Source organism: Lynx canadensis, chromosome B1, assembly GCF_007474595.2.
Source record: "Lynx canadensis isolate LIC74 chromosome B1, mLynCan4.pri.v2, whole genome shotgun sequence".
NCBI lineage: Eukaryota > Metazoa > Chordata > Mammalia > Carnivora > Felidae > Lynx > Lynx canadensis.
The window spans coordinates 138,388,694-138,492,616 of NC_044306.2; the positions used below are offsets into that span (position 1 = coordinate 138,388,694).

Sequence of the window (103,923 nt, forward strand, 5' to 3'; positions counted from 1 at the left end):
TAAAAGTACTGTCATAATTATCAATTAAACTGGAAGGAGACCAAATTCAACCCTTACCTTGCAACATAAATAAAAAATTTCAAATGTGTCAGAGATTTAAAAGTAAAAAAGTAAAACAATACAAACATTAACAGAAAGTTGGGAAAATGTGTAAACTTGGATTGGAAGAGAACTTCCCAAGTGAAACTGGAAACTTATAAACTATAAAAACCTATAAGAAAAAGAGGGGTGCCTGGGTAGTTCAGTTGGTTAAACGTCCAGACTTTGGCTCAGGTCATGATCTCACAGTTAGTGAGTTTGAGCCCTGCGTCAGGCTCTGTGGTAACAGCTCAGAGCCTGGAGCCTCCTTCAGATTTTTTTTTTTTTTTTTTTAATTTACATCCAAATTAGTTAGCGTATAGTGCAACAATGATTTCAGGAGTAGACTCCTTAAAGCCCCTTACCTATTTAGCCCATTCCCCCCTCCCACACCCCCTCCAGTAACCCTCTGTTTGTTCTCCATATTTATGAGTCTCTTTTGCTTTGTCCCCCTCCCTGTTTTTATATTATTTTTGTTTCCCTTCTCTTATGTTCATCTGTTTTGTCTCTTAAAGTCCACATATGAGTGAAGTCATATGATATTTGTCTTTCTCTGACTGACTAATTTCACTTAGCATAATACCCTCCAGTTCCACCCATGTAGTTGCAAATGGCAAGATTTCATTCTTTTTGATTGCTGTGTAATACTCCATTGTATATATATACCACATCTTCTTTATCCATTCATCCGTCGATGAACATTTGGGCTCTTTCCATACTTTGGCTATTGTTGATAGTGCTTATATAAACATTGGGGTGCATATGTCCCTTCAAAACAGCACACCTGTATCCCTTGGATAAATACCTAGTAGGACAAGTGCTGGGTCGTAGGGTAGTTCTATTTTTAGTTTTTTGAGGAACCTTACTATTCCATACATAGTATGGAAAATAGCCATACTATTTTCCAGAGTGGCTGCACCAGCTTGTATTCCTACCAACAATGCAAAAGAGACCCTCTTTCTCCGCATCCTTGCCAACATCTGTTGTTGCCTGAGTTGTTAATGTTAAGGTGGTATCTCATGGTGGTTTTGATTTGTATTTCCCTGATGATGAGTGATGTTGAACATTTTTTCATGTGTCAGTTGGCCATCTGGATGTTTTCTTTGGAGAAGTGTCTATTCATGTCTTTGGCCCGTTTCTCCACTGGATTATTTGCTTTTTGGGTGTTGAGTTTGATAAGTTCTTTATAGATTTTGGATACTGACCCTTGATTGGATGTGTCGTTTGCAAATATCTTCTCCCATTCTGTCGGTTGCCTTTTAGTTTTGCTGATTGTTTCCTTTGCTGTGCAGAAGCTTTTTATTTTGATGAGGTCCCAGTAGTTCATTTTTGCTTTTGTTTCCCTTGCCTCCAGAGACGTGTTGAGTAAGAAGTTGCTGTGGCCAAGATCAAAGAGGTTTTTTTCCTTTCTTCTTGAGAATTTTGATGGCTTCCTGCCTTACATTTAGGTCTTTCATCCATTTTGAGTTTATTTTTGTGTATGGTGCAAGAAAGTGGTCCAGGATCATTCTTCTGCATGTCGCTGTCCAGTTTTACCAGAACCATTTGCTGAAGAGACTGTCTTTACTCCATCAGATATTCTTTCCTGCTCTGTCAAAGATTAGTTGGCCATACGTTTGTGGGTCCATTTCTGGGTTCTGTTCCATTGATCTGAGTGTCTGTTCTTGTGCCAGTACCATACTGTCTTGAAGATTACAGCTTTGTAATACATCTTAAAGTCCAGGATTGTGATGCCTCCTGCTTTGCTTTTATTTTTCAAGACTGCTTTGGCTATTCAGGGTCTTATCTGGTTCCATACAAATTTTAGGATTATTTGTTCTAACTCTGTGAAGAATGCTGGTGTTACTTTGATAGGGATTGCATTGAATATGTAGATTGCTTTGGGTAGTATCAATATTTTAACAATATTTGTTCTTTCTACCCAGGAGCATGGAATCTTTTTCCATTTTTTTGTGTGTGTCTTCTTCAATTTCTTTCATAAGCTTTCTATAGTTTTCAGTGTATAGATTTTTCACCTCTTTGGTTAGATTTATTCCTAGGTATTTTATGGTTTTGGGTAGCCTGCTTCAGATTCTGTGTCTTCCTTCTCTGTCTACCCCTCCCCTGCTCATGCTCTGTCTTTCTCTCTCAAAAATAAATAAATATAAAAATATTTTAAAGAAAAAGAAAGAAGGAAGGAAGGAATTTTTTTTAAGGTCAACTATTTCTCTTTGACCTTAGGAAGAAAGAAGAGGAATATTTGAACTTAAAAAAATTAAAAATATTTTAATGTTAAAAACATCAAAACCAAAGTCAAAAGAAAAGTGATAAACAGGAGGAAAATGTTAGATATGTAAGAGAAAAGGCATTATTATCCCTAATGTATGAAGACTTCTTAAAAATTACATAACAGAAAAATATCAATGAGGAAAATGAAAAGAAAGCATAAAATCGGCAACTTTAAAATATTTTGAAACAGTGATATTCAGTATTTGGTGGAATGTAGAGAAGCTGATATTTTCATACACTGATGGCGGGGTCCATATCATTACAACATTTTTGGAAATATATCTGGAAATATCTATAAATTAATATATATATATATTTAAGTTTATTTGTTTTGAGAGAGAGAGAGAGAGTGGTGGAGGGGCAGAGAGAGAGAGGGAGAGAGAGAATGCCAAGCAGACTCCTCACTGTCAGCACGAAGCTCAGTGAGGGCCTCAAACTCATGAAGTGTGAAATCGTGACCTGAGCCAAAGTTGTACACTTAACCAACAGAGCCACCCAGGCGCCCTATTTAGGGTAAGTGTACATACATTTTGAATCAGAAATTTCACATTTAGGATTTTCTTTCGGGAATGAAAGCATAAGTACATAAGCATATATATCCAACACATTATTTTCTAAGTTTATTTATTTAAGTAATCTCTACGCCAACATGTGGCTTGAATTTACAACCCCAAGATCAAGAGTCACATGCTCTTCTGACTGAGCCAGCCAGGTTCCCCAAAACATTGTTAATGGAGGCAAAAAAAAAAAAAAAATTGAAACAAACTAAATATTTATAAATAAGGCTTTGGTTAAGTAAATTGTGATACACCCAAATCATGAAATACTTACTAATATTTTATAAACTGTTAGAAAAAATAACTTAGCTCCACTCAGTTTTTGAGGCCAATATTGGTCCTTGATACCAAAACCAGACAAAGACATCACAAGAAAAGATAACTGCTGACCAGGATCTCTTCTTATGAATATATGCAAAAATCTTCAACAATATTCTAGCAAAATGAATCCAGCAATATATTCAAAGAACTATCTACCATGACCAAGTGAGATTTGTGCCAGCAAGCAAGGTACCCCCAAACTCAATTAATATAATATGTCATATTAATAGAATAAAGGACAAAAATTATATGATTATCTCAATAGACAGAGAAGAAAGATTGAACAAAATCCAACATCGCTTCATGAGAAAAGCACTTAACAAACTAGGAATAGAAGGCAACATTTTCAACCTGATAGCGGCCAGCTACAAAACTCACAGCAACGTCATGTTCAATGGTGGAGTACTAAATGCTTTCCCCTTAAGATTAGGAGCAAGATAAGGATGTCTGCCCTTGCCACTTCTATTCAACTTTGTACTAACGGTCCGATCAGAGCAATTAGACTGGTGCATGGCTATAATTTTAAAAACAATTTTTAAAATAAACACAATGACAAGCATTGGTGGGAATGTAAAGAAATGGGGACCCTCACACACCACTGGTGGTCATGTGAAATGGTATAGCCACTTTGAAAAGTGGTCTGGCAGTTCCTCAAAAGGTTAAATATAGTTACCATGACCCAAAATTTCACTCTTAGGTGTGCACCCAAGAGAAATTTAAAAATATATCTACATTTTAAAAACTTATACATGAAGGGCACTTGGCTGGTTCAGTCCACAGAGCACTCAACTCTTGATCTTGGGGCTGTGGGTTTGATCCCCATGTTGGGTGTAGAGATTACTTAAAAACAAAATCTCTAAAAAAACTTATACATGAATGTTCATAGCAGAATTATTCATAATAGCCAAAAGGTAGAAATAATCCAAATGTCTATCAACAGATGAATGGTTAAATAAAATAAAATGTAGTACATCCATTCATTGGAATATTATTTGACTAAAAAAAATGAATTAAGTACTGATAGATGCTACGTGGGTGAACCCTGAAAACGTGCTAAGTGAAGGAATCTAGACACCAGAGACCACATATTATATGATTCCATTTGTATAAAATATCCAGAATGGACAAATCCATGGAGACAGAAAGTAGGTTAGTAATGGTAAGGGGCTGGAAGAGGTGTTGGGGAAAAGTAGGGAATGACTGATAATGGGTATGAGGTTTCTTTTTGAAGTGATGAAAATGTTGTATAATTAATTATGGTAATAGGTGCATAACTCTGTGTATATACTAAAAATCATTGAATTGTTCACTTCAAATGGATGAATTATATGGTATGTGAATGACATCTGAATAAAGCTGTGATTTCTTTTTTAAGTGAGTTAGCTTTATATCTATTGACTTGGAGAGATGACCTTGATACACTTTTAAATAAGAAGAGAGTTCTAAAGTAATATATATACTATGACTCCATTTTTAGGTTAAAAATGTGAAAATACGTTTGCATGAGCATGAAAAAATTTCCAAAAGCTATATACTGAGCTGTTAACATTGGGAGTAGGAAGAAAGAGGTTGGAGACAATGGGAGGTGATTAACTTTTTCTTTATACAAATGTGGATTCTTTTCACTTTTTAATTGGGTATATAGGATCATGTATCAAAAAGAAGTGAAATAAAAGAATAAAATTAAACTATTTTAAAAGATCTTGGGAGGCAGGGAGAAAGGGAATTGGAGTAGGAGAGAGAGTGGAAGCAGAAGGAGGAAATAAGATAATTGGGCTTGCTGGAGGTGATGAGGTCTTGCCCAAAAGCAGTAGAAATGAAAAGGAAACAGATTCCTAAGATGTTGTAAAATCTTGTAGATTTCTCGTAGAGCAAGAAATAGAACTTAGTTACTAGGTGAAGATGAGATCACTCGAAGAGAAAACGAGTTGATGCTAATTGAAGATTCCAGGCTGGTCTACAAATAAGGAGATGTTCCTAGACTGGCTTTGAGTTGGAAGTATTGACTGGCTCATCAGACAGAGACCCATGATAGATGAGTGCTTTGGAGGAGTCATCTGGAAAGAGGTAAAATTACACAGTGCAAGAAGAGAGAAGACCAAGGGCAGGATATTGAACACCACATTTCCATATGGGCATTTCTGTGGAAGAATGAATATGTGAGGAAGTAGTCAGAGAGGAAGAAAGAAATCCAGGGGATTGTGAGGACATGCCAGGAAGGGAAGGACCAGCTAGTTTCAAAAAGGACAGGGAGATGAAGCAGGGGTTTGTACAGCAGTCAGTGGCTCTTGGTGCCTGGAAGGTCATTCTTTGTGCATCTACAAGGGAGCATTTCCAACAGAGGGTGTGGATTCCAGATTTCTGGGGGCTAAGAGTTCATCAAAGACCAGACTAACGTGGAAATAGCAAGTGAACACAATGTTTTTGAGAAATTTCTCATAAAAGGGAAAGAAAGTAATGAAACAGGAATTTGACTGAGAAAGCAGGATCTATGGAAGGTGTTGTTGCTGTTGTTGTTGTTGTTGTCTTGAGATAGATAGAGAGAGGGGGAGGGAGGAGGAGCGAGAGCAAGAGCGAGAGCGAGAGAGAGAGAGAGAGAGAGAGAGAGAGAGATCCCAAGCAGGCTCCATGCTGTCAGCACAGAGCCCAACGCAGGGCTTGATCCCATGACCCTGGGATCACGATCAGAGCTGAAATCAAGAGTCCAACACTCAACTGACTGAGCCACCCAGGCGCCCCTATGGAAGGCGTTTTTAGGTTGGAGGAAATATGTCCATGTTTAATAGGCACTTGAGAAGGGAGGATTAGATACCTTTAAGAGAGAGCCTTGGGAAAGGACAGAAATAAGAATAACAACTGGTAGAGTTAAGCTTGGAAACAGAATGCAAACTTTCATATCCTAAGAGTGGGGAGAGAGCAAGAAAGAATTATAGAAGATAATTTTTTTTTGGTGAAGGGAAATTGAGCCTGTATCCAGGGGTGATATTTAAAATAGTTCACAAGCACTGAAGCAGCATCCAGCAGGCCACCTACTCTGTGCCATGTTAACTCTAGTTACTGGTCATGACAAGGTCTGAGGGTAGAGGGTGGGGCAGCTAAGGGGCAGGCAGCAGAGTGGAGCAAGACAACTCTAGAGCTGAAGCCACATTTCTTGGGTAGAACTTAGAAGACTGATTAAGAATCATCTAAACTCCTCAAAACAGTCATTTGCAACAAAAGAATATCATGCTATAAAATGATTAATCTGTAGCCCTCTGATTTAGAAAGTATTTTTTTATCACATAAATAATGAATGGCTTCTATACACTTAATGCATGTTGGCAAAAGGTCTAAAAGAGAAGGGATTGAGCGAAATCAAAACCGTTCACACTGTCTGGCTTATTCTCTTGCTACAAAGCACAGTGTCTTAGTTCACGGAGGGAAAACGGGGTCGCAGTGAATTTCAGAACACAGAATCTGGTGTTTATTGGAGGCCTTCCCTCTGAGCACCAGTCACAGACCTCTTGGCAACTCTGCTCTCCCACTGGAGGACGGGAATGAGATGATGCTGCCTAGCACTCAAGAGAATACAGAGAAGTGTTTGGGGATTCCCACGGTTGCCAAGTACATCATATGGAAACCGTCACCAAGGTGATCATATCAAGCAGCCACATGTCAGCCCCCACAGGAAGGCACCCCTGTATGTGTTAGTCTATGTGTTGGAAATCTTTCTCCTTTATCACTCCAGGGCACTACAGATACGCTGGTTTGAGGCCGCTGGCCTGGTGGAGCAAACTCTGAAAAATTAATATGTCCTTGATCTAGGACGTGCTGCACATGGCTGTAGCCTTTCAAAACATCGACTTTTCTGACTGAGAGATGCCTTTTATCTAATTCTAGCCATTTAGATAGAGGTGAGGGATGTGTGGCAGACAACTATTTAATAGAAAGTCAAAGCAACATTTAGATCCGTTTGGATGGGGGGTTATTAAAAATGTTTAAAATTTATTTATTTATTTTGAGAGAGACAGAGACAGTGTGAGTGGGGGAGGGGGGGCAGAGAGAGAAGGAGACAGAGAATCCTAAGCAGACTCTGCACTGTCAGCACAGAGCCAGATGTGGGGCTCGAACTCACGAAACCATGAGATCATGACCCAAGCCGAAACCAAGAGTCTTAACTGACTGAGCCACCCAGGCGGCCCCCATTTGGATGTTTTAATTTAGTATCTTCACTTCTAACTTTCTTGTTGGAAAGCTTAAGTTATAATGTATATACATGTGAAGGAATTTCTTGACACATGTCACTTGTTTGTAGTTTAGGTAAGATGCCAACATAAGACATCCTCAGAAGTTTTTTTTTTTTAATTTTTTTAATGTTTATTTATTAGTTTTTTTTTTTGAGAGAGACAGAGACAGAATGCGAGTGGGTTAGGGGCAGAGAGAGAGGCAGACACAGAAGCAGAAGCAGGCTCCAGGCTCTGAGCTGTCAGCACAGAGCCCGATGAGGGGCTCCAACTCACAAACCATGAGATCATGACCTGAGCCGAAGTCGACGCTCAACCGACTGAGCCACCCAGGCGCCCCGGAAGCTTTAAGGTATAAAGTGTGAGGTGGAATGCAATATATCTGAATGTACCACTGATATGTTGACCCAGCAGGACTCACGGTATAATCAGAAAACAGCCTTAGTCTCCTCCATCATGCTGTTCAAACCTGCTCTGTGGGGCTGCATGTTTCTCCTGCCCTTGGATGAATTAATGTGTAAGCCTTATGACTTTTGGGGTCACGCTCAAATAATAAAAAGCGTTTCTGATTTATTTTAGTCAAAAATACAGTCTTAGATCAGTAATTAACATGTCTGGTACAGTGTCATAATAAAAAAACTCCACACTTCAGTGGCAAAGCGGAGTAATAGTAGGTTTCTTCTGTGTTTCTCCCATCCTGGGTCTTCTCCCCTCCTTTTCTCTCATGAAGCTGCCTAATCCTCCAGGGTTAAAGCAGGGAAGAGAGAGAGCTAAGGAGGCAGAAAGGCCTTGGGGGGGCTTTAACTGGCATAGCTTCTCCAGCAATGGCAGATGTTTCCAACTGATACTTTCTTTCGTGGGCAGTTTTATAGGTTTGTCAGAACCACTCTCACCATTACCATCCTGCAGAGGCATCTCTCAACACCCATTTCCTTGACACAAGCAAGTTCATTTTGCCTGTGACTGGTTGCCTCAGATTCTTCCTCTGGGCCCTGGCCATCTGGAGACAAACCTCTGGGTTCTTTCAGATCTCTGCCTTTCTAGGCAATCCTCATGGGTAGGATCAAAGTCCTGCCCACACTGTCTGCCTCACTCTCTTAGACTTGTCTTCCTTGGGAGTAATGACTTCCCCTACCGTGGCCTCTACCCCGTGTTCAGATCCCTCTTGCCAACTCTGGCCCTTTAAGATTTCTCAAGCATTAGGCAGACACCAGCCCATGGCAGTTCCCCAAACTGCAGGGAACGAGTCCTAAGCTCTCCAAGAGGTCTGCCTGAAGTACCTCTCACCAGACTTAAGGTGAGAGAAGAGCTCCCTCCAACATGCCCCTGGGGGTACATAGGAGGGATCTCTTAGAATACCTTCAATTCCTCTACGGAAACCCTTCTCTGATCCAAGCACTCTCACCAGCATCCACCTCAACCTTTTCACATTTTCCAGGTAAGTGAGACATTAAGGAAATACCCCTTTGCAAGTCCTACATAGCGGTCCTGCACCTGCTTGGAATGTGAGAGGGGTTGACAGATATTATCTCGGTCCTCTGTCAAAATGGAAATGAAATAATAGCTCCAATTTAACATCCTGTTACCAAATGTATTCTCATTCTCTTTCTAATTACCCCCATAAAGTTTCTTTACTAGGTAGACGTTGGAAAAGATCAAATGCCATTTCAACAAACTTTGCATGATTCTATTGTTTCTCAGAGATTACTTGAATTATCGCTGGTTGGAGAAGGGTTGGCAATAACTTTGTTATACAGAGGTTTTTATTATAACACGATATATTGCAATTCAACCAGCAGCAAGGATCCCACCACCCTGGCAGCGTTATTTATAAATTGTGCTTCCAGTCCCTTTTTCCAACTGAATGAGGGAAGTGATTTGAATCATAAACAACAACAAATTGGCTTCCTAAGAGAGAGGAAATGAGCAAAATATAGAATTTCTTCATAATCCTAAATGTTTTGTTGTGGTTTCAGCCAGCTAACAAGTTCTCTTCTATCAGAAAAACCATCACCCCTACTCAGATAGATGGACACCTGTGCTGTTCACCTGTTTGGTCAGCAGATTTGCTGGAGCAGCATGGTGTCAAAATCATGGTGCTGTGGAGCGATTATGTCTCTGTGTATTGATCTCCATCCTACCCCCATGGAGTTTATAGTTGGCATCTATCACCAGACCTTAAGCCCTGTTTGTTCTGTACTTAAGCCCTTTCCTCAAAGCCTGAAGCATTTTGGAACACTGTCAACAAATCATTTAAGAATACAGGATGAATCTTTCTATACATTTTTTAAAAAGACAACCAGTTCTAGGAAAGTATTTCGATCTTACACCCATACATGATTTAAAACATCGAAGGTCATATTGAGTACACAGAGAACAAATTTTAATGGGTAGGATTCCAAAAGCAATAAAAGGAAGATAAAAGCATAGGTAAACTTATGTTTTGTTTGTCATCCGTTCCCTCGAAGCTTCACTAAAACTCTCATGACGTTAACAGATCTGCTTATAGCACCCAGCTCTCCTTCACGGCCAGTATTTTAACATAATATTTCAGCTGTCAATATCACTGTCAGGAATACAATTTATTTCATGCTTTGGGTTTATCTGGATGGACATTGTGGAGATGAAGGTGGCAGTGATTTAGTGCTGTTGACAAATGGCACTGAGCCTGCTATCCTCACAAATTCCAGTTAGTTTCTTAAGCAAAAGTGGGCCTGGCTCGAAGTGAAAATGAAAATGTTCAAATAAATTAAACATAGTGCAAGATTTCTCAATCTTTCCATGGAGGAAAGGAAAAGTGAGGATATTTTATAAATTGGGGACCCTTTTTCCAGGAAAGGCAGTGACTTTAGTCATGGGCAGGTCAGAATCACCCATGGCTCTTTGTAAAAATACCCATGCCTCTCCCCTCCCAGCCCTCCCCGCCTCCCCAGGTTCTGACGTGTGTATCTGAGGTGGAATCAAGCACTTGTCTTTTTTAAAGCCCTCACTGGTGATTCTGATGTGCAGACACTGTTGAGAGGGACCACCAATTGTCTGGATGGATCCAGAAGTTTTTAAAAAATGGACTGGAAGAAGGTCTGGCTAGAGGGTTCTTCCAGGTACTGTAGAGAGAAATGTGTGGCATAGAGGGGATGGAGTGGGGAGGTTCTCACATCAGAGCTGGGGTTCATTCATGGATGGGACTCAGGCAATTCTTTTTTTAAATAATTATTTATTTGGGAGGGGGAGAGTGCAAGTGAGGGAGGGGTAGAGAGAGGGGGGCAGAGGATCCAAAGCGGGCTCTGGGCTAAGAGGCTGACAGCAGTGAGCCCGATGTGGGGCTGGAACTCACCAACCAGGAGATCATGACTTGAGCTGAAGCCTGCCACTCAACCAACCGAGCCACCCAGGTGCCCCAGGACTCAGGCAACTCTTAACTATGAGGACTCACAGATCACTTTGAGAGTCTGATGAAAGATATAGTTACTCTCCTCAGAAAAATACACATAGGCTAACCCCAGGAAAAATGTAGCACATACTCTCAAGGGCTTCTAGATGAGACTTCAGTTTTTGTTTTTGCTGTTTTAACAAGATGGAGAGATAACACTCTCATTAGTTAAGGTAAGGTCCCTGGCCTCAAGAAGCTCACAGTCCAACAGCCAAGAGAAAACAGTAACAATAAATCAATGTACACATAGGTAAGCAAGGATTCCAAGAGTTGCAAGGAATGTTGGAGAATTTGAACCGTGTGCTTTGAGAGGCAACAACAGATAAAAGACGGGCGTGGTAAGGGGGGGGGGTCCCCCCAAAAGAATGGCAGTCATCCTAAGGCAGGTTGATAAAGGAGGTCCTATTGTGGGAGCTCCGCAAAGCTGCGTTTGGAATAGAAATTAACGGTGAGCGTGCGATAAAAATGGCATTGATCCACGCTTCTTCTGGAGGTCACTGACAGGGTACCACTGGTAGGTTGAAGTCTGAGGTGGGGAAACTATTAAAATGCCGATGAATACAGTTTTATAACAGACGCAGACGAGACACCGGGAAGAAGAGAGCAAGCTGGCGCTGGGAGGGAGGCCTTGGAGTCCACTGTTCCTTGCAAGGGTCAGAAGTTGGCCCGGTGTTTGTTCTTTACGCTGAAAGAAAACCGCGGGAGAGCGCAGAGTGGCGGAGAACTACATTCAGCCAGTGGATATGAAAATGAATTTTAGCTGCTTTGTGCAAAAACCCTAGGTGTGTAGACAGAAGGGAGCCAGCCAGAAGGTTACAAGAGGTCAAGAATAAATAACCACCAGGCGGAGGATCCCAGATTCTGCCCTTCCTTTTGTTGGGTGAGGAGCGCCAGGCAAACGCGTCCACAAAGGCTTTGGAAAGAAGCGGTCCGGCCGTCCACACGCAGCTCCAGTCCCGGGTAACTATTAGGGGAGCCGAAGGGCGGCGGCAGCCAGAGGCGCGGGGACGGGGGTGTGGGGGACTCCGCTCTCAGTGGGAAGCCTCGCGGCGGGGACCCCAGAATAAGTCGGGGGCGGGCCGCGGCGCAGCGGGCGGGCGGGGGCGGGCGGCCGAGCAGATCCCACCCCTTCCTGAAGGAAGCGCCCTCCTCGCCGCCGCTGCCGCCGCCGCCGCTGCCTCCGCCGCAGGTCACGGCCCCGCGAGGCGACCGCGGCCCCGCCGCACCGGAGCAGGTAGGCGCGGCGCCCGCGGCGCCCCCTCCTCCGCCCGGGCCGCCGGGCAGCCAGTGGGGGCGTCGGGCCCGGCTCCGCGCTCAGCCCGGAGGCGGAGCCCGGGAGCGGCGGGCGCTGCAGCGGGGCTCGGGCGGCGGTGTCCTCCCGGCCGCGGGGGCCCTGCTCGGCTCGGGCCCCCTCCGGGAGCGCCCCGGGCGCGGAGCCGCCCGCCCGAGCCCCCGCGGGCGAGACGCGAGTGTCCGGCGGCGCCGCGTGGTCCCCGCCGGCTCTCCCCCGCGCGCGAGCGCGGAGCCGACGCGCCTCGGTCCCTGCCGCCGCCGCCGCCGCCGCAGTGCTGTCCGCCGAGCCCCTGCGCCGCCCGCCGGCTGCGGTTCCGTCCCGTCCTTTGACAGGTGTCCCCACCCGCCGCCCCCTTCGGAACCCCAGGCCTTTTGTTGTCGGGAGGACTCTGGTCAGAAGCGACCCCAAATTTGGCCCCCAGGTCTCTCTGCCATTCGCTGTTCACTTTACCGTTAGCCAAGTCAGGCTGGCTCGGGGAGCGAGGTAGCCGGGAAGAAGGCACTAACTTGTTTTGCCCTGTGCACCGCCCTCCACTCTAAATGCACAGTCTGGCTTTCCTCTCCGGGGTGCACACTTGGAAAGAAATGGGGTTTTCGGTTTCTTCGCGGAGGCAGCGGTGGGGCGGGGGGTGGTCACCGAGGCCGTTTGGTCATCCATTGCAATAAAAAAAGTGATTAGCTTTGGATTATGTAGAAAGACCTTATTTAGTGGTTTCCTCCTCCATAAATGAATCAAATCGAGAAGAAGAGTGTTTTTCCCATTTTAAATTACATATTCCCTTTTTCTCTACCCATCCCAGTTCTCTGTCCACTCTTCCCTCCAGAACACTTTATTATATCACAAACGCTCCACTGATTTTTTTGTCAGGTTTATTCCGGCCAGACCGTCTTTCATGGCTGAGCCAGGATTTTGACTGCAAATGGGAGAACATAGCCCAGTTGGGATGGAAGCCTCTCCTCGAGTAATCCCATTCCCTCTTACTACATGCGAGGTCTTGTCTGAGAACCAAATATAATGATATGTTAAAAAAAAAAAAAAGTATTGGATCCATTACAACATAACAAAGCCAAATGGTAATATTAGTTTCTGCTTCTTCATTTCTCTGCTCGAATCAAAGGCAAGTTTTTTATAGTGCAGGGCTGTAACTCCATTCTGGGCTGCAGTTCATCATAAAGATAGGCGAATGTGAATATATAAACTCCATGGTAGCAGTTAATAAGTTGACCTACTTAAAGTTTTCAAGGAAAAATTGTTAGGCTCATATATGTGATATTTGCAGATCAAAGAATTTTTGTCTTAGCACTCATGCATTAAATCCGAAACTTTTTTTTTCTATGTGTCCTAGAGACACCATGTTTCTAAGATTAGCTATAGCTGTCATCTCTTAACTAGAAATGTGAGTTTAATCTTCAAGGCATAAGCACAGGAATTTTAATGGTGTATCCTTTATTTATACGTTATTTAATAAATGTTTTGCAAGCTCTCCAACTTGGAAGCTCAAAAACTGGACATGGTAAATAAAAGGATAAAGAAAATTTGCTACCATTAATAACTGGTTGGTAGATGTTATGACATTGAACAAACATATTAAAGGATTTGGAAAGTGCATGTTTATTAAATCTGCCTTTAGCCATAGGCAATTTGTTTGGATTATTTAAACTGATGTTGGTGTCTTTATAGCAATTGTTTAACTCACGTATTTCTCATCAAATGCCTTTCACAGATTGCTTTGTGGAGGAGATAGTTTGCTCTGTGGAATAATTTTTTGTATGAACATAATAATGCCTAATGTTTAGTCTTTGTCATAGAACGACCACAATCATGCTTACAGTGACCTTGCAGGTTGTTGTTGTTTTTTATACTCATTTTACCTGCTTTGTGATCACCAACAGGGACAGCACTTTGCTTTACACTCTTGTCTGCACCCCTGCTTTGTTTCCCCTGTGACCCAAGCACACCTCTGCAGTACAATGGCCAGATTAATAGGGCAGCCCGCAGTCATGAAAGAGGAAAAGCTAGCTGGCCCCTGCAATTTTAGCCATTTGCTTTCACTATAATCTGGCCACTAGGGATCATTTCAGTAACCAATTAAGCAAGACAGACACTGACAAGATAATGTATTACCTCTCAGTCTTCCCCTTCACCAGAAGGATCTATAGCACTCAGAATCCACACTCCAGTGGTAATTAGGTTCTGTGAGGCTCAAATAAGATATGTACTAAAGTTCTCAAAATGAGATACAAAGACCATTACCAAATCTGGGTCTAAATTCATGAGAAGTCTAGGAACAGACTCAGGTATGTAATACATATTTTCCTTATCCTAAGGGTAACAACAGAAGCGCATCCCTACTTATTGTAACTGCAGACTTTTCTTCCTGGATTGGACGGTGCTGTGTGTCTTTATGGTTTTTCATAAACTGCTCTAAGTACTTTCAAACTCGCTTATGAGTTAGTAACACTTTAACAAGTCGTTGCTGTCACCAAACAGCATTTCCTGTCACGTTTGGATTTTAAAAGATAACTTGCAGCAATGGAAAGTCTTAATGCAAAGAGATTTTAGGCCCGTTGGAATGGTATTTTGAGATAATAACAGAATCTTTGGGCAGTAGCCTTCAAATTTAATCCCACAGTGGTTTAAGTCAAGCCACCTCTGCTGAGTAGGGCTTAGAACTCTTTTCCCAAATAAGAAATGAATAGTTTTCTTTAAGCATCTGTAAATGGTCTTTCTCTATATCAGTACTGTCCCATAAAACTTTCTGTAGTGATGGAAATGTTCCATAATTTGTCCAAAGTGCTAGCCACGAGCTACATGTGGCTATTGAGCACTTGAAATGTGTCTAGTGCTATTGAGGAACTCAATTTTAATTTTTATTTAACTTTATTTGAATAGCCACACGGGGCTAGTGGCTATCATACTGGATAGTCCAGCTCTGAATTGTCTTTACCTGTTTCCTGTAGAGATAACATTTGATGGTGATTATTCTTTAGAAGAAAGTGGAAATAAGCAGTGATAGAACCAGGAAATAAAATTTCACTCTGTCATCCTGTTATTACAAAAAACACTAGCATCTACTCTAAAGGATGTGTTTGCTGAAGTTCCATTCCACTCTAAAAAAAAAAAGTTTCCCTTTTTAATTTATAGATATTTGGTAGCCACAAAAAAAGCCTCACCCAGAGTTGTTTAGATGCTTGGCCCCATGTGTCTGTGTTCTTGAACTTGCTTAAATTTGCTCTCTTGCACATTACAGAATCACTTATTCTTAAAGTCAGTTTCTAGGGGTGCCTGGGTGGCTCAGTCTGTTGACTTTTGATTTCTGCTCAGGTCATGATCCAGGGTCATGAAGTCCAGCCCCACATCGGGCTCTGCACTGAGTGTGGAGCCATCTCTCTCTCTCTCCCCCCCCCCCCCCCCCCCCCCCCCCTTCCTCCCACTTCCCTCTCCCTCTGCCTCCTCTGCTGTGCATGCACTCTGGCTCTGGCTCTCTGGCTCTCTCTAAAATTAAAAAAAAAAAAAGTCAGTTTCTGCACTTTTAAATTTTTCCAGGGGAGGGACATTTGGAGAGAGGTAGGAGGTAGACAGTGACACACAACCATTCCCCCTTAAAATTCCCATAAATCTGATAAATGAGTACCCCTGCCTCAAGGAATGCCTAGAGCATCACTTAAGGATGCTTGAATACACTTAGGAAATGTTCCATATAATCCTTTGTTTTTTTGAGATTTACAATTCACAATAACATGGTGAAGCCTCTAAGATGAGATACATATACTCATTTAACTTTTTTATTAGTGTTTCCAAAAATTTTTCATATAACACTTACAGTATTTTTCAAATCATGTGTCCTAAGTCATGAAATCGATTTAAAAGGTTAGAATCAGCATTTTTATTTTTTTATTAAAAAAAAATTTTTTTAATGTTTATTTATTTTTGAGACAGAGAGAGACAGAGCATGAACGGGAGAGGGTCAGAGAGAGAGGGAGACACAGAATCCGAAGCAGGCTCCAGGCTCTGAGCTGTCAGCACAGAGCCCGACGCGGGGCTTGAACTCATGGACCGCGAGATCATAACCTGAGCCGAAGTCAGGCGCTCAACCAACTGAGCCACCCAGGCACCCCTAGAATCAGCATTTTTAAAAAATGAAATGGAATATGTAGTAGTAGAATAGGAATTCTCACTATGCGTCCCTCTGAGTAGGAGCTGCTAGTGATTAACGAAATTTTTGGTTCTCCCACATGTGGCAAATACAAGGCCACAAGGAGCATAGTGGTTAAAAGCACTACATTAACAGGACCCTTGGGTTCAAATCCTGACTCTGCACTGCCCAATCCATATATAGTAAGGACTATATAAGCAGGCCCAGTGTTTGTAGTATTAATATATAAGTGTGTGTATCCTAGATCATGATGTAAAATACTGCCTCTGAAACTAGGCTTGGGACCCACTTTTGGAAAACACTGATCTGAGACAAATGTGATCATCAATTTTAACAAGCAACATCACTGAGTACTTACAGGGCCCCATGCTGAATGCTTTACATGTATTATTTTGTTTCTCACAACAGTCCTTTGATATATATAAGCACTGCCACAATCCCACAGTACCTATATTCCAGGATGTCATAGAAGCAGAATCTGGACCCCGGGCAGTCTGGTAACAGAACCCATTTAGTTCAACCCCCTCACCTCCCATATTGCAGTGTAACAGTGATACATAGACGGACATCTGCAGACCTGTGAGGCTCAAGCATTATACAGCATTGCACAAGTACAGAAATGAGCAGACCACAGGTGTTTTCTGTGGAAGACAAGTCCTAAATGGTGAGAGGTGGTCATTGCATTATGTGTAAACTAGGGGAGACCTCTCTGCTGCCAGTCCATGGCCTCTGAAAGCTAATGCCCTTGGTCAGGCAGCCTGGTGACCAAAGAAACACGAATGACCCTGAGACTGCCTACAAATTGTGCAGGCTTCCTTCCCTCCTAACCACTTGCTAACTTCTGCATACTGGTTGTAGCAAATAGTCACAAATGGTCTAAATAGATATGTCCATCCCATAAATCCCCCAGTTTTTGCTGCATTCTAAACTTTTCAGAATCACTTCTTGCCTGTAGGTGCTTCATGGTGTGTATACATATTTTATATATAATTGGCATATAACATTATATTGGTTGTGATGTGCAACATATTGATGAGATATTGGCATATATTGCACAATGACTAAGGAAGTCTAGTTAAAGTCCATCGCCACATATAGTTACAAATTTTCCTATGGTGAGAACTTTTAAGATCCACCCTCTTGGCAACCTTCAAATACATACAAACAGTTTTATTAGCTATAGTCACCATGCTATATGTTATATCCTGAGGATTTATATTTACTTATAACTAGAAGTTTGTACCTTTTGATTTAAATTTTAATATAATAAATGGAAAACAATATTGTTTTAAGAATTTTAGGGGCGCCTGGGTGGCGCAGTCGGTTAAGCGTCCGACTTCAGCCAGGTCACGATCTCGCGGTCCGTGAGTTCGAGCCCCGCATCAGGCTCTGGGCTGATGGCTCAGAGCCTGGAGCCTGTTTCCGATTCTGTGTCTCCCTCTCTCTCTGCCCCTCCCCCGTTCATGCTCTGTCTCTCTCTGTCCCTAAAATAAAAAAAAAAAAAAAAAAAAAAAAAAAAAAGAAGAAAAAAAAAAAAGAATTTTATATAAAAGGAGATGTCTTAAAATTGGGTCTGGAAATCTTTTTTTTCTCCCCTAGTGTAATCTAGAAAGTAAAACTAATTTCATTTTGGAAGTAGATTTCAGTTTTCCCTAAAGGTCAGACCAAATATAAGCGATCACATGCCCGTAGACTTTGTCAGGTAGAATAGGAGAGGCAACGGCTTGTCATTGTGGTTACTTTTCTTCTTTAAAAAGTACCGAATGTCCTTGAGACATTCAAATTTGTTCAAGGCTGCAGAGCCGTCCATCTCTGAAGACAGTGATACAGACTCTACCTGTGGAATACAAAGGAGTTCAGTCTTTGAAAAACCACTGAAGGTCATGTAACACTTTTAGGCAAGTGTAGACAAAGCTTAAGAAGTAATTGTGGGGGCGCCTGGGTGGCTCAGTTGGTTAAGCATCCAGCCTTGGCTTAGGTCATGATCTCACGGTTGGTGGGTTCGAGTCCCACGTTGGGCTCTGTGCTGACAGCTCAGAGCCTGGAGCCTGCTTCAGATTCTGTGTCTCCCTCTCTCTCTCCCCTTTCCCTGCTTGTGCTATCTCTCTCTCTTTCCCTCAAAAATAAATAAACATTAAAAAAATTTTTTTTCGGGGCGCCTGGGTGGCGCAGTCGGTTAAACTTCCGACTTCAGCCAGGTCACGATCTCGCGGTCCGGGTCACGATCTCGGGGTCCGTGAGTTCGAGCCCCGTGTCAGGCTCTGGGCTGATGGCTCGGAGCCTGGAGCCTGTTTCCGATTCTGTGTCTCCCTCTCTCTCTGCCCCTCCCCCGTTCATGCTCTGTCTCTCTCAGTCCCAAAAATAAATAAAAACGTTGAAAAAAAAATTAAAAAAAAAATTTTTTTTTTCAATAAAAAAAAAGAAGTACTTGTGATTAACTGTGGCAGTAGAGGAAATTAGTCTGTAGTTTAAATGGTGTTATTTAATTCTGCAATAATTATAATGAATTATAATGGTTTTCAACTGAATGTAAACATAAATGTCTCCAGAAACAACATAGCCTTACATCAAACATTTCATTTATTAACAAAGTAGACTTCTTCCTGGGTTTTTTTTTTTACACTTATAATGGCTTAGCTGCCAAAGAAATATTTTAAGTGGTAATAATTGGAAGTTTTAAAGAATAAATTAAAACTATACATAGCCGAGGTCACCTGGCTGGTTCAGTCGTTAGAGCATGCAATGCTTGATCTCGGGGTTGTGACTTCAAGCCCTATGTTGGGGGTACAGAGTACTTTAACAAAAAGACAAAAACAAAACTGTACATATGCAAAATGGACATTATATTATTTAAACGGGGCTGGTTACTAAGACAGTCTTTCAAATTAGTTTTCATTCTATTGATTCATGAGTGGAAGGTGTTAATTAAGAAATATTGATGTCATTGTACAGCATTTCAAATAGAAATATTATTTTTTACTGAAGTGTTTTTTAAATTAGAATTCTGTAATGAAATTGTCCTGGAATTTCTAGGGGAAATATATCTCCTGGAATTTCTAAATTCTACTTTTCACTAAAACTTAAATTATATTTACATAGAAACACTAGTAACTAAGATATACCTACATGCAGTAGCAGGAACATTCACTTACGGATGACAGTTTTTCTTTCTTGTGGTATTATGTTCCCACATATCTTAGACTTATGTCATTTTGAAAATTTCACCAGTCCTGTCAATGACAGCAGTGTTCACAAGAACAATATTTATCGCCCTGTAATTTTAGCAGCTAATAGAATTGTTCCTGAATGAGCAGATTATTTTTTCTATGACATTTTGATTGGTGTTTTTCCATTTTCATTTGAGCTTATATGTGGCATAAGAATTGACTTCTATGAAAAGGGGAGGGTTGCCATTTGTATACCAAAATTTTGATTGTCTCTGTATGCGTGTGAAAATAAAGACAACAGTTTTCCATTAACTGATTTGGGGGAAGGGATACTGTTGAGATCAAATGGTGGCCACATGATCATCTTTTAAGATCAGACCACTGAACCAAGTGAGCGTACAGTTACAGGGCCATAAATTTGGCAATTCAGAAATGGTGATCTTTATTAGCTGTTGGTCACCATTTGTGAAATCCTTAGCGTGGCCCCTGGCCCAGAGTAACTTTTTTATTTTCACTGTTACGGCCTATGCATATTTTACACTAGTTCTTGGCATACTGTCTCTGTTAAGGCTGACTTAACAGGACTCTGATGTTGAACCTAGGCTGACTTCAGTTTCACGTATCTCCTGGTTTCCTTGCTTGTGGCATGTGTACCTTGACTTTCCAGTTTAACCATTGTTTCTTTTGTGTAGGAATTATGTCACATAATCTTTTTGTATCCCACCAAGTTGTCTGAGGATGGAGGTTGGCAAACTATTTTGTAAATAAAGTTTTATTGGAACACAGCCGTGCCTGCTGGTTGCGTATTACCTGTGACTCTTTCTGTACTACCGCTACAGAGTCAAGCAGTTGAAACAGCCCATCTGGCCCATAAAGCTGAAATTCTGTACTATCTGGCCCTTTATAGGAAAAACTTATCAACCCCTGTTCATATGATACTCTTCTTATGGGATCCGTGAAGAAAATGTGGAAAAAAATGGCCTATCATATATAGTTAATTATACACAGTTAATTGCTTCCTGTAGGAGCAGATTTCACATGTGAATGACTAAATGAGTGACAAATACTTCTCTCTTCCTATTGCACTGTCCATTGCCTATGCAAGAAGGTGTCATCACCATAGGCTTAGGTATCATATAGACTTGGGTCACTAGCTGTGTAACTTTGAATAAATTGCCTAATCCTTTTTAAGCTATTATAGGTACTATGGCACCACTGTTGGAAGAGAGTCCTCTGAGCATCCTGTGCATTTTAACAGGTCTTTACAAAGAGAGGCATGCACTGTGCTTTTGTCCTGGGTTGTCTTTTCAAGGATGTTTGTGTAATGAACAGTCTTGGATATAGAGGTAGTGTTGCCCTCAGAAGCAAGGGGCAGGCATGCTTACATCTAGTATAATAGATTTGCATTTCCTCAGATCAGAGTTCCTCTCCAGGAATGCTGCTCACTGTGTGTGCAGGTATCACATGACCCTCTTTGTGGCACCTTGCAGGAATTGAGCTGGAGAATGGTACAAGAAAATGCAGGTACTCCAGCTACTGCTATTGCTGAGAGTAATAAAGTCCTTTGTCCCTGACCTGGGAGTCTTGGGTCTTATGCCAGCATCCATGAAATGTGGCAGATAACTTGTGCAAATGGCATAAAATCCCAGACCTTTCCAATTCTCAGACACCTATTCTGTGGGGTTATTATGAGACTTGAATAAGGTAGTGAATATTAGACATTTAACACAGTGCCTGGCAGATAGTAAGTGCCCAATAAACGTTAGCTATTATTATCTAGCTGGTTAGTAACTCTGAGGTATGAAGTTGAGTCCCAGTTTTGTGTGGACAACTTATATCTTAAGATAGTGGTTTTTCAAAATGTAGGTCAACAGAGCTGTGAAAACAGTGAAGTAGATTAATTTTTGTAATGAAACAGAAAATACAATACAATGGAATATATTAAAATATGCAAGTGCAAAATATGTAGTAAGGATAAATATTGATTTGTAAAACCTTTAGTTTCAGTTATATACGTGTGTGTGTGTGTGTGTGTGTGTGTGTGTGTGTGTGTGTGTGTGTATTTTGGGCTGTGATATAAAATATTTTTGTTTACTGTCAGTCGTGGTCAAAGAAGTTGGAAAGCCACTGCTGCCCTAATACATATATGGAACTATACAGAAAAACTTCTGTTCATGAGAGCATAGAATTCCTGTCTTAGTTCTCATTCTGGAAAAGGGGCATAAAAGGCTACTCTCCCTCATCTAGGTGTGACTGCTGAGAAGGAATGACCTGAAATTCAGTTTGTTTACCGTCTACAAACCATGTGGTTCATTTTGCCCATGATAGCAGAAAATGAATATAGCCACAGGTTATTTTCAGAAGGAAGGGTTTTTTTGTGGTTATGTTAGCATTATCCAATAGAACTTTCTATGTTAATGAAATTGTTCTGTTTCTGCACTGTGCAGTACAGTAGCCACTATCTGTTGAGCACTGAAATGTGCAACTGAGGAACTGAATTTTTAACTAAAAATTAAAAAAAATTTTTTAAGTGTAAAAAAATTTTATTTTTGAGAGAGTGAGAACAAGACCATGAATGGGGGAGGGGCAGAGAGAGAAGGAGGCAGAGAGAATCCCAAGCAGGCCCCATGCTGTCAGCACAGAGCCTGATGCAGGGCTCGAACTCATGAACTGTGAAATCATGACCTGAGCTGAAATCAAGAGTCAGATACTTAACCAACTGAGCCACCCAGGCACCCCAACTAAAAATTTTAATTAGGATTAATCTAACTTTAAATAGCCATGTGAGGCTGTTGGACAACACAGTTTTATTTAGACAACACAAAGTTGTGGTTTCCTCCAGTACAATTAACCATGTGGTTTGGCTTCTGATACCGTCCTAGGGTACAGCACCCTTCCACTGGGTTGTTCAAACAACCATTGACCCTTGCCCATGGCTGGCTTGGGCAATCATTTGGGTGAAGAAGTGCTTGAGGAGATGCTACCTTGGACAGCGCCACACACCAGGAGAAAATGTCAAGGAGCTGTAGGTAGAGATTCTCAACCTGGCTGTGCAGTAGAATCATCTGAAGAGCTGTAAAAATTCAGGCTGCATTTCAGACCAAATCAGACATTTTTAAAAAAGTTCCCTGGGTGCTCTTTCATTCCGTCTGCTGGGCAGCCTGTGCACTTCAGTGCTCCATCACGCTATCACAGGCTTGCCTGTGGTCATATGGGCAGGGAAATGGGCACATGAAAGACAGCGGACCCCTCCCTTATCTTAAACAGAAAGGCTCCAACTTATCTTTGCTGTTGATTGCTGAGCTGTTTCCCACCCGGTTGCCCTTGCAACAGAGGTCCCCTTACTCAGTGGGGCCAAAGTGCAGATTTGTGCATGACAGAAGTGAGCTTCAAAGAAAGAAAAATATAGGCTCTTATTGACCAATTCACATGTCCAATGCTTTCCATTTATATATCCAGCAAACATTTATAGAGGCCCTACTGTATGTTTGAGGTAAAGTGTGCTTCTCAGTCTCATGGGGGAGACCAACATGTAAACAGTTATCCTACAGCAGGGTAAGCATAATATGGAGAGAAGAATCACTATGTGCCTTGAGAGCACCCAGGAGCACCCAGGGTGACAGAGATAGTGACACCCAAACTGAGTCTTACGGATAAAAAGGAGTAGTCACATGAAGAAGGGGGAAAATGAACAAAAGAGCAGATACAGCCTGGGAGGAGGCCCTGGCTTAAATTTTCTGTTCCTCTAAAGGATGCCTGTTGGTTAAGTGTCCAACTGCAGCTCAGGTCATGATCTCACAGTCAGTGGGTTCAAGCCCCGTGTCAGGCTCTGTACTGACAGCTCAGAGCCTGGAGCCTGCTTCGGATTCTGTGTCCCCCTCTCTCTCTGCCCCTCTGCCACTCATGCTCTGTCTATCAAAAATAAATAAATGTTTTTTTAAGTAAAAAAAATTTTTCTGTCTCTCTAAGATTGAACTCCATAAGATACCTTCCTCATAGAGAAGACCCTCCCTGCAGTTTTGGAAACCTCACGGGATATCCTTATCCTAACTGGGCTTTATCATTTATTCATTCACTCACTCATTTATTCATTCATTCAACAAGTATGGCGTATTGAGGTGTTACTGTGTGCAGACATCATCTAGGTGCTGGTGATAGAACAGTGAACAAAACAGCATCTCTGCCCTCAGGGAGCTTTATTGTCTATTGGAGAAGACCAACCAGAAATAGATAAATAAGGAAATAGTATAGTGTGTGACAAATGTGTTATGGAGAAAAAGAGTTTGGAAATACCCAAGAAAGTGCTCTGAGAACTAGAAGTCTTGTAGCATGCTCTCTCTCTACAAACTTACTAGCATTTCTTACCTCTTTTTTGAAACTAGACCTGGATCCTGCAATCATTTTCTTTCATTCAAGCCTGGCCATCCACCTGTGTCCATAACCCCATGACCTCCTACCTCTTCCACCACCTAACTGTGTCAACAAGACCTTTCACACCCACCTCCCCTACATATCACATCTTGTGTTTTCACTCCCTTTTAATGTTTTCTGGTCCTCTGTTCATTCCTCCCATTCTTTTCCTCTGCCCCAAGAGAATCCATGTCTAATAATGACCTTGACCTTTTGACTGACTGCTCTCTCACTCTTCCATATGGGCCACTGCATGAAAAGGTGTGTCATGCAAACATGGTAGAGTACCTTCCACCCCTTCTCAGCACTCCTATCCATCCAGTTCCTAGTCACTTCATTCATTCCTTGAGGAACTGAGGACCAGGTTCCACGTCTCCTCTGCCTCCCTGGCTCCCCAACTCTTGTCATAACCCTTGACAATGATACCATGATGGAACATCTGACCATAAATCTGGCTTCAAAATCCCCAGGACCATTTTAATAAGTTCACCTCCAGCTAAACCATAGCTGCTCACTCCCAACCCTCCACACAAATTCTTGTTCAAAATACTTTTCACATCAGAAATCTTTTTTTTTAATGTTTATTTAATTACAGAAAGAGCACGAGTGGAGGAGGGGCAGAGAGAGAGGAAGGAGAAAATCTCAAGCAGGCTCCATGCTATCAGTGCAGAGCCTGATGTGGGGCTTGAACCCATGAACGCTGAGATCATGACCTGAGCCGAAATCAAGAGTTGGAGGCTTAACTGACTGAGCCACCCAGGCGCCCCCTCAGAAATCTCAACCTCAGTGTCCCATTCTCTCTGAACATCACTATACATCCTTCTAGCTGTTCCATACCCTACTCCCTCCACCTCTTTAACATCACTGAGGCATCCAGTCTCTTGACTTCCTTCAGCTGCCCTAAGTCTTCCTTATAAATGCAAATAGAGTCATATCTGTCTTCATGTCCTTTCCTCAGAGGATGTGGTATCCTGTTTTCTGCATGCTTAAGGCCACCACATTACCTGAATCCTGAGTACCATCTCCTCATGCTTCCTTCAAGACCTTTGCTCTGTATTCCTCTTTTCTGTGGTCTTTTATCTCTTCCCTTTACCATCTCTTCCTGTTAGCGAAGCATTCGCAGGTTACTTCCATAAAAATAATTCTCTTATGTTTAGTACATTGAGATCTCTACAAGAACATCTCTACAAGAACACTATACAGTCTTGTGAAATATTGTTGGAGGTATATAAATGTATTTCTCACACGGAAAAATGATCACAAAAATAAGTTTAAAACGTATTAAGACAGGGGCGCCTGGGTGGCTCAGTCGGTTGAGCGTCTGACTTCTGCTTGGGTCATGATCTCACCATTCGTGAGTTTGAGCCCTGCGTCGGGCTCTGTGCGGACAGCTCAGAGCCTGGAGCCTGCTTCGGATTCTGTGTCGCCCTCTCTGTGCCCCTCCCCAGCTTGCGCTCTGTCTCTCTCTCTCTCTCTCTTGAAAATAAATAAAACATTTAAAAAAAAGTATTAAGACAGATTTATTGATTTTGTTTTATTTTTTTTTTATTTTTGTAGTAAAATACTCAATATAAAATTACAGGGGCACCTGGGTGGCTCAGTTGGTTGAGCACCCAACTATTGATTTCGGCTTAGGTCATTATCTCACGGTTTGAGACTGAGTCCTGTGTCGCATTCTGTGCTGACAGCCCGGAACCTGCTTGGGATTCTCTCTCTCCCTCTCCCCTACTCTCTCTCTTTCTCTCTCAAAATATAATATAATATAATATAATATAATATAATATAATATAATATAATATATAATATAACATATAAATAAAATTACTATTTTAACCAATTTTAAGTATACAGTCAGTGGTGTTAACTGTATTCACATTGTTTCACACTCAATCTCTCCAAAGTTCTTTTTTTTTTTTTTTTTTTTTTAGACCAGGAAGGTGGTATATATTTAAATCATGAACAGCATGCATTAGCTATGGATTCTAAAAACAACCTAATGAAGTGGGAACTCTTAATCCCATTTAACAGATGACTACACAGAGTTTTAGCAAATGTAAGAAATTTTCCAAAATTTGCAGAGCTAGTAAACGATAGTGCCAAGATTCAACCCTATTTTCTTTTTTGTTTGTTTTGTTTTTTGTTTTTTTTAAATTTTTTTTTCAATGTTTATTTATTTTTGGGACAGAGAGAGACAGAGCATGAACGGGGGAGGGGCAGAGTGAGAGAGAGGGAGACACAGAATCGGAAACAGGCTCCAGGCTCCGAGCCATCAGCCCGGAGCCTGACGCGGGGCTCGAACTCACGGACCGCGAGATCGTGACCTGGCTGAAGTCGGACGCTTAACCGACTGCGCCACCCAGGCGCCCCTGTTTTTTTTAATATATGAAATTTATTGTCAGATTGGTTTCCATACAACACCCAGTGCTCATCCCAAAAGATGCCCTCTTCAATACCCATCATCTCCCCTCCCCTCCCTCCCACTCCCCATCAACCCTCAGTTCTCAGTTTTTAAGAGTCTCTTATGCTTTGGCTCTCTTCCACTCTAACCTCTTTTTTTTTTTTTTCTTCCCCTCCCCCATGGGTTTCTGTTAAGTTTCTCAGGATCCACCTAAGAGTGAAAACATATGGTATCTGTCTTTCTCTGTATGGCTTATTTCACTTATTAGCATCACACTCTCCAGTTCCATCCACGTTGCTACAAAGGGCCATATTTCATTCTTTCTCATTGCCACATAGTACTCCATTGTGTATATAAACCACAATTTCTTTATCCATTCATCAGTTGATGGACATTTAGGCTCTTTCCACAATTTGGCTATTGTTGAGAGTACTGCTATAAACACTGGGGTACAAGTGCCCCTATGCATCAGTACTCCTGTATCTCTTGGGTAAATTCCTAGCAGTGCTACTGCTGGGTCATAGGGTAGGTCTATTTTTAATTTTCTGAGGAACCTCGACACTGTTTTCCAGAGTGGCTGCACCAATTTGCATTCCCACCAACAGTGCAAGAGGGTTCCCGTTTCTCCACATCCTCTCCAGCATCTATAGTCTCCTGATTTGTTCATTTTGGCCACTCTGACTGGCGTGAGGTGATATCTGAGTGTGGTTTTGATTTGTATTTCCCTGATGAGGAGCGACGTTGAGCATCTTTTCATGTGCCTGTTAGCCATCTGGATGTCTTCTTTAGAGAAGCGTCTATTCATGTTTTCTGCCCATTTCTTCACTGGATTATTTGTTTTTCAGGTGTGGAGTTTGGTGAGCTCTTTATAGATTTTGGATACTAGCCCTCCAAAGTTCTTTTTATCTTGCAAAATTGAAATTCTGTACCCATCAAACAACTTCCTCCTTCCTCTTCCTTCCTCACTCCCTGGCATCCACCATTATGCTTTCTCTGCGAATTTGTCTAGTCTAGGTACCTCATATAAGTAGAATCATGCAGTATTTATCTTTTTATGAGTGACTTATTTCATGTAGCATGATGTCCTGAAGGTTTCTCCATGTTGGGTGTATTAGAATTCCCTTTTTAAGGTTCAATAGTATTACATTGTATGTATATGCCACACTTTTAAATGATTCCATTTTTGAAATTAGTAGTAGTATAAACACACATATATAAAACATTATATATCATATATATATATATATATATAGCACCTGGGTGGCTCAGTCAGTTGAGTGTCTGACTTCGGCTCAGGTCATGATCTCGCGGTCTGTGGGTTTGGGCCCGCGTCGGGCTCTGTGCTGACAACTCAGAGCCTAAAGCCTGCTCCAGATTCTGTGTCTCCCTGTCTCTCTGCTTCTCCCCTGCTCACGCTCTGTCTCTCTCTCAAAATAATAAACATTAAATATCAATATAATAAATCAATATTATATCAATAAATATTTATAATATCAATAAATACCAATATAATAAACATTATATATCAAAATTTTTTGGTGCAGAAAGATGACTTTATTAAAGAATGGGGACAGGACCCAAGGGCAGAAAGAGCTGCACTGGGGTTGGGAAGAGTGACTGTATCAAAATGTTAATAGTGGTTAACTCTAAATCCTGGAAGTTTGAAAACTTTTCATCTTTTTCTTGATCTGTACCTTCTAAAGTATTTATAGTGAGCCAAGGAGACAGACCTTCATCAGCTACAGTGGAGTCACCCCTATGATGGGTACCTGCCCTGCTCCCCTGCCCCAGCTCATCTTCCACCACTCCGATCTGAGCACCACAAACCCCTGCTTCCTGCATACACAGTGGTCGGATGCCTGGGAGCCCCTGCCCATGCCACTCACTGCAGCTGCATAGGAGACTTCCACATCTCTGAAGACTCAGCCCAGGATCATTTCCTCCTTGCTTGCCTACCCCCTGCCCTCAGTGCTGGGTCACTTTCCCCCTTTGGAGCTCCCTAATTCCCCATACCAATCTCTGGTGCTGTGGTTCTTTCCTGATTAACTATGAGCTGCTTAGGGGCCGGGACTCTGCATTTATCTGTGTATGCTCAGCAGTGAGCCTGGCAAACAAGCTGAGCAGCTTAGGGGGCTACTGGTCATTCAGAGGGGCTGGATCACGGGATGCTCAGAAATGAGGTTGGAAAAGTAGATGAAAGACTGGCCCTTTCTCCAGTACACACTGCTGCCCCTTGGATAAACAGTGTAAAGATTTAAAAATACTTTACATTTTCCTAAAAATAAATTTGATTTTAATATCATTGTAAAAGACTACATTTTTATCTTAATGATACAGGTGAACTCTGGCCCCTGTCCTTGGTCACATCGATCATGCCCGATCTCCTATAGTGTTGGGCTTATAAACGTGTGTTTGGTAAATACCTGTTAACCTCCTTGATAACCCTCCTAGCTCCCTATGATCAAACCTCTGTTCCTTAAATTCAGCTACTTTGACGGGCTGGAACAGGAGTTATTTGGGGGCATGGGAGGCCTTTATCCTCATCCCCCACGTTATATAATAGTGACTCGCTGCCTACACTACATGTGTGACTGATCCCGATCAGGACCCTTAGGAGACATGAAGAAGTAAAGAGATGTACACCTGGCATGGCTTTGAGCACCCTGGTGAGTAGAGACAGCGAATGAATGCTTGCTACCCTTGATCTTGCCAGCTACACTGGACTGGCAGCTAACATCGTATTGTAAGCAGCAGCTGTTCACACTAAGAAACCTTAATGGGCCACACAAATTTGGTAAAACACATTTCACAGGCTGGTAAAGTTAAGTAGTTTTGGATAGCTCTCTTACATGTAAAAGGGGGATTGTAGGCCTCTGTTAGGGGGCATGAAAGGGGCAGAAGGAAAGTGAACAATAGTTATAATTACTGGGGAACTTAATCAGTTGGGGCCACCTTCAGCTTCTCAACCCACAAGGATTTATATTGGGTTTTCTTAAGGAAAATGGCCCAATGTGAGTGATTCACCCAAAGCATCTGAAATAATTTTAGCAAAAATTATTAATGATAGGACATTTAGTGTTTGAAACGATACATGTTTCAGCTGTTGAACCAATATGTGGTTCACTGGCCTGTGCTGTTTGCATCAGAATCACAACCTTTCGTGTTCCCATCTCATCCAAATCAGGCTCTTTTATAGAAGCTTGGCCAGACTAGATAGCCCTGGTTATGATATTGTTGTATTGTTTTCTTTTCTTTTTGCCCAGTAGGCAACTAAAGGAAGTAACATGACTCAGACGAAGCGTTAGACTTGGAGATGTTAATGGCAGCCTTTAAGTCAAAGCCTAACTGCCCTCTATACCAGCTGCGTGCTTGAATAGGTTATTTAATGTATGGAAACTTAGAGTTTCTGTTGTTCATCAGTAAAATGTGGATTTATTTGTCTGCCTTGCCGAATAGACTGTAAGCTTCTTCACAGTAGGGGTTGTGGCTCATACATCTTTAGCAAATCAGTACAGGTACTTACCTGCTAAGGTAAGAATTCTGCAAATATTTGTCGAGCAAATCAGATTCATCTTACTTACTTCATAGGTTGTTTTGAAGAGCAGGTGGGATGAACAGCAATTTAGTGTAGTGTTGACAGCACAGGCTCTGGAGCTAGTCCCCTGCGTCCCCATCCTGGCTTCAGCATTCCCAGCAACATGACGTTGGGCAGGTTACTGTCTGCTGTACATCTTTGATGGTACCTGCCTCCTAGAGTTGTGCCTGGTAAGCACTGAGCAAATGCTCCATACATACCAGCTATTGATATGACATGTGAAAGGCTTTTCAAATTGCTGTTCATATGAAGGTGATATTTATTCAATGAGGTCTTGCCACGTATTGGACGCTCTGAAATACTTTCAGTAGTGTGTCTTTCCCTATCTTATCTAGTGGTGATTCCATTACGTTCACATTTTCTTTTTTTTTTAACATTTATTTATTTTTGAGAGAGAGAGAGAGAAAGCATGCAAGAAGGGTAGGGGCAGAGAGAGAGGGAGACACAGAATCCGAAGCAGGCTCCGGGCTCTGAGCTGTCAGCACAGAGCCCAACATGGAGCTTGAACTCACGAACCATGAGATCATGACCTGAGCCGAAATAGGACGCTTAACCGACTGAGCCACCCAGACACCCCTATTTCACATTTTCTATATCCCAAGTAGGGTGTCTTTCATGTGGACCCTTCTTTTTTTAAATTCATTTATTTATTTGGAGAGAAAGAGTGTGCACGAGTGGGGGAAAGGGGCAGAGGGAGAGAGAATCTTAGGCTGGCTCCATGCTCAGTGCAAAGCCCGACATGGGGGCTCAAATGTAGGAACCATGAGATCATGACCTGAGTCAAAACCATGAGTCGGAAGCTTAACCGACTGAGCCACCCAGGCAACCCTCACGTGGACCCTTTTAATGACACCCATAATCACCCTGATATACAATATAAGGTTCAAAGAAAGGCTGCCTTGACCTAGAACTGCTGTTTGCTCTCTTTTTCCATTGTCTGTTATACAGAAATAACTGTGGCCAAATCCCAGGCACTACACATTTTTAAAATTATGTTAAATAACAATGATTTCATATGTGAAAACACTGCAGTACTTTCCACACTGGTTTCCCTGCTTCCTTGAGTCTCTTGTGCACAGTGCTGTCTGCTCATCTTCCCAGCATTTCATTTTCATAATGGTCTCACCCACCCAGGAACCTTCCTGAGAAAGTATCTTATTTATATGACCAAACCCAAGTACTCGCGTTGACATTCAAGGCCATGCATAATCGGAACTCATGCTATCTATCCATTGTTTTATCTGTTGTTTTTCTTCCCATTCCTCTCTACTATAGATTTTTTCTGCCCACTTTCCTGAACACAGTCTTGACTTCTTACTTTCATTTTCCTGGTTCTCACTGCAAAATGCCCTACCTGACCCGTTCTGTTAAGGCCTACCTGCTTTTTCAATCCTACCTCTTGCTTTTTATTTATTTTTGTTTTTTTATTTTGAGAAAAGAGTGAGCATAAGCAGGGGAGGGGTAGAGAGAGGGAGAGAGAGAATCCCAAGCAGGCTCCATGCTGTCAGTGCAGAACCCAACACGGAGCCTGGATCTCAAGAACGATGAAATCATGACCTGAGCCGAAGTCAAGAGTCAGACACGTAACTGACTGAGCCACCCAGGTGCCCCAATCCTACCTCTTCTTGAACATTGATCGGCTTCTTCCTATATTTTTGCATTTGCTTATATTTAATTTAGAGCTTTATTAGGTGCTGTTTAAAAATTCTCATTGATGACTCAGATTATTAACTTAATAATATTATAAGGTTACCAGTTAAGCATTGAGGAAAATTGTACTTGTTTTATATGCATAAGTAAAAAAAAAATAATAAATTAACATTTTCCTTTTGGCAGCTATAACTCCACCCCATTGCACATAAATAAAGCCCTGGAGCCCAGACCATATGCAGTAAAACAAAATAATATTGTAGAGCAAGCAGGGCTACTATTGCTATTATGGGACTCATAAGTCACTACTTCCTGACTTTTATAATACATGAGACTATGGCTGCTTCAGTATATCAACATTTCTTCTCTATTAAGCCATGGATAGAGTATAGAATTAAGAGCCAGAACCCTGAAATCATTTAAGTACATAGTGGGAATCCAGTAAATGTTGTGAACATGTTAGTCTGTGGTTTATTTTGGGGTCCTCACTGATGGAGTCTGATTTATATGTGTCCATTCACTTCTCTGTACTAATATAGTACATCTTCCACAATACCGATATTTTATTAAACTTAAGATACAATGAAATAAAATTGTATTGCTAGAGGAGCGCCTGGGTGACTCAGCCGGTTAAGCATCTCACTCTTGATTTCGGCTCAAGTCATGATCTCACGGTTTGTGACTTTGAGCCGCTAAGTAGGGCTCTGCCGTGACAGTGCAGAGGCTGCCTGGGATTCTCTCTCTGCCCCCCACTGCACGTGCACATGCTCTCTCTCTCTCCCCCTCTCAAAATAAATAAACATCAAAAAAATTGTATTGCTAGAGTACATACATATTCCGTGAATCATGAAAAATCAACATCTTCTTCCTCTCCTTTCTACCCCCTCCCCCCCACCACACACACACACACACACACACACACACACACACACACCGCGGTCTATTCTTTTTCTTCCTCTCTTTCTCATCAATGGGCATCTGAAATGCAGAGTTGTGGGCTAGGAGCTGTGTGGATGTGTGGAGGAGTAAAATAGTGCCTTCTCTCTCTAAGAAATCACAGCCTAGCACAGGAGACACACATGTGAACAACTGTGTTCTAACCGGAATATGAGGTTGAATTAAATAAAAGTAAATAGTTACATACACAAACCAGGGAAAATAGAGAGAAAGGGAAGCCTGGAAAGTATATAATTTACAACAAATCATACTTACTAAGTTTCTGGTATGTGCCAACCTCTGTGCTAGTTAATAATTTGTGGCTGTATCCTCACAGCCAATATTGGAGGTAAGTATATTAATCTACTTTTCAAAAATAAGCTGGAACGGACTGCAAAAGAGGCACAGCTGGGATTGAATTCTAGTAAATTGAAAGCTTTCAAGGGGTACTTTTAAGTAGCCACAAAGCCTTGCAGGGGCTTACATTGCCCTAGGGGAAATTAGGATTAAAAAGGAATAAAATGCAAAGAAATAACAGGCAGAAAAAAACAACTTTTTAAAGAAAATATCCTTCAGTTTTGAGGCCTCCAAAGTAATGAATGCTAATCTCTTCTTTATTAATTTAATAGCTGAAAGAGCAGGCAGAGACACTGAATGACTTGTTTTGTAAATCTCCAAATAAAACGAGTTTCTTCAGGATTATTAAGTAGATTTTAAAGAGGGGCATAGACACAAATTTCTATACATAGTTGTGTTTCAACAGCTATTCCAGATGAACTTTAGAAACACTGTCAAATTCCAAATTAATCCCCTTGAGTTTTCTTTTTTAATTGAATTCTGGATATCTCTAAATTAATGTGGCAAGAATGACTTTCTTCACAGTTTTCTAATTAACCCTCCAGGAACATTTATTTAAGTTTTTGTGTGTCTCAGAGTTTTGTGGGGTTTTCCATGTACATCTCTTATTATAGATAGTCTTAGATATTTTATGGTTTTTTAATGCTATTATAAATCTTTTGTTTCCATTTTCCTGTATAATTAAAAGCCGTTTGAATTTTCATCTTTTATCCAACCCTTTCTATGAACACTCATTAATTCCAATAATATTTTAATTAATTCTCTGATCCTGTACTAATTTTATTACAGAAAATAACTCTATTTCTATATTTCTTATAACTAGACCCCTTATTTCTTTCTTCTCTTACTGAATTGGTAAGAACTGCCAAAACATTGTTAATAATCATGGTGACAGTATTCATTCATGCTAGTTTTGCTTAATGGGAAGGCTTTCTTTTAACACCCAAGAACGATATTGGCTGATGCTTTGTAAGAGATACTCATTATAGAATCCGTCTATTCCTAATTTTCCTAGATATTTTGTAAGGGATGGGTACCAGATTTTATCAGGCGTCTTTTCAGGATCCTCTTAGGATTTTTCTTAGTTGATTTATTAACATTTGTATTACATCAATAATAACAATATATCCTGGGATAGACTCTCCTAAGTTATGGTTTATTTTTCTTTTAGTACATTGTGGGTTTTATGTGGTATTTTCCATTTGGGACTTTTTGCTCACATTATCCATCAGGATTATTCATACACCTAAGTATGCATATTATAACACATGTGTATTTGGGGGTCACATTGTATATATGTTTTTGTATTCTGACTTGTCTGTTTATGTACTGTAACCATTTTCCTGTCACGTTAGAAATTTTTCAAAATGGGTGCCTGGGTGGCTCCATCAGTTGAGGGTCTGACTCTTGATTTTGGCTCAACTCATGGGGTCATGGGACCAAGTCTCGTGTCAGGCTCTAGGCTGAGCATGGAGCCTCCTTGGAATTCTCCCTTTCCCTCTGCCCCTCTCCTCTGCTCATGTGTGCTTGCTTGCTCTCTCTCTCTCTCTCAAAAATAAAATAAAATAAAATGCTGTAGTCTTAAAAAAAATCAATTCTTCAAAACATTTTAATGCCTGGACAATATATTATAGATATAGCTTATTTAACCCTTTCTTTGTTTTTTATTGCTTTAAGTTTTTCCTAATTTTTGCTATTGTAAATACTGCAGAGATGAAGATCTTTATATATAAGCCTTCATTCATATTAATGATTGTTTCCATCGTATATTTGTTTCCAAGTGCCACCACAATCTTAGTGGCTTAGGAGAGCAGAAATGTACTCTCACATAGTCCCGGAGGCCAAAAATCCAAAACCAAGGTGTCGGCAAGGTCATGCTCCCTTTGAAGGCCCAAGTGAGAGAATCTCTCCTTGCCTCTTGCAGCTTCTGGTGGCTCCTGGCATTCCTTGGTCTGTGGTAGCATCACTCCATTCTCTGCCTTTGTCTTCATGTGGACTTCTTTCCTGTGTGTGTCTCCCTGTGTCCCCTCCTTTTCTTATAAGGACACCAGTCATTGGACTTAGGACCCACCCTAAATCCATGATGATTTCTTCTCAAGGTACTTAATTACATCTACAAAGTCCCTATTTCCAGATAAGGCGACGGGTTAGGACTTGGACATGTCTTTTTTGAGGAAGACACATTTCAACTCTGTATACATTCTGTGAGTAGAAATACAAAGTGAAAGGATAGGAACCTTCTGAAGCCTCTTAATACTTACGACCAAATTGTTTTCCAGAATGTGTAAGAGGGCTTTGTTCATTTATCATCAGTGGTATAGGGAGTGCCCATTTATCTACATCTACGTCTGCATTAAGTATTAACATTTTTTAAAATAAAATTGCCTCTTGGATAGAGTAAAAATGGAAACTCACTGTTTTTAAGTTTTATTACATTAATTGTTGGGGAAGTTGACAAAATTTTTATGTACTTAATATGGATATTTGTAATTATTCTCCTATAAAATCTTTCTTCAAGCCTTTTGCCCATTTTCCTTCTGACACATTAGTTGCTTTCTTATTGATACTATCATCATATATGAAGAGTATTAGCCCTTTGTCATATTGCTTGTGAATATTTTCCCAGTGTGTCACTTACCTTTTAATTTTACAAAAGTTTAGCCTTATGTAGGGTCATGGATATCAGTATTTCTCTTGTGATTTCTTCTTTTGTTTGTAAGCTTCAGAAAATGCTGGGGCACCTGGGTAGCTCAGTCAGTTGAGCGACTGACTTCAGCTCATGTCATGATCTCACCACTTGGGTTTGTGCCCTGCGTCAGGCTCTGTGCTGACAGCTCAGAGCCTGGAGCCTGGAGCCTGCTTCAGATTCTGTGTCTCCTTCTCTCTGTGCCCCCCCCCCCCCCCCCACGATCGTCTCTCTCAAAAATGAATAAACATTAAAAAAAAACTAAAAAAAAAGAGAAAAGAAAATGCTTCCCTATCCAGACATTGGCTAAATATTAACCTAAATTTCCTAACTATGCTGTAGTTTCAAGTTTTATATTTTACTCTTTATTTCACCTGGAATTGATTTATTTCACCTGGATCTAGATATGTGGGTGTTGCCCCCATTTTATTTATTTTTATCTTTAATTTTTTTTAATGTTTGTTTTTGAGAGAGATTGAGAGCATGAGCGGGGGAGGTCCAGAGAGAGAGGGAGACAGAGGATCTGAAGCAAGCTCTGAACTCATGAAGTGTTAGAGCATGACCTGAGCCAAAGTTGGATGCTTAACTGATTGAGCCACCCAGGTGCCCCTCGTTGCCCCATTTTAAAATTGATTTTTCCCAGCACATTTATTAAATAATTCCCGTATTCCTCACTAATTCCTTTAAAGCAGTGCTTCTCAAGCAGAAGTGATCTTTGCCTCTCAGGGACATTTGACAATGTGAAGAGACCTTTCTGGTTGTCATAACAGGGATAGGAATGCTCTGAGCATCTAATAGCTAGAGGCAGGGATGATGCTGAACATCTTACAGATGCATCCATCTGCCCCCCACGGCAAAGAATTATCCAGCTCAAAATGTCAATATGCTTATTTTTATTTATTTTTGAGAGAAAGAGAGAGAGAGGGAGGGGCGGAGACAGTGGAGACACAGCATGTGAAGTAGGCTCTGAACTGTCAGCCCAGAGCCTGCAAGCAGGGTTCGAACTCACAAACTGCAAGATCGTGACCTGAGCCCAAATCCTACGCTTAACCGACTGAGCCACCCAGGTGCCCCAAGAAACCCCTATTTTAAACCTTATCTTAGACAAGCAGGCTGTCACCATATTAGATAGTAGATGTTGGGGTGCCTGGGTAGCTCAGTCGATTGAGCATCTGACTTTTGATTTCAGCTCAGGTCATCTCACTGTTCATGGGGCTCTGGGATGACAGTGTGGAGCCTGCTTAGGATTCTCTTTCTCCCTCTCTCGCTCTGCCCATCCCCTGCTGGAGCTGTCTCTCTCTCTCTCTCTCTCTCTCTCTCTCTCTCTCAAATAAACAAAAATAATAAACAACTCAGTCCCCGATCAGTGCTTACATTTCCTCCCGCCTTTCTTTCTTTTTTCCAAATTGGATCCCCTTTTTGATGTTTCATTACATCTTTTTACATACACAACACATATCCTGCCTGGAAATTTCATGGCCTGTCTCTGCATTCTGGTTTTAATGTGTACCATATTGTGAATGTTTTCATCTTCCTATTTTCCTGGTGCCCAGCATTCCCACAGACAGGCAGTAGGAACCCTGCTGAGGCGACCGGCGTAGTGGCTTAGTGCTGTGGGCTGGGTCCCTGCCACACGTTCTTTTCTCAGGACCTCCCCTGACTGTGACCTAGCGCAACCAGACGCTCAGCGAAGTTCCCTCCCGCCTTTTGCTTGTGCCCTTCCGTCTACCCCCTAATAGCGGCACCAGCCCGCAGGTCCTCGCTCCCTCTGCACCCTGGGGTGGTGGAGCCGCTCCCTGGGCTCCCTTCCCACGCGGACACCCGCAGGTCCTGCCGCCTCCCTCTTCTAGGATTTGCGCATGTTATCAATCTCTTTCACTTTCATACGCCTCTTCGTGGTGTTATTCCACGTCCGAACCAGGCTGATCGTCCCCCGTCCCGGGGGGGGGGGGGGGGGAGGGGGATTTCAGTAACAATAATAATTCCTTACAACACAGTTGGCGAGGAGGATGGGCCGTTCTGAGTAAGGACGGAAAACCCCACGGAGATGCCCTTGGATGCTCGCGGCTGAAGACGTGGCTGTGGCGTCTGGGCCCCACCTTTTGGGAAGACTGTGGGTGTTTTTGAGCTCCCGTGCGCTGCCTGGTGTCGCCCGGGGCAGTGCTGCCCGCTGCCCCCGTCCTCCTAAGGTGCGGATTCTGCCCCAGCCCCAGAGGAACGTCCCAGGATCCCGCTTTCCAGCCTGAGCCCGGGCAAGGCAAGGGAAGGGAGGCGGGGGGGGGGGGGGGGGGGGGTGGAGTCATCTTGCGGCTCCGGGACTCAAAGCCGCAGAGCAGATCACTTGCAGTTCCCGAGCTTGGACTTGTTAGCGAAAAGCCCCTGCACGTGTCTTGGTTAGGCCCCTGCGGAGTGGCGGGAGTGCGGAGTGTTGGTGTGTCTAGAGTGCGAGCTGGTGACCACGTCCACGCCGTCTAGTGTGTCTTTGAGTGACACTCCTGAAGGGAGAGTGCTGCTCCCTTTCCATTGGGTGTCAGACGACCCCTCCCTGGGAGAGTCCATGCCTCTGGGGTTGGCAACCCCTTCTCGGCTGCGTCCCACGCAGCTGTCCTTTCCGGCCTCAGCCACAGGGTATCAGGGATCCCATCCACGCAAACTGGTGGTTCAATGTAAAAAAAGAAAGGAGGTGGAGGAGGGGAAGGAGCGCTTTGATCCTGTGCCCCAAAAACACAGGAGGAGGAGGTGTCTCAGCCCACGTGAAATTACAAATCTCAGTGCCTGGGCACTTTCAAGTGCTGCTACCTGTTGACCTGCTGAAAGTGTCCTTAGAATGATCACAACACAAAGCATTTAAAAGACCAAATTGAGGCCATGACTACTCTACTTGTGGATCCTAGCCCCTCCGAAGTTGACTGGGACCCTCTGCGGGAGATCGTGACAGCAGGGTTCACTGGGGACCACCTGGAACTTGTCAGGTAAACGACCAAAAATAGCGTAAAAAGTTTGAGCTACCTAGAGATAGGGAGATTTTGTTTAACAAAACAGAAGGGGGTGGCATGCAAAGGCTGATTATCCTGTGGTTGGAGTGCGCGGTCCTAGAGAGAGGGTACTGCCTGGAGACACCACTTCCCTCTCTCTGTCTTTCCTCTTATTCTTATCAACCAGAGATAGAAACTAAAGACCTAGGCTTTCAGGTGGCTAAAAGCCTAAAATGGGGGAGGGGGAGAAGGGGAAGAAACTGCACCCTTAAGGTAGCTACAAGCCCAAGGGAGAAAAAGAAAAGAAAAACAGGAACTTTAAACCTTTTGTACTGAGCAAATGCCAGGTCTAGCAAACAGTGCTAGTCCTGGATTACTTATTTAAAAAACAAACAAACAAGAAAAAAAAAAAACCCTAAATACAGGGAAAAAAATAAATTTAAAGTATTATAATAAATAATGTGTATGTGTGTATAACTAACTTAAAACAAGTTTCTATAATTTGATGCAATTGGAAATCCAAAATTTGTATATAGTTTCTATATACAGAAAATTCTCTGTAACAGAAAGATAAAAAGGGTGCTGATTGGCTTTCATGTATCTATAACCTACGTTTTTCATTAACTTTAACATTTACTGAAATGCACCAGTTGACAAACTTCTTGGGCTTAATACTGGGGCTCAAGTTAGAGTTATACCTGGGCATCCTGCTGAATTTAAATATATTCCCTGATAATTTTTAAAAGGTAATAAATAAAATAGGTAACTAAAGATAAAATAGAGGAAAAAATAAGGATGCAACACTTTAACTGTAGCCTTGACTAAATTTCCCATACTCATAGTACTCAATGCCCTAAAATATTCCATGTTAGACACAGATGCTCTAATATAATGAATAATAAAATTAACATAAATTTTTGTCCCTTTACAAATTGGCTTGATATGGGAATGCAAGCTGATGCAGCCACTCTGGAAAACAGTATGGAGCTTCCTCAAAAAACTAAAAATAGAACTACCCTACAACCCAGCAATTGCACTACTAGGCATTTATCCACAGGATACATGTGTGCTGTTTCAAAGGGATACATGCACCCCCATGTTTATAGCAGCACTATCAACAATAACCAAAGTATGGAAAGAGCCCAATGTCCATCAATGGATGAATGGATAAAGAAGATGCGGTATATATATACAATGGAGTATTACTCGGCAATCAAAAAGAATGAAATCTTGCCATTCGCAACTATGTGGTTGGAACTGGAGGGTATTATGTTAAGTGAATTAGTCAGAGAAAAACAAAAATCATACGACTTCAGTCATATGAGGACTTTAAGAGACAAAACAGATGAACATAAGGGAAGGAAAACAAAAATAATATAAAAACAGGGAGGGGTACAAAACAGAAGAGACTCATAAATATGGAGAACAAACTGAGGGTTACTGGAGGGGTTGTGGAAGGGGGGATGGGCTAAATGGGTAAGGGGCACTAAGGAATCTACTCTTGAAATCATTGCACTATATGCTAACTAATTTGGATGTAAATTTTAAAAAATAAAATTTAAAAAAATTGGCTTGATAAATGGAACTCCATGGATCACCGTTAGGAGAGTTAATATAGCCCAAAATAAATTAAAATAGGACCTTCAAAGATGAAAACTTATTATATAAATCTTAATAAATAAAGGAGTGATTATCCCCACTGCTTCTCCATTTGACAATCTAATTTTGCCTGTTCTTAAATCTGAAAAATAACTAATGGTGCCTTCTGATGGATTACTGTAACCTTAGTGCTGTGGTCCCATCCACCAAAGCCAATATTACCCAATATTATTGAAATTACTGATTCTAGAGACACCTGGGTGGCTCAGTGGGTTGAGCATCCAACTCTTGATTTCAGCTCAGGTCATGATCCCAGGGTCATGGGATTGAGCTCTGTGTGGAGCCTGCTTGAGATTCTCTCTCTCTCTCTCTCTCTCTCTCTCTCTCTAAAATAAAAGAAAAACATTACTGATTCTATTTAATCAACAATTAGTAAATATTTTGCTCTTACAGATGGGCTAACGTGTTCTATTCAGTGCCTATTCAACAGTCTCCCAGTGGCAGATTGTGTCCACCTCAGAAGGGACATAATATACCTTTTCTGGGTTGCCTGTGGGGTAATTTAACAGCTTTGCTATCACGCAGTCTTTGCAGACCTTAACTACATCCACCTTTCTCCAGGACATTAAATCAATAACATCCTTTTTCTTTTTTTTCTTTTATTTATTTATTTTTTAAAACGTTTATTTATTTTTGAGACAGAGAGAGACAGAGCATGAGTGGGGGAGGGGCAGAGAGAGGGGGAGACACAGAATCCGAAGCAGGCTCCAGGCTCTGAGCTGTCAGCACAGAGCTCTACTCGGGGCTCGAAGTCACAGACCGTGAGATCATGACCTGAGCCAAAGTCAGTCGTTTAACCAGCTGAGCCACCCAGGTGCTCCAGATAACATCCTTTTTCAAGAAGATTCATTCATTTGATACAAATATTAACGGCACTTAGGTCTAATATCATTTAGTACTTTTGGGGTTCTGGTAACAACGTATTCCCTTAATTAAAATCAACAGGGGGATGCCTGCCTGGCTCAGTTGGAAAAGCATGTGACTCTTGTTCTGGGGGACATGAGTGTGAGCCCCATGTTGGGTGTAGAGATTATTTAAATAAATAAACTTTAAAAGCTTAAAAAAAAAATCAGCAGGCACTTCTGTTAGTGCCTTCAAAAACTCCTTCACTGTAGAGGCTCCAGGAGGCTCTTTTCATACCTCCTGGAGTCTCCGGACCATTTATGATGGCCGCTGCTTGACCCAGGGTTTCTGATGAAAGAAACTGCTCCTCTCAGTCTCGTGTTGTACACAAATGACTGGCTACCTACTGGGCTGTCCTGGAAATAGAGACTGCCACAGACCCTGAGCCTGTGCCCCACCATACTCAGCGGCATCTTATGCTTTGGATTAAAACAACACTCCACAAGCTTGCCATGTCTACTGAGGCCTCCTTAAGACAAGATGGAGCCAAACCTGGACCCTCTAGCATATTCCACCTGCAGGAGGGGGTGGCCCCTGACCTCAGTTTCTTGCCAGATGCCAGGGTGCTAGAGGAGGGCACCATTCCCTAAACCCCTTGGCTACCTGGAGAGCCTCTTGGGATTAACTGAGTGAACAGCAGTGAGAGTTCATGTCCTATGCAAATGGAACTGCCAGCCATCACACATGCTGGATGTCAGTGGAATGTTGATGCTTTCTATCCCTTAGTCAGAATGTCCCTGATGAAGAATGGGACCCAAGGAACAACATACTAAGCCAAACTTCAGGCAGTCATCTTAGCGCTGAATGCCCTGACCAATTATGGCCCCATGTCCACATTTATTATGAGCTGTTGGACCTTTGCCTAAAAATTATCTCCTTCAAGGAAAATATTTTAGAAATCTCTTGCCTCACAGATAGCCAAAATATAAACCTAAAAACTCGTGTCTCTGCATATATTAAGGCCACAGTACACAGCTTTGCCAGGACACTCCTTGTTCCCTTCAGAGTTACAGACGTTACTGGTAGTAACTAAGACACATATTTTCACTTTTCAAAATACATAATGCTGAACTCTTGAAAGAGGGCAGTCAATAGAATTTTCATGATAGGTGCCAGATAATTGGTTTAATTGAGAGGCATATGGTCTTCTCAACTCCTTCTCAGATACAAGTACAACAAACTCTAAAGTTCTCTATCTTGCCCCAGACCTTAATTTAATTTTATGAATGTTCAATCTCACCCCCATCTTATAGGGTTGGAGGCCAGATCAAAGGCACATACTCTCCCGGGACTCATTAGCCATAGATTGTCCCACTGGCCAGACAGCTGGCTCCTCTGATAGGGGACCCATTTCAATCTGAACTTCGACCAAAAACTAAAACAAAATCCCTGCCAGGTGCAGCTGTACCCCCATTCTGTTGACTGTTGGTCTGATTACTGCTGGTCTGGGTGCTTTCAGTGGTTTACAGAATGGAGACTCACAGTGATTCCAGTGGATACTCCCTTGGAAAAGAGAGCCCAATCCCACATGCCAGACATCATTGCCCTGGCCCAGAATCTCACAGCTAGAGACGACATGGCCCCAAGTGACATTGCTCCAATCCAAGACCTCACCATTGGAAGTGATTTCACTTCTTACACTAAAATCTCCACCCCAGGGACACCTACGGCCCACCTCTCCTATGGCACAACGTGGACACAGGATATTTTTTGCTTTTCTTCCTGAGTTTGCTGTCTCCGTTGGCCCATGATTCTAGTTTAGTCCTTGCTCTCTCCTAAAATGTACACCCTGCATTTCCATGCCTAAAGGAAAATTTGGCAGAGATTACTAAAATTGATGGAGATCCTGCTTCCCTCAGAGGCACCTGCCAGATATCAGTCACTCCCCCCTTGACTCCCTGGGGAGAGGACCACCCACTCCCTGATGCCTTTTCCTTTTCTATCCACCCCTGCCCTAGCTTTCCACCACAATCTCTTGCCTTGTGTCTCCAGCCGTGACCACCATAAGCACTCTTTCCCCTGGGTTAAGCACAACACCTCTTGTTCACAGGTACATTATGCTCTAAATAATGACACCTTTCGGTACTATTGAGGTCCAGACTCATAGGCATAGCACCTTATGTATTTTTCCTTGTTGACTCCCCTGCTTGTTTTCCCTAATTAAACTGTACCCCAGGGTGCAGTGGTTTCACTGGGTATTCCCATAGTTCTTTAACTACCAGGTACTTCCCCATTTCCATCAACCCAAGAATGCCAGGCAAAACAGATGATGTTTATTCCCATCGTATTAGGACTTGTCATAACCACAGGAGCAGCCAACATTAGCACCAGTATAGCAGCCTTTCTCAAACAAAATCAGATTATAACTGCCAACCAACACCTTTCACCAGTCTTTTCAAATCCTTTAAAGGCTACACAACACTTTGTCCCTTATGCAACAATTCCATGAGTCTTTAACCCAAATGGTAACAGACTGGCCCTAGACTATTTACTAGCTAGGGAAGGAAGAGTTTGTCCATTCGGGGTACCTCTTGCTATAGGACATTATTAACTCTGGGCAGTACAGGCCAAATTATGAGAAATGGGCCAAGAGGTTAAGATCCCTCATAATGTAACCAACATCTTCCAAGAGATTCTCTTAAAATCAGAGATGACTGTTCTCTTGGCTATTGCCCATAGAGTGGGGTGGCACATATTCTCATCATATGCCTCATAGGACTTTTCCTAGCAGTCACCTTTATCAAAGTGTGTCTTCCAGTGGCTAAGTCAAGCTGTCCCACTCACTTAACATCTCCACAACCCAGATGCAAGTGTTATCCATCCCAGCTACTATTGTTAATGATGTTAAGGCATCATAAGATCAATTGCATTATAACTTTTAAAAACTTCATATTTTCCTGATGCCTCAACATCCCTACCAACAGGCTATGAGTACCGTGCCCAGGCAGCCAGGTACACATGTGTGATAAAGCTAGTCCCTTCTCACCCTCCCGACTGTGACCTAGTGACATTCAAATGCACCAGTGAAATTCCCTCATTCCTTTTGCTTTTGATCACCCCTCTGACCCCCAATTAAGGCACTTGCCTATGGGTTCTCCCTCTCCCCGCTTCTTCTCCCTGCTCCCCACCTGCTTGGTTGAGCCAACTCCCTGGGCATCCTCCCATGTGGCCTCCTGTTGGAGTGCCATACCTCGGTTTTCTGGGACCTGTGAGTATAATCAGTTTCTTTCATTTCCATTCTTCTCTTCATGGTATTATTCTGGGTCCGCACTTGACTGATTAAACAAAACAAAACAAAAACCATTTAAGTGATATAGTTACTCCTTACACACATGTACCTGTGGTCTCCCCAGCCAAGTTGTTTTTATTTCACGTAGCATCAGATTATTCCAAACATATCCTCCATATTGCGTTTAAAAAGACGCAGCCATTTTCTGGAGATGCAGTAATTGACACATGGAAACAATTTGACTTCTGTAACTTAATGCAGAAATCTGTCTTGGGACTCCTCTGTTAAGTTTGTTTGTTTTTTACAAAAGACCACATTATTTTTATTACTGAGGTTTATGATGTACCTTATATATGTACTTTAAGTTTATGATCTACTTGACATATGTTAGGGCAGCCCCCTTATTGGCTTTCATTCTAGATGAAGTTTGAATCTTATTGAAATTTTATGACACCTACATAAAGCTGTGGTTGCTAAGCTTTAATGTGTACTAGAATCACTTGGGGAGCTTGGTAAGAAGACAGTTTTCTTGAAAACCTACCTTCCTCCTCTTGTGATTCTCTTAAGTCTGGGTTCAGCCCAAGAATCTGCATTTTAATAAGCATCAAGGGATTTTAAAACAGTCATCCCTACAACCCCATTTAGAGACAAACTGCTGCGAGTAATTTGCACAGAATTGACAACTTTTTACCGTCTCTTCATGTATTTGGGTCTTCCTTTTACCTTTTAGCAAAGTTTTTCCTTCAAATGTTAACATCTTGCACACTGTGAATGTGGGGTTTTTTTCTATTATATCTTGTAATTGTTATTGCTAGTACACAGGAAAGCTATTGATTTTTAGATGTTTGTTTTTTATCCAGCCATTTTGTTCACTTCTCTTGTTAAATCTAATAGTTTTTCAGTTATACCTTATGCGTGGGTGAGGTGAGGGTGAGAATGGTAAACCAGCCCAGCATCAGGGAACACTTGATTTTGCCTCCTCCTTTATAACATTATACCTATTACATCTAGTTTATGTCCATAATTTATGGACAATTATGCATTGTCCAGAGCTTCCAGAACATTGCTAAATAAACACTCAGAGTCCACCCTTAGTTTGTTCCTGATTTTTAAGGCAATGCCTTATTACGGTTCCATGGTTAAGAATGGCTCTGGCTATTGATTTTAGAAAGATCTTTTAAAATTTATGTTAAGGAAATAGCTTACTATTCCTGATCTTAATGCTGCTGCTGCTTCTCCTCTGTCTTCTTTTCCTTCTCCTTCTTTTCCTTCTCCTTTTCCCCTCTTGGGTTCTTTTCCTGGGCCCTATAAATTGGGATGACAAAAGGTTGATGAACAAAAGAAAACAAACCAGTTTATTGGCATGTGAATCCCACTTACCCTTGGGAGGTCGCAGAGATGAGTAACTTGAAAGGGTGGTGAGAGCTTGACGTCTAATATAACATTGTATGTCATGTATACCTCAGTAAGAAAAACAAATTCGGGGTCTATATATCTAACCTCCTAGAAGAGGGGAAGAAGGGGCATTTCCAGAAAAGCAAACAACTTTTTGGGAAGACCAGGGGACCCTGGGGAGAATAGACAGGAGTCCTGCTAATGTGTGACAGTGTCTGGGTGTAGAGTCACTCCTGGTAGGGGATTTATATGACAATTGAGTTCTTTGGGGAGGCTCTTCTTGTAGGCAGATAGGATTTCAGGAAGTCCAATGCCTTCACCTTGAAACAATTCTTATGTAAAACAGTCATGGTTTGAGGTGGCATATCCTGATCCCCTTCAAGTCTTGCTACTTAGTGCCTTTCAGTGTCTAAGGAATAATACTGTTTTTCTTTTTTTTTTTGTTAAGGATATTAATAAAATTCTTAACCCATCTTCACCCTTCTGAAATTACTCATACTTAGTTGTGGCTCATTCTTTTCATTTATTCTGAATTTTATTCCCTACAGCTGCAGTCTCTAACTGTGAGATATTTTCATTCTAAAAAGTAGTTTGCCTGCCAAACTACAGTTGTCAAAACCTAGGTTTTAAAGATTAGAGTAAGGCACTGGCTTCAGTTTTGAATATGAACTAAATTCAGTAAAGGGAAAGTTCTAGGTGGCAAGCTCTTCCCAAACAAACCAAATTTGGTGATATTAAAACCTGTGCTGATAGAATGGCTAAAATTAACAACTCAGGCAACAACAGATGTTGGCGAGGATGCGGAGAAAGAGGATCTCTTTTGCACTGCTGGTGGGAATGCAAACTGGTGCAGCCACTCTGGAAAACAGTCTGGAGGTTCCTCAAAAAATTAAAAATAGAACTACCCTATGACCCAGCAATTGCACTACTAGGCATTTATCCAAGAGATGCAGGTATGCTGTTTCAAAGGGACACATGCACCCCAGTGTTTATAGCAGTGCTGTCGACAAGAGCCAAAGTATGGAAAGAGCCCAAATGGCCATTGATGGATGAATGGATAAAGAAGATGTGGTATATATACAATGGAGTATTACTCGGCAATCAAAAAGAATGAAATCTTGCCATTTGCAACTGCATGGATGGAAGTGGAGGGTATCATGTTAAGTGAAATTAGTCACAGAAAGACAAAAATCATATGACTTCACTCATGTGGAATTTAAGATACAAAACAGATGAACGTAAGGGAAGGGAAGCAAAAGTAGTATAAAAACGAGGAGGACAAAACGTAAGAGACTCTTAAATACAGAGAACAAACTGAGGGTTACTAGAGGGGTTGTGGGTGGGGGATGGGCTAAATGGGTAAGGGGCATTAAGGAAGACACTTGTTGGGATGAGCACTGGGTGTTATTCATAGGGGATGAATCACTGGAACCTACTCCTGAAACTGGAACCTACTCCTGAAATCATTGCACTATATGCTAACTAACTAGGATGTAAATAAATAAATAAATACAATTTTAAAAATAAAATTAGTTAATAAAAATTAAAAATAAATAAATAAAACCTGTGCTGATAGGTAACTTTCTTCCTGATTCATGTTCTCTAATTGTTCAGAAAACATTTTTGTGATTTCATAATTCACCGAGAAACTGCACATGCTTTGAAATCTCCCTTGTTTGTTTTTACAAGTTTGGCTAAATATTCCTTAAACTATGGCCATTTAAGAAAATTAGTGAAAAACTTACTGGCATATTTTGCAGAGACTGCCTGATGAATGATCCATGTATAGAGAAGATGGAGTGAAGAGATCTTTCTGATCCACTCAATAGACGTACCTATAAGATCAAAAAACAACAGTTCTTGTTGTCTAGTTTTTGTTTGTTTGTTTGCTTAAGGGCGTAAACTGTGGATATGTTAAAAAAATAAAAAAATTTGTCATTTTTAGCAAAGAATTATAAAACTGTATGAATTTTTATATCAAAAATACTTATTCAAATACTTATCCAAAAATGTGAGAGTTAGTATCTTCTTATTCAGAAATAAAATTAGTCTATAGTTTTTTTTTTTTTTTTTTTTGGAGATGTACTCACAGTTTTTGGTATCAGAAGTATTCTATTTTCAAAAAAATCTGGGCAGCTTCTCATATTTTTCCATGTTCTAGTATAATATATTTAGCCTTAAAATTGGCTTTTTCCTTAAAAGTTTGAAACTGTTAAAGGGTAATATTTAGAGTTTAGTAAATTCATGACTCTCTTAAAGATACAAAAAGGAACACGTGTTACAGACTTTATTGCAGTCATTAATCAGTAATGGAACCAGGCAGGTGTTATAACCAGCTCAAAGAGAATTTTTAAAAATTTATATAGACCAACAATGTTGAATTATAGATAAGCAATATTGAAATGAATGAGTAAATGTGCAAATGGACACAAAAGTGGTTTTGTCACAAGGGAATCAATTGAACTTCTACCAGACAGAACAGAATCTGCATGTCTATAGATAAGAATTATTTTGCCTTGCTCTCAGTTACTTAAAATTTACAGTTGTAAGATAGCTCCCGTAGAATCAGATAACAAGGGGAGCTCTTCTCTAGATGATGCATAGTTTTCCACTGAACACAATTTGTTTTCCTACAAAAATGACACATTAGCACAGCTCAGGAAATCATTCATTCAACAAAAGTTTGCATGTGTATCTAGTGCCAAGTAACTTTTCAGTTTCTTCCTGAATTTAGTCCATTTGATTCTGATGCCTGCTAAAATTTGAGAATCCTGGAACTAGTGAGTTTCTTATTCATTCTTCATGGCCCAGCGTCAGTGTTACCTCATGTGCAGAACCCTCCCTGATCCTCTCAGACAAAATTAATGACTTCCTCTTCTGTTTGCCCATAGTACTTTATTCATGCCAATTATATAGCACTTACTTCTTTATAGCTAGCTAAGAGTCTCTCCTCCTCCACAGGTTATAAATTCTAGGGTTATTATTGATCTTTTTATTTTCTTGCAGCAAGCACAGTGCCTGGCATGAAGTTGACCTATGTTACAGTATCACCAATAACTTTTATTTTTTCTGCTTCCATGACCCCTTTTCACTCTCTCTTACCTGTTCTTTCTCTTCCTTGATCTTGGCTTCTGGGTATGAATAAATCATCAGTATGAGATCCTTCCATCCAGAAGCAAAGTTTTCATTGGATTCAAGGTTTCAACCCCTTCATGTCTGTCAGGCAGGGTTCGAAGAGAGAAGCAAAACCAGAAATGGAGATGTATGGGTACAGAGATATATTAAGATTGATTAACAGGGATTTATACAGAGATATATTAAGATCGATTACAAGGATTTAAACTTGCACAACTGTAGAACTGGTTGAAATGTCTGTGCAAAGCTATTGTCTTCACTTCCATGCTGGAGCGTGACGTCCACTGGGTAGACACTGTGAAGGGAAAGATTCATGAAGAGGGGGTGTTGGGGAAGTCAAAGGAAAACTTGATCCCAGAGGTGCACCGTGGAACTCATGAGGACGGACTGGGGACCGGGTCACTTCTCGTGACTCCAACCTTGATGAAGTGGCTGTCCCACCAGAGAAGCCGGTGACTCCATCATGGGAGTAACACACTACTGACCCAGCAGTTGGAAGAGTTGAAGGGGGATCTGGGCAAACGGGAGTAGCTGCAGGCCCAGCGGCTGTCCTGCAGCAAGAAGGGAGCCACAGATGAACAACCATGTGTGGGAGCTACAAACGCACCTGCCCCAACCTTCCAGCATAAAAACAGAAAGCCTCTGTGCATCTAAAATTATCCCAGAATAAAGTTTGGTTGGTTTTTTTTTTTTCTGATAACTACTGCTTCACTTTCACCTCTAAATCTCGTGAAAATATCTCTTGTGGCCCACTCTTACCCAGAAACCTGCAGGGAAGGGAATTCTGGAAAACCTAAAGCCACCACAATATCCACGTGTCTGATTCTGAAATACCTGAGCTTTACTCCCTGAACTGAAAAACCTGAAATATGGGCAGTATTTTTCCCCAAAACCCACTGTGAGCTGGTGGTGAGGGAAAACCTTTTGCCGATTGGCTGGTTCCAGAAAGATGGGTTAAGAATTACATGGGGGAAGGCTAAGACATCCCAGAGGAGACAAATCATGATCCTCAACAGAAGACCCTCAGTCACCAGTAAAAGGCATTATTTTGCTGAGTATATTGTCTTTTCTGAGGTAAGATAGATTTTTGAAAGATTATCAGTAAGATTTAAAAGCAAAACCATCAAAATTAATTAATCAGAACATCATCCACACATGATAGTTCACGGAGTGTTTTCGGTAAGTGGTGAGTGAATTTAGTAGGATGTGGTGGGCAAGTACTGGAACTCAACTACTTACTGGCTGTGTGACCCTGAACAAGATATTAAACCTTTGCAAGCCTTTGTATTCTCATTTGTAAATTGGCAATAGTAATGGTCTCTAACTCGTAGAGTTCTTATGAGGACTTGTGAATTCACATAAAAGGCTTAGCAGAATATTAGATGCATATATATTAACTGCTGCCAATATCTTATCATCATTGTTGTTGCTATTGTTATTTTATTATTTACTTAGGAAATACTTCCCAAGCAGGTTGATTCCAAATCTCACTGATACCTTTGATCACTCAAAAGTGGCAGGCCAAATTAGCAGATAGGACCATTAGAAGAAATTTGCTGTATTTTTATGGTTCCTTTAGATTCAAATATAGTTGCCCTTGTCTCCTCAGCCCCAACCCCCAAATGCATTCCTCCACTTGCCTGTGAAAGTTCTCTTTCCCTTGTCTAAGAAACGGGCTTTGCAGCTTTTCTGTACCACCTGCTTTCACCAGACGTTGAGCAAGGATGGTTTCAGGACCCAGAGTGTAAGGGCTGGAGCCACAGCCACCCTGCCAGTTCACGATGTGGGCAGCTGTGTGCGAGGTCGCTGCAGTCACCTGACCCACTGTCAGGTCCCAGCTGGAAGGAATGAGATGAGGTTAAAGTGATGATCGATGGCCACCCTGTAGCAGAGTTTGGGGACTTGTGAGGCCACAGAAAAACAGACTGGTGTCCACCCGCAGCCCTGGGTGTCATTTTATCACAGTAAACAGGAGCTGTTAAGCACTTCTCTGCCTGAGAGAGAGAACTGGATAGCTCTTTATCTTTGTTGAACAATAAAAAACAAAGAATGGAATTTTATCCTTTAATTAAAGAGCTATTCTAACCCCTTTCCTTACCCTATCATGAGTCTTCATAAATCTTTATCTCCTATGAATGAATCTACAGTCTCATTTTCTTCTCCCACCCCCATCTTAATTAGGTTTTCTGCTTTGTAACCATTTTAATCATAGAGAAATCACTGAAGTATAATTTGGAAATGATAGTCCCTTCTGGTTTTATCACTCAGTTTCAGTATTGATTGGATCCCCAGAACATACTTTGATTTACATACCTCTGTTTTAGAACAAAATCTATGGATCCCATCAATGTGACAACTTTTTCTCCTTTACCAAGCCCAAGCTGACTTTACTCCAAATGCAAAAATCCCCTCAGTGGAAATAAATTAACAGGTTTCTGTTCATCTTACGTCGGATATGTGTTTATGAATGAAACACATCAAGCATGCTTTCTGCTTTTGCCTCTAGACCCACCCCTCCCCCCAAAGTATTTCTGAAATCCTGAAGTATAACTGAAATCCTCCTCACTGGCAAAATAGGTTCATAACTGAATTGTGTTTCCATGGCTTTGTTCAAGCTCTCCCTCTGCCCAGAATGCCCTTTCAGCTTTGTCTGCTTGGTGAATTCCTCGAAGACCATCTTAAATGTCACCTCCTCCTCTAATCTCTTCCCAGCTTCTTCAGTTGGGAGTATGCAGCCTTACTTTGCGCCTGGTAGCTTGTTTGGATTACAGACTTTGTTACATTTGCATTTGTAATTATTTAATTGTGTCTGTCTTCTCTCGATGCCTTGGGCAGAATCCTTGCCTTCATAATTGTACCTTCTCCAGTCACTACCCAGGGCCTTCTCTGACGCAGGGAGGCACTTGGTAAATAATTGTTGGGTGGATGTAAATACAATCTCCTTTTTTTAGGTAGGTATGTAAATAAGAAGGAAAGACATAATAAAGAAGACAATGACTTAGATATTTTTCTGAAGGAACTAGAGAAAGCTGCAAGTAATTCGTTTGCAATTTAAAAGAAATGAGCTATTCGTTCACAGCTAGAGGATGAAATTCAGGGCTCCCAAGACATGCTTCTCTCTTTGCAAATGTATACTGCCTACCTAAATGTATAATGAATGTCTTGAAGAAAGTAAAAAAAAAAAAAAAAAAAAAAAAAAAAAAAATTTTTTTTTTTTGCTGTCCCCAAAAAAGAAAATCAAAGAATAAAATGGTACTTCAGAGAAAATCTTAGCTTCTGCAACCTAATTTTAAGTTACCGCCATGGTTTAGTTATTGTGTTTTAATAAAATAGGTCATTTTGACCCAACACACTCTTTGCCCTCATTCTTTTTTTTTCTTTCTTTTTTTTAGTTTATTTTTAAGAGAGAGAGAGAGACAGAGAGAGAGCGTGAGTCGGGGAGGGGCAGAGAGAATCCCAAGCAGATTCTTCGCTTGCCACCAGCAGGAGTCCCACACATTGTTTCCCCTCATTTTTTTTTAAGTTTTTTTTTTTGTTTTTTTTTTGTTTTTTTTTTTTTAGAGAGGGAGAGAGCATAAGCAGGGGAGGAGCAGAGAGAGAAGGAGAGAGAGAGAGAGAGAGAATTCCAAGCAAGCTTCACACTGTAAACATGGAACCTGGGACGTGGGGCTTCAGTTCACAAACCATGAAATGGTGACCTAAGCCGAAATCAAGAGTGGGTCGCTTAACTGACTGAGCCACCCAGGTTCCCCTTTCCCCTCATTCTTTTTTTTTAAATTTTTTTTTTTCAACGTTTATTTATTTTTGGGACAGAGAGAGACAGAGCATGAACGGGGGAGGGGCAGAGAGAGAGGGAGACACAGAATCGGAAACAGGCTCCAGGCTCTGAGCCGTCAGCCCAGAGCCTGACGCGGGGCTCGAACTCCCGGACTGCGAGATCGTGACCTGGCTGAAGTCGGACGCTTAACCGACTGCGCCACCCAGGCGCCCCTCCCCTCATTCTTTTAACATCATGTAGAATGCTTCAGGACCAGGCAGTTGGGGATCCAATGGCCTCTCAAGACAGTACACATATTGATTCTATGCATTAAGATGCCAAAATTTCTTTGTACCCCAACTCAATGTAAACCATCTCCTTATCTTTGTAAATCTTCCATTTAATACTCATCAGGAAAGAAAATTGTGCATGTTAGGGACCCCTAACTGATTTCCAGAACATATTTGGTGTTTTATTTGGTTCCAGAACATGTGGTGTTTTATTGGAGCTTACTCCCATCATGTCAACCATTCCAAGAATCTTCAGTGTTGTGGTCTCTCTACCTTGTCTCACCTTTGGTCAATTGTGGATTTTGGTGAGGTAACAAGGACCGGATACACCATGGCTAGCTCACCATTCCCAAGCAGAGAACTCCCAAAGAGAAGTGTCTTACACACAGGCATGGGAATCCTTCCTGTGGCCTCCTCACCTCTTTCTCTACCTGCCATGTCTTTATGTTTCTGGACAATACTGTGAACATACAGTGAAGTTAATGCTCCTGAAACACTGTTTTCACCTTCTTGCTCAATAAAGTGATGCCCATCCCCTCCCACGCCCACCTTACCTGAGAATGTATTCCCCACAACCCCCTTCCTAAGGTGCCGGGCTCCACACAGCTTGACTACAGACGCCTCCCCCTCCCCCGGCCCCAGCCCTGCCTCCCACCTCACATCTCCTCAATCAGATGCTCCTCACATCAGTCCTGCTGCCCCACAGACTCTTCTTCACAAATATTTTCTGTTCCCTTTCAGGCAGTTTCTCTGTTAAGAGCCTTTCATTCCCTCTCAGTATGTTGCAATTCTGTTTGTCCAAGACCCAGTTCAGGTGCCACTCTCTCCACAGACCCTGTCCAAATCCCCATAGTCAGAATTAATCACTCTTACTGTAGTGTAGACATAGATCTTTGTTTTCAGTGTATGCATAGCAATGATCAGGTTGCTCCTTATCCTGTAGTTATTTGTGTCCATGTTTATGTTCCCTTGAGCCAAGACTGCTGCTTTTGTGTTTGCTCTTTTAATTCTGATATTTCCCATTTCCAAGCATAGCGCCTCTCATTCATTCACCAGATATTCATCGAGCACCCTACTACGAGCCAGGCCTCGCTCTAGACACTGGGGATAAAACAGGAAACAGAAGATAAAATTTCTACCCTCACAGAGCTTACATTTAGTGAAAGAAGGTTTGTTAATAAAATAAATAGATAAAATATAGTACCAGGTGCCATAGAGAATAAGGTAGATAACAGGCCAGTGAAGGAAATTCATGACCTGGTTGAGGCTCAGGTCATGAGCTCGTGGTTTGTGAGTTCAAGCCCTTCATCGGGCTCTGCACAGGCATCGCGGAGCCTGCTTGGGATTTTGCTCCCTCTCTCTCTGCCTTTCCCCCGCTTGCTCTCTACTTCTCTCTCAAAATAAATTTAAAAAATAAACTTTAAAAAAATAAAATAAATGGGTTTTCAGGAAGGCCTTCCCCAAAAAGGTACCACCTTGATGACGATTTGTGGGGGTAAGAGATCAGCCATATGCATTTGTGGGAGGTAGTGTAGGGAGGTGCCAGAGATATCCAAGGTCCTCATGGAGGCCAGAGTAGCCGAGCCAGGGGCAAGTAGTGGACGAAGTCAGAGGGGAGTGCACCCTGAGGTTGGGGTCTGGGTGTTTACCTTAACAGGGAGTTGAGCTAAAGAATGTCATGATCTACCTGATCTGTGTTTTAAAAGGATCTCCTTGGCCACTGTGGTGAGAAGTAGCCAAGTTCAGCATCATTTTTAGATCAGGATTTCCTGGCACATTAAATGTGGGTGTTCGAGAAATTGAAGTGTCTAAGGTGACCCTGCGGCTTTTGGTCTGAGAAGTAGGAAGGATGGGGCCGCCATTAATGGAGAAGTAGAGACTGCAAGTTTGGGGGAACAAGATCAAAAGGACATCTGTGTCTACTGACTCTTAAAGGTGCCCACAGTTGGTTAAGTACAAGATTTCACACGTACAGGTATGGGGCAACAAGCCTGGGAGGATGTACATTTAACTGTTAACAATTAACTGTTTCAGGCATGGCATTGCTGGGGACTTCCACTTCCCATTTTCTGACTCTTAATTCCACATGCATGCAATCCCCAAGTCCAGGTGATTTGAGGGGAGCAAGATGCGTAAGACTGGCCTGGGCCTCGGTGTGTGTAGGAAGAGGGCAGAGAGCAGAGCAGGTGAGGGTGAAGTAGGGTGACCGCACCCCATTAGTCTGCCCCCGTCCCGGGCCTCGGCTCTGAGCCTTGCACGTTTCCTTCTTCATTCACCAGAAAGCTCAAACCCTGGAAGCCAACTGACAAGAACCACCAGAATAGAAATGTATTCACTGTGGATTAAAGTAACATTATTTGCTTAGGAAAATCCTGTCTTGGCAGTAACTCCATCCAGAAACCCATATTGTAGGCCCATAGATGACTTGGTAAATTTGGATTGGCAAGTGAGGATATTTCTGTCAAGCAAGACTAGTTTGGCGAATTGCTATTCTTTACTGTCAGGTTGTTTATCATCCTCAGAATCAGAGCAGCTTTGCCCCTGTCAGGCAGTGTTCAGACACGCTGAGAACTCTAATGGTTCAACCTTCTCAGTGAAAGTTCACTGAGTTCATTCACACAAGCAAGGAACAGTTCATGATGTTAGGGGGAGTGTGGCCGATGTGAGAATCTGAATAACATGCTATAAATTTCTTCTCTATGGAAAGAGAACAGGCTATTTCCTGATGAGCTGTTTCTGAAAGAAAACTGTTTCCTCAGGCCGTCCTTTGCAAGGGGACCGAGGACTGTGGAGCCGGTGAAGGTGAACTACAGGTTCCAGAGCTGGAAGAGAGAAGTAGCACAGGCAGGGGGCAAGTCCCGAAAGGTAGAACCGTGTTCTTCAGTGCTCGTTGTCCTGCACCTGGGCAGCCAGGCCGTGGTGGGGGAGAGGTTGTTGGTCCAGGTGCAGTGAAGGGACAGAGGGAGGAACTTGGGGGAGACTGCATGTGTGTCTCCCCACTTCCTGTCCCGGGAGAGGAGGGGGGCTTCATCCGTGACCCATCTTCACGGGAAGGGAGAGACGCGCCACAGAAGGGAGCTGGCATGTGAGTGGCCAAAGCGACCGTGGGAGAGCAGCGTCCTGCATGGCTAACGCAGGACCAAAGCCACGGTATCGTCGGTCTGGTGACGGGACACTGGACGGCCACCAAGGGGCCCCCCAGCCGCTGCTTTGGACAGTTGAGAAACATGCCGGTCTTCTCAGCGGCACACTGGCAAGCCTTCGGCTGGCTTGTGTTACGGCTCTGTGTGCTTCACTTCGTTGCTTAACTGAAGAGCCACCTTTATCGGTCGTTTTTGTCGTTTTGCTCTGAATCCTGCAGGCGCATCCTCACTTATACCCTGTAGCCTTACAGTTAACGTCAAGGGACCTCCTCTGTGGGCACGAGGGGTCAAGGAAGACGGGGAAGGCTGCTAATTTATGAGGTCTGGTCCAGGTAGATTTTTGGACAGGGAACTGTACGAAGTGAGAAACTGCTTTAGGTCACCTTGTACAAGGTGCGTGGATGGCAGCCTGGCTGCGGAAGAACAGGCATCAGGCGGTTAACTCCATTTTACGAGTCCCTGGTTTCCCTGGTTTTCATTCTGGTGAAGTTTCGGGGAATCTGGGCTGTTGAGTTGTTGATTCATACTTCCGGCTGTGGGAGGGCTGCGGGACGACGCACGAACTTCTTCAGCACCAGTCCAGACCCCGCAAAGTAACCTCTGGCCCCTTATCTTTCGTGTGGTTGTTGTCTTTCTAAAGAAGTCATCAGCATAATTTCTGAGGGACCGTTTGGAGGATTTTTGTACAAGGACGTACCCTGCGTCACCGACAGAACATAAAAAGCCTCTCCTACATTCTCTTTCAAGTTCCTCACTGAATTCCTAGTCACCGTGAAGCTGGAATAAATCTATAGTTGTGCTTGTTTCTCTTGGATCACAAGTGGGTTGGACATCAGTGATATTAAAACAGCTATTTATAATAATAGACTTCCAATTATTGAGTGCTTGCCATAGGCTTATAAAAGAAACTTATATGTATGGATTAATGCCCTTAATCCTCATGGCAGACAACCCTAGGAAATAGGTACTATTATGATCCCATCCTATAGAGGAGAAAATCGAGGCTTAGGGAGGGTAAGCAATTGGTGCAACATCCCCCTGCAACTAAGTGGCAGAGCCTGGATTTGAAACCGGAGAATCTGGATCCAGGACATGGGTTCACGGTTCTGGCTGTGTTCTGCATTCCCACTCCATTGGAGAGTGGCTGAGTTATCATTAGGGCCATCACCTTTGGTGTATAGCATCCACTGAGCAGCTGCCAATCTGCTGGACGAGGACATCCAAGTTCAGGGTTTGGGATTTGAGGGTCACGGGCAGTAGCCTAGCGTTTCTCCGCGTTAGCATTGTACCACTAGCCATATAGGATTCTGCCTGAATTTCCTTCTCAGGCCCCCATCTCTTGAACTTTGTGGACCTATCTGTCCTTTAGGGCTTTCTTGTTTGCTCTGGTTTGTTTAGTGTTTAGTTGCATCTCTTCATTGAACCAGCCTGAGGCGCTAGTGTCAGAGAGTAGCAAGAGAGAGTCAGCATCGTGAGGAGTCATAGGTTTTTTTGGCACTTGGAACTGGGACTGTGGGCCAGGAAAGTTTGCTGTGATGCTCTTTCAAAGCTGTAGGCTGGGGACTTTTAGGCACAAAGATTTCATTTTCAATTAGATGTAGTCGGACGCTTTAGAGAGTTTTTGTGTGTTTGTATTTTGCCTGAGGGATGGGAAGGCACATGAAGTAATTGCATATGGTGGAGGATCTAGAAAAGAGTCTTTAGAGCTGCTGCATTAGGCATGTTGAGAGTAAACACCTCATTGCCATCTGTGAAGTAAAATTAATAATGTTACCCAGCCTTTTTTATTCATTTGATTCCAGATCTATAAAATGCAACTAGACCTAGCTCTTTAGGGGGAAGGTATGTGTGTATTTATAAAACTTTTGTGATAATTATATATGAAAGATAGGTCACTGCTAAGTAAGGAAGCCATTCCCTTCCTTAATCCTTCCACAGACTTAGAGGAACCACCTCTTTGCTCGGAACATCTGATTCACCAGGGAAGAATTCTAGTAAATTATTCTTGCCTGAGAATCCATGTATCTCTCGAGTCGCTCATGGACAGAGTGACTTTGTCATTTTTATATGGAATAATGTGGAGTATTGGATAAGGTATTTGGCCTGTAAACAGAGCATCTGTAAATGTATTCAGAGTATCTGAATGTCAGCTGGAATAAAAGATTCAGCTGTTGTAACAAGCTGAACAAGAATAATGTGGCTTAAAAATGAAGTTTGTTTTCTTTGTGTGAGAGGGTCTCCTCTCACTGGAGGAGGAGAGGTTCATGACCGCCAGGCTATGCTCAACATAGCTTTTTTCTTGCAGTCATCACCATCTCAGCCCAAGGGAAATGAGTGTTTGGGAGGTGTGTGTGCCGGGCTGGGAAGTGACACACATCTCTTCTGCTCCCTTCCCGTTGGCACGAATTTAGTCACATGGTTGCCTCACAGGGCAGAGGGCTTGGGGCAGCCAAAGGCCTTGTTCTTCTTCGAACACTGGGGAAGAAGGGGAGAATAGATTTTCCTAGACAGCTGACAGTCTGGGCACAGTCAGTCCCTCCGGCCACCAAATATCAGTGAATATCCTATTTCCCAATATAGAACACACTCACTTCATCCCCAGGGAGACAAACAAAATCCATCCATTAATGCACCACCTGAAAGTCCATGATCTCTGGGTAATGCACTGTCCTTTCCATCAGGTTTGGGTGTGGTTCCTAATGATCTGGCAACCTGTGAACTGAAAGGCAAATTATCTCCCCTCTGCACTCACACTCACGGTCCGTGTCCGATGGTAGAACAGGGGGTAGAAAACCATGATTAAAATTGCCATTCAGGGAGAAGATATTTGCAAACAACATATCAGATAAAGGGTTAGTATCCAAAATCTATAAAGAACTTATCAAACTCAACACCCAAAAAGCAAACAATCCAGTGAAGAAATGGGCCAAAGACATGAATAGACACTTCTCCAAAGAAGACATCCAGATGATCAACCGACACATGAAAAAATGCTCAAACATCACTCATCATCAGGGAAATACAAATCAAAACCATCAGATTGTTATTTTTTTTAATGTTTATTTGTTTTTGAGAGAGAGAGAGACAGACAGAGTGTGAGCAGGCAAGGGGTAGAGAGAGGGAGACACAGCATCTGAAGCAGGCTCCAAGCTCTGAGCTGTCAGCACAGAGCCCGACGTGGGGGTCAAATTCACGAACCGTGAGATCATGACCTGAGCTCAAGTTGGACGCTTAACTGACTGAGCCACCCAGGCACCTCACTTTCAGACTGTTATTAATTTTTCAGACTCCTAAAGAGCATTAAGAAAATTTGATTATGCAAACTTAATACCCAAAAAACAAATAATGAAGAAATGGGCAAAACACATGGATAGACGTTTTTCCAAAGAAGACATCCAGATGGCTAACAAACACATGAAAAAATGGTCAACATCACTCATCATCAAATCAAATATTTATCTAGTTTATCTAGAGAAATACAAATCAAAACCACAATGAGATACCACCTCACACCAGTCAGAATGACTAAAATTAACAACTCAGGCAATGACAGATGTTGGAGAGGATGCGGAAAAAGAGGAACCCTTTTGCACTGAGGGTGGGAATGCAAGCTGGTGCAGCCACTCTGGAAAACAGTATGGAGGTTCCTCAAAAAATTAAAAATAGAACTACCCTATGACCCAGCAATTGCACTACTAGGTATTTACCCAAGGGATACAGGTGTGCTGTTTTGAAAGGGCACATGCACCCCCATGTTTGTAACAGTACTATCCACAATAGCCAAAGTATGGAAAGAGCCCAAATGGCCATCAATGGATGAAGGATAAAGAAGATGTGGTATATATACAATGGAGTATTACTAGGCAATCAAAAAGAATGAAATCTTGCCACTTGCAACTACATGGATGGAATTGAAGGGTATTATGCTAAGAGAAATTAGAGAAAGAGAAATGACTCCTATGACTTCAGTCATGTGAGGACTTTAAGAGACAAAACAGATGAACATAAGGGGAAGGAAGCAAAAATAGTATAAAAACAGGGAGGGGGACAAAAACATAAGAGACTCATAAATATGGAAAACAAACAGAGGGTTACTGGATGGGTTGGGGGAGGGGGGATGGGCTAAATGGGTAAGGGGCACTAAGGAATCTACTCCTGAAATCATTGTTGCACTATATGCTAACTAACTTGGATGTAAATTAAAAAAAAATAAATTCAAGGGGCGCCTGGGTGGCTCAGTTGGTTAAGCACCCAACTTCGGCTCAGGTCATGATCTTGCGGTTTGTGAATTCAAGCCCCGCATCAGGCTCTGTGCTGACAGCGTGGAGCCTGGAGCCTGCTTTGGATTCTGTGTCTCCCTCTCTCTCTGCCCCTCCCCCACTTGTGCTCTGTCTCTCTCTATCAAAAATAAATAAATGTAAATTTAAAAAAATTTTTTAATAAATCCAATTAAATGATTTTTAAAAATTGCCATTCAAAAGAGGGGAAAGGAATGTACACAGCAGCCCCCAGCCCATAGCAGTGCTGGAATCCTGGAGCAGGTGATGGGAAGGCTCCCCACACTGGCAGAGGAGGAGGTTCCTGATGGTACCCCAGATATGCCCTTCAGGGGGACCCCCTTCATCATGGCTCTGTGTGCCCCTTGGCCTTGCCCTTGGGGAGCATCTTCCTATCCTCTTTAGCCAAATCTAAAGTGGGTGTTGGGATATGCCCCATCTTTGGTGACTATACAGCTTTTGCAATGCGTTAATTGCCTGCTGGTGCGAATTTGAAGGTCTGAGAGTGTAGCGGTCACACGGTTTTATTGGCTTGGCTGTAGCACCTTCACAAATACCACAGTTCCCTCAGAAACTCTGCTGGCTTCTGATCTGTTAATTTTCAGGCAGTTCACATACCAGCAATCTCTCCCAAAGTTCTTTCCAAGTCATGGGTCTCAAGCTTGCTTTATTTCTTTGCTTCCATGCTTCCTTCCTTCAATTTAATGGCAGCTGTACTGGGGTCTCTGAGACAAAAGACTTTGGAAAGACGGCAACATGCTTTTTCTCATCTCTAATCTCATGCCATTTGAGGTGCAGAAGCCACTGGCTTTTCCAGCCTTTCAAAGCTCCAAATTTCTAAACTCCTTCCTTCTTTTGCATCTGTCTCTCTGCAAAGCAGTCTCTTCTGTCCTAGGCTAGTCTCTTTCTTATAATTCATACTAAGAACAAGAACAGATAATTCACATTAATATGCAGGCTCTTTTCAGCCATTTCTCACAAAGTTATAAGCAAAATAAGAAGATGATCTGCTTTCCAAGTCAGACATATCAGGTGACAGTTTTGTTTTCTTTTCCTCCATCTGTCTGTCTTTCTTTCTTTCTTTCTTTCTCTTTTTCTTTCTTTCTTTCTTCTTTCTTTCTTTCTTCTTTTTAAAGAATCAAGAAACTTTGTTTTCTCAGATCAGGGTTTTTTTAATGTTTGTTTGTTTATTTTTGAAAGAGAGACGGAGTGTGAGCAGGGAAGGGACAGAGAAAGAGGAAGGAGAGAATCCCACGCAGGCTCCATGCCATCAGCACAGAGCCTGACACAGGGCTCTATCTCACAAACCATGAGATCATGCGTCACCTGAGCCAAAATCAAGAATCGGATGCTTCACGGACTGAACCACCCAGGCGCCCCCAAGACCAGATTTTTGCAAGACGTTTTCCTTGTGTCTATTTTTTTTTAATTGTGGTAAAATATCATAACATAAAATCTACCAATTTAACCATTTTGAGTGCGTAGTTCAGGGGCATGAAGTACATTCACACTGTTGTGCAACCATCACCACCACCCGTCTCCAGAACTCTTTTCGTCTTACAAAACTAGAAACTCTGTACCCATTAAACGTGAACTCCTCATTCCCCCTTTCTCCCCAGCCCTTGGCAACCCGTTCTACTTTCTGTCTCTATGAATGTGACTACCCTGGAAGTACCCTAGAAGTGCAGTCATACATTCTTTGCCCTCCTGTGACTGGCTTATTTCATTTAATATAATGTCCTCAAGGGTCAGCCATGTTGTAGCATGTGGCATAATTTCCTTCCTCTCCAAGGCTGAGTAACATTATATTGTATGCATAGACCACATTTTGTTTATCCATTTGCCCATCAGTAGGAATTTAGATTGCTTCCATCTTCTGGCTCTTGTGAAAAACGGTGCTGTGAATATGGATGTGGAGCTATCTCTTCAAGTCTCTGCCTTCAATCCTTATGGTATACAGCCAGAAATGAAATTACTGGATCATATGTGAATACTATGTTTAATTTTTTGAGGAAGTTCCACGAGGAACTTCCACGCTGTTTTTCACAGCAGCTGTCCCATTTTATTTTCCCAGCAACAGTGCACAAGAGTTTCTTTGCCACCACTTGTTATTTTCTGGGGTTTGTTTTTTTTTTTTTTTGGTGGGTTTTTTTGATAATAGATATCCTAATGTGTGTCTTTTTTTGATGTGCTATTTTTTATACTTATTTTTATTATGGTGAAATATATATAACAAATTCTGCCATTTTAACCTTTTTTTTTTTAATGTTTATTTATTTTGGGGACAGAGAGAGACAGAGCATGAACGGGGGAAGGTCAGAGAGAGGGAGACACAGAATCTGAAACAGGCTCCAGGCTCTGAGCTGTCAGCAGAGCCCGACGCGGGGCTCGAACTCACAGACCGCGAGATCATGACCTGAGCCGAAGTCGGACGCTCAACCCACTGAGCCACCCAGGCGCCCCTTAACCATTTTTAAGAACACAACTCAGTGGCATTAATTACATTCATAAAGTTGTGCAACCATCACCACTCAATTTCAGAAGTTTTTCATCACCCAGTTGGTGAAGTTTTTCAAAGTAAATTTTAGACATTGTTACAGTCAATCCCTAAAGGCTTCGGTATGTGTCTCTAGAAAATAGAGACCTTTTCCTATATAACACAATGCTATAATCGTATGATACTACACTATTATCATATGAATACTATTCACTCATATCCATTGGAGAGAACCTACAAATAGGCTCCTCCCCCCCCCCCTTACTTGAGAGGGAGGCTGCTAATTAGAGTGTAGCTGAGCAGTCACTTGCCCAGTTATAATGGAAGAAGGGAGAATGGATTCTGGTGCTTTCCAACCTACAGTAATAATGTAATAAAGGCTTAATTGATTCACATTACAAGAATTTTGGTGTCTGGTGATATCGAGAGCTTGGGGCAATGTCTCGATGTTGTTATCAAGGAGTCAGTTCTTTTCATCTTCTCCTCTGCCATCCTCAGTGTGTCTTCTTTGGATCTTCATGTTTGTTGTCTTATGGCTAACGGCTATATGGTATATTTTAACACCAGCCTCCCAAGTAGGAAAGGAGAAGAGTGGAAGAAAAGAAGCTTTTCATTGTCAGGGATGCAAACCCTTCCCATTTGCTATTCAGTAAGTAGACTGCCCCTTGACTCTTATTGGCCAGGTTCAAGGGGTCTGGGAAGATACTCATCAAAGGAGTGAGATAGCTATGGTTGGCTTACACCAGTTATGACTTACACCAGTCAGGGATGAACACATTGCAGTCCTGAATAAAAGAAGACTCTGTTAGCTAAGAAAAAGAGGATAAATGACTGGTGGGTTGGCAATAAATCTGTCACGTGGGCGATATTTTGAAATACTGTTAAAGACGTAAGTGAACTCCAGGGAGAATCTTGGCAAAGAAATTCTGAGAAGATATTATCAAACTGAAATACTGGTAGGAGGGGATTCTTTCTGGGATTACTCTATAAATGGTGTGGGGACAGTGTCAACCATCTATTTCTGAGAGAAAGAGTTCTTTGGGCCACTAGCATGAGAGGATCCCTGTAGTGATCTGTCAGTTGAATGATGGTGATTGCTTTTAGAAATCAAGAGAGCACTGGGGAAAAACCAGTCACCATGGTTTTACTTACAAATCATCATATTCTTGGGCACCTGGGTGGCTCAGCTCTGGTGAGCGTATGATTTTGTCTCAGGTCATGAACTCGCGGTTCATGGGTTCAAGCCCCGTGTCAGGCTCTGTGCTGACAGCTCAGAGCCTGGAGCCTGCTTCAGATTCTGTACTCCCTCTCTTTCTGCCTCTGCCCTGCTCATGCTCTGTCTCTCTTTCTCTCAAAATTAAAGAAACATGAAAAAAATAAAAAAGAAATCATCGTGTTCTCTTGGAGATGGTAATATTTTGTAGAAATCTTTTACTAATTAATATATCGTCTCTTGCCAGTGCTCATGAAAATTATTTTGGGACAAAATTGACCTCATAGATTGAAAAATATTCTGTACATCCCATTAAAGAAAGTCATATATCTTAGGGTGACACCAGGTCACTCAAATTACGCTTTCCCAAACTTAGGACTTAGTGAAAGCAGAATTTACTGTCAGCATAAGAGCTGGTTGCCCATGCTGATTTCTATCTGAGAGGCTGTAAACATTTGAGCAAAACAAAACAAGTAGTTCTTGTCATTACCCCTCATAATTGTAATTGAATTACAAAATAACACAAGCCTTTCACATTTCTCCATGATACAACTGGAAAATAAGATTCCCAGAAGGTTAAAAAAAAAAAAAAAAAAAGCAAGGATGCTCATGGTTCACAGACACTGTGATAATCCCAGTTTTTAGTGGGTGACTCGTTAATCTTTCCTGTTCCATTCCAGCTGGCCTTGAGAAGAGAAAGAAAAATTGCTTTGGCAGGGAGCTCATTTCCTGATAAATTACAAAGTGAAAAAAAGATTACTGAAGATCCCAAACATCACTTGCAGCAGAATATAGTTAACATTTATTGAAAAGCCATCAAATGCTAGGTAGTTATCAGTGCTTTAAGTATATCTCCAACCCTCATAAAAACCCATGAGTAAGTACCATTATTATTCCCACTTGACTGATGAAGAAACCGAGGCAAAGAGAGGGCTTACCAACCAAGCCCGCACAACCAGTAGGTGGCAGGGCTGGAATTCAAAGACATGGTGAATCTGGCTCCAGAGTCCTCGAACTATAGCTACCTCCTCACTGTTACCCTAGGTTGTGCAAAATCCTTCTGAATCATAACAGACAAATCCTTTCCAGCCCCAGAAAATATTATCTCAACTTTAGGGTCATTTTATTATGTGGTTTCACACCAGTAAGGTTTCAAAATGTATAAATGAAGATGATCCAATTGGGCTTTACTTTTTCGTTTGTAGATTGGAGGGGTTTTACCATCGCCTGATAGAACAGGAAATTTGTCTTCAAGGCGTATCACTGGGAACAGAGTGGTATATTCTTTGACTTCAGTAGCTTCGTGAGGTTCTACTGTAAGAACCATCTGTTTGGAATTTGATGATAAAAGTACATCATAATTATATGACCTCAACTTTATCAAGACCCCTTTTTCGAATCCGTTAAAGTAGTCGGAGTCTTAGGCGTCCGAGTTAAAGTGTGCTTAAAGTAACACTTTGTTTGCTTCCACGAGATTGTAAATTTTCAAATGGCCAGGTATTCTCTTGAGAGTTTACAGCTAGAAGACTTACAGAAGAACAGAAGTGTCAGCAGTGGGAGCCACCACAAATGTTTGATACAGTTCAGGTTCTGAGGAAGAATGAAAACTTCAGGGGGCAGATGGGGATTTTCAGCTTCTGACTCTGTGAAGAGTCTCACTCTTGCCACAGAGTGGGTGAAAGAGAGTGAAGATCACTCAAACTTTGGGAATATTTATTGGGAGAAAAGAACACACAATAGAAATGTACAGAGAGTACAGAGAGCTAGTATTGGCTCTCTAGGAGGATTTGACCATCTGGATAACAGCTTTGCAAATCATTTGGATAAATGATACCATTTGGAGGAGAGCCTCCCAAACCAAATCTAAATGCCAGAACCCTTTCAAGAAGGTTTGTGCAATTTTGGCTCTTTTCCTCCTTTTATTAGAAACTAATTAGGTGCCATTGTTCCAGATATACTTTACCATTTTGGATGTGGGAACAATCCTAAATTTTTTACTATGAAGTATTATTGGAATATAACATCATTGGAGTAAATAGTACACAGAAATAAAAAAGAAGTATAATTCAGAATGCAAAGATAAAACTCTCTTGGGAGTATGGAGTATTCCTTCCACACTCCCCCCTTTCCTTAAAAAGTCAAGGTAAAATGTACTCTCTTAGCTGGTAGGTACTATGTTGCTACAGCTCAGGGAAAAGAGTGGAATGTGCCCTTGCTAGGAAATGTAAGTAAAGTTTAGTGACATTTTCTAATGGGACTGGAAGCAATGGACCAGTTTATTTTAATGGTGTCTGGACGGAGAGAAGAAAGAGACTCATCTCAGTTTTAACTTTTAATTCTCAGATAAGATTGAGGCAGTGAAGAGAGTTAATTTAATCGATCTACTCATTTATTCTTAGCAGAGGAACTTCCAGTCAAATATCGAAACTTTTCGATCCAGAACAGCTCACAACGTATTAGGAAACCTAACCAAAGCAAATGTTATTTCCTGGCATCTCCAGAATCCTCCTCCAGCACTGAGAGTAGAGAATGTGTCGGTGTTGTTTCTGTACTGCAGATTCTTTGGTCACATTATAAGTTGCGTATGGGCTAAGGAAAGACAAACAAATTATTTTGGACAAGAAAGGAAAAATATATGTAACAGAGTCCTCTTCTTCGGTTAATACAGCCCTACCAGGGAGGGAGAAAGAAGTAACGGGACCAAGATATGTCAGATGGGGCACTGATAGGTTAACAATACCAGAAACTGGTCCGGAAAGCTTTTTACTCTCATCTTCTGGTCTCCATGATAACACAAAGATGGATAGGAAGGAGATATAGGGAAGAGAACTTTCCCCACCTTCACATACACACTTCATTGTTCTGTTCTTAAGCTCATATTTGTCAGTTGCCAAAAGAACCTGGCATAATAGAGTGTATATGACTAAAGTATATGTTCTTCATTACAAGAATCTTCCTTTACTTATTTCAGAAAACTGACTTGGATCATCACATATTTCCTAATCCTTGTCAAAGTCATTTGTAAACTGCCTAGGGTCTAACCCACTTCAGTAAGACAATAGAGATCTATAGTTTAAAAAGACACAGCTAATGGTGCCTGGCTGGCTCAGGCAATAGACCATGTGGCTCTTGATCTCAGGGTCATGAGTTCAAGCCCCATGTTGGGCATAGAGCTTACTTAAAAAAAATGTGTGGGAATGCAAGCTGGTGCAGCCACTCTGGAAAACAGTATGGAGGTTCCTCAAAAAACTAAAAATAGAACTACCCTATGACCCAGCAATTGCACTACTAGGCATTTATCCACAGGATACAGGTGTGCTGTTTCGAAGGGACACATGCACCCCCATGTTTATAGCAGAACTATCAACAATAGCCAAAGTATGGAAAGAGCCCAAATGGCCATTGATGGATGAATGGATAAAGAAGATGTGGTATATACATACAATGGAGTATTACTCGGCAATCAAAAAGAATGAAATCTTGCCATTTGCAACTACATGGATGGAACTGAAGGGTATTGTGCTAAGCGAAATTAGAGAAAGACAAATATGACTTCACTCATATGAGGACTTTAAGAGACAAAACAGATGAACATAAGGGAAGGAAAACAAAAATAATATAAAAACAGGGAGGGGGACAAAACAGAAGAGACTCATAAATATGGAGAACAAACAGGGTTACTGGAGGGGGTATGGGAGGGGGGAATGGGCTAAATGGGTAAGGGGCACTAAGGAATCTACTCCTGAAATCGTTGTTGCACTATATGCTAACTCATTTGGATGTAAATTTTAAAAAATGAAATTAAAAAAAAATGTAAACTTTTGCTCTGCAAAAGACCCTGTTAAGTGCTAAGACCATTCAGTGGGGGAAATGATTAAACAAATGGCTCTGGAAATGCAAATGAATGAAGTTACTTGCACCATATGCAAAAAATTAACTCAAAATGGATCAAATACCTAAATAGGAAGAGCTAAAACTATAAAACACTTACAATAAAACATAGGGGGAAGTTATGTTGGATTTGAAAATAATTTCTTGGGTAGAATACCAAAAGCACAGACAACAAAAGAAAAAGTAGATACAGTGGACTTCATCAAAATTTAAAACTTTGGTGCATCAATGGACACTATCAACAGAGTGAAAGGCAACTCACATAATGGGAGAAGAATTTGTAAATCATATATCTGATAAGGGATTAATATCCAGGAATTAATGAATATATGTTAATATATAAAGACCTCCCACCACTCAACAACAGTAAAACCAAACAACCCAATTTAAAAATGTGCAGGGGCGCCTGGGGGGGGGCGGTGCTCAGTCGGTTAAGTGTCTGACTTCACCTCAGGTCATGATCTCATGGCTTGTGAGTTTGAGCCCCGCATCAGGCTCTGTGCTGACAACTCAGAGCCTGGAGCCTGCTTCCAATTCTGTGTCTCCCTCTCTCTCTGCCCCTCTCCAGCTTGCTCTCTCTCTCTCTCTCTCTCTCTCTCTCACACACACACACAAACATGAAAAAAAATTTTTTTTTCAACGTTTTTTATTTATTTTTGGGACAGAGAGAGACAGAGCATGAACGGGGGAGGGGCAGAGAGAGAGAGGGAGACACAGAATCGGAAACAGGCTCCAGGCTCTGAGCCATCAGCCCAGAGCCCGACGCAGGGCTCGAACACACGGACCGCGAGACCGTGACCTGGCTGAAGTCGGACGCTTAACCGACTGCGCCACCCAGGCGCCCCGAAAAAAATTTTTAATACAAATGTGCAAAAGGTATGAGTCGACATTTTTCCAAAGAAGAAATATAAATGGCCAATAAGCACATGAAAATATAATCAGCATCACTAATCATTAGGGAAATGCAAATCAAATTCACAATGAGATACCCCTTCATACCCATTGGGGCGGCTACTACTAAATAAACAGAAAATAAATATTGCTGAGGGTGTGGAGAAATTGGAGTCCATGTGCATTGTAAAATGATGCAACAATTCTGGAAAAAGTTTGACAGATTCTTTAAAACTAAACATGCAGTTATACAACCCAGTACTTGGCAATCATGGGCATTTAGTCCAGAGAAATAAACACTTACATTGGCACAAACACCCATACACTAATGTTCTATAGCTTCTGTATTTGCAATAACCCAAAACTTGAGGGGTGCCTGAGTGCCTCAGTCAGTTGAACGTCTGACTCTTGATTTCAGCTCAGGTCATAATACCAGAGTCATGGGATCCAGCCCCATGTTGGGCTTCGTGCTGAGCATGGAGTCTGCTTGAGATTCTCTTTCCTTCTGCCCATCTGCCCCACTCATGCGTGCTCTCTCCCTCTCTCTCTAAAATAACATGGGGCGCCTGGGTGGCTCAGTCGGTTAGGCGTCCGACTTCGGCTCAGGTCATGATCTCGGGGTCCGTGAGTTCAAGCCCCGCGTCAGGCTCTGTGCTGACAGCTCAGAGCCTGGAGCCTGTTTCAGATTCTGTGTCTCCCTCTCTCTCTGACCCTCCCCCATTCATACTTTGTCTCTCTCAGTCTCAAAAATGAAAAAAAGGTTAAAAAAATTTTTTTAATAACAAATAAACAAACAAAACTTGAAACAACCCAGATGTCCTGTAATGGATGAATAAACAAATTTGTAGATCCATACCATAGAATAGTACCCAATGATAAAAGGTACCAAACTACTAATGAACACAAACCTTTGATGAATCTCCAGGGAATTATGTTGAGTGACAAAAGCCAATCCCAAAGGTTGCATATTATATGATTCCATTTGTATAACATTTGAAATGATAAAATTATATAAAGGGAGAAAAGATTAGTGGTTGCCAGAGATTAGAAAGAAGGGTGTGGGAGAGGAAAGTGTGTGTGGTTATAAAAGGGCAACAAAAGAAATTTTTGAGGTGATGTAACTCATGTCATATTGGCTCCCCTTTTAGGAACAACTGTATGTTTTATAAGTTGACTGTGGTGGTGATCATACATATCTACTCATGAAAAATTGCATAACACTAAATACACACACAGAAAGGAGTACATATAAAACTGGTGAAATATGGATGAAGTCAAGGATTGTATCAATGTCAATATCTTGGTTGTTGTACTGTAGTTATACTGGATGTTACCATTGGAGAGATAGAGTGGAGGATATACGGGATCTCTGCGTGTTATTTCTTACAATAGCATGTGAGTTTGCCATTACCACCACCTGCCCCCCAAAAAGGCATAACTAATGTGAAAATTCTGAAGAAGCTCCTAAGTAGTTCCACTGGAAGGTAATAATCCAATTATCCATCGACTTACTCTTTTCACCTCCAACGCATCCCTTTAAGTTAAGAAAGGGCAATTTCATCTATCATTAGGCAAGCAATACAGTATGGTTTTCCCGGAATTTGGATGCAAGTTTGCTGTATGAGAATTAAACTAGTAAAGATAAAATAATTTAGGAGGGTAGCCACTAGCCACCTTAGATGCTTTCACGATAAAATAAGAAGAGCAATGCATATTGAAAGATATCAGTTCTAGTTGGCCGGGCTGCCCCTTACAGAGCATGTATTATGTGTGAGGTGCTCTACCTGTGTCGTCATTAATCCTCAGCACAACCCTACCAAATAGAAGTCATCACCACAATTACAAAGGCTTAAGAGATGACATAACTTGCCAGAGATCACACAAGTACAGAGCGACAGAGGTGGATTTCAGTCCAATGCACTGCCATACCGTTTCCATTCCACTAAACTGCTTCCCTTTAAAGGAAATGAACGCATAAAACTATTGGAGCTTGATGCCTTGGTCTTAGAATTATCTCGATAACTCTCTTCATTCTACTTTCCTGCTTCCAAGTTTTGATTTCCCATATAGCTGTTCCTATAAAGGAAACCAGTGTGAGTATCTGTCCATTTGGCAGTTGCATTTTTCACTGTAATTAACCAGTTGGCTTTGGTTTATTTACCAGTCTGTTGTAAAAATGGTTAAGAGGGGTGAGTTCCTCATGGGCTGATGATTCTGGGTACATTGGAGCATTCTGTTACTGCAAAAATATTGGGCTTGGGTTACCTCCAGAGTACTACCACCCTGTGAGGCCTCAGTCTTTGAGGCCTCTTTTAAAATTCGGTCTTCATGCAGCAAGAAGGGGAGATGGCATTACAGATTTAAGTAGCTAGCCAAGGCCCATAGAGTTGATTATGGGCAAAGCTAACATTGAAAACTAGGTCTCTTGACTCTTATTCCAGTGTAACCATTTCATCTGTACTCATCCTGTCAGAGCATCCTATTAGGGGCAGATCTAGAATAGTTGGTTTACATGCTCAGTCAACATTCCCATTTTCTGTACTCACTCTACTTCTTGGCTAATGATTAAATTATTTTTTGTTAGCAAAATTGATAGCTTTGTTATAAACCCACGATTTTCTGGACATAAATAAATGAATAGATACTGACTTGACTAGCCATAGTGGGTATACTTAAAATGTTCATCATCCTTCTACATTATATAAACTGGATAGCCATGCATCATCAGTTCATACAATAGCTTTTATATATTGTATAGACTGTTGTGTATAGTTATATTCATTAGACTTTACCTCAGTCATGTCCACCACCTGGTGTCGTACCTGGCACAAGCAGAATGTCAATACTCGTGAATTGGATTGGATTGGATTAGACTGGATTAAATTGATTGAAAGTGGCTCTAATGTCTTTCAACTCCTAGATTCTGTCATTGATTTTAACATCCCTACCCAGATAGCTGTTTAGGCTACAGCGTGACTGTTCAAAGGCATATTATTAGGGTCAGGTGTCTGTCCCCTCACCTGAAAGATCTGCCTTATCAGGTAGGTCAGTTCTGATAACCAAGACCTTTCTGACACCTCATGGCCATCCTCAAGGGAGGGCCATGTTTTTTTCTCTGACCTCAGTATTTGGAAGGTCCAGGGAGTGTCAGCATGCAAAAGCAAATATCAGGGAGGCGCTCAGATATGTGGCAGTGCTGGTTCAAACTTGTAACAATCTGTTACAAGTTGTGGTTCTCCATAATAATCACCCAAAATAGGGGCGCCTGGGTGGCGCAGTCGGTTAAGCGTCCGACTTCACCCAGGTCACGATCTCGCGGTCCGGGAGTTCGAGCCCTGCGTCAGGCTCTGGGCTCATGGCTCGGAGCCTGGAGCCTGTTTCCAATTTTGTGTCTCCCTCTCTCTCTGCCCCTCCCCCGTTCATGCTCTGTCTCTCTCTGTCCCAAAAATAAATAAACGTTGAAAAAAAAAATTAAAAAAAAAATAATCACCCAAAATAATGAGCAGTGATACTTCTTTAGAGAAACCTATTAATTACATTATTCTTCTGTGTGTCGGGTCTGTGTGCCAGGTCGCTTTCTCATAGACACTCTTAGAGCTTAGCTTCTCTTACTTCATTTTTGTGGGGAATTTTTTTATTCATTTATTTTTGCTTTCAAATATAACATCCGGAATGCCTGGCATCTGCTCTTTTTCCCCACTGTGTTCGTTGGAGTTCATTTAAAATTATACACAATGCACTGTTTTCCAGAACATTCATCTTTAGAGTCTTCTGAGATAGTTGCTCAATAACCTATCATGAGAAAAGTTCAGATTTGCAAAGCATTTGTCATTTCCTCCTGAACTGCTAATTTATTTAGTAACCGTTTGTTTCCAGGACTCTTGTCTGCCAAGCTGTAGGCATATGTACATGCCAGATCCATAGAACCATAAATCCATAAATGTTAATAATAGCACTAAAAGTAGATTGGAATAAGCCTTTGGTACCTAGCCCTTCTGAAAGTCCTAACCCACGCCCTTTTGTCCTTTTTAAAAAACATTGATGCTTGTATAAGGATAAATGTGTTTGTGAGAAATTTCCCCTTTGTTTCCCAACTAAGGCTCTGGAATATTTAAGCCAATTCTAGATAACAGTCATCCACATTAACTGCTCAAGGGATTTCCACATGAGTAAGTGGCAGTAATTGACTTGGATCATGATTTCATAAAGTACTTTCAGTTTTTATTCATAAATTCTTTTCAGTTAGAGTGAACTTCCTTTCAGTCCTGAACGATTGAGATAAATTTTTGCCTTGGTTATTAATACCTGTTGATTTCATTTCAGTGGTACAGGCATGGATGGGAAGAAATGCAGTGTATGGATGTTTTTACCTCTTGTATTTACTTTGTTTACTTCAGCTGGATTATGGATAGTGTGAGTATTCTCTTCATTCATTATTTAAGGACTTGGGTTGCAATGTAGATAGGAATGTAGTTTTGATGTAGAAACGTGTTTAGAAATACTTTAAAATAATGTTTACTAATTCAACCTTGCTAAAGTCTCCATTTCTCTTCCCTCCTTCTGTTACCCAAAGTAAATAGCTAGAGTGGGTAATAAATAATGCAAAGCAGGTAGTGAAGACTGCTGGTCTTATTTTGTGTTCCTGTGTTCCTTCAGTAACGAACATTCTATAAACTGATGATACGGATTCATTATTTGCAAGATTTGCTCATTATACTAACATGCCAAGGATTCCACTCATAGTCCAGTTCATAGTTCAGTTATTGTGTGTGACTGGGCTTGGTATGTTTATAAAATGGGTATCATTACGTTATAAGTCTTGGCTTATCACAGAACACTCCTACACTTGCTTATTATTTCAAGTACTATTTCCCTTCCGGCAAATTATTTTGGTTCCTTGCAGTTCACTAATAGAGGTGAACACATACTCCTGAGAAATTAGAAAATTTGAATTCTAATTGTATTTCAGTTTGCCCAAGGTTATAAGGTCTCATTTCTTTGTTTTCCAGTTTCCAGATTATAATGATTACCATTAATTTGGGGAGTGTTTTAAAAATTAAAGAAATAGTGTTAGTAATCACATTTGAACTTTAAAGAGCTAAGTGATCTATAGGTAAACATAGTAAAAGGTGAAAGAGTCATGCGATCTGAAGAGAAACCAGAGTATAGGTAAACATAGTAAAAGAGATTTTTCCCAGTTAAAAAAAAAACAATGAATATGATTTAATGTGGTTAGTCTAGTCATTCTGGGAAACAAGTCTTTTTTAAAAAATGTCTTTGTTTTATAAACTTAGGTTGTTTTTTCTTCACAGATACTTTATAGCTGTGGAAGATGACAAAATTTTCCCATTAAATTCAGCTGAAAGGTAAAGTTGATCTCTGGGTAATTGATTATTTATTAATAGACTTAACAAAAATTTTGCCGCTGGTGAGGTTAGACTGTGCACTGACTGTACTTTAACTTGTGTTTTTTGTTTTCCAGGAAACCTGGTGTGAAGCACGCACCATATATAAGGTAACTTGGTAGCTTTCCTCCGATCTGTTGGATCTTACAGGTTGAGAGAGTGTCTTAGTTTGGGCTACTGTAACAAAGTAGCATAGACTGGGAGGCTTGTCAACAAAAAGTTATTTCTCCCAGCTGTAGACACTGGAGGTCCATCAGGGTACCAGCAGTCAAGTGTCGATGAGGGCCCTCTTCTGGGTTGCAGATGGCCATCTTCTCATCATGTCCTCATGCAGCAGAAGGAGGATGAGACAGTCCTCTGGATTCTCTTTAAAAAAAATTTTTTTAACATTTATTTATTTTTGAGAGACTGAGAGACAGAGCGACAGAGCATGAGAAGGAGAGGGGCAGAGAGAGAGGTAGACACAGAATCTGAAGCAGGCTCCAGGCTCTGAACTGTCAGCACAGAGCCTGATGTGGGGCTCGAACTCATGAGCTGTGAGATCATGACCTGAGCTGAAGTCGGACACTTAACCGACTGAGCCACCCAGGTGCCCCTGGAATCTATTTTACAAGGGCACTAATCCCGCTGGGAACGGCTTCTACCCTCATGACCTAAGTAACTCCCAAAGTCCCCACCTCCTAATAGTAGTATCACATTGGGAGTTAGGATTTCAACATATGAATTTTGAAAGGACACACAGACATTCAGTATATTGTAGGTGACAGATTTTAATACAGTAATAATAAAACATGTCATAATTTTTAAGTATTGCAGGTGATGAACCTCCTGCAAGCTGTGTGTTTAGTCAAGTTATGAACATGGCAGCATTCCTAGGTAAGAAGAAAGTAAAGAATGCTTTATATGCTTTGGTACACTTCTTCTTTATTTCTCCCAAACCTATATCAAAAGCATGGTTAGCTTAGTTGATAATTGGGTATCATGTCAACATGCTGAAGCTGGCTTTTTGTTTTACCTTACATTTTCACCATCTTCATCGTTTCAGTGTATTCTTGACTTTATTTCTTTTGCCGCATGAAATAATATATTTCACATGCCATAAAATCCAGCATGAGAAGAATATAATATTGTATAATATATTTGCATTAAAAAGAATGTCACACTTATTTCTTCACTGGCAAGGATGACAAATGCATAGGCTTTGTGATAAATCTTGATGTGTGTAGATATGGTCTTTAAATCTAAAGGTCAGCATTAACATGGGTGACTCAGTCTCCCGTACACAAATGCATATGGAGATGTAGGTTTTAAAAAAAAGGAAGAAACCTTTAGTACTTATGTCTGGTCCCAGTTCCACACCTTTTCTTCAGGGCCCAAGACCGTCATTTCATATCCTGTCCCCTTTGTTCTGTGAGTGCTTCCCTGAGGGTCGAGGGAACCAGCCATGCTCTCTGTCCTTGTCCATGTTGACCTTGTATACCATCTCCCCAAGGCCAGTCTCCTCAGTGTCTTTCAAAGCGTCAGCTAACTATCACCATTGGCATGCTGTGGGTGATGGGCCAGTGAAATTTTCAACAAAAGTTTTCTTGAAATGGTTCTTTTGGATGGTGAGAGTTTCACTCCAAGTAAGAAAGAAAGATGATGTTATTCCTGAGGGAATCATCGGCGTTTGTGGCATCTCTCCCCCAAAAGGTGACCCGTTATTTAATTTATGTAGAACTCCACCCACAAAGAGTTCCACTGATTCTTAAGATGCTATTTTTATTTTTTAATTTTTTTAATGTTTATTCATTTTTGAGAGAGAGAGAGACAGAGCATGAGCGAGGGAGGGGGAGAGAGAGAGGGAGACACAGAATCCGAAGCAGGCTCCAGACTCTGAGCTGTCAGCACAGAGCCCTGCGCAGAGCTCGAACTCATGAACTGTGAGATCATGACCTGAGCTGAAGTTGGATGCTTACCGACTGAGCCACCCAAGTGCCCCTTAAGATGCTATTTTTAAATGTTTGCTTTGGGAAACGAAAGTCCTATAAAACCCCCTGGAAAATCAAGGGAGACAGTTGGTCCAACATGCAACACAGGCACAATCTTAGTTTAGAAGGCTCAAGACATGAGACACATGGAGAATGTTCCCAGTGAGGCCCAAGAGGCCTCTCTGGAACCTGCAGAGTTCGACGAGAAGCACACTGCAGGGCTTTCCTGCAGTTAATAAGATTCCTCCCTGGACCTAACTCTATTTGGGTCAAAGCCTTTCACCACCCAGGCTTCCCCAAAACATATAGCCCATTTGTCTAAGCAGGAAGTGTCTATCAGGCATGGGCTGCTATGCCACCACTAAGGAGAAGGTTAGATATAACCCTAATGCTGACATTGCTGAGTCTTTGAAGAAGCTCTTCTCTTCATGCCCTCAATAGGCAGCATTAACAGGATTTTAGCTTTAATAGGATTTTCATGTCCCAGCTATTCCCCAACTCTTCAAAGGGCGGTTCTTACCGCAGCTGGTGCCCATGTGGGCACCAGTGCCTGCCCCAGTCAGGCGAGTTTTGTCTTCACTGCCTTCAGCCTCAGCTACCATGAGCTTTAACACTCACTCTTTTTTTTCTACCCTTGACACCACTTTTCTGAAAAGACCTAATCATACCAAAGCATAAGTGACTGCTGAGGAGATCTCTGCATTTAACAGAACGCAAAGCCCTGAGAGAGGATCTTGAATTGCAGGGTCAGGGACCTTTCCCAGCCAGTCTGCAGTCACACCACACAGGCCTGCAGGTTGGTACCTAGTCATATGGTCTTCCCCACGGGGTGCAATAATACCAGTAATTAATAGCAGTCATTTATATTCCAGGCACAGTGCTAAGTGCTTTGCAAATACTACCTCATCTAATCACGATACACAGGAGACTGTCCTTATTAAAAAGCTGTCACAAGCTGTTTGTCCTCCATTTGGGCTTTAAAGAAACCAATGAACATGTTGGAAGCTACATATTGCTTCCCTCATATTCTTAAGACAAATTGATACTTCCCAGTTGTCTTTAGTGTGTAATCTTAAAAATGTCAATTTGCACAGCTCGCACATTTATCCAGTTATAAAGCTTATGATTAACTAATTGTAAAAGCATTTCCAAAAACAGAGTAATGAAAACAAGTTCCCCTCTTCCAGATGACATTCGTCATCATCTTATTCCCTGGTCCTCCCCTGTTCCAGCAAGAAGCACTTAATAAGCCTTTACTAGCTCTTGCTCTGAGGTATTGAAGTATCCAGGGTTTATTCTTTATTATCTTCCATCATTTGTAGTACCATCTGGTAGACACAAAACTGATGAAGATTAGTGTGCAGTGGGAGGAAACCAACAATTATTTATTTATCAACTCTGGGAGTGAGGAGGAATCCATTTACGAATGATTCTTGCTCGAAATGGCGGAGGCCTTCCATCTCCCCAGGGCTGTCCCTGCCAGACCTCGGACTATTACTTTAGACGGCATAACTGACTTTAAGAAACAACCTGGACTGCCTATAAATCATTGCTTTTTTGGCAGCCGTATGGATTATAATTTACAGTCTACAAATGAGCCAGTGTAGCATTTATTAAAATCAGTTAGCAAAGATCTTCTGTCTTTTTGATGTACTAATCAAAGATCAAACTCAATTGTTTTCTCTACGCAATTAGTTTTGCACTTTGTCCTGAATCCACGCTTTCGATCTCTCCTGGGGAGAAAAGAGACCTGAGACAAATTTCTTGAAAGGAATATTCTTTTCTGCCCGGGAGAGGTTGTGAGGATAAAGCTGAGAGCTGAATGATTTCAGTCACCCAACAGCAGCTGTTCCCCCTCCTTCAGCCGAAGCACATTGATTCCCGTGTTCTATTGCGGTCATAAATAGGAATTATTGATGCATAAACAATAAAACTAAACAAATCAGAAAAGAATTTGGCCAGGCACCAGTTTAGAACTGCAATGAAGAGCTGCTATTTTGAGTTTGAACTTTAAAAGCCCAACAAAGGGCGCCTGGCTGGCTCAGTTGGTGAATCATGCAATTCTCGATCTCAGGGTTGTGAGTTCAAGCCCCACATTGGGTGTGGAGCCAAATAAATAAATAAATAAATAAATAAATAAAACCCAGTTAGCCTCAAAAGAAAAAGGTTAGTAAAGAAAATAAGCAATTATTCTAATATCTGTGTTTTTTTAAAATAGATAAACAGGGGACACATACAGCAAAGGACTGTTCTAAATACCATAAACAACAGAAAGGTGGGTTTTAAAAATGTTTTCTGAGGCGCCTAGGTGGCTCATTCAATTGAGCATCAGACTTGATTTCAGCTCAGGTCATGATCTCACGGTTTGTGAGTTCAGGCCCCACGTCTGGCTCTGCACCAATGGTGTAGAGCCTGCTTGGGATTCCCTGCCTCTCTGCCCCTCCCCTGCTAGTGTTCTGTCTCTCTCAAAGTAAAACAATAAAAACTAAAAAACTTTAAAAATTTTAAAAAATCTTTTCTAAAACTATTCATGAAATCTAAAATGTTTAATGAAACTAAAAGATGTATCTTCTGATTAGAACATCAATGTAGTTAAAAAAAAGAAAGTCATCATATATAACGACGGCTTTGAAATCACCCCACTGCCAACAAGTCTTTTTCAAGGGTGTATAAATCACTACTTGGTTGAAAAAAAGACTTTGTAAACAATAATCTGAATCTGCCTCCATTAAACCTGTTAATAAAACTGTTAAAGGACCAGAATCTTACTAATTCCAGCACCTTAAACCTTCACCTAGAATCTTTTTTTTTTTTTAATGTAACCCTCTATGCCCTTCATGGAGTTGGAACTCACAATCCTGAGGTCAAGAGCCATATGCTGTCCTGACGGAGCCACCCAGGCACCCACAGAATCTATTTTTAAAGGAAATTTTGCCTAGTCCAAGGTGATTAATAATGGGGTTAATAGGTAAAGAGGGCAGAGTGTGGTGTTGGGACTGTTGTTCTGGAAGTTAAGAGTGTTGACTCAAATTCATGTCTCCGAGTAGGTATCTGTTTCCTGTTTAATTTCATCATCTGTTCATGATAAAATGATTTATCATCATATTACAAATGGGAAGGCTACCAGTGCTGGGACCAAAAGATGATACATGTCCTGTGTTTCCTGGGCAGAAATGACTAACAGAGAATGGCCTGACCCTCATCATCTGGGCACTGTGGACCAAATTGACTGGATGGGTCAACATGAAGAGCCTTCTGTGTCTGCTTCAGCCATGTTTTAGGGCTTAAGCCAAATTCTAGTACAATCCTATCCCCCCAAACTGAATGACATCAAGATGGTTGCCAGAGCAGAACTTTTCACTGGTCATTTTTAAAAGAAATGAAATGTGCTGCCTTGGTATTTTGTCATTAGGCCCTAATATCCATACACAATTAATAGCAAGTGTCTCCCATGGTGCCCTGTGTTGAGGCTTCTGGTCTTAATCTAGTGACCTCTTTATCTGATGATCACTTTGTGTCAGAGGGCTTACATGGAATTTCTCCTCTCCTTACTTCCTCCTCCTATTCCCATCCTCAAAAGTAGCAAGATGTTGTGCCAATTTTTTTCATCCTCTAGGATACTTGTCACTATTAATAGACTTCAGATATAACTTCTAACTAGGTCACTCAAACCATTAGGGTTGGACTATTGTCAACTCAAGTGTATCATTTACTAATTCTATGACCACTAGTGGGAATTAGATAAAATGTGAATATACTAAAAGCTAAATCAGAGCTGAACAATTTGACATTTAATAAATTATGGTTTATTGTTATTTTGTTTCTAAAGTCCAAGTATTTTTTAGAATGTTTATTTATTTATTTTGAGAGAGAAAGAGTGAGCAGGACAGGGGCAGAGAGAGAGGGAGAGAAAATCCCAAGCAGGTACCATGCTGTCAGCACAGAGCCTGATGCAGGGCTCTGTCTCATGAACCAGGAGATCATGACCTGAGCTGAAATTAAGAGTCGGATGCTTAACTAACTGAGCCACCCAGGAGCCCCTCTAAAATCCAAATATTAACCAAGTTGCATACCACTCTTTGATCGAGGTACCTGGAACTGAAAATCAACTTGCTGAGCTTAACTTTGTAGCTTGAAACTATGAAATTCAGTAGATTTAGGAAATGCAAATTTATGGTGGGTTTTCTTTATTAATGACTATTAATAAAGGCCTATAACGAAGATAAAACATTTAGCAAATAATTACTTAATTGCTGTATCAATAGGGTAATTCTTGGATTTCTAATTGTCTTCCCTGCTAAACTTTAATGTCAAAATAAATTGCCTTAGGAAGTAGTAAGTTCATTTCCTTATATGTAGATATAATTTATATTAACTGCAAGTATTTTTTGTCTTGTTTGTAGACTAACCTCTCCCAGCACTTTGTACAAACATGAAAGTATCTCTGCACTAAGCAATTAATAAAAGGGGATTCTTACATGAGTGGCTTGAGTATGGGCTGCCCTCAGGGTTACTATTAGAAGTCAGGCTTGAAATTTAGGTAACTTCCTTCATGCTCTCTCAGATTCCCTCATAACAATATGCTTCAAAAGATGGGGTGGTCTTTTTAAATGAGTAATTACCATCATAGAAGAATTGAGCTTTATTAGTATAATCAGTGTGATTTTTAGTACATACCAAACTCCCAAATCGGCCATGTTAAAATTCAGATTTCGTAATTTGGTTACTGTAACTGCTCTAATTTAGGTCAACTATCTTTGTCCTTTGACAATGGATACCTCCGGTAGAATTAGAGGGAAGAAGGGGTAAAGCAGTAATGAAGGGAGCTGTACACTTGCCTTGTCTTCCTTCCTGTCCCCGAGAATGATTTCTGGTGCAGGGACCAGCAGGTTTGTCTAGAGGTGGAACCGTGTCTTCTTTCCTCTGCTTTCCTGCCATGTCTGTTCTGACACGGTTAAACTTAAGGGTGGTTGAATTAGAATTCTCGTGCCAGCTGTCTTTATCCCTGTCTTATTTGTTGTGTCAGGCCTCTGCGATGTTCTCCTAAGCCAGTGTGTCCTGTACTGACCTGTTGTTGAAAACCCCGAGGACAATGCTAATAGCAGCTTGTCACCCTTGCACCGCCCGATAACATACAGCCCCAGCGGCTTCAGCCCCTCTCTCCTTCCCTCTTGTTAGGCATGATAAAACATCCAAATAATCATAAGCATTGCATGAAAAATTTCTTTTAACAATTGCCTGTCGGGGCGCCTGGGTGGCTCAGTCGGTTGAGCGTCTGACTTCGGCTCAGGTCATGATCTCACGGTTCGTGGGTTCGAGCCCCGCATCGGGCTCTGTGCAGACAGCTCAGAGCCTGGAGCCTGCTTCGGATTCTGGGTCTCCCTCTCTCTCTAGCCCTTCCCCGCTCATGCTCTGTCTCTCTCTGTCTCTCAAAAATGAATAAAGTTTAAAAAAAATTTTTTTTAATTGTCTGTCACTTCAGAGGCTTAAAAATGTACCTTGACGAGGGGCGCCCGGGTGACTCAAGTTGGTTAAGCATCCGACTCTTGGTTTTGGTTCAGGTCATGATCTCACAGTTGGTGGGATCGAGCTCCACGTCAGGCTCTGCACAGAGTGTGGAGCCTGCTGGGGATTCTCTGCCGTCTCTCTGCCCCTCCCCTGCTCGTGCTTTTTCTCTCTCTCAAACTAAATAAATAAACATCTTAAAAAATAAATACAAAATAAAAATGCACCATGACAAAAACTTTAATCTTGCACATTGTGGCTTTAGAAGAACTCTGCCTCACAGTCTGGCTGTGTGACTGAGATTTTTAAACTTTAACATTTTGTTTTGTCCCCAGCACTTGTGGTAGCTGTTCTGCGCTTCATACAACTGAAACCAAAGGTTTTAAATCCATGGCTGAATATTAGTGGATTGGTGGCGCTGTGTCTGGCTTCCTTTGGAATGACCTTACTTGGTAATTTTCAGGTACTTCCTTTGGCCTTCTTCACCTCTTTCTTACACTTCACCTGTATGGGTATCGTAGCCACGGATTCTGCACAGATCTTTTCAAAAGTGCTAACGGTGGTTCCTGATAAGCACAGGTTCTCCAGCAGTCAGCCCTTCTGGTGTTCAGCCTGGCCTGCCTACATTCGAACTGCGTATGTGAGGGTGCTTACCGCATGGCTACGGAAAAAGGAGCTACTAAAATAGCTGTGCAGGGGTACCTGGGTGGCTCAGCTGGTTGGGCTTCCGACTTCGGCTCAGGTCGTGATCTCGGGGTTTGTGGGTTCAAGCCCCCCGCCTCGGGTTCTGTGCTGACAGCTCGGAGCCTGGAGCCTGCTTTGCATTTTGTGTCTCCCTCTCTCTCTGCCCCTCCCCCACTCGCACTCTGTCTCTCTGTCTCTCCCTCAAAAATAAACACTTAAAAAATTTTTTTAAATAGCTGTGTATTTTATACAAAGGATTTCAAAGTGCTTTATGCTTTTTTTTCATAACAAATTGTCTCCTAATGTAACTTTCTAGAAAACTAATAGGATCATTGCCTTTCTAAAATTAAACACTGAACATCCTTTTTGGATGAAAGCTTGCATTTCATATTAGCAAGCTCCTGTGGGAATCAAGTTTGAAAACCCAGAATTTTGGGGTGTCTGGGTGGCTCAGTCGGTTGAGCTTCTGACTTCAGCTCAGGTCATGATCTTGCGGTTCGTGGCTTTGAGCCCCACGTCAGGCTCTGTGTTGACAGCTCAGAGCCTGGAGCCTGCTTTGGATTCTGTGTCTCCCTTTCTCTCTGCCCCTCCCCTGCTTGTGCTCTCTCTGCCTCTCTCTCTCTCTCTCTCTCTCTCTCTCTGTTTCAAAATACATAAACTTTAAAAAAATTAAAAAAAAAAGAAAGCCTAGAATTTCTCTAGAACATCTATGACTTGTGTAAAGACACACTAACTCTTCTTCCCAGAAATTTAGAAGCCCAAGGTCACTACATTTAAGAATAATTTCCCTTGCCAATACCATTATCCAACTCTTGACTCGAATGACTCCACTTGTGAGATAGACAACCAACTGGAAGAGTACTTGTCTGGTTTCCCTGCCTGCATTCTCTTCCCAAAGTCCTCCAGCCTGTGCTTTGTACTGTGTTTAGAAACCTCTTCCCTGCAGTCAAACATGAATCCTGACACTTCTCTCCCTGTCTGTGGAGTGAAATCCAGATGGCACAGGCATTCAAGAAAATATGCTAGTGGATTTTCTAAGACTGTCTCTTGTTCGAACCCTCAGTCCTGATAATTGATTAAACCAGGAAAGCTCATTCCCCAGCACTTCTCCTGGCACACAGTAGCAACTGAATGAGTATTTTTGAATTGATGGCTTCTTTGACAGGCCATCCCACTCGTTCTGTTCTAGGTCTCATATCAAGCCAGACTGACTGAGCTATTGCTCTGCTCTGTGCTGCCGGTTCTGGATGTTGTAAAGTGCTCACTATCCATTCTCTCAACCAGGGCTTGGATGGAAGTTACTGAGTAGACATTTTGTTCTTTCCTAAAGTCCAGAAACTTGAAGTGTTTTGGTGAACCACAGATGCTCAATACCACTTATGAAGAACACTTTCTAGAATATCTACAGAGAATACATAGGAAACCACAAGTTAGTTGCTTGTGAAGAAGCCAGGTGGCTAGTCTATGGTGTAGACAGACTTTTCCATCCATACTCTTTTTATAATTTTTTAAAGTTTGAACCAGGTAATTATATTATCTATTTTTAAAATCAAGTTTAAACTAATAAGTGAATAGACTGTGTATAGTGTGGACAACCAATTTCCTAAAAGTAAAATTTAATTTGAGGAATCGTTATTTAAAATGAGTTTTGAAAATATGCCTTCCGAATAAGAAAGAAAAAAGTGGCTTCTTCCAAAGAAGAGGAAAAAATACTGCAGCCAAAAACAATAGAAAAAGTTGTCAAAGGAAAGCAATATTGACTTGAGGCAACCATTATTCCCAGAAATGTCAAACAATAAAACATCTGAAGGCAATGGCAATTCAAAACAATATTTTACCATGTTGTAAGAACCATCTCTTCATATATATAAAACAAGGTGCCTGAGTGGCTCAGTCAGTTAAGTGTTTGTCTCTTAAACTCAGCGCAGGTCATGATCTCAGGGTCATGAGTTCAAGCCCAGCATTGAAAGAAACATACAGATGATAGAGAGATAGAGAGATTATATAGATATAGATCATTGCTAAAGGTGTTTTAAGTGACCAGTATATTTTTTAGTGTTTATTTATTTTTGAGAGAGAGAGAGAGCAAATGGAGAGAGGGAGACAGAAGAGCTGAAGCAGGCTCCAGCCTGAGCTATCAGCACAGAGCCCGATGCAGGGCTCAAACCCAAGAACCGTGAGATCATGACCTGAGCTGAAGTCAGGTCTTAATCAACTGAGCCACCCAGGCACCCCAGTGACCAACATATTTTTTTAAATCGGTAGGTAATGGAGAGTTTACATTTTTAACCTTCAAATGAAATAACCCGAATGGGTCTCCTTTAACCTATTAATTCTATAAAAGTCTTGACCAGGAATCGTCAAACACTAATGTCGTTTAATGGGTCTACAAATATGGCAAAAGCTATTAGGTGGCAATTTTCTTATAAGAGGAAAATAAAACAAAATCCCATTAACAATGAATTGATCACATTACGTAGGAATAAATGTTATTAGCTGTCTATGACAGTAAAATCTTGACCTTCTTAGAATTGGTCCTCTTCAATCATTAAATACACAGCCAGATCCAAAGTCTCATTTCTTAGTCTGGAAAACAAAGTTTGCAGTGCATGTTTGTAGAAACTGACATTTCTCTTTTTTGTGTAACTCTCCTGCTTTTTTCTTTGACTTCTCCATGCTTTTCTGGAAATTAAATTCAAGGAATAGATTACCACTGCCTGAGTGGTTATTCTAAATTTTTTTTTTAACGTTTATTTATTTTTGAGACAGAGAGAGACAGAGCATGAACGGGGGAGGGGCAGAGAGAGAGGGAGACACAGAATCGGAAGCAGGGCTCCAGGCTCTGAGCCATCATCCCAGAGTCCGACGCAGGGCTCGAACTCACGGACCGTGAGATCGTGACCTGAGCTGAAGTCGGACGCTTAACCGACTGAGCCACCCAGGCGCCCCCTGAGTGGTTATTCTAAACAAATGTTTTGAGGTTTGGAAGTACTGTTTATCTCCCTTTCCCCCTCAGAGTTCAAACCATTTGAGAACAAACACAAAGAGCCAGCAGAGATGAAGGATTCTACTCTTTCCAAAACCTACCATCCCGTTATGGAGATATCACTTTACCTATTTTTTCTCCCATCATGTCTTTTCTAAATGGGCCTCCTTGTCATTATCTGTTCATCCCTTAGCTCACGAATGATGAAGAAATCCATAATGTTGGAACTTCCTTGACCTTTGGATTTGGCACATTGACCTGCTGGATCCAGGCTGCATTGACACTCAAAGTCAACATCAAGAATGAAGGGCGGAAAGTTGGTATTCCACGAGTTATTCTCTCAGCATCTATCACTCTGTGTGTGGTCCTCTGTATCCTTTGAATGTGAAAAGATTCTTTGGTAGGGAGATTAAAACACACATATGTAGATGAGAAAACTGCCATTTCCGATTAGTTAGCATGTATTGTCAGATTATCTCAAAATCTTAGACAAAATAGGTAAATGGATATAAAAACAAAAACTCTCAGACCTGAAGAGATAGAGAACTAAAATTAAAACAAGCTCTGCCTTCTCAAAATTGTTTCTATCTGTAGGAATGGTGTCATGCATTCTCCTTGTCATTAGTGATGGAAAAGATTCCCTGTCTGAAAAACACAGAATGCGTAATGGGAATTGTGATTTTTTTTTCCCCTTCCATCTTAAAAAAAGTTAATTTATGACTTTATTAATGGCCCTTTTATTTCATTTAATTTAATTTGTGAAGGAGAAAGTGTCAGGCCTCTGATCTCACACTCTGGAATTCAACTTACCCATTAAGTAACAAGGAAAGAAACCAAAAAAAGGCAGAAGAGAGCGCTTCTGCTTAACCCCAAACAGATCCCAGAGAGACTAGTCCTGGAGGGAGCTCAGTGACCCCACCTACTGGTAACATGGCCCAATAGAAGCTGGCCAGTTCCGGGGCGCCTGGGTGGCTCAGTCGGTTAAGCGTCCGACTTCAGCTCAGGTCACGATCTCACGGTCCATGGGTTCGAGCCCCGCGTCAGGCTCTGGGCTGATGGCCCAGAGCCTGGAGCCTACTTTCCGATTCTGTGTCTCCCTCTCTCTCTGCCCCTCCCCCGTTCATGCTCTGTCTCTCTCTGTCTCAAAAATAAATAAACGTTAAAAAAAAAAATTAAAAAAAAAAAAAGAAGAAGCTGGCCAATTCCAGTGCAACCAGTCAGATCAGCCGATCATTCCGCTGGGAGGCATGATCTCAAGTGTTCACTCCAATAGGGTCTCCTCAGGAAACCAGAGAGGAAGGGAATAAGGTTCCTAGGTGGTAGAATGTGTAGCTAACCCAATTACACATCTTCGGTCAAGTAATAGCCAACATTATTGGGCACTTATAATGTGCTAGGCATTGTTCTAAGCACATTAATACATTAAATGTATCAACCCTTTTAATCCTCATTTAACAAGTATGATAGTAAGAACAGAGATTAATTTATCCAAGATCACACTCTGTATGCAGTGATCTCCACTTAAACTCAGGCACAGTTCTTGAACTCAACCCCAAACCCTCTTGCCTTAGGGAAAGTGGCTTTAAAATATGAAAATATTTATTGTTCAGAGACATCCTGTAGTTACCGGAGTATTGGGGATCTTTATTTCTTCTTCCCTCACTAACTGCCAAACATTTAATTGTTTGTTTGTTTTCAAGTTCTTCAGCACATTAGAGAACATTTAAGGGCTGGAAAATCAAGCCAAAAATCTTGCTGACTGCTAGGCACGTGATGAAATATTTTATGAGTAAAAAGGTCAGAATTCTGCCAGGGTGAGATTTGAAGATCTATCCTTTCCTCATTAAGTAATAATATTGCTTTGCCAATACTTTGAGCCCTCAGTGGGAAGAGAATGTACAGACTTTAAATTATTTTGAGTTTTCAGCTTATACCAAACAATTCTGCTCCATGTTGTTTCTGAACATTTGGAACCCTGTCTAGGTTCCCAGGTGAATGGATCCAGGCCTCGTCAGGAGAGCAAAGTTTGGCTGAAGTAGTTTCACCATATTCTTTTGCTCTCTGAAAATTTCCCAAGATTTTAAGTCTGGAGATAGCACTAATTCTAAGGGAGCATTTCTGATTTTTCTTTAAAAAGGTATTTAGTCTTTGGCCTCTTGGCTTTTCGCTGAAACGTGCTTTGAAACATTTTCCTTCCTAGCTCCAACCTCATGTATGCTGTGTGTGTGTGTGTGTGTGTGTGTGTGTACACTCGATATATATTCAGGCATAGGAGTCTCCTTTGTTTGTTTTAATAGTGAAAACGAGACAGAAGAGGAAAAGGAGCCACTTACACATTAGTAGCACTACATATAAAGCTTATATGTAGGTAATTGGTGATTTGATATGTTCAAAATTATTTCTGCAGATAAAATGATGACTATAAAGCCATAGTCATTTGCAGTGATTTTTTTTTTTAAACGAGAAGTTTATTTTTCTGGCCAACTAATTTCTTTGGAATTTTAATCCTCTTGCTAATCTCACAGTTTAGAAGGTAGCTGTAGAGTTGAATGCCTGGCCTGACAGCCAGAGTCCTTGTATTCGAATCCCAGCTGTCCCAGTGAACATCTTTGTGACCTCAAGCAAGTTACTTAGCCATTTGGCCTCAGTTTCCCTATTTTTAAAAAAAAATTTTTTAATGTTTATTTATTTTTGAGACAGAGAGAGACAGAGCATGAGGGGGGAGGGGCAGAAAAAGAGGGAGACACAGAATCTGAAACAGGCTCCAGGCTCCGAGCTGTCAGCACAGAGCCCGATGCGGGACTCGAACCCTTGAACTGTGAGATCATGACCTGAGCCAAAGTCGGACGCCTAACCGACTGAGCCACCCAGGCGCCCCAATTCCCCTATTTTTAAATGAACTGATAACAATAGGATTGTTGTGAGGATTTAGATTTTCTGTGAAAGCACCTAGAAGCATGTCTGGCACAAACGAAGAGCTCAGCAATGTTATTTCGTATTATTCATGCAAGTGTTGCGTTCAGGAAGCTGTCAAGCTAAGTTTTGCTGATGAGGGGGCGGAGAGTAAGACTTTTCTTGTAACCTGTCCTTGTCCAGAAAAGAGCCGGGTTTGAATGTGGCTTATGGGGGTACGTTCCTTGACTGCTCCTCCCCAGATTTCATCCTCATGGCCCAAGGCATCCACATGTATGCAGCCAGGGTCCAGTGGGGTCTGGTCATGTGCTTCCTGTCTTATTTTGGCACCTTTGCTGTAGAGTTCCGGCATTACCGCTATGAGATTGTTTGTTCTGAATACCAAGAGAATTTCCTGAGCTTCTCAGAAAGCCTGTCCGAAGCCTCTGAGTATCAAACCGACCAGGTGTAACCCACCAGTTTTTCCTTGCCAGCGAGGTGGGTGTGGTGGAGGGAGGGGCCAGCAAGATACACCCGCAAGACTTGGTACAGAGCCTCATAACACATTTTACACACACACACACACACACACACACACGTTCTTGGCCACATTTGCCAAATGAGCTTTTCAGGGCAAGTTGTTTCTTTAACAAAAAAGCACAAGCCCTTATGTGTCGAAATACACGCTGTTACACTGAAAATATATGCACGACAGAGCAAGAAGCTTGTGCATGATCACTTCTCTTTTCCCTCTCTCTCCCAGTTCTCCCTGCTCTTCTCATTCTCTTCACACATTTCAGGCATCGTGTTCCCCTTACCACAGGGTAGGGCAGGCCAAATGTAACATGGGAATAATGCCAACTCCCAAAGTTGCCTTCAGATCCAAAGGGCTTGGAACCAGCTCATGAGGAAGTTCTGCATCTGGCGCTTGAATAGATTGAGTATCATCTAATTGGATGGAAACTGTACAGAGACGTGACCCCGTGTAACCTGTTGAATGGCATGGGGTCAAGAACTTCCCCACGAAAACTCCCTTCATCATCGTTCGGTGGTTGGCTGTGCAGAGTCAATGAAAGGAATAGGCTGCAAGCCCACTACCACGATTTGGACTTTATTGTGACTGAGAAGTATTTCCAAATGTGAATATTTGTAGGGACATGGTCTGCCAGGCACGGAACAAGATGGGGGCAGCGAGGGCATGGTTTTGTTTTTGCTTCCATAGTATGCTAGGCACAGCTTTTGTTTTATATTTCATGGTTTGCCTTCTTTTTTCTTTAAGTAACTACCATGGGTCTCTCAAGGCCTCGTGGACAGAGAAGATGTAGGCCAAATGCAAGAGCTGAACTTGTTTCAGGTTAACCATGATGAAAGGAAAAAAAAAAAGGTCACCTGCAGGCTTACTTCGCTGCTTTTATGTTTGAAGCTAAGAAAATGTTCACAGAAAAGCACAAAGAAATATTTGTGGAGGTAATAAAAAGAGCTCCTGCTGGACATTATAAAAAGAGTCTTAGAACACTTGTTACAAGTCAAGATCAAGGAAGAGCTTAATATGTATCTATAGCTACGATTTAGTGTTTTGGTGGGGGGTGGGGGAGTTAAGGGCTTTTTCATACTTGGAATTTGTAGAAACCAATTAAAAGATTACCCTTCCCCCACCCCCCCCCCGCAAACAGACTGGCATAGCTGATGCTCTACTGCCCAGCACACCTGCTTTCTACCTGCTAAGAGTTTAGAACGCAGACTGTAGGCCTGGGCTTCATAAAGAGCAGAACTCTTAGTTCAAAATGTCTTGGAATGGGCCAAGTTGGCGGACCCTGTGTGAGTGCGCTTTGTTTCAAGAAGTCCCCACATTTACTTCACCGGGGGCTGGAATCTCGTGGAATATAATGTGAAAAAAAAAACAACACCAAACAAAACTGTTTTTTAATTCAACCCGAACTCAGATTCTTGAGGAAGGGGTCCATGACTTTGCATCTCTGTAATGTCTCTCTGCCTCCTAGCCCTGTGCCTAGCACATATAAGTGCTCAGCAAACGTCTGTTCGGTAAAATTACTGGTCATTCAAGCGTGGGAAAAAGAAGTATCTGAGAAAGATTCAAAGATGAAAGAACAGATGGCTGCTTCAAGCGAGACAGGAGTGGAAGAAATCCTCGAGAAGGGGCAGGCGGGGGTGAGAATACCTACAAGAGACGGGTAACACGTGAGGAAAAGAATCAAGCAGAGAACATCCTCCTGGGAAAAAGGCATCTTACTGTAAATAGTCCAAGGTGACATTTATTATTTTGGAATACTGCTTTTGGGTTTGTTTTTTTCATTTTTGTATCTTAAAGATTTTACCAGAAAACAAAGATTTCTGAAGTTTTCTTTCACTCTACACAATCCAAATTAAACAGCTTTTGGTGATGCACTGTACATTTTCTTAAGAGTATATCTAATAGCACATTTTAGCAGAATCAAGCAGTGACTGGCATTATTCATCGGGATCTGACCACTAAATAAAATTCTTTTATGCAGAAGTATGATTTGTCTCGTACACCAGCATTTCTTCTGTAATGTTGAAGCATGTGTAAACTCCATCAGTCTGTTGAAAATACACTTCAGTGTTACGTTGGTAGCCTATTTCTAAGGTGTTTTCCAACACCAAAAGTCAATTCTCTGATTCTTTAGACATCAACTGGATGTCCTACAGTTCAGTTCAATTCTGACACGACCCAGGGTTGTTGTTAGACCCTTCAGGTTTAAGGGCTCCGTTCCACAAGACTGCCCTCACTCACTTCAGATGCCAGTCACAAGTATTAGGTCCCAGGCTACCCACACTTCTGTCCAACTTAACTGTAAAATTAGGGGTGTTCCTGCTACTCCCTTCTCTTTTAAGTTGGATAATTCGCTAGAATGGCTCCCAGAACTCCAGAAAACGCTACATCTATCTGCCTGCTTATTGTAGAGGCTATAACCCAAGAGCAACCAAATGAAAGAGACAAATAGGGCAAGTAAGGGGAGGGATGCCGGGCCTGCCATCTTCCCAGCATTAGGATATGTTCACTGACCCAGAAGCCCTCTAAATCTCCCTGTTCAAGAGTTTATAGAGCTCGGGTGCCTGGGTGGCTCAGTTGGTTGAGCGTCCGACTTCAGCTGAGACAATGATTTTGTGGTTCCTGGGTTGGAGCCCCGCGTTGGGCTCTGTGTGGACAGCTGGGAGCCTGGAGCCTGCTTTGGATTCTGTGTCTCCCCCTCTCTCTCTGCCCCTCCCCTGTTCACGCTCTCTCTCTCAAAAATAAACATTTTTAAAAATTTGAAAAAGAGTTTATAGAGCTCAGTTTCCAACACCCTCCTTCCATCTGCTTCTAGAGGCCGGTCAGGAGGTCTAATCACTTGGTCTTTCTGGTGACCAGCTCAACCCTTGAGGCTGTCTGGGGGCCCCACCATAAGTGACCTCATTGGCATAAACTCAGGCTCCTTATGAAACAAAAGTCACTGCTATCAGGAGATTTCAAGTTTTAGCAGCGCTAGGGCAGGAACCTAGGACAAACACCAAATATATTTTTGTGTTATACCACACATATAAATACAGATCAAGATTACAGGACCTTCTAGGAATTAAGAACCACAAGACTCCTCTTGGAGGCCAAGACCAGGGAATCTGCATTTGGAATGAGCACCCTTGGAGTATCTAACACAGATGGCCTGGAGAGCAAACTTTGAAATACACTGAACTTCGTTTTGGTAGTCTGACTAGGTCTCTTGAAGAAAATTCTCTCCTAAATTTTTTTTTTTATTGATTTGAGAGAGAGCATGAGCAGGGAAGGGGTAGAGAGAGTGGGAGAGAGAGAATCCCAAGCAAGCTCCATGCTGTCAGCCCAGAGCCCAACTCAGGGCTCGATCTCATGAATCATGAGATCATGACCTGAGCCGAAACCACGAGTCCAATGCTTAACTGACTGAGCCACCCAGGAGTCCCAGGAGAGAAATATTTTTGAAACAATGTTAACGTTTTAAAGGTTCAGTTGTTTTTTATTTAATGGAGAACTGACCGCCAGATGAAGTTTTACCACCTGTGTTATTTCCTGGGTTTTCTTTGCTGCTGGGATGGGAAAGTAAAACTTTCATATCCTGGATTTTGTAGTCGGTTGGTTGTAATGGAGAGTGGAACACCAACGTCTATTTTTGCTTAGACGTTGTGTCAGTCCGGATAGGTTGGGTTTTGCTGTCCCAAAATAAAATGAATAAAACTAAGGTTCATTTCTCCTACTAGATGTGTTTCCCAGGTTAGCAAGGGAGCCCATGGCTAGGACTCAGACCCAGGCTGATAGGGGCTATATCTCAACATGTGCTTCCACAATTGCCAACAACCAAGAAAATGTGGCAGACTGCTCACTGGTTCTTAAGATTCTGCTACCAAGTGACATCACTTAGCTTACATTTCATTGATTAGGGCAAATTGCACAGTCGTATCTGAGAGTCGCTCTCCCATGTGTCCAGATGGGAGGAATTTCTGTGAACAGCCCAGTGACTGCCACAGGGTTCACCTTACATTTTTAAGACTTCTTCGGTCATTGTCATTCCCTTGAAGCAGGAGTAACAAAGAATCAGTAAAGAACCATCATCATACAGAAATAGGGGAAAGGTACTATCTATGGAGTTGACATAGAGCACCAGATTACAAATATGAAGAACCATCCAAATAATAAATGAGAGAAAAGCAATTCCACTGAACCTAAGGACAGTCTTGACCCCATCTACGTTGTGTTTCTCCCGAACAATGGGAATCAAGAGTTGGGGGGAGAGAAGAATTCTGCATATGAAATAAGTTGGATTTCACAATCCTCAGCTTCATATCAGTTCAGATTCCAATTATACTCTTCCAAGAAATAGCAAATATCCAAATATGAAGTCCAAAGAAGGGAGTGTGGGTGAGAAGGCTAGGTCTCTCACTGGAAAAGCAAAGATCTTTTCATCAGCATAAAATATGCTTTTATTTCTCCTATCTTTAAAGATAAAAAAATCCCCAGGGCGCCTGGCTGGCTCGGTCGGTGGAGCGTGCTACTCTTAATTTCGGGGTCATGAGTTTAAGCCCCATGTTGGGTGTAGAGATTACTTAAATAATAAAACTTAAAAAAAAAAAAAAAAAAGTCCCGGGGAGCCTGGCTGGCTCAGTCGGTAGACCACGCAACTCTTGATCTCAGGGTCATGAGTTTGAGCCCCACTTTGGGCATAGAGATTACTTAAAAAAAAAAAAAAAAGTCCCTATTTGTTGTCTCTAGGCCCTCTGTCCCAGTTCTCTCTTGAACCCACTCCAATCATTGGAGCTTGCTTCTATCACTTCACGGAACTGCTTTACTCAAGTTCTCCAGAGATCTTGTGATGTTACATACGATGATTAGTTCTTTTACTACCTTATCTAGACCCATAAGCAATACTTCACAATTTGATCGATCCCTACCTCCCTTCTCTGCTTAAAACATGTTCTTCACTTGGCTTCCAGAAATCGTTGCCTCTTAATTTGCCTCCAGCTTCACTGTCCACACCGCCACCTCCTTTGCCGGGCCTTCTCCCTGACACCCTCACACTGGAGTGTCCCATGCCCCAGTCCTTGGAACTCTTCCCTTCCTTTCTACGTTCATTGTGCTGGTGACTTCATCCAGTCTTCTTGTTTTAAATATCACCAGATGCTGACCTCTCCCAACTTCGCCAGCCTAGACTTCTCTCCTGTATATTCACCTACCTGTGTGACATCTCCACTTGTCATCTAGAGTTTAATAAGCCCTGATCTTATCCCCTTAACCTCATTCCTCCCAGGATCTTCCCAAGTTAAGGACAGCACATCTTTTAGTTGCTCAGAGTGAAACCTTCAATAGGTAATCTTAAAGTAGCTCTTCATTCTCTCAGACCCCACGTCTGTCAGCAAATCCAGTCTGCTCAATCTTCACATTATTCTAGAATCCATGCACTGCTACCCTATGGTCCAGGAACCTCCCATCTCTCGTGGGCTCTTATAATAGCCCACAAAAACTGGTCTGTCTGCTTCCATCATTTGTCCCCTTCAGACTGTCCTCAACACCACAAAATGGTCTTCTTAAAAGCTAAGTGAGATCATCACTCCCTTGCTTACAACCTTCCAATGGCTTCTCTTGTGCTTAGACTAAAAACCCCAATCATTAAAATGCCCTGCAAGGGCCAGTAAGATCCACCTTTCCACCTTTCATTCCCTCTGTTCCAGTCCCTCAACCTTCTTATGTTTCTCCAACAGCCAGGCATGCTCTGACCTCAGGACTTTTGCACTTGATGAAATCTCTCACCCTCTTCACCTCCTCCAATGTTATCCTCTCACTGAGGCCTACCTGACCTCTAAAACTCAAGCCCAAACCAGCACTACTACTACTCTTTCCAGCTTTATTTTGCTTGCTAGCATTTACTAAACATGGTCCTGGGTTAGTTAAAATTCTAACATGCATAACACTGTTTAACACATTTTACTTATTTTATTATGTCATTTTCTCTACCCCTAAAATGTAAGCTCTATGAGGGCAGGGATTGTGTTTGTTTGGAGGGCACAGATTTTTACCTGTCATGTACCTGAGGTAGAGCAGGGCCTGGACCCAGATCCCCTCAACCCTAACCACCAAAATCCAGCATTCCTGCATAGCGATGCCCCTTGAGTAGTACATCCTCTAGGATAGCTAAAACTCTATGCCCCTTGATCAGTAATCTTGCAGGAATGCTCACTATGGAGACTCGTCAAGACTGGACCAAACTAGGGGTGCCCGGGTGGCTCAGTCTGTTGAGCATCTGACTTCCGCTCAGGTCATGATCTCACAGTTCATGGGTTCAAGCCCTGCATCAGGCTCTGTGCTGATGGCTCAGAGCCTGGAGCCTGCTTCCAATTCTGTGTCTCTGGCTCTTTCTGCCCCTCCCCCACTCAAGCTCTCTCTCGAGTGCGCTCTCTCTCTCTCTCTCTCAAAAATAAGTAAATTAAAAAAAAAATTAGGAAAAAAAACCCAAAAAACAAAAAACAAAAAAACAAACCCAGACCGGACCAAACCAGTCTGTGCCAAGATGGACCCCAGTACTGAACTTTTACCTACTTTCTCCCTCATTGTAATACTAAATATCATGCCCAGATCTAACATGCTAATGAGACATAAGCCGCATGTAGAAACGTGTTCTGTCCACTGTGCCTGCCCACCCAACCTCCTATACCTCCCCACCCCAACATGTTTTGATGTTACCCCTTTCCCACCTCAGTCCCTTGGAAAACTTTCCCCAGCCTTTGTTCTGAGAGTCAGCCTGAAGGACACTTTCCCTTTGTGCCGTTTCCCTCATGCATGAGCCCTAATACAAGCCTTGCCTGGAATTCCCTTTTGGCCTCTTGTCAATTTCTGCTGCTTTAGAGAGCCCCGGGACCCGAGTCTGTCACACACCTAGTAACTAAAACAGTGCCTGGCACAGAGTTAAGTGCTTAATAAATACTTGCAAAATAAATGAACGACAGTAGCTGCCCTCCTCTTTTCCTTTTCTCGCTCTCTTTTTTAAAGATTTAATCTCTTAAATATGGGCTGCTCAACAAGGCATTTAGGAGACAATGGTAATGTGGTCAGATTTCAGAGGATGCAATTATCCTCTGGCTTCTTATAGCAAACAGCTTTCTGTGTCTTAAGGAGGAAGTTCTAGATTATAAAAAGGGTTATTTCTTATAATGTCTGTAGTAACTAGCACATGTTAAATACCCACGTTCTTAAGAGGGCCTGAAATAATCCTTACACAACTCTGTGTGAGTACTGGACTTCCTCTCGTGCAGCTTCACAAAAAAACAGTGGGGCTAGCTTGGTTCATGCCTGATGAAAACTGCATGTATTTCATGTTTTTAAGACAAGACGCTGAGCTGACCCTGTAGGCTCTACCCAGATTTTTGAATTGAACTCATCAAAAACTCTCCCTCCAAATGCCGTTTGAGTCAGGGAAAAGAAAAAGCTGTAAGTTGTTGAATGAATATTTCCATAGAAAGCAGAACAGAGGGATTTATTTAACAGTCACAATTAGAATACTAACACCACTCAATTTCTGTAGGCCAAATTTAGATTTGCAGCCAGGGAGACTTAAGAGGAGCCGGAGGAAAAGGGCTTGGACTGAACACAGGGACAGTCGATTGATGGGCTAGCAATATTTCAGAGACAGAGACCGGGCAATTCACGTATTGCATTGCCCTGGGAGGAGACAGTGGTCTCTAAATACAGGGGACTTTTGTATCCTGTCTATAATTCTGTTAGGAATGGGATGGAAGGAACACATTTGTGAGGCACTAGGAAAAAGACAATGGGCATCACTTGTTGCCTTTGTCAGAAGGGGGAAGGGAAAGGAAAAATCAGACACTCTGCAGTTCCAGTCCCGGATGATTGGGAAGATGGCGACACTTGTAAAATCTAGAACAAGAGATGCCACTGTGTGGAGGGAGGGAAGGGTGACTAATGAGATCATCTCGATGCTCCTAACCGCAACTTGAGCACAGCCTTTTCACAGCCCAGCTACACTGAAAGGGATGAAAAAGGCTGTCCGCTGCCTGGTACCATTTAATTCACTTGGCGACTATTCCAGTTACTGTTGATTGCTGAACAAATTACCAGAAAATGCAACAGCATAAAATAACTATTTATTATGCTCACAGATGCTGTGGGTCAGAAATTCAGACAGGGCACAGCGGGGACAGCTCATTTCTGCTCCATGATGTCTGGGTCTCAGCTGGAAGACTTGAGGGCTGGAGGCTGGAAGTGTCTGAAGGCTAATTTATTCCTGTCTAAAGACTGAGTCTGGCCGTCAGCTTGGGGCCCTGGTTCCTGTTGACCTGGTCTCTCCAGGTGAGTGAACTTGGGTTCCCTCACAGCGTGGTACCTGGCTTCCCCAGAGCAAGTGTTCCAACCCTGGCTCCTCAGAAAGGGATATGGGAGCTGTAGCCTTTTTACACCCCTGCCTGGAAAGTCACAAAGCATCACCTCAGTTTTCCTCTTTTGGTCGGAGCAGTCCTAAGCCCCCACCCAGACTCAAGGCGGCAGGAGACACACCCCCATCTCTTGGTGGGAGGAGTGTCAAAGTCAATGTGAAAAGAACATGTGGGAGGACAACAGTGAAAATAGAGGATTAAGGAACACCAAAGTCCTGCCCTCCAAAACACCAGTATATACACTGGCAAAAACCACCAAAATCAACACTTTCAGAATTCTGCAAACTGAGTAAAAGCTCGCAGGATCCAGGGGCTTGCTTAATCAAGAAAAGCTACCTGGGGGCACCTGGGTGGCTCAGTCGGTTGAGCATCCAACTTCGGCTCAGGTAATGATCTTGTGGTTCGGGAGTTTGAGCCCCACATTGGGCTCTGAGCCAGTGGTACAGAGCCTGCTTGAGATTCTCTCTCTCCCCCTCTCTCTGCTCCTTCCCCACTTGTGTGTGCTCTCTCAAAATACATAAATAAATTAAAAAAAAAAAAAAAGCTAGCTGAATCTCAGTAAAAATAGCTTTGTGGTGTTTTAACTTACCCTGGTCCCATTCCAGGCCCCCAGCTCAGTGGTGGCCTCAAAAGTAACAGTCTGTATTTCTAACACAGAAAAGAGTACCAGGAGGGGCTACTGGGTGGCTCAGTGGGTTAAACGTCCCATTTCAGCTCAGGTCATGATCTCACAGTTTGTGACTTCAAGCTCCGCTTCGGGCTCTGTGCTGACAGCTCGGAGCCTGGAGCCTGCTTCAGATTCTGTGTCTCCCGCTCTCTCTGCCCCCAACCCATTCTCACTCTGTCTCTGTCTCTCTCAAAAATAAATAAACATTAAAAAAAAAAAAATTAGAAAAGAGTACCAGGAGAGAAATGGACCTTATTCACTAGGAATTGTGGTTTTGAACTGTGTGTGTTAGGTTGAGCTGCTATAACAAAAAACCACAAACAGGGTGTTTTAAACAACAGAAATTTGTTATCTCACACTTCTGCAGGCTGAGAAGTCCAGGATCAAAGTTCTGGCTGATTTGATTTTTGGTGAGAGCTCCCTGGTGTCTCTTCTTCCTCTTTTAAAGACATCAGTCTCATTCGATTTGGGCCCCACCCTTATAACTTCGCTTAACTTAAATTACCTCCTAAAAGCCCTATCTCCAAATAGTCACATTGGAGGTTAGGGCTTCCCAACACATTTGAGAGGGGTGGAGGTGGGGGGCACGAGAAACCCAGTTCAGTCCATAGCGGCCTGTTCGGTGGCTCCTTGGAGGACAGGCTCAAAGGGTTTACCTTCTATCTTAGGTGACTAAGAATTCTCCCAGTGCTGAGGCAGCTATCCTCAGGCATTTGTCAAAAACATTTAAAGGCAGATGTGCTAGTCACAGCTACCCGGAACAATGGATAGCAGTTGGGGCAAACAACGGACTAATCCAAAAGCATGAGAGGAAAGAGCAGAAGATGAGATGCTTTGGCAAGTAATGGCTTTGGAAAGCTCTGACATATCTCTGGTGTTACGGGTTGAATTGTGTCACCCCAAAAAGACAAGCTGAGGTCCTAATCCCCAAAACTTCTGAATGTGTCCTTATTTGGAAACAGAATCATCACAGATGTAATTAGTTAAGATGAGGTCATGCCAGAGCATTAGGGTAAGCCCCTAATCCAATACTACCCGAGTGTTTACAGGACAGCCATGCAAACAAAGATGCAGAGAAACGGGGAGAATGCCTCATGATGATGGAGGTGGAGACAGGAGCAATGCCTCTACGAGCCAAGTAATGCTAAGGATTCTAGCTGTCACCAGAAGCTCGGAGGCATGGCACAGATTCTCCTTCATTGCTTCCAGAAGGAACCGACCCTGCCAACACCTTTATTTTAGACTTTTGGGATCCAGAACTGTGAGAGAATACATTTCTGCCTCTTTAAACCACCCTATTAGTAGTACTTCGAAGCTCCAAGAAACGAATACAATAGGTCAATATTAAAAGAAAGTATAAATGTATTTGTTGCTTGTAACTCCTTTTTTTCTTCAGATTTAAGACACTACCCAGACCAGTAATTATAAATCTGGCGATGGGCACACAATGTACAAAGATGTCGCGAGGCACCCGGGTGGCTCAGTCAGATAAGCGTCCACCTCTTGATTTTGGTTCAGGTCATGATCTCACGGTTCGTGAGTTCGAGCCCTGTGTCACTGGCAGCATGGAGCCTGCGAGGGATTCTCTCTCTCCCTCTACCCCTCCCCTGCTCATGTTCTCTCTCTCTCTCTCTCAAAATAAATAAAGCTTAAAAAATTTCAAAGATGTCACCTGGAACACCACATAAGCAGGGGGTGAGTAAAGTTCGATGGGAGCAAACTTCTGTATCTTATTACCAGACAATACTGAAGGGAGAAATATGTCAACGATAAGAGATGGAGAATCCAATATTCCACACTCAATGCTGGACCAAAAACTCCATAGAAGATCAGTAAGGAAACAGAAGACTGAAGCTCCACTATAAACCAACCAGTTCTGACAAACACCAGAAAACACTCTACCCAACAGCGGCACAACACACGTTTTTCTTCAGTGCAGAAAGAACATTCTCCAGTACAGACCATATGTTAGGCCACAAAACAAATCTCAATACATTTTAAACGATCAAAATCACACAAAGTATGTTCACTAAGTGGCATGAAATGAGAAATCAATAACAGAAGGAAATTTAGAAAATTCAGAAATACGTGGAACTTAGACAACACACTCTTCAATAACTAATGGGTCAAAGATGAAATCACAAGGGAAATTAGAAAACACTTTGAGGGGGGCACCTGGGTGGCTCAGTCAGTTGAGCATCTGACTTGGGCACAGGTGATGATCTCACAGTTGGTGAGTTCGAGCCCCAACTTGGGCTCTGTGCTGACAGCTCGGAGCCTGGAGCCTGCGTCGGATTCTGTGTCTCCCTCTCTCTCTCTAACTTTAAATATATATATTCATTTTTTAAAAAAGAAAGAAAACACTTTGAGGGGTGCCTGGGTGGCTCAGTTGGGTATGTGTCCAACTTTTGATCTCGACTCAGGTCACGATCTCATGGTTTGTGAGACAGAGCCCCACGTCTGGCTCTGCACTGACAGAGAGGAGCCTGCCTGGGATTCTCTCCCTCTCTGCCCCTCCCTTATACACACTGTGTATGCACGCACTCTCTTGCTCTCTCTCTCAAAATAAATAAATAAACCTAAAGAAAAAACTAGAAAACACTTTGAGACAATGAAAACCAAAACACAACATACCAAATCTATGGGAGGTGGGTGAAAACAGTGCTGGGAGACAAATATAAAGCTAGGACTACCTTGAAAAAGAAGAAAGATCTCAAAGCAATAACCTAATCTCCCACCTGAAGGAAACGGCCAAGAGCAAACTAAATGCTAAACAAGCAGAAGGAAAGAAAGATTAGAGTGGAGATAAATAAAATAGAGACTCAATAAAACCGAAAGTTGGTTCTTTGAAAACAGAACTGATACAAACAAAATGGATAAACCTTTGGCTTCACATTCCCTTCTCAACTTAATTTTTGTTCCCACCACTCGAGACTGCACCTGTCTCATCCAAGGACCACTGCTGTTCACAACTTACTTGAACTCTTACCAGCATTTGAGCACCTGAGCACTGCCTTCTTCGTTGGACTGTCCTGTCACTCTCTTGGTTTCCGTTCCTTGATGCCCAATCCTTTCGTATCTCCTTTGCTGGCTTCTCTCCTTAGCCTGTTCGCTAATACTGGAAACCAAGAGCTCTGCCTAGGCTCTCTATCAACAGACTCTTCTTATGTGGCCACATCTCGTGGCTTTGTTGTTGTTCACTGTTTATAGCCTGCCTCCCCCAAGGACGGATGTACCTGCAGAGTAGGACAGGACTTTGACCCCTGACAGCAGATCCAGGGTACAATATAGATGCCCTTAAATCGAGAAAATGTTAACAGTTCATGCATTTCTCCCCCAGGATTTCTTTTATGCATGCATTCACCTCCCCCCCCAACACACACACACATATATATATTTTTAACACATACCTATCAATATCTGAATGAATAACTTGGCCTAAATCTAAGTAACTTGGGCAAGGAAGGTGAATTCTACTTCTCTTGGTTACTCTGATGTGTTAGCAAAAACTGCAAATTATTCTTCCCCATCTGGGGCTCAAGTGGTGGGATAATAAATTGGGCACATATTATATTCAGCTTGGTACTCTGATAGGAATTTTAAAAACCTGAAAACAAGTTCTTTTTAACACTACCACTGGAAAAACTAGCTATCCAAAAATGACCATTTTGGGCTTTTGTTTTTTTATGTGACTTGCGGAATAAAAGGCGAAGAGGAATGTTAGTGGGTGGATTTCATTCAGGATTATTGCCATTTTTTCCAAACTATTCTCTTGCAACATCATGCTACAGGCTTTTAAAGATAATGAACTATACTCGTTATTCTCTCTAAATGCCACCTCTTAGCTCCATCTGCTGTATCTATCTGGTGGCCTCACACTTGACAGGGTCTCTGGGTCAACAGCACCATCTGCTGGGCAAAGGCTGCTGTGCATTTTTCTCTGCATTATGCCAGTGGCTCTCAATCTTTGTGCAATTCTAAACTGGACATCAGTTAGAGTTAGCAACTAAGGCTAGTCTTCCAGGAAGCCAAGCAAGAAGCCGTGATACTCCAGAAATGCTGATAAGATTAGAGAAGCCCCTTTGTCTGAGGATTCCCTTCTAAGAAATCAATTTAGGTTTTTGGGATGCCTGGTTGGCTTAGTCAGTAGAGCTTGCGACTCCATCTCCGGGTTGAGTTCAAGACTTACGCTGGCTGCAGAGTACTTTAAAATCTTTAGGGGCACCTGGGAGGCTCAGTCAGTTGAGCATCAGACTCTTGATTTCGGCTCGGGTCATATCTCATAGTTGGAGCCCCATCAGGCTCTGCAATGGCAGTGCAGAGCCTGCTTGGGATTCTCTCTCTCTCTCTCTCTCTCGCTCTCGCTCTCGCTCTCTCTCTGCCCCTCCCCCACTTGCACTCTCTCGCTTTCTCACTCTCTCTCAAAATAAACTGAAAAGAAAATCTTAAAAAAAAAAAAACAAAAAAAAAAACTTTAGGAAATCAACTTGAGTTTCTTTTTTTTTTTTTTTTTTTTTAACGTTTATTTATTTTTGGGACAGAGAGAGACAGCGCATGAACGGGGGAGGGGCAGAGAGAGAGGGAGACACAGAATCGGAAACAGGCTCCAGGCTCTGAGCCATCAGCCCAGAGCCTGACGCGGGGCTCGAACTCACGGACCGCGAGATCGTGACCTGGCTGAAGTCGGACGCTTAACCGACTGCGCCACCCAGGCGCCCCTTGAGTTTCGATCCAAGACTGGAAATCAGTGCCATTGTGAGAAAGAGCACGACTGAGGTAGATGTGGATTAACAGGAATAAAAAGGGCCACAGTTTTATTTTTTTTTATTTTTTTTTTAAATTTTTTTTTTTCAACGTTTATTTATTTTTGGGACAGAGAGAGACAGAGCATGAACGGGCGAGGGGCAGAGAGAGAGGGAGACACAGAATCAGAAACAGGCTCCAGGCTCTGAGCCATCAGCCCAGAGCCTGACGCGGGGCTCGAACGCACAGAACGCGAGATCGTGACCTGGCTGAAGTCGGACGCTTAACCGACTGCACCACCCAGGCGCCCCATGGGGCCACAGTTTTAAGAGGTCTTTGTTCCCTACATTCTCTGCAAACAAAATGTTGACAAAATTTAGTGCATTTGTTCTCTTCTTGGATATTCCAGAGGTGATATTTTTCCTCCTTCCCTTACTAAGGACCATGAATTTTTACAGATGCACCATCTACCTATCTTCTTCCTAGGCAGTTTCCTCCCTCACGACCTATCTACTTTATACCTCAAGTTCTTCCTAAGGTCTTTTTTCCATCACATTTAACTGTGAATGAGTTTCTTAGGGTCTAAGAAATATTCCACTCATCTTTTTCCCTTCCTTTCACTTGCCCCTTTGACAAACTCAATCTAATATTGGAACTTTCTCTTTATTCCTGAATCTATTTCCACCCTCAATTACTCAAAATGAATTATAGTTTTTCTGGTACCCTTTTCATCATGGACAAGAAATGCTTCTTGCTGTAGACTGAATATCTGTGTCCCCCTCAAAATCTGTATGTTGAAATCTAACCCCCAAATTGATGGTATTTGGAGGTGGGGCCTTTGGTGGAGCCCAAGGATAGAATTTGCACCCTTATGTATGTATATATCTTAAAGCAATCTCTATGCCCAACGTGGGACTCCCACACACCACCCTGAGATCGAGTCTCATGCTCTACCAACTGAGCCAGCGTGGCAGCCCAGATTAGCGCCCTTTTAAAAGTACCCCAAGGTACCTGGGTGGCTCAATCGGTTAAGAGTCCAAGTCTTGATTCCAGTTCAAGTCATGATCTCACGGTTTGTGGGAACGAGCCCCACGTCGGGCTCTGTGCTGACAGCTTGAAGCCTATTAGGGATTCCCTCTCTCTCTCTGCCCCTTCTCTGCTCACACTCTCTCTCTCAAAATAAGTAAGTAAACAGTTAAAAAAAAAAAAAAGTAGCCCAAGAATGTCCCTTTGCCCTTCCACCACATGAGGTTACAGGAAAACGACCTTGGTCTGTGAGGAAATGGGCTCTCACCTGACAAGGAATTTGCCAGCACTGGGATCTTTGACTTCTCAGCCTCCAGAATTGTGAGAAATAAA

The 103,923-nt window shown here is 42.0% G+C and overlaps 1 protein-coding gene across 1 annotated transcript; it reads left to right on the forward strand.

The window, feature by feature from the left end:
• The first annotated feature begins 12,054 nt into the window (after positions 1 to 12,054).
• TMEM150C (transmembrane protein 150C) lies at positions 12,055 to 90,738 on the forward strand. The gene is made up of 8 exons (XM_030313586.1): positions 12,055 to 12,111; positions 73,105 to 73,194; positions 74,094 to 74,147; positions 74,264 to 74,296; positions 74,995 to 75,062; positions 81,997 to 82,124; positions 85,525 to 85,702; positions 88,487 to 90,738. The coding sequence occupies exons 2-8, from the start codon at positions 73,115 to 73,117 to the stop codon at positions 88,693 to 88,695; spliced, it is 750 nt and encodes a 249-aa protein (XP_030169446.1). The 5' UTR covers positions 12,055 to 12,111; positions 73,105 to 73,114; the 3' UTR covers positions 88,696 to 90,738.
• The last annotated feature ends 13,185 nt before the right edge of the window (positions 90,739 to 103,923 follow it).

Coding starts and splice junctions, on each gene's coding strand:
- TMEM150C (XM_030313586.1), top strand. CDS start 73,115: ATGGATGGGAAGAAATGCAGTGTATGGATGTTTTTACCTCTTGTATTT. Junction 74,148..74,263: donor CCATTAAATTCAGCTGAAAG/GTAAAGTTGATC, acceptor TTTGTTTTCCAG/GAAACCTGGTGTGAAGCACG. Junction 85,703..88,486: donor CACTCTGTGTGTGGTCCTCT/GTATCCTTTGAA, acceptor GCTCCTCCCCAG/ATTTCATCCTCATGGCCCAA.